The sequence below is a fragment of the Gymnodraco acuticeps genome, unplaced genomic scaffold (genome assembly GCF_902827175.1).
Source record: "Gymnodraco acuticeps unplaced genomic scaffold, fGymAcu1.1, whole genome shotgun sequence".
Lineage (NCBI taxonomy): Eukaryota > Metazoa > Chordata > Actinopteri > Perciformes > Bathydraconidae > Gymnodraco > Gymnodraco acuticeps.
The window spans coordinates 1-112,256 of NW_022992340.1; the positions used below are offsets into that span (position 1 = coordinate 1).

At 41.3% G+C, this 112,256-nt stretch overlaps 3 protein-coding genes across 4 annotated transcripts; 2 read left to right on the forward strand and 1 right to left on the reverse strand.

Annotated features, from left to right (window-relative positions):
- Positions 1–17,361: 17,361 nt before the first annotated feature.
- On the forward strand, positions 17,362–32,500 carry LOC117541519 (5-hydroxytryptamine receptor 2C-like; the record flags this gene model as incomplete). The annotated part of the gene is given in 5 exon segments (XM_034208701.1): positions 17,362–17,559; positions 20,557–20,704; positions 20,873–21,108; positions 29,206–29,478; positions 29,480–32,500. Coding segments are annotated over 5 exon segments (1,164 nt in total), but the record flags the coding sequence as incomplete, so codon positions are not given.
- A 5,533-nt stretch (positions 32,501–38,033) lies between these two features.
- Positions 38,034–74,426, forward strand: LOC117541521 (wiskott-Aldrich syndrome protein family member 3-like). Its single transcript, XM_034208704.1, has 11 exons — positions 38,034–38,282; positions 55,705–55,849; positions 57,878–58,012; positions 64,784–64,937; positions 65,645–65,762; positions 66,148–66,216; positions 66,795–66,839; positions 67,512–67,645; positions 68,496–68,789; positions 69,676–70,049; positions 70,774–74,426. Exons 2-11 carry the CDS (start codon positions 55,717–55,719, stop codon positions 70,929–70,931), a joined length of 1,614 nt encoding a protein of 537 aa, XP_034064595.1. The 5' UTR covers positions 38,034–38,282; positions 55,705–55,716; the 3' UTR covers positions 70,932–74,426.
- An 8,751-nt stretch (positions 74,427–83,177) lies between these two features.
- Positions 83,178–88,443, reverse strand: gpr185b (G protein-coupled receptor 185 b). 2 transcript variants are annotated; one of them, XM_034208703.1, is made up of 2 exons: positions 88,293–88,443; positions 83,178–85,672 (listed from the first exon to the last, which is right to left on the reverse strand). In XM_034208703.1, exon 2 carries the CDS (start codon positions 85,668–85,670, stop codon positions 84,600–84,602), a length of 1,071 nt encoding a protein of 356 aa, XP_034064594.1. In that variant the 5' UTR covers positions 85,671–85,672; positions 88,293–88,443; the 3' UTR covers positions 83,178–84,599. The 2 variants fall into 2 exon arrangements, with proteins under 2 accessions (XP_034064594.1, XP_034064593.1); XM_034208702.1 differs by lacking the exon at positions 88,293–88,443 and adding an exon at positions 87,015–87,209.
- Positions 88,444–112,256: the final 23,813 nt, after the last annotated feature.

The window sequence follows — 112,256 nt, forward strand, 5'->3', positions numbered from 1 at the left end:
ATAGAATAGAATAAAAGCACACAAGTTACCCAAACCAGAAACGTCTTTAGATGACATTTAAAAGAGTCTACAGCAGTCACAAGCATACTTAAGTAGTTAACACTTAATCCATAATGGCTGGATTTGCATGAAGGCTTTCAAGAGGAAGAAGCCGATTGATATCTGGGGACTTTCATGACCTGTTTTGCCCTAAAAACAGAATAAAGCTGAGCTCAACTGATTAAAAGAACACTAGAGGCTCAAAAGGTGAATTGGGGTGAAATGTCCTTTTACTATTTTTGGGGAAACCTCCTTTTACAACAAACTCCCCGACAAGATGTGGTTAAAACCCAATCTGTGTTAGGGAGTTGTGATTCAGGGTTATGATCATTTCTGAGGCGGGATTTCTCTGGTTTTATTGGATTTCTTTTTATGTTCCTGTTAATTTGTCCACCCCCTGCAGACCCACACAGAAAGTTTATTAGCTGTTATTACATTCATTACTTTGTTGGTCTCTGCAAAAGGTCCAGAAGCATCTACAGACTTTCTGAAACTGTCTATTGACGCTCAAAGCCAGAAGTGATTTGCATCAAAATACTTACTGTAATCTCTAGAGGGGATCGCAAGCACTTTCATATCCATCGTTATCAGCCGAGTAGACAGTGATATGGAATTCATTATTCACACATCTGGAAATTAATGGCTAGTAGCATTAGCCAGGAGATAAAACACTGCTTGCATGCAGAGATGGATAAGCGTTAAGGATATACATATTAATTCTGATTTTTGATTATGTAACCAACACTGAATCAGACAGGAAACGGAGATTAATGAGGGCAAAATATTGAGTCTGAAACAAGTTTGATCTCATTGGAAATAGTGGTAGAAAGTCCACTAGCATTCCCATGCAGCTCTTCAATTCAAATTATATATATACTATACGTTTATTTACATATAATTGTTTTTCTTCTCAAGGCTTTCTGATGGTAAAATCAGCCTTAAACTCATTTGAAGACTCATTGAAGAGGCCTTATTATGCTTTTTGGGGTCGTCCCTTTCCTGTAGTGTGTTATGTAGGTTTTTGAGGGCATTATAGGGCCCCTTTAACTTATACGGAGATATACCATCGACCCTTAATAAGGAAAAAAGTTGCCTCAAATCAAGGTCCTTGTAGTGACTTTTCTCGATCTTTAAATCATATTGCTTGATCTTCATCAACACAACATTTGAGTCGTTGTTATTTCATGTGTGTGTATGGCGCACTTTAACAACATCTCGTCCATGTTTCCTTGATCTACAAAGTTCATATCTGACCTTGTTAACAACAGTCTACATAATAACCTCACTTTCGATCCCATCACAAGCTCTGATAAACAGGAGGGGGGAAAAAAGTAATCTCCAGTAATTTCCTCTTTGTCCTGTCTCTAATGTCCCTCATCACTGGGTGTGTCCCCCGTCCCTCCCCATTGTTAGAGCAATCTATTCTGCTGTATAATAGCCTGAGGAAATCAGTGAGTCGAGTGTGTGTGTGTGTGTGTGTGTGTTGCCTTTATTAGTCTCTCTGAGGAAAAGTGTTGAGGGATCAGATGACTTTTAAAACTTCTCCATCTCTCTGTCTGACCTTCTGTTGGGTCGTTTCGTGCCCCTTTAAGACCCAGGAGGGCTTCCATGTCTTAACACGTGCTCCCACACACACACACACACACACACACACTCATATATACCCGGTCATATCATTAGTCTGACTTCCTCTTACCCTACAGAGTCTGCCCTATGCTAAGTCATTAGCATAACCCCCCCTGGCATACCGTAGATCCTCCCTGATGTTCTCCGGAAGAAGTCCTATATTTAGGATATTTACTTAATCTGATCCCTATGTGGGATTTAACACGAGTGACCGCACCAACCTGAGAGTTGCATTACATCCAATGTCTAGTTTGTTGGTTAAAGCATGTCATCTAAAGAAAACACGGAATAAAGTTGACTGTTTTCAGTCTCGATAGCGGCATTGAAGATGGGACACCTTAAGATATAAAGGCGCACACTCGCTGCTGTCTGCTTTTAAATCCTAAGAAATCCCTGTTTCCATTTCCTTGACCCCTCAAAACCGCAACATTTGGCCATGATTGAGGTCTGAGAGGGCTTACAGCGATCAATGCTAAAGGATTAGCGAGGAAACATCCAGCAGAAGACGTATTCATTCTCCATGAGGAGATTTTCCACCTCGTTGTTGTATCTAGTCCTTCCTCTTCAGACCACTTCAAACTCGTGCATCTGCTCGAGCTGAAGTACCAATCTAGATATAACAGTTTCCTCTCGAGTGGCACATTTTCAAATGCAGAGCGAGCGGCGAGCTCAAAGTACCTCAGTCTGTTTTGGCCGCTCTTTTAAAGCCATATTGTAATAATGGACTGTTTTTAAGACGTTGGCATGAGACCAAATCATGTTTCTAATCAGCTAGCTCTTTCAGAAACGAGCAGTTCAATCAGGTTTCTCACATCAATGAGAAAAACAAGTGGAGAAAACTGATTACCTTTCCTTAAGACGCGTGAACTTCTTCTAATTTCAACACCTTATGGAGTCATTCTCGTGTTTTGCAGCCAGTCGAGTACATTTTTCATGAATGTAATTTGTTTCAGTTCGACATTTCTGCTTAATAGTGGCTGAATTGTCCAGTCGACAGACATGTTTCCTGTCTGCACTAATTTATTCACCAATCGCTCTCACAACACCCTGGTTTTAAGTGGATGAAGTCAGCGAGGTGGATCGTGTTTCCTGTGCATTCACACGGTTGCTCGAAAATCAGAAAACCGCAGATAAGATAAGATAAAGCTTTATTGTCTCCCTTAGGAGAAATGTGTCTTGGGCATCGAGATAATACACATAAAACATTCAGGTCAATCAGTCATAGATACAGAACAGATCACATATCACATGGCAAAGAAACAAACAAGAAACATACAGGTACAGAGCTTTCCCTATTGCATTCATACACAAATCAATATTTCCCTATTGCACCTATGCATAGTGTCCGTCAAATTGCACACATCCCTATTGTGTCCATACCTATTTACACATAATGCACTTCCCCTATTTAACCTTCTCGATTGCACAAACTACTCTGTAAACATTGCACTTCCCAACAACTCCTAACAGCATAATCTCAATTGTTCCTGACTGTTCAGCAGCTTGATTGACAGCGGAACAAAGGAAAACTTATACCTGTTCAATTTACAGTTTGGTAATCTATACCTTCAGCAACTCAAACTCTCTATACAGGATGTGTTTGGGGTCGCATGTGATTTTACGGCCTTGCTTTCTCACCATCTCCTCAAATATCTCCTGAAGAGAGGATGGTGGAAGCACGCCAATTATTTTCCCAGCCCTTTTTATCAAGCTCTGGAGTTGTGATTTAGATTTAACTGACAAGTTACCAAACCATGTTGTGATGCCATAACGAATAATAGACTCAATTGCTGCCTGTAGAACATTAACATGATGCATTTATCCACTCCATGAACCCCACGCAGAAAATGCAGGCGCTGGCTTATCTTTGAGCATACCTGATCCACCTGGTGATGGTTGTAATTATTTTATCTCTTTGTGTTGTGCGTTTAAAAACTGAGAGTCACTATCTTCAACGTATCGTCACTTCCTGCAGACATCTTCACGAGTGAGAGAACATCTGGTAACAAATCCTGTGAAACTACCTGAAAGTGGAAATACTTCACTTTTGAAACAAGAGGTATCACAGACTTTCTAGTAGATAGAAGAAGCTGAATTCAGAAGGTTTCATACTTGGAATGTATTGGCTAACGATAGCTAACGTTTGCACGTGGCAAAAAGCGCCGTTGTTCCGTCCATAAATTCAATGAATTAACTTCAATTGAAAGAAATGATATAAGAAGTATTTTTCTTTAAGTGAAAATGCGCTTTCAAAATGTAGGATCCCTTATTATTAATTGAGGTGGGGAGGGGGATTAAGAGTTATTTAAAATGCTTTCTCCGATCCTGGGTATTCTTTTGATGGTAACCTTGATTTTAAAAACATGACTTGGATCCCCTGGCAATATTAATATTTAATTTGGTTTCTAACCTTTATTTCAAAAAGCAGTTTGAATCCCGTCAGAGAAGAGAACATATGTATTACCTCCACATTTTCTCACCCCTTCCCTTCCTCTGTAATAATTAATGTTCAGTCCCCTTACTTGCAAATCCCCCTGCATCTTTAAACAAACATCCAACAGTGACTATCTCTCCTCAAGATCACATTTACTCTGTTGACAAACGTGTAATGTGTACAGGGAAGCATCGAGGTGTTATTATCAGTGTAGAAACAGACGTACAGTGTGAGCAGGGAATAACAGTTACATATCTCTGATGAAAAGACATTTACATTGTTTATTCGTTGAAACCAAAACAACAGAGTACAGAGTTGTTTTGCTGGAACGGATATTGATTCAAGGTTCAGTTTTACATCCTCTCCAGAGATGGCCAAAGTACACACATCCTTTACTCAAGTAGAAGTACAGATGTTTAAAGATACTCTGGTAAAAGTAGAAGTACTGACGACACTTCTTTACTCAAGTGAAAGTAAAGAGGCTTTGAAATGTACTTCAGTCAAAAGTACCCATAACTAGCAGCTGTTTTAAAGAGTACCTGACCTCCCTTTATATTAATAGAACAATAATATCATTGTTAGCTAATGAATGTTTCCATGCTGAACAACGGCAACATGACAACGTTTCCATTGGTCCCTCTTCTTTAGAGAAGACCAGGAAATGATGGATACACGGATCGTGTTCAAATCAATAGGCACGCAATGACTCTAAAGAATAATGATCACGCACCAAACACACATTCAGACTAAAGGAACCAGCTGTTTGGAAAATGGTAGAAGTAGAAAGTACAAGTATTTGAGTTCAACATGTAAGAAGTAGAAAGTACGGTATTTGTGTTCAACATGTAAGAAGTAGAAAGTACAGGTATTTGAGTTCAACATGTAAGAAGTAGAAAGTACAGGTATTTGTGTTCAACATGTAAGAAGTAGAAAGTACAGGTATTTGTGTTCAACATGTAAGAAGTAGAAAGTACAGGTATTTGTGTTCAACATGTAAGAAGTAGAAAGTACAGGTATTTGAGTTCAACATGTGAGAAGTAGAAAGTACAGGTATTTGTGTTCAACATGTGAGAAGTAGAAAGTACAGGTATTTGTGTTCAACATGTAAGAAGTAGAAAGTACAGGTATTTGAGTTCAACATGTAAGAAGTAGAAAGTACAGGTATTTGGGTTCAACATGTGAGAAGTAGAAAGTACAGGTATTTGGGTTCAACATGTAAGAAGTAGAAAGTACAGGTATTTGGGTTCAACATGTGAGAAGTAGAAAGTACAGGTATTTGAGTTCAACATGTAAGAAGTAGAAAGTACAGGTATTTGGGTTCAACATGTAAGAAGTAAAAAGTACAGGTATTTGGGTTCAACATGTGAGAAGTAGAAAGTACAGGTATTTGGGTTCAACATGTAAGAAGTAGAAAGTACAGGTATTAGTGTTCAACATGTAAGAAGTAGAAAGTACAGGTATTTGGGTTCAACATGTAAGAAGTAGAAAGTACAGGTATTTGTGTTCAACATGTAAGAAGTAGAAAGTACAGGTATTAGTGTTCAACATGTAAGAAGTAGAAAGTACAGGTATTTGGGTTCAACATGTAAGAAGTAGAAAGTACAGGTATTTGGGTTCAACATGTAAGAAGTAGAAAGTACAGGTATTTGGGTTCAACATGTAAGAAGTAGAAAGTACAGGTATTTGGGTTCAACATTAAGAAGTAGAAAGTACAGGTATTAGTGTTCAACATGTAAGAAGTAGAAAGTACAGGTATTTGTGTTCAACATGTAAGAAGTAGAAAGTACAGGTATTTGAGTTCAACATGTAAGAAGTAGAAAGTACAGGTATTTGTGTTCAACATGTAAGAAGTAGAAAGTACAGGTATTTGAGTTCAACATGTAAGAAGTAGAAAGTACAGGTATTTGAGTTCAACATGTAAGAAGTAGAAAGTACAGGTATTTGAGTTCAACATGTAAGAAGTAGAAAGTACAGGTATTTGAGTTCAACATGTGAGAAGTAGAAAGTACAGGTATTTGAGTTCAACATGTGAGAAGTAGAAAGTACAGGTATTTGAGTTCAACATGTAAGAAGTAGAAAGTACAGGTATTTGAGTTCAACATGTAAGAAGTAGAAAGTACAGGTATTTGTATTCAACATGTAAGAAGTAGAAAGTACAGGTATTTGGGTTCAACATGTAAGAAGTAGAAAGTACAGGTATTTGGGTTCAACATGTAAGAAGTAGAAAGTACAGGTATTTGGGTTCAACATGTAAGAAGTAGAAAGTACAGGTATTTGGGTTCAACATGTAAGAAGTAGAAAGTACAGGTATTAGTGTTCAACATGTAAGAAGTAGAAAGTACAGGTATTTGTGTTCAACATGTAAGAAGTAGAAAGTACAGGTATTTGAGTTCAACATGTAAGAAGTAGAAAGTACAGGTATTTGTGTTCAACATGTAAGAAGTAGAAAGTACAGGTATTTGAGTTCAACATGTAAGAAGTAGAAAGTACAGGTATTTGAGTTCAACATGTAAGAAGTAGAAAGTACAGGTATTTGTGTTTAACATGTAAGAAGTAGAAAGTACAGGTATTTGAGTTCAACATGTGAGAAGTAGAAAGTACAGGTATTTGAGTTCAACATGTAAGAAGTAGAAAGTACAGGTATTTGAGTTCAACATGTAAGAAGTAGAAAGTACAGGTATTTGTATTCAACATGTAAGAAGTAGAAAGTACAGGTATTTGAGTTCAACATGTGAGAAGTAGAAAGTACAGGTATTTGTGTTCAACATGTAAGAAGTAGAAAGTACAGGTATTTGGGTTCAACATGTAAGAAGTAGAAAGTACAGGTATTTGGGTTCAACATGTAAGAAGTAGAAAGTACAGGTATTTGGGTTCAACATGTAAGAAGTAGAAAGTACAGGTATTTGGGTTCAACATGTAAGAAGTAGAAAGTACAGGTATTTGTGTTCTACATGTAAGAAGTAGAAAGTACAGGTATTTGGGTTCTACATGTAAGAAGTAGAAAGTACAGGTATTTGAGTTCAACATGTAAGAAGTAGAAAGTACAGGTATTTGTGTTCAACATGTAAGAAGTAGAAAGTACAGGTATTTGGGTTCAACATGTAAGAGAAAGTACAGGTATTTGAGTTCAACATGTGAGAAGTAGAAAGTACAGGTATTTGAGTTCAACATGTGAGAAGTAGAAAGTACAGGTATTTGAGTTCAACATGTAAGAAGTAGAAAGTACAGGTATTTGAGTTCAACATGTAAGAAGTAGAAAGTACAGGTATTTGAGTTCAACATGTGAGAAGTAGAAAGTACAAGTATTTGAGTTCAACATGTAAGAAGTAGAAAGTACAGGTATTTGTGTTCAACATGTAAGAAGTAGAAAGTACAGGTATTTGTGTTCAACATGTAAGAAGTTGAAAGTACAGGTATTTGGGTTCAACATGTGAGAAGTAGAAAAGTACAGGTATTTGTGTTCAACATGTAAGAAGTAGAAAGTACAGGTATTTGGGTTCAACATGTAAGAAGTAGAAAGTACAGGTATTTGGGTTCAACATGTAAGAAGTAGAAAGTACAGGTATTTGGGTTCAACATGTGAGAAGTAGAAAGTACAGGTATTTGAGTTCAACATGTGAGAAGTAGAAAGTACAGGTATTTGGGTTCAACATGTAGAAGTAGAAAGTACAGGTATTTGAGTTCAACATGTGAGAAGTAGAAAGTACAGGTATTTGTGTTCTACATGTAAGAAGTAGAAAGTACAGGTATTTGGGTTCAACATGTAAGAAGTAGAAAGTACAGGTATTTGGGTTCAACATGTAAGAAGTAGAAAGTACAGGTATTTGTGTTCTACATGTAAGAAGTAGAAAGTACAGGTATTTGGGTTCTACATGTAAGAAGTAGAAAGTACAGGTATTTGAGTTCAACATGTAAGAAGTAGAAAGTACAGGTATTTGTGTTCAACATGTAAGAAGTAGAAAGTACAGGTATTTGGGTTCAACATGTAAGAGAAAGTACAGGTATTTGAGTTCAACATGTGAGAAGTAGAAAGTACAGGTATTTGAGTTCAACATGTGAGAAGTAGAAAGTACAGGTATTTGTGTTCAACATGTAAGAAGTAGAAAGTACAGGTATTTGTGTTCAACATGTAAGAAGTAGAAAGTACAGGTATTTGAGTTCAACATGTAAGAAGTAGAAAGTACAGGTATTTGAGTTCAACATGTAAGAAGTTGAAAGTACAGGTATTTGGGTTCAACATGTAAGAAGTTGAAAGTACAGGTATTTGGGTTCAACATGTAAGAAGTAGAAAGTACAGGTATTTGGGTTCAACATGTGAGAAGTAGAAAGTACAGGTATTTGTGTTCAACATGTAAGAAGTCAAAGTAAAAAGTCGTCAGAAAAACAAGTAGTGGAGTAAAGTACTGCTACCAGAAACATGTACTGAAGTACAGTAACGAAGTATTTGTACTGCACTACTTCCCACCCCTGCTCCTCCCTTCTTCCCCGCAGTCCTTCACATCCGGCTGCTTCTGAGTCATAAGACATCCTGTGTTTTCCAGCTGCCGGTTCCTTGACCCCTCGATAGGTTCTGCTCCGCTACATGCTGCCATGATTGAGGTCTGAGAGGGCTTACTGCGATCAATGCTGACGGATTAGCAAGTAAACATCCGACAGAGGATCCTTGCCTCTTTCCCTCTGGTGTAATAACACTTTGACTCAGAGGTGGTTTCAATGCATCTTCACTGTAGGTCCATTACGACCACAGCTTACACAACAGGACATTATATCACTTTCTATGCCTTATAATCACTCTTTAGTCTTTGATTGTGTTCACTAAAATCCATAGGCGGCGCGCGAGGAAGGCTTTTACCTGACGCTGCCCGCCTCAGGCGTCTATAGAAAAGAGATCAACTCAGTGAAAGCACCGCCTGCTGACTAATCAAAGCTCAGTGTGCAGAGTTTAAATATATCAAGTCATATTACAGGATAAAGGAAATACAGTTTAAACTGCCGTATGCAGAGAAGACGTGTCGCACTTATCATTCGTATCACATTCAATCAGATCATCGATCATATAATATCATAATATATCATATATGTCCTTATCTGAGTCAGCTTCTCGAGCCGTATCTGGCCGTGCAACACTTAGTTACATTGTACTGTATGCAGACGTATTATTTTAAGCAACACATTAAGTTGACGAAACACTCAACTCAAATGTAATTAAAGTCAGATCCCCTCGTGTCTTAGATGGGGGAGTGATATCATAAAACTGTTACGCTTTCAAACTCTGTAGTTATTTTTTAACCAGTTGTTCTGTATTCACCTTGCAGGTGCAACTATGTGGCTTGTATCCTGGATTATATGTTTAAGTCATGGATGTTTAAAGTTCATATTTGTCTAATATCAGTTTAATTTTCATTAATGAAGTATGACGCTGCGCTGTCAGTACACTTGTCCCTGTTTGTGATTGGTCAAATGTTGCTAACCCCGCCCCTTTCACGTGAACGCGCTCTCAGCTGGAGAGAGAAACCCTGGCTTGATTTACCGAGTTGATAACCAGCGTCGTAGGACCGCTTAGGGAGATCTCGTTTGTTAGGGTTAGTTAAGATAACTCAAACATATCCAGGGTCTGTTGAACTGGCTTCGTAGTACAGGGCACAGGCGGCTGCGTAGCAGCGCTAATGTCAAAGACACAAACATTATACATTATGTTTTTCTTTTACCAAGATGCAGTGACAGTACCCGCCTACAGTACCCGCCGCCCCTGCTCAAATATATTTACCCTTCTCACTGTTTTATTAAATACAGTATAGCTTTGGAAATAACTTGAATTAACTCTATATACTTATATTAAACATGAGTGAGGGAAACGAGGAGGGAAAGAAGTTACCAAGAAGGTAGCTGAGGAAACAAGGATTGAGTGAGGGAAACGAGGAGGGAAAGAAGTTACCAAGAAGGTAGCTGAGGAAACAAGGATTGAGTGAGGGAAACAAGGAGGGAAAGAAGTTACCAAGAAGGTAGCTGAGGAAACAAGGATTGAGTGAGGGAAACGAGGAGGGAAAGAAGTTACCAAGAAGGTAGCTGAGGAAACAAGGATTGAGTGAGGGAAACAAGGAGGGAAAGAAGTTACCAAGAAGGTAGCTGAGGAAACAAGGATTGAGTGAGGGAAACGAGGAGGGAAAGAAGTTACCAAGAAGGTAGCTGAGGAAACAAGGATTGAGTGAGGGAAACGAGGAGGGAAAGAAGTATCCAAGGAGGTAGCTGAGGAAACAAGGATTGAATGAGGGAAACGAGGAGGGAAATAAGTATCCAAGGAGGTAGCTGAGGAAACAAGCATTGACTGAGGGAAACTAGGAGGGAAAGAAGTTACCAAGAAGGTAGCTGAGGACACAAGGATTGAGTGAAGGAAAGGAGGAGGAAATAAGTATCCAAGGAGGTAGCTGAGGAAACAAGGACTGAGTGAGGGAAACGAGGAGGGAAAGAAGTATCCAAGGAGGTAGCTGAGGAAACAAGGATTGAGTGAGGGAAACGAGGAGGGAAAGAAGTTACCAAGAAGGTAGCTGAGGACACAAGGATTGAGTGAAGGAAACGAGGAGGAAAGAAGTATCCAAGGAGGTAGCTGAGGAAACAAGGACTGAGTGAGGGAAACGAGGAGGGAAAGAAGTTACCAAGAAGGTAGCTGAGGACACAAGGATTGAGTGAAGGAAACGAGGAGGAAAGAAGTATCCAAGGGGGTAGCTGAGGAAACAAGGACTGAGTGAGGGAAACGAGGAGGGAAAGAAGTATCCAAGAAGCTAGCTGAGGAAACAAGGATTGAGTGAAGGAAACAATGAGGGGGGAGGGAGGGAGGAAAAGTAACAAGGAGGAAAGGAAAGATTACATTTTTGTATTTCCGAGGAATCACATTTTCATAAATGTATTGATTTAGTTGAGTTAGGAGTTCTCTATTTTGTGTCAAGTAGCCAAAGCAACACCTTCCCTTCTCTTTGCATATCTTCTCTCTACCTCCAATATTTGTCCATGAACAACGAAAGCAATTTAATTATTCCCCAAATCCACAGCTGTGTGTGTGTGTGTGTGTGTGTGTGTGTGTGTGTGTGTGTGTGTGTGTGTGTGTGTGTGTGTGTGTGTGTGTGTGTGTGTGTGTGTGTGTGTGTGTGTGTGTGTGTGTGTGTGTGTGTGTGTGTGTGTGTGTGTGTGTGTGTGTGTGTGTGTGTGTGTGTGTGTGTGTGTGTGTGTGTGTGTGTGTGTGTGTGTGTGTGTGTGTGTGTGTGTGTTGAGCGCTCTGTGGATTTACAGAGTGGGCGAGAGCAGCTTTGGATTCAGCAAATACCTATTATCACCCGAGGGAGGGACATGAGCTGCATTTTAAAGTTGAAACAGCACTGAGTGAAGTACTACTACCTGTGTGTGGCTGCCAAAGGGTACATTGTAAATGATGTCACATGACGTTACCCATCATGCACTGCTGCCTCTTCAAGGGTCCATCTTAATTTAAAAAAGACTTACTTACTTAGTGGCTTCCGGCTATGCAGGTGATTCTTGCTTTACTTGAGATGTGTGCCTCCTTTCTTATATATTTAGTATTCATTGACTTAAATACATCACAGCATCATCTCTACAAAGTCCTCGAGTATTCTGGGTAATTTCTCTACATTGAGTTTTCATTATACATAAGAAAAAGTCCCAAAGGCAAGGTCTGTTCATCTCCGGAAAAAAGATATTGCTGTTGAATTTTTAAAATGTAATTCCTCACTTACAATGACACAAAGCTGCAACTCACAAGTCAGTAAAGCCAGTCCAGAAGTGCCTTCAACTCAAGAAAGATGTTGGATTGTGTAGAAGACTATGAGATTATTCCTATTTCTCACTCATTATTAACTTGGTAATCATCTTCTTAATGAGTTTTTGGTTTCGATTGCTAGTTTCAAGTCTTCTTCTAGACTAAAAAGTAAAGCCAATACGAATAAGTGCCGCTACCTAAAATAGATATTGGATTGTATAGAAGTCTATGAGAAAACTAAGCTACTTCTCACTGATTTGTTAACTCGGTAAACAACTTCCTAATTAGGTTATGGTCTCAATTACTAGTTTCAAGTCTTCTTCAATACTAAAAAGGAAGTAAAATACGTATAGGTGCCTCAAACTGCAAAAAGCAATCAGAGCCGAAACCTATAAGTGCCTTGAACCTAAAACATATGTCGGATTGTATAAAAGTCTATGAGAAAAAAGATCCTCCTTCTCTCCCTGAGTTTATGGTTGGATTGGCTGGATCAAGTCATTACTGAAAAGTAAATTGGGCAAACACATAAGGATAATCATAGGGTAGAATATCTAAATGTATATGACGTCAAACATATACATACTGTAACCATGGGGTGATTATAGCGTAATCAGCTCAAAAAGGAGTCTCTTAAAGGTCCCATGTCATGGCCATTTCTACTGATCATAATTCCATTGTTGAGGTCTACTAAAATAAATGTATATTGTGCAATTTTCCAAACTCACATTTCTTTCTCATACAGCATCTCTGTATAGTATGTGTATTCACTCTCTGTCCTAAACGGCTTGTTGGAGCTCCTGCCCCCCCCTCCCTGTGAGCCCAGTGGCCGTCTGCAACCAGCGAAACCCAGCCCGAACACACACACACACACACCCGCAGCCTGGCTGGGAGTTTGTGTGTGTGCCCAGGCTGAGTTCCGCCGTGTCTCGCCGACCCCACACCAGTGAGCCAGCTCACAGTGTCCCGCTCCGCGCAGCAGCGAGCCTCGCAACGTCCCGCCGAGTGTGTGTGTGTGAGGAAGTCCGCGGATTGGTCCAAACGTAACGGCTCCGCGGATAGGTCCATTTGATTTGATTTGGACCAATCTGCGGAGCCGTTACGTTACGTCACTATACCCAAGAAGTAAACAATGGAAAAAGAGAAATCCCCAACGAGGCGTTCTGGGGCAGCACAGACAGGTATTCTCTGTGTTAGAGTTTTACTCGCTACAGGGTGTACTTTGAGGGTTTGGGACTCTGCAGACCGTTTACATGCAGAAAAACCTTCATAACAACAAGGGGACGGGTGATAACCAGAAAAGCATGACATGGGCCCTTTAAGCATAAATAGAGAACTTATTTTCACATTTCACATGTATTAAGTATCAGAACCACATTGTAATATATATATATATATATATATATATATATTAAAATGAAAAGATCCTTGTTCTACAGATGCGACCCATTCTCTGTAAAATAGCCGAAAATTGTTGCAAAAATGCTTCATATAGTGAAAAAAGAACAACATAAACAAAATGTGATAACAATTATAACATTTTGGAAATCATATTGCCATAGTTTTACAATATTCCAGGCATATTTCCAGTTTAATAACTTTATTATGTATGAAGCAAACCATCAATATCTAAAAGAAAATGATGCTTCCAATTGTTTCTCCGCCATCCAAAACATCTCAAGGTTATATTGTAAACAAATAAGCCTCTTGGAAACAGATTGATTTGACGTGATCCATGGAGGTAATCATTTTTAATCGAATGGGGGAAACAAGCTGTTTCTAGTTAATGTCAGGTTACATTCCTGTGAACACAGCGGGTCGTTTTAATATAACAAAAAAATCATGGCTGCAAAATGCTTAATCACTTCCTCATGATCGGTGTGACACACCTGTGACAAACACATCACCATTTTTGAGAGACATTAGCATTAAATGTTAAAACTCAATCTGTTTTAATTGAAGATATCATGAGAGCACATCATAATGAGAGCGATAAAACATATTAGAGGGGGCTATAGAGACTCAGCTGATGAATCTGAATTGCTAAACGCTATCAGTGAGTGATGGATGTTCATGATGTGAGTTTCACTTCTCTTATTATTCATTTCCTCGCTCCTCGGTCTCGGTCTCACCGGAAGTTGATTTGTCTGCGCCATCTTGAGTAGCGTCCCAATGGCCTTATTTGTGCCGGAGGATCGAGGAGCGATAACGGAGGAGCGATAATCGAGGAACTACCAGACCATCCTCCAGTGAAATCCTCAGACACTCGCCCCGCCCCCTCACTGTGTATCGCTCACTGATTGGACGATGCAGCGCATGCACTGATCTGGCTGCTGTCAGACGATCAGCTGTGCGGCGTCATCACAAACGGACGTCGCTTCACGTGACGCTCCGGAGGAAACGACGTCCCATTGCTCTTAAAACTCATTTCCGTGGCCGTTTCTCAATCGCGAGGATGCTGGCTTGGTAGTCGCGTACTTCCAAGTCACTTCCTTCAGAAACGAAGCAAGTATGCTTCCAAGCCACGGCTTCGGAAAACGAAGAAGAATGGAACAGGCAAACAAGCGTGCCACTCTCTCTAACGGTTTCAACATAAACTGTACCGAAAATAAATACCTCACGATGTCTATCTAATTATGAACTTGCTTTACTTTCCCGGAACACTTTGTTGGTGATAACAAATGTAACAAAGTAACATATTTACCAACACATGTTCTACGCCACTAAATGTGTGCTGCATCGGTTCAGCCATTCTCCGCAAGGGTTTTTTAAATTGGTCCGTGCGCAAAGCATTGTGGGGATTTTAAGGACGCGAAGTCTACCCATGTGCAGCCTCGAAATTTCCCCCAAACCAAGGACGCGGCCTCGGTGGAATTCCAAGTATGCTGGAGATTGAAACAGTCCTTCGGCGACACTCGATGACGTAGCATCCTTGAAATATTGGCTTGGAAGCCAGTATCCTCGAGATTGAGAAACGGCCCCTGCTTCTCGTGGTTTCCTTGCGTCTCTCCGTGCTTCCCTGGTAGGAGGGACCAGTCGCAGGGAAACGACGCAAGTGAGGGACGCAAGGAATCCATGTAACCGAAGTGAAACGCAGCCATAGTGTTTTGCTGCTCTGGTGCTGTTAGAGGACATTGTTTGGCGCAGAAGTCTGATCATTGAGACAGAAGCAAAGAGAAGAGATATGTCATACAAAAGAAAAAAGACCAATAGTTCACATGATTACACAAATTATTTGTTTGCAACTTATAATTTTACTTTTGAAATAACGTTTATTTTACTTGACTCAGTTTTTTTTCTCTTAAACTCTTAGTTGTGCTTGAGGCCGACTTAATGAGCGCCTAATGGGCCTCTTCTGATTTCAAAGAGTGCTTTCGCTGACCTGGGATCTGTTTCGGCGGAGCAGACACTGAGGAGAAAAGCTACTCCAGGTCACACATTTCAAGCCCTTAGCAACGGGAGTGTTTCTGAGACAAGTCGGGACGTCTCTGATCCGTGTCACGCTCACATTATTATTATTTATTTATTTGTTTATTCCTGCCTACTGCAATAACTCTGTACAACAAATCACCTCTGGCTGGAAGAGAACTCTCTGCTCCATAGTTGTTCTCTTCACTGTACATTTTACATTTGTATATGCGGTCTAATATTTACTATTCCAACCGTCACATACTTGTGTAAATATAATACCTTGCTTTATATCTTATTCATTTGTAAATGCAACATGTATATTTTCTACTTTCTTGTTTATTTCTTGTCTTTTTATTTTTATTGTACAATGCAAAACATTTCCCAAATTGGGATCAATAAAGTTACATCACATGTCACTTGTTAGACGCTTTTATCCAAAGCGACTTACATACTAAATACTGTGGGCAATCCCCAGGGAGGACAACGACATGCTGACTGCAGTGGGGTTTGAACCTGTGAACCGAACACCAACGCACAACCCACTGCGCCTCCCCTAAGTTATATATTATCTTATCTATTCCACACATGGCAGTTATTTTAAAACAAAACATGTACAGTCATACTGGTTGAGAAGAACATCTTATTTTACCTGAAACTTCTTACATAAAAAATGTTAAATAAATAACCATTAAAAAGTCAAATAAAAACAGCAATATTCTTCCAGTCGCAGTTGAAACATAAAACCCGAACACAACCAAAACTTCATACTGTCTAATTACACTTTCTTTATACATTTTCTTCAACATAAAAATGTTCTTACAGCCCTTTAAATCAGGGGTGTCAAACTCAATTTCATCACGGGCCATATTAGCATTATGGTTGCACTCAAAGGGCCGGTTGTAACTTTAAGACTATATAAAAAGATGTATATAAAATAATGTATTGTATTACATTATTGCCTCTGCATTGGATTAATATCGGATAGGGGAATAACTTCATAATTAACTACGTCTGAAAGCAGAAGTCTAGGGCAAATAATTGCAAGTCTCTCTATTGCATGTCACAAAATGATTTAAAAAGAAAAGCCAAATTCATAATTCATAATAATTATAGGAAAAAAAGTCAAATTCTGAGAAAAAAGCTAATTCTAAAAAAGGCATATTTTGAAGAAAAAGTCAAATTCTTAGAAAAAAGTAACATTTTGAAAAAAAAGTCAAATGAGAGATGCATTGTGGGACATGTAGTTTATGGGCAACGTGCTTCTGTCAAGCGGCCTGTAACCGTATAATAAATATATTATATTCTTTGCAAGTTCTTGTGGGGCCGCATGAAATGAAGTCACGGGCCGGATTTGGCCCCCGGGCCTTGAGTTTGACACCCCTGCTTTAAATCATTCATAAATAATACAATTATTAAACTGGAAATATGCCTTGAATATTGTAAAACTATGTCATTATTATTTCCATCTTTATGTTGTTCTTTTTTCACTACATGAAGAGTTTTTGTTATAATTTTCTGCTATTTTACAGAGAATGGGTCTACGTTGTTACAGTCAGGGTTGAGCCAAAAGCAGGTTTAACAGAAAATACCTAAGTAACAAACACAGCAGAACTCTCTCCCCCGTGAACACAGTCAACAACAACAAGGATCTCATAAAGGCTCACAGAGAAAGCAGAACCTAAATGCACACAGGACTGATCAAACAAACAAGACACAGGTGAGGAGGGAGGAGAACACACAGGGGCACCAGGTGACCACAATCACAGGCAGGAGGGAACACAGAGACAGGAAGCAACAGACGCTTTTCAAACTAAAACAGGAAACCAAAGAGAAAAGGACAACAATAGAACACAATCAGATCGTGACGGATACAGCAGGAAAGAAAAGTGAAAATAAGTTCTCTATTTATTCTTAAGAGACTCCTTTTTTGAGCTGATTACGCTATAATCACCCCATGGTTACAGCATGTATACATTTGACGTCATATACATTTAGATATTCTACCCTATGATTATCTTTGTGTTTTTGCCCAATTGTTATCATGTAAGCAATTAACAACAAGATTCCTTTTGGTTTTAAACGATAGACTTTAATTCCTTTTCCCCACTCTTCCTCTCCAGGCGTGTCGATGCCCATCCCGGTGATCGGCCTCCACAACGAGGACAAGGTCTTTGTGAACGGCAGCTGTGTCCTCAACGAGGAGCGCTTCATGCTGATTGGCTCCTTCGTGGCCTTCTTCATCCCGCTGGTCATCATGGTGGTGTCGTACTGCCTCACCATACAGGTATATCAGCCTCTATTTGCCCTCTGAACACTTAACCTGTGTTTCTTCCCCTTAAAGGTCCCCTATTATGCAAACATCAACATGTGTCCCCTCTTCTTCATGTCTCTTCTACATCAACATGTGTCCCCTCTTCTTCATGTCTCTTCTACATCAACATGTGTCCCCTCTTCTTCATGTCTCTTCTACATCAACATGTGTCCCCTCTTCTTCATGTCTCTTCTACATCAACATGTGTCCCCTCTTCTTCATGTCTCTTCTACATCAACATGTGTCCCCTCTTCTTCATGTCTCTTCCACATCAACATGTGTCCCCCTCTTCTTCATGTCTCTTCTACATCAACATGTGTCCCCTCTTCTTCATGTCTCTTCTACATCAGCATGTGTCCCCTCTTCTTCATGTCTCTTCTACATCAACATGTGTCCCCTCTTCTTCATGTCTCTTCTACATCAACATGTGTCCCCTCTTCTTCATGTCTCTTCTAACATCAACATGTGTCCCCTCTTCTTCATGTCTCTTCTACATCAACATGTGTCCCCCTCTTCTTCATGTCTCTTCCACATCAACATGTGTCCCCTCTTCTTCATGTCTCTTCTACATCAACATGTGTCCCCTCTTCTTCATGTCTCTTCTACATCAGCATGTGTCCCCTCTTCTCCATGTTTCTTCTACATCAGCATGTGTCCTCTCTTCTCCATGTCTCTTCTACATCAACATGTGTCCCCTCTTCTTCATGTCTCTTCTACATCAACATGTGTCCCCTCTTCTCATGTCTCTTCTACATCAACATGTGTCCCCTCTTCTTCATGTCTCTTCTACATCAACATGTGTCCCCTCTTCTTCATGTCTCTTCTACATCAACATGTGTCCCCTCTTCTTCATGTCTCTTCTACATCAACATGTGTCCCCCTCTTCTCCATGTCTCTTCTACATCAACATGTGTCCCCTCTTCTTCATGTCTCTTCTACATCAACATGTGTCCCCTCTTCTTCATGTCTCTTCTACATCAACATGTGTCCCCTCTTCTTCATGTCTCTTCTACATCAACATGTGTCCCCTCTTCTTCATGTCTCTTCTACATCAGCATGTGTCCCCTCTTCTTCATGTCTCTCTACATCAACATGTGTCCCCTCTTCTTCATGTCTCTTCTACATCAACATGTGTCCCCTCTTCTTCATGTCTCTTCTACATCAACATGTGTCCCCTCTTCTTCATGTCTCTTCTACATCAACATGTGTCCCCTCTTCTTCATGTCTCTTCTACATCAACATGTGTCCCCTCTTCTTCATGTCTCTTCTACATCAGCATGTGTCCCCTCTTCTCATGTCTCTTCTACATCAACATGTGTCCCCTCTTCTTCATGTCTCTTCTACATCAACATGTGTCCCCTCTTCTTCATGTCTCTTCTACATCAACATGTGTCCCCTCTTCTTCATGTCTCTTCTACATCAACATGTGTCCACTCTTCTTCATGTCTCTTCCACATCAACATGTGTCCCCTCTTCTTCATGTCTCTTCTACATCAACATGTGTCCCCTCTTCTTCATGTCTCTTCTACATCAGCATGTGTCCCCTCTTCTCCATGTCTCTTCTACATCAGCATGTGTCCTCTCTTCTCCATGTCTCTTCTACATCAACATGTGTCCCCTCTTCTTCATGTCTCTTCTACATCAACATGTGTCCCCTCTTCTTCATGTCTCTTCTACATCAACATGTGTCCCCCTCTTCTTCATGTCTCTTCTACATCAACATGTGTCCCCTCTTCTTCATGTCTCTTCTACATCAACATGTGTCCCCTCTTCTTCATGTCTCTTCTACATCAACATGTGTCCCCTCTTCTCCATGTCTCTTCTATCTACATCAACATGTGTCCCCTCTTCTTCATGTCTCTTCTACATCAACATGTGTCCCCTCTTCTTCATGTCTCTTCTACATCAACATGTGTCCCCTCTTCTTCATGTCTCTTCTACATCAACATGTGTCCCCTCTTCTTCATGTCTCTTCTACATCAGCATGTGTCCCCTCTTTCTTCATGTCTCTTCTACATCAACATGTGTCCCCTCTTCTTCATGTCTCTTCTACATCAACATGTGTCCCCTCTTCTTCATGTCTCTTCTACATCAACATGTGTCCCCTCTTCTTCATGTCTCTTCTACATCAACATGTGTCCCTCTTCTTCATGTCTCTTCTATGAAGCCGCTGACGTCACTTCTTCGTCTTCTTCTGCTTTGGGTTTACTGGCAGGCCGCAAACCACTTCACGGCGTATACTGCCGCCCAAAGTCCCCGGCCGGAAGTCCCCGGAGTTGGGGACTGGCTTCAGTAGAAGCTGCAGGGACTCCCAGCAGCTTCTACTGAAGCCTTCCGAGTAAATCGCCAGAACGCCGACACCTCCTCATCTCCACCGCCTCCATGTTTTCTTTTGTGTTGCCATAAGTTAGTCTCTCTCCGTTGGTGCGCGGGGCTAATGCTAATGCTAATAATGCTAATGCCAGCAAATACAATGGCGGCTTCACAAAACCTTTCAGAGTTTTACGAGGCGTGGTTTGCAATTCGCCCAGCCAATCAGAAATTGGTACTTTTTTCTCCCCATGATAGCACCACCTCTCTAGCAGGCACTACAAATGAGGGTAAAAGTTCTCTGAACTAAGTTCTCTTTTTGGTGTGAACGCAAAATTCCAGACACTAACGGAACTAAACGGGAAAAGTACGGGTAAAAGTACTCCGGTGTGAACGCGCCTATTGTGTTCTTTGTAACCAAATCTCTCTCAGGGGGGCGTGGGGAGGGGCTCCTTATTTTCATCTAATGTAACAGACAGAGAATCAGCACTTTGGAAACAGGGCTGAAACAGAGGGGATTATGGGTAATGCTGCAATGATCTGTTTGGTGTTTGGAGCCAATCAGAGACATATTTTGTATATATCTGAGACCTATAATATATTGATGAAAAACTGTATGATAGGTGACCTTTAACCCCTCTCCCTCCCTCTCCTCTCCAGGTGCTCCAGAGACAGGCCATTGTCTTCCTGTGCGAGTCAAAGACTTCCTCCCAGCAGCCTTTGCACCCACCAGCGATCACATTGCAGCCTCCAGCCAGCACCTTCTCCGTTCCTCAGATCAAGACCATCTCTCCGTCAGACTCGCAAGGTAAAGCCTGTTTATTTAACCCTATATGTTTTATAATTGTTAAACTGTGAGTGCCACAAGTTTTTAGTAGTGGAGTTGTATGACCCTTATGATATCGTTATCAGACATGAAGAAGTACTCAGATACTTAAAGAGGCCTTTATATGTTCTTCGGACCCCTCTCTCACAGAGTTGAAGCCCCCTCCTCTTCAGAGCAGACGCAACACGTTGAGCTGTCTGAAGGCAGCAGAGCCCGGCCTGCTGCTCCGCGCCCCCCAGTCCGACTCCATCAGCATCGCGGGCGGCTCCGAGGTGGCGTCGCAGCTCAGCTCTCCGGCTGCGGGACACGGGCGCAGCGACACCTCGGGTTGCCACGGGCGACGAGGGATGATGCAGGCCATAAAGAACGAGAGACGGGCCTCAAAGGTGAGAATGGGTTGAAGTTGTAGGGTGATTAAGGTGCAGAAAACAGGTGGTTTGAGCAGAGATGGCAAAAGTACACACATCCTTTACTCAAGTAGAAGTACAGATACTCGTGTTTAAAAATACTCTGGTAGAAGTAGAAGTACTGACTAAACCTCTTTACTCAAGTGAAAGTAAAGAGGCTTTGAAATGTACTTCAGTAAAAAGTCCCCATAGCTAGCAGCTGTTTTAAAGAGTACCTGACCTCCCTTTATATTAATAGAACATGTCATTGTTAGCTAATGAATGTTTCCATGCTGAACAACGGCAACATGACAACGTTTCCATTGGTCCCTCTTCTTTAGAGAAGACCAGGAAATGATGGATACACGGATCGTGTTCAAATCAATAGGCACGCAATGACTCTAAAGAATAATGATCACGCATCAAACACACATTCAGACTAAAGGAACCAGCTGTTTGGAAAATGAGAGAAGTAGAAAGTACAGGTATTTGAGTTCAACATGTAAGAAGTAGAAAGTACAGGTATTTGAGTTCAACATGTAAGAAGTAGAAAGTACAGGTATTTGAGTTCAACATGTAAGAAGTAGAAAGTACAGGTATTTGAGTTCAACATGTAAGAAGTAGAAAGTTCAGGTATTTGTGTTCAACATGTAAGAAGTAGAAAGTACAGGTATTTGAGTTCAACATGTAAGAAGTAGAAAGTACAGGTATTTGAGTTCAACATGTAAGAAGTAGAAAGTACAGGTATTTGAGTTCAACATGTAAGAAGTAGAAAGTACAGGTATTTGTGTTCAACATGTAAGAAGTAGAAAGTACAGGTATTTGAGTTCAACATGTAAGAAGTAGAAAGTTCAGGTATTTGTGTTCAACATGTAAGAAGTAGAAAGTACAGGTATTTGTGTTCAACATGTAAGAAGTAGAAAGTACAGGTATTTGAGTTCAACATGTAAGAAGTAGAAAGTACAGGTATTTGAGTTCAACATGTAAGAAGTAGAAAGTACAGGTATTTGAGTTCAACATGTAAGAAGTAGAAAGTACAGGTATTTGAGTTCAACATGTAAGAAGTAGAAAGTACAGGTATTTGAGTTCAACATGTAAGAAGTAGAAAGTACAGGTATTTGTGTTCAACATGTAAGAAGTAGAAAGTACAGGTATTTGTGTTCAACATGTAAGAAGTAGAAAGTACAGGTATTTGGGTTCAACATGTAAGAAGTAGAAAGTACAGGTATTTGGGTTCAACATGTAAGAAGTAGAAAGTACAGGTATTTGAGTTCAACATGTAAGAAGTAGAAAGTACAGGTATTTGGGTTCAACATGTAAGAAGTAGAAAGTACAGGTATTTGTGTTCAACATGTAAGAAGTAGAAAGTTCAGGTATTTGGGTTCAACATGTAATAAGTAGAAAGTACAGGTATTTGGGTTCAACATGTAAGAAGTAGAAAGTTCAGGTATTTGGGTTCAACATGTAAGAAGTAGAAAGTACAGGTATTTGGGTTCAACATGTAATAAGTAGAAAGTACAGGTATTTGAGTTCAAAATGTAAGAAGTAGAAAGTACAGGTATTTGTGTTCAACATGTAAGAAGTAGAAAGTACAGGTATTTGGGTTCAACATGTACGAAGTAGAAAATACAGGTATTTGGGTTCAACATGTAAGAAGTAGAAAGTACAGGTATTTGTGTTCAACATGTACGAAGTAGAAAATACAGGTATTTGTGTTCAACATGTAAGAAGTAGAAAGTACAGGTATTTGAGTTCAACATGTACGAAGTAGAAAGTACAGGTATTTGAGTTCAACATGTACGAAGTAGAAAGTACAGGTATTTGTGTTCAACATGTACGAAGTAGAAAGTACAGGTATTTGGATTCAACATGTAAGAAGTAGAAAGTACAGGTATTTGTGTTCAACATGTAAGAAGTAGAAAGTTCAGGTATTTGAGTTCAACATGTAAGAAGTAGAAAGTTCAGGTATTTGAGTTCAACATGTAATAAGTAGAAAGTACAGGTATTTGTGTTCAACATGTAATAAGTAGAAAGTACAGGTATTTGGGTTCAACATGTAAGAAGTAGAAAGTACAGATATTTGGGTTCAACATGTAAGAAGTAGAAAGTACAGGTATTTGTGTTCAACATGTAAGAAGTAGAAAGTACAGGTATTTGGGTTCAACATGTAAGAAGTAGAAAGTACAGGTATTTGGGTTCAACATGTAAGAAGTAGAAAGTACAGGTATTTGGGTTCAACATGTAAGAAGTAGAAAGTACAGGTATTTGGGTTCAACATGTAAGAAGTAGAAAGTACAGGTATTTGGGTTCAACATGTAAGAAGTAGAAAGTACAGGTATTTGAGTTCAAAATGTAAGAAGTAGAAAGTACAGGTATTTGTGTTCAACATGTAAGAAGTAGAAAGTACAGGTATTTGAGTTCAACATGTAAGAAGTAGAAAGTACAGGTATTTGTGTTCAACATGTAAGAAGTAGAAAGTACAGGTATTTGGGTTCAACATGTAAGAAGTAGAAAGTACAGGTATTTGAGTTCAAAATGTAAGAAGTAGAAAGTACAGGTATTTGTGTTCAACATGTAAGAAGTAGAAAGTACAGGTATTTGGGTTCAACATGTAAGAAGTAGAAAGTACAGGTATTTGAGTTCAACATGTAAGAAGTAGAAAGTACAGGTATTTGTGTTCAACATGTAAGAAGTAGAAAGTACAGGTATTTGAGTTCAACATGTAAGAAGTAGAAAGTACAGGTATTGTGTTCAACATGTAAGAAGTAGAAAGTACAGGTATTTGGGTTCAACATGTAAGAAGTAGAAAGTACAGGTATTTGAGTTCAACATGTAGAAGTAGAAAGTACAGGTATTTGGGTTCAACATGTAAGAAGTAGAAAGTACAGGTATTTGGGTTCAACATGTAAGAAGTAGAAAGTACAGGTATTTGGGTTCAACATGTAAGAAGTAGAAAGTACAGGTATTTGAGTTCAACATGTAAGAAGTAGAAAGTACAGGTATTTGGGTTCAACATGTAAGAAGTAGAAAGTACAAGTATTTGTGTTCAACATGTAAGAAGTAGAAAGTACACGTATTAGTGTTCAACATGTGAGAAGTAGAAAGTACAGGTATTTGAGTTCAAAATGTAAGAAGTCAAAGTCAAAAGTCGTCAGAAAAATAAGTAGTGGAGTAAAGTACTGATACCAGAGAAATGTACTTAGGTTCAGTAACGAAGTAGTTGTACTCCACTACCTCCCACCTCTGCCCATGAGGTGTTTATTTAAGCATGTTCCAGTCCTTTCTTTATATTGCTACCCTCAGAATGACCCTCTGTGTTCCCAGGAACTAAATCATGTGACTGAATAGAAACAGGTTGTTCTCGCCTCCATGATTCAAGGTTATTACCTCCGTGGTTCACCGTCAAATCAATCTGTTCCTAAGAAATAACACCATTTGGAAAAGGTTGTTGTCACGACATGACCTTGGAAGTGAGTAAATCAAGCTTTATTATCTTGCAATCCTAAAGGTGGAATACTGTGAAACCATGTCTATAATATCACCTTATTATTATTATTATTAGCATTTAGCCCTTTAATGAAGCCACTGCTCTTTGTTGTAGTGCCCTTAGCTCGAGCATCAAATTACTCATAGTTGCCACTGAACGCTCAAAATTGTAAGCCTCTTCAATTATTAGTTTATGAAATGCTTTTCTTATATAAAGCATTTTCAAGTTACGACTTTATTTTTTTGATTAGACACGAGTGGATGCTCGTGTTTAGACAAAAGAAATGTCACAATTTACAACTTTCCACTTTGTTTTCTTGCCATCTTAAAAGGTGTTGCCCTGGAAACCAAGGCCATATTATTACGTTATAATAATGAGCGTTTTGCCCTTTAATTAAGCCATTAAGTGTCTTTAGCTCGAGTATCAAATGACCCAAAGCTGGCATTGAACGCTCAAATGTGCAAGTCTCATTAATCTTTCTTTTATGAAATACTAATACGCTTCTTATATAAATAATTAGCAAGTTTAAACTGTATTTCAGTTGGGACATGATAGTTTGCTTGTGCTTGGATGTAAGAAACGTAACAATATAACAGGGTCTAACTTGCTGCAGTGATATAAAAGACTCAGTAAGACATCGTGCTCTCCACTCCTGCATCAAAGTTAAATCTATCTTCATTGTCCCACCCTGCTCCCCTTAAAGGGCGAATATACAGTTGCAAGAAAAAGTATGTGAACCCTTTGGAATGACCTGGATTTCTGCATAAGTTGGTCATAAAATGTGTTCTGATCTTCATCTAAGTCACAACAATAGACAAACACAGTCTGCTTAAACTAATACCACACAAACAGTTATATGTTTTTATTGAACACACCATGTAAACATTCACAGTGCAGGGTGAACCCCTAGGCTAAAGACTTCTTCAAGAGCTAATTGGAGTCAGGAGTCAGCCAACCTGGAGTCCAATCAATGAGACGAGATTGGAGGTGTTGGTTAAAGCTGCCCTGCCCTATACAAAATACACACCAGTTTTGAATTTGCTATTCTTAAGAAGCATTGCCAGATGTGAACCATGCCTCGCACAAAAGAGCTCTCAGAAGACCTACGATTAAGAATTGTTGACTTGCATAAAGCTGGAAAGGGTTACAAAAGTATCTCTAAAAGCCTTGATGTTCATCAGTCCGGTAAGACACATTGTCTATACATGGAGAGAGTTCAGCACTGTTGCTACTCTCCCTAGGAGTGGCCGTCCTGTAAAGACGACTGCAAGAGCACAGCGCAGAATGCTCAATGAGGTGAAGAAGAATCCTAGAGTGTCAGCTAGAGACTTAAAGAAATCTCTGGCACATGCTAACATCTCTGTTGACGAATCTACGATACGTAAAACACTGAACGAGAATGGAGTTCATGGGAGGACACCACGGAGGACACCACTGCTGTCCAGAAAAAACATTGCTGCACTTTGGAAGTTTGCAAAAGAGCACCTGGATGTTCCACGGCACTACTGGCAACATATTCTGTGGACAGATGAAACCAAAGTTGAGTTGTTTGGAAGGAACACACAACGCTATGTGTGGAGAATCCAAAGGGTTCACATACTTTTTCTTGCAACTGTATAAAAAAATGATTTTATTCAGCTCCTATCGTGCTTAGCTTTAACGGATCGTAACTTTCAAACTGACGTTGCGTGGAGACCAAAGCACTCGCCTGTATCGAAAACTAACATCTGGCATGAATGAATGAATCATGCATTTCAATTAGAGAAAGTCACGAAGCGTGTAGTGAATGGAAAAGGTCATTTGTTTATACTCGTTATCCCTTTTACTTCACAAAAACTACCACCCATGGAAATAAATTAGTTTCTATGTTGTTATTTTTTCTTTCCTCTTATCTGACTTTGCACTTTTCTTGATTCGGCTTTGATGTATTTCATTAATTTAATTGTGATTTATTTTAAATTGCTGCCTTTCTCCTCTCATTTTCAACTTGTTCTAACCTTTGTTTTCTCCTATTTCCAGAGGTGGGAAGTAGTGGAGTACGAATACTTTGTTACTGTACCTAAGTACATGTTTCAGTACTTTACTCCACTACTTATTTTTCTGACGACTCTTTACTTTTACTTCTTACATTTCTAACACAAATACCAGTTGTAAATTGTGACATTTCTTTTGTCTAAACACAAGCATCCACTCCTGTCTAATCAAAAAAATATACAGTCGGAACTTGAAAATGCTTTATATAAGAAAAGCATTTCATAAACTAATAATTGAAGAGGCTTACAATTTTGAGCGCAACTTTGAGTAATTTGATGCTCGAGCTAAAGACACTTAATGGCTTAATTAAAGGGCAAAACGCTCATTATAATAACGTAATAATATGGCCATGGTTTCCAGGGCAACACCTTTAAGATGGCTTGAAAGTGGAAAGTTGTAAATTGTGACATTTCTTTTGTCTAAACACGAGCATCCACTCGTGTCTAATAAAAAATAATAAAGTCGGAACTTGAAAATGCTTTATATAAGAAAAGCATTTCATAAACTAATAATTGAAGAGGCTTACAATTTTGAGCGCAACTTTGAGTGATTTGATGCTCGAGCTAAGGGCACTACAACAAAGAGCAGTGGCTTCATTAAAGGGCTAAATGCTAATAATAATAAGGTGATATTATAGATATGGTTTCACAGTATTCCACCTTTAGGATTGCTAGATAACAAAGCTTGATTTACTCACTTCCAAGGTCATGTCGTGACAACAACCTTTCCAAATGGTGTTATTATTTATTGATTTGACGGTGAACCACGGAGGTAATAACCTTGAATCATGGAGGCGAGAACAACCTGTTTTCTATTCAGTCACATGATTTAGTTCCTGGGAACACAGAGGGTCATTCTGAGGGTAGCAATATAAAGAAAGGACTGGAACATGCTCAAATAAACACCTCATGGGCAGAGGTGGGAGGTAGTGGAGTACAACTACTTCGTTACTGAACCTAAGTACATTTCTCTGGTATCAGTACTTTACTCCACTACTTATTTTTCTGACGACTTTTCTTACATGTTGAACCCAAATACCTGTACTTTCTACTTCTTACATGTTGAACTCAAATACCTGTACTTTCTACTTCTTACATGTTGAACTCAAATACCTGTACTTTCTACTTCTTACATGTTGAACACAAATACCTGTACTTTCTACTTCTTACATGTTGAACACAAATACCTGTACTTTCTACTTCTTACATGTTGAACTCAAATACCTGTACTTTCTACTTCTCTCATTTTCCAAACAGCTGGTTCCTTTAGTCTGAATGTGTGTTTGATGCGTGATCATTATTCTTTAGAGTCATTGCGTGCCTATTGATTTGAACACGATCCGTGTATCCATCATTTCCTGGTCTTCTCTAAAGAAGAGGGACCAATGGAAACGTTGTCATGTTGCCGTTGTTCAGCATGGAAACATTCATTAGCTAACAATGACATTATTGTTCTATTAATATAAAGGGAGGTCAGGTACTCTTTAAAACAGCTGGTAGTTATGGGTACTTTTTATTTAAAGGGGACCTATCATGCAAAATGCACTTTTTGATGTCTGTTATACATAAACATGTGTCCCCGGTGTGTCGGGGAACTCAGGCAGCGTCAGAAAATAAAACCCTCTCTCTTTTCCTCCGTACCCAAATCTCTAAAAACGGGGAACAACGGAGCTGATCCAGATTTGCGTCCGATATGACGTAATATCTGAAATGTGGACCCACGGGCCAATCAGAAACGTTGCTATCAGAAACAATGCCCGACTGTTTTGGACGTAATATGGTCGGTGTTTACATTAGCATCGCTAACACTCAGAGCTAACCTGTACTGGAGAGCATGTGTGTGAAGAAGCAGGAAGTAAAAAGGAACTCACCTTGTGGTATAACCGGCAAGAGAGAAAGCATTTGAGCTCCAAACTGTTTCAGAGAGAACCCTTGATAATCCATGATATGGCGTTTCATCACGGCAGCATTTAGTTTAGACAGTAGCTGCCGGGTCCCTCATGAGCTCAGACCCCTCCTTTTTATTTTTTTCAATCTTTTTTTTTTTTTAAAGCTTTATACCCCAAATCAGCACTTTGGAAACAGGAAGTGAAATAGAGGGATATGAGGCATGGCTAGAATGGGTGATCTGTTTGGTATTTTGAGCAAAACACTTCATAGACATGTTTTTTATATATTTGTATATATCTGAGACCTATGCTATTGCCTAAAAATAGCATGATAGTTGACCTTTAAGTACATTTCGAAGCCCATACTTCTTTACTTCTACTTGAGTAAAGAAGTCTAGTCAGTACTTTTACTTTAACCAGAGTATTTTCAAACATCTGTACTTCTGCTTGAGTAAAGGATGTGTGTACTTTTGCCAGAAACAGGTGGTTTGATTTGATCATGAAGTGTTTATTTAAGCATGTTCCAGTCCTTTCTTTATATTGCTACACTCAGATTGACCTTCTGTGTTCCCAGGAACTAAATCATGTGATTAAATCGAAACAGGTTGTTCTCGTATTTTTAAACACGAGTATCTGTACTTCTACTTGAGTAAAGGATGTGTGTACTTTTGCCTATTTCCATCTTTAGGTCCTGGGAATCGTCTTCTTCCTCTTCCTCATCATGTGGTGTCCCTTCTTCATCACCAACGTCACCTTCGTGCTGTGCCGGGGGTCCTGCAACGAGTCGCTGCTCAACGACCTCCTCAACGTCTTCGTGTGGGTGGGCTACATCTCCTCTGGGGTGAACCCTCTGGTCTACACCCTCTTCAACAAGACCTACAGGAGGGCCTTCTCCAGCTACATCAGGTGCCGCTACAAAGCGGGGGGCCAACGCAGCGGGACAGAGCTGTAAAACCTTCCTGGTCGCCCCTCAGTGCCCCTCGCACTCTGTGACCCCCCTCCTGATGGGGAGGGACGGTAAAACAAGCATAGACCGCAATAGTAACTGTCGAAACGGGCGGGGGGACAACGGGAGGCTGACGGTGGACCCGGAGGACTTTACAGACGACGAGACTCAAATCGGAATAGTGTCGCAGAGCCTCTCCGAATGCCAGAACATCGGGATGCTCTCGGAAACTGAGGTGGAGCCGGGAACCGAAACAGAGGTGGAGCAGGAGCTGTCAGTCATCAGCTATAGTCCCGCCTCCAGAGAAGACACCAGCAGCGTGTGATTGCGTGTTTTTTTGTGTCGTTTTTAAAGTATTCTTTTGTAAACCTGCCGAGCAACGTTTCAGACGAAGCGGACATCGTTGTGATTGGCTGTAAACCTGAGGACTTGTATTGTGAAAGGACTAGATTGATAGAGCCTTATCCTCAAACTGAAGTGCAATACATTCAACAAAGTCAGATTACGAGAGAAACTTTAAGATGAAAGCCAACATTTTCGACGTGTTTCTTTTTCTATCAGGTGACAAAATGTTGGTTTTCATAGCATAAAGGAGAGGATTGAAGCAGTCAGTGTTCTTGGTGGAGACTAAGGTAGCCATTGGAGAGGAGTTTGACAAGAAAAGCAGTCAGTGAAGAGCTTTTTCTCACAGTTAACCTGGCATGAAGTCAAGAGGCCCTCGATGGAGTCCCACTGACGGAGGTTACAGAGTCAAACCACGACCCGAAGCCTTCACACAGTCCTGATGCAGTCCAAGCAAACTAAACCAAAATCTATTTTTGTGCCAGTCAAGCTTTGACTACAACAGTCATAAAATAAAATATATCTGAATGAACCTTTCCAGCATGTATAATCAAACTGTTCAGCCGACAGAAACGGTGATTTCTCTCCGAAGAAGGAACCTTTCTCCAGGCTGCCGGTCGGAGTCAGTGAGAGAGGACGGAGAAGAAGGAATGTAGTGGAGTCACAGCGCCATCTGGTGGTCAAACCTTGGATTGAACAAGGGGTCTTAAAGAGCTAAAAAAAAAAACATGACGTAGGCCTTCGGTCCTACACAGCTGTCGGGCTCTTTGCTTCTGTTGACCACGGAGAATAAATTAGAGTCCCAACATCTAAAGGTTCCTACTGACAACAATCAATACAATAAAAGGGAGCAATCTTTAAAGGGAACATGTGATCGTTTGTAATGTAAGGGTGCACAAACGCTCCTCAGATGTCATTCTTAAAAGGAATACAATATATATAGATTTAGATTTTCAGCCACTGTCATTGCTTTCATCCATCAGCAACCATCATAAGTCACTTTCCAAGATCTTCCTTACTTTCATTTCCCCTAAAACCATAACATGTAATGATGCAAATTCAGCATATTGAGATTATCCTGCACTTCTATCCAACAATTGGCCACTTATAAATGTCCTATTATCAGATCACATAGCCAAAGAACAAGCAGTTACGGGCTATTTACTTTTTTAGAAAATTAGGGTTTTCTATTGAAGGTCAAGCATTAGACTTGTACTTTTCTCTCCAATAAAACCAGGCAGGCAGAATCTTCTCGAACAGTCGAAGTCAAAGAGGACAAACAGAAGCTTTGGGCAATGAGCTCTGGTGTACGATGATGGATAAAAAGCTTGCCAATATCTCCAAGAATTGCAGCTTTGACCAGGAGCGGACTGGGACTAAAACTCAGCCCGGGACTCTCGACCGACCCACTTCTTTACCGCTAGTAAATTATCAACGGGGGAGGGGTGGGGGGTGCTAGTGACTTATCCGACCAGCCCACGTTGGTACCACAAGTAAATACCGCTGGTAGATTGTCACCGGGGGGGGGTTGCTAGTAGGGCTGCTCGATTATGTCAATAGTTGATATCACGATTATTAAAAACGATTATCCATTTACTTTGAAAACATCAATTTATTGGAGAGCGAACATTTGAACAGTATGTTTTTAACAGTTGATTACCCTGAACTCTAAGTATAATTCAACTGAAAAACCAATAAGAAAAAAAAGAATAACATTAATTTTTTTCCGATTACGTTGTTTTCGTAATCGTTGCAAGCCATAATCGTAATTGTGATTAAAATACGATTAATTGAGCAGCCCTAGTTGCTAGTGACTGATCCGACCGGCCAGTGCCGGCCCATCGGGTCCGCCACTGGCTTTGACCCCTGATTCAATAGTCCACTTTACAGTCCGTTCAGTGACTCAAAGAGCAAACAGCTTTAGATTTCATCTGCGGCATGAAACGGACAGAAGGTCAATACGTTAAGAGACAGACCCTGACTCCATAAAGACGCTCTTCAACCGACTTTCTCGCCCTCCCTCCTCTCCCACGTTTTATTGGCATCTGACACGCTGAGTGATTCCTCCGCATCTCCGTCGGCTGAAATATCTGCGAATACACTGCCTTTAGAAGAGGATTTCATATCGTGTGGATTTAGCATCAAAACAGATAATAAAGAAGATATAACTTGTGTAAAGTGATTGGCTTTGTAGGTTTAGTTTTATAGAGCTAACTGGTTTGTGTTGTAAAGGGCATCCATTCTGAAAAGTAACGTCTTAAAGGGCCACTCCACCAATTTGACACTGCATTTTAATGTAAAGCGTTTTGAGATACAAATAAATGACCCAGATGATGTCATAGTGATGTTACCTCGTGTTACAGTAATTCATCATTTCAATTGTTGGGAGCAGCAGAGAGGTTCAATTAAAGATTCTGATGAGTTGCATTGTGGGAATTGTAGTGTTTTTTACAGATTGACACTAACCATCTTGATTTCTCCGCCTCTGCTGCTTCGATGTTGTCCAATCTTTTCCTGATGTGTTTCTTTTTAGTCTCTTAACATTACGGAAGTGAAGTGCTACATTGCTGGAGTTCTCCTTTAAATGAAAAAACGAATTAAAAAAAGTGAATAACTGAGTCTAGCTGTTATCTTACCAAAGTAGATTTCTCACAGTGATCAATATTTCATTTTGGTCAATCTCCCCTCAGCCATAGGACAGCCAAAAGTGCAAACATCTGAATGTACCCCCCCCCCCCCCCCCCCCTTTTTTTTAATCTTTCAAGGTCAAAAAGCAAAGCCGGCAGTGGACCAATCACATCCAGCGCCTGAGGTCTGCACACAGTCAGAATGAGTCTCAATTCATTCTGATTCTGTGCATCTCTGTCTCATTCCTCCACCATGTGTATTACTCAGTGGTCCTTGGCACCACTTCTCTCCACAGGGGGAGGTCTACATGAGCTAAAGCCGCCATGGTTTGCCTACAAATATTCTGCATGTTTGAAGTAATGTTCAAAAGGTCCTCTCTGCCTCATTCGTTTTATATTTTTGGTTCTCTTTTTTGTAATACTTGTACGGAAGGAAACTTAGCAAAAAGAACAAAAAGAGAAACCAACAAAAGGCACATTGCAAAGCAGGCATCTTTGTCAAAACACCAACAACTAGAAGAGAAGAAGAGCGGACTATCCGAACCACGGGTCGTCGTGGTTACATCCAGGTGTGAGCAAACGTCAGTATGTCGCTTTGTAATAACTGTGTGTCTCCCGTGTGCCAGGCCTGGCTCAGACTGCTACCTGAAAATCATCCAGTAAATGTGTTTATCGATTGTGTCCGGCACGATGGATTGGATCTGTTTGTCCCTGCAGACGCCAACCGGTCCGGCTCACGTCCAACAGATGAAAGCAATCACTGGGACGAAGTGTCTGGAGGGATTTCAACGTGTGATTTGATCCAGGACTGGTGTGTATGGAGGCGATTATTGACAGAGTTCCACTTTGATACATTTCAGGAGGGCTGATTTGGGGTCTTGTTCCCTCTCTCTGACTATTTCTTGTTTTCCAGGCAGCAACGTGTTGTGCAAGAACTGCTTCAGTGGGATGTGTACCGCTCAAACAAGCAGAGCACATGCACACGCTTCAGAGGAAGACAATCCACCGAGAAAAGCTTTTTTATTGAAAAAGGTTGGGGAAAGTTAGCCTAGCTTAGCATAATCACTTGAAGCAGAGGGGACAGTTAGCATGGTTCTGTCCAAAGTTAAACTAAAAGATACAATAAAATATATTAGATAATCGATATAACATGTTGTTTCCTATTTGGCAAACAACATGCCTATTTAGTCCGAATACATTTTGTTAAAGTTGGTTGTATTGAGAGTTTCACTGGAACAATGTTTATGTTCTATAAAACTGCATTTTGTTTTTTCACAAATGAAATAAGATGTTTATTAGTGGGCTGTGGAGGGGCTTTGGGGAATATCTCTTTTTTGTTGGACAGAACCAAGCTAACCGATTACCCTTGTTCCCCTGCTTAATGCTAAGCTAGGCTAATTAGCTGCTCTTGTGGACTGTACAGACGTGAGAGTGGTATCAATCTGTTCATCAAACTCAGTCAATATGGAAGGTAATACAATTGGAAGTAGCAGCATATTGCAACACAACATATGCCTCCTGGCAAAGAATGTAAGAGAATCAAAGGAGGAACTTTTGATAAGGCCAACTTTTTCTACCAATTGTGAGTCAGACACTACCGTCCAAACCATCTGTTCTCCCAGCAGCTGTCTCTCCAATCCTCCCGAACACCAAACTCTGTCAGTAACCGTCTCCGAGAAAAGCCAGAGCTGCAGGTTGTTCAAGAGTTTGGCAAACCCAACATCTCTAAAGCACCTTTCTGCATCAAGCACACACACACACACACACACACACACACACACACACACACACACACACACACACACACACACACACACACACACACACACACACACACACACACACACACACACACACACACACACACACACACACACACACACACACACCCCGGTTCTCTGGTTTGTCTCGCTCTTGTTTGATCCCCCGCTCGTGGGTGATGTGGGTACGTGTTGAACCTTCTTCTGTTTTGCAGTGGCTGTTTTTTTTATACCATTTTAATTGTGAATGTTTGTCTACGACACGTTTTGAGTTTATACGATACCATCATACACACAATGTATATTTCCTTTTTTATGTGTGATGCTGCTATTTATTTATTAAAATATTATTCTAATGTGTGGACAATTGTCTTATTTGCACACTCACCACATGGCTAATGTTTTAAATGTTGCTTTAAGCCGCGTCTTGAAGTCTCCAGTCGACTCTCCTTAATATATCTAACATAAATGAATAATATAAGTTTGGAGCTTAGATTTTTTTTAAAGCCAGCTCAGAGAACATTAAATAGTGTTTGAAATGTTAGAAGTTGTTGAGCTGTAGTAAAAAAAACTGCATTTATATTCAGTTGAAGCTCCTGACTGACTTTCCTTACCTCTGATCAGTCAATAGGATACGGCTGTAGTAGGGCCTTTTAGTCGCTCATAAATAAGTAGATCACTGTTCTTTATACACTAAGGATGCTGGCAACAGTCACATAGTCCAAAGTGAAGGTGATGTTTGACCAGTGATAGTCGAGGCGGGACTTGAGACAGTTAACCGTCTTGGATGTGCGACCACACGCTGCAAGCTGAACAAGTTGTGGCGGATGGTCAGTCTTGAGTACCGTTTCTTCAACTTGAGGCAGTGTCCACGAGTCCTGGTGTTATAATCCCGTTGTAGTGGGCATGAGGTTTTGTAGACGTTGTGGAGATATTTGAAAACGTCGATCATATCTCCCCTCGCCCGCATGCTCCTCAGGATCTTAAGACTTCGCAGTCGTTCTTGATAGTAGGTCCTTTAGTTCGGGAACCAGCTTCGTCTCTGTATTGTCTCGATGAGCTCAGCATCCTTTTTGTACATGGGGGACCAGGCGACATTCCCATACTCGAGGAGTGGCCGTGCACGAGAGGTGTATAAACTACATCCAAATAAGTGTATGATCTGCGGATCGTTGCTAGGATACCATTGGCTTTGTTGGCTGCCCGATGGATATGGTCACTAAATGTCAGGGTATTATCAACATTCACTCCCAGGTCCTTTTCATTCTGAGTCTCAGATTTGATGACAAAGCTCTGAACCTAGCTGTGAAATGTGAGGGATTTAATAATAACAGTGTATTGGCGCTGTCACTCCTCTATTATCATGGATTATATTCAGCCAATCAGTGAGAGCTTTGACAAAGTGCTTCACCATGCAGCCGAAAGAGATGCCTTGGCTGTGTTTCAGAGCTCTACTGAGCAGAAACCCTCCCGATATATCCGCTCTCCACACGCTGGAAGAATTAGGCACCGTTCTCTACCTATGAGACGCTCAGTTGGATGCAGGTCGCTGGTGTTTAATTGCACAAAATGACCATAAAATCGATCGGTGCCGAGCTGTAAATGAGCAGTGATGACTTCAGCAGGTGCTGAGAAGAAGAAATTACACCTCATTCATTGCATTTTAAAGAGGCTACAAACCCACATGCCTTCCCATCTGTTCAACACTCACTGGTGGTGCTGTAAACAATTGTGAAACTTGTCTGCAGCTCAAAGCCTATACCATGCACACTCTAGTTTGTTTGGAATACTTGACTTGCTTCCTCAACAGGACATAGTTAACTGTGGCACAATTCGTCTGTGTTGCTGCTGTTCCAACAGTCTTGTGTTGTGAAACTCACTTCGACTGTTTCTTTGATATTAAAGGGTTTTTGTAGCAACCTAGATTTCAATATCAGGGCGTTTTCTTTCCACACGTCAGCTTGCAGTGGTGTCTAAATGGATTCAGCACCATGAACAGCGACCGAGGAGCCAAACACCTGCAGGAGATTCTGTCTCAAACTCAAGGCAACAGCGACACTCAGTGGTGGAGATGGGGAACAGCAGGTTACGTCTTGAGTCTGCAACGCACTTTACACTGGTTTTAATAACTAAATGAATGCAGTTATATCTTTTCACAAACTGTTATTAGACCAACGAGGTGTATGTTATCTAACTGGTCAGGGTTGGGTTAATAGGCGTTAAGAGGAGCCTAGATCCACAACAATTAATTTACTGTAAATAATAGACTAATAATTTAAAAATGCAACCTTAAAATGCTGTTTAAATTACGTGTCAAAGAGATTAATATGACATTGGAGAAATCGGTCTGTTATCTACATCCATGTCAACAACTACTTAATACTGTACATTTTTAGTAACAGTAGTCTACACTTAAAATTAGCCTTAGATGTTGGTAATGTATAGGGTTATGCATATGCAATAGTGACAGGTGAGAATACAAGTGAGTATTGCATACTGTATGTCGAGTGCACTATAATGTGTTTAATAATGTTCCATTACAGTTCCACACATCTTAAAATGCATCCTTAAATTACCATACTTTTTAAAATGGATGTGTTTAATTGAAAGATTATACATCAGTTAAGAAAATAATGTTGTTGTTCCTGTATCTTGGTCTATTTAGCATGTGCGCATACAGGTGGAATGACGCCAGTGAATAAACTGGTGAATAAGCTATGTTTGGCATTACGTCATTTTTTAAAGAGAAACGACGCTATGGCCCCACGTGTTTACATGGAGAGTGGTGTGTGTATTCTGTAGTCTCGCAGCAGCCTCCACAGAGTGGGCGGTGTCCTCGTGAATTTCCGGAAACACTCGCGAGGCTTCGGATACGCACGCGCCTACACACCGATTTGCTGCATCTCCCAAATCCGTTAGAGCTGCGTCAAGCTAGCGCGAGGAACCACTTGAAATACGAGCAGTTAAACCTTTAAATATTCAACATAAAGTCACTCTTGAGTATTGTTGCTCTAATGTACAAGTCTGCCTATGTATTAATGTACAGCATGACTGTTATTTGCAGAGACGCGACTTGTAGTCTTAGCATTGGTTTTAGCTACCATGTGGTGGTCAGGCTAATTAGCTTCACCTGTTTACGTTCAATTCAACAACACTGCTGCCAACATACAAACATTTGCAAGCTGTAAGTTACACTTGACAAAAGCATTAATCTGTGACGTTCATGGGTTAGAAATGGCCTCAAAAGACAAGAACGTTTTGTCATAGTGGCCTTTTGCATATGTCAACGTTTATCCACTGCTATCAAATGTTTTGTTGTTTGTTTTTTGCATTAGACATCGTGGAAAAACTCAGTAATTGTATTTAATAATTAATTAAAGACCACCTAAACTGTATAGTTTAGGCATTCATATTTGTGCAACATTTAGCAGCTAGATCTTTCTTTAAAAATGTTTAATTTAATTTGAATACCCTTACTACTGTATAGGCTATGCACAAAAAGTGCTGTGTAGAAATTAAGACATGCACGTCTTTTGCATTAGCCTCTGTTAACAATATTGATATTGTTCTATAGTATTGTGTTATCTTTTATTACATGTGTTAATTAACCAATACAATACAGATACGCATTTAACGTGTAATGTTGGCATCCAACTGAACATAATTAACGTATTAACTCAAGCATTTTAAATTCAAGTTAAAAATGATTAAATAGCTGATTTCTAAAATGATTCAGGAATACATTACAGGTTCCTCTTTCTTAGTATATTGTGCCCTTGTTTGGTAACTTTAATTGCGACTTTTAATTTGAAATGTGAAACCGGAAGTGGTCAGTTCTCCACTACAGGCTGCAGCTTGACGCTCGTCAGGTCGACGGACGCTGCCTTGGAAACGACATAAATCCTGTCCACGCAGCTGGGTGGCCAACAGGGACCCATATTTACTCACTTCACAGGCTCCTCTGCCTCCTCCTCCTCTTCCATCGAGCTGCAGACATGGGCGAACCGAAATGAGATGCAGAGAAGGAGAGAAGCATCGGATTGAACCATTTAAATAGACAAGAAGAAGAAGAAGAAGAGACTTCAGCCAGGTAAGACTGATTGGATTTTAAAAATCCGTTTTGCATGTGACATGCCTTCTTTCATGGAGGGACGTTTGTTATTGTTGTTGCGTCGCGCACACACATGCAGAATTGTCCAATGCATCCTCACTAATGGAGAGCTTCATGATTACCAATTAGCGCCCATGTCTCTGCAGCGCCAATGCTCCTTCTCCATTTTTATCGTGACCGTGCTTTTCCAACGCACTGGTCAGGTGTGTCTCTGGTAACAACATGTCACCAGCTGGTTGTATGTGTCATCGGGAACGAGCTTTTTTGGATGCATGTCGACTAGATAAGAGAGCAGTGGGGCTTATAAGGGAGGTGTGTGGAGGATTAGTGTGTGATCCATTCTGTCTGCCGGTCAGTGCACTGCTAACATAGCATGGGTTTGGTTTAGAGATATGAGATGTGTGATTACTTGCACCTTATTCTATGTTAACAACACTACTGGTATCCAAATGCATCAAATCTTATGAAATCTATGTATTCGTTTTGATCTTGGATAAGTGATAGTAGGCCATCTTTCTATCATGGCTAATTCTGCTGTTGCTGCTCTCGGTGTAGCTCCTGTTGCTCACCTCTGCTAGTTGAATCTCTGTCCTCTGCTCTAATCTGAATTAAATTAGTCTTTGTTTTATGCTCCAATCCTTATACCTACATATAGTCGATGTTTTATGCTAAAACGGCCACGTTCAAATGGTACAGAGGCCTAACATGTAGGGGGGGAATCGAGATATCAAGCACTTGATTTAATTTCTAATCCAATATTTCAAGACATCCTGGTATTTAATGCAGCTGTGTATTAGCAATGTAATCATTATCATTGGGGGATTTGTCATATTTAATCAGTCAATTTTCAAGTATTTTCAAGCCTTATTTAGTTATTTCATTTGTGAGCATATGCCTACATTCTCTGTTTTAATAGTAATGTTAACTCAATATCTTCGGGGTTTGGACCACTGATCAGACAAAACAGGCACATTTTAGTTTGCCTAAGACTATGGGAGATTGTGGAAACCAGATAATCGATCAATTACCCCAAATGATCCGCAAAAGGGGGGTTAACATCAAAGCTGTAGTAGCACAATGTATGTTGTTTAGCACAAATGATTTCCTACACATTTCTCTGTTTCCAAGCTTTTTAAAGAACCGTTCCATTATTTCCGTATGTTTAAGAAATATGATGTTGTCACACGTAGGACAGCTTTGAGGTTTGAAGAGTTTAGTGACAATTGGGTTCTTTCTAGATGGCTCAAATAGATTTCACAGGGTAGTATGTATGTATAACTTCTCAAATGGTACCACTCCACTTGGGCGTACAAGTCAATCTAACTCAACACTAATTGTGTGTGTGTGTGTGTGTGTGTGTGTGTGTGTGTGTGTGTGTGTGTGTGTGTGTGTGTGTGTGTGTGTGTGTGTGTGTGTGTGTGTGTGTGTGTGTGTGTGTGTGTGTGTGTGTGTGTGTGTGTGTGTGTGTGTGTGTGTGTGTGTGTGTGTGTGTGGTGTGTGTGTGTGTGGAGTGTGTGTGTGTGTGTGTGTGTGTGTGTGTGTGTGTGTGTGTGTGTGTGTGTGTGTGTGTGTGTGTGTGGTGTGTGTGTGTGGTGTGTGTGTGTGTGTGTGTGTGTGTGTGTGTGTTGTGTGTGTGTGTGTGTGTGTGTGTGTGTGTGTGTGTGTGTGTGTGTGTTTGTGTGTGTGTGTGTGTGTGTGTGTAGTCATAATCTCGATTATTTGGGTCAATAATTAATATCACGATTATTAAAAACGATTATCCATTTATTTTAAAAAAAAAAAACAGTGTTTTATTAACAGTTGATTATCCTGAACTTTAAGAATAACTCAACTGAAAAACCAATAATAAAAAAAAATAATTCTAATAATAATAAAATAATCGTTTTATTTCGATTACGTTGTTTTCGTAATCGTTGGAAGCCAAAATCGTAATTGTGATTTAAAATACGATGAATTGAGCAGCTTTTTTTTTTAAGCGACTCTAAATGCACACTTCTCATTTATTCCCAAAGGAGTTTCTAGTTTTTTTTCTACCCTGCACAAAAACGTCTTCGGCTTAGTATTGATGCATTTGTAATGGGTTAAAGACACGGAAACAAGGACGTGTTGTTGAGAAAGCTGCAACAAAATGGGGTTCAACGTAGCTAATGTTGCATGCATCCCACTGTAGACAATTCATTTGGGAAACTTTTCGAATGAGAAGAACGTTCATCGTGAATCAACAGCTATCAGGTGGCTAGCTTTGCCAAAGTCTTTCCTGTCAAACACAGCGGATGATTCCAGAGGTTTACGGTGTGTTTTCACAGTGATCTGTATTTCAGGAGTCATCCGCACTCTGTCCCTGGGTGGAAGGCACATTATGCGTATGGGTTTTCCAGATGCATGGACGCTATTCCCATTCATCCTCCCCCCCCCCCCCCCTCTGGTTTGTTCCTCTTTGAACCAGATCTGCTGCATTCATAATGGGTTCCAGGTGAAGGGAAGTGGGATCTGATTGGAGTATGCAGACAGATCTCTGCCTCGGACACATGTTCAGCACGTCTCATGGTGGGCTAATGCTTTGAGTTAACTGAAGACACACGGCAGCCTCTTCACAGTGATGTGTGCACTTTAAGATCCACTCCGGGGCTGCTTTGAATAACCATCCGACAAATTGAATAGGATGTCATCATGAGTCTTTCATACAATATACTCCTCTCTGTTCCCATTACAAGTAATAGCTATATATAGAAGATGGTTACAATGAAAGCTGCTCAATATAGAAAATGGCCTACTCTGCTGTGATGAATGGGCTGAAAACACACTTCGTTAGCTTCATCATGCTAGCCAGGATCCTCTATAATCCATGTAATGCTGCAGTAAAGGATTAATTTCACTATGAATTAATCCACCAATGCTTTCCTCGATGAATCAATGAATTGCTTGAATCATAAAAGGTCAGAAAATTACAAATGTTTTTGAAAGTGATGGAAGCAACGCCTTATTTTGCCTCCTTTGTTTACTTCTGTTACATAAGGACATCACTGTGTAACACTTACGCCGCTATTGGCTAGCGCTCCAACACATTGTACGTGATAGGCTAAGGGGCGGGACATCTCTAAGCGGTTGACCAATCACAACAGAGCTGGCCAGCTAACCAATCAGAGCAGACTGGGCTCTGGTTTCAGACAGAGGGTGAAAAGAGGTGCCATGTCACAGAGACACTACATACTGATATACACCTGAACATCAGCAGGAGAGGACTCTTTAAAGTAGAGACACTACGTACTGATATACACCTGAACATCAGCTGGAGAGGACTCTTTAAAGTAGAGACACTACATACTGATATACACCTGAACATCAGCAGGAGAGGACTCTTTAAAGTAGAGACACTACATACTGATATACACCTGAACATCAGCAGGAGAGGACTCTTTAAAGTAGAGACATTACATACTGATATACACCTGAACATCAGCAGGAGAGGACTCTTTAAAGTAGAGACACTACATACTGATATACACCTGAACATCAGCAGGAGAGGACTCTTTAAAGTAGAGACTCTACATACTGATATACACCTGAACATCAGCAGGAGAGGACTCTTTAAAGTAGAGACACTACATACTGATATACACCTGAACATCAGCAGGAGAGGACTCTTTACAGTAGAGGCACTACATACTGATATACACCTGAACATCAGCAGGAGAGGACTCTTTAAAGTAGAGACACTACATACTGATATACACCTGAACATCAGGAGGAGAGGACTCTTTAAAGTAGAGACACTACATACTGATATACACCTGAACATCAGCAGGAGAGGACTCTTTAAAGTAGAGACACTACATACTGATATACACCTGAACATCAGCAGGAGAGGACTCTTTAAAGTAGAGACACCACACACTGATATACACCTGAACATCAGCAGGAGAGGACTCTTTAAAGCAGGAATGTAAGAGGAAGCATTCAATGGCCCCCCTAAACTTTTCTAAACTGTAAGTAATGTAGAAACCGGCTCCAAAGCATATTGGATTGCATGCTTTTAACCGTTAAAGACACGGCTTTAAACGAAGCTTTCTGTATATTCCAAGTGTTTGAACTCGATCACCATTTCCTATTCCTTCCTTTATATCTGCGTCTGCCCGGGTCCATTTATCATAAAGTTACTTCCGCCTCACAGACAGGAAGGGGAAACGGTTCTGCGTTACTGCTGTCAGGGAATATATATGTTCTGAAGCCCCGCTGGGATCGCAGCCCGGCTGAGTTCAGTATCAACGTCCTTCCACCTGGCCGTGTGGCCCGGCTGCTCTATCTGGCTTTTGTTGTTTTATTCTCGCTGTGGGTTGATGCAAAGTGCAAGCCAGGCCAGTCTATTGACGACACATCTGTGTGGGGGGGGGGGGGGTCACATCGTACAATGACACTGATCAGCTGGTACCTCAATCTGCTGCTGCTGTGTGTGTCCTTTTGTGTCTGTCTGTGTGTTGTGTACCAAAAGGTATTATTTATTGCTGCTGTGTGGGAGTGGTTTTTCTCTGAAAGACAAACATTCTAAATCCTGTCGCTCAACATCCTTCCTTCTTCTGTTATTTATCCTCAAGCTCCAAAAGATTGGTGGAGTGTTGAAGTATTTTTTAAGGCTAACCTGAAATATAGTATTGCAAGGGCTCCCTCGACAGAAATATTTCAGATTGAGGAAAATAAGATCTTTGGAAAACACACTTTTGTGTTAGACGTTTTGTTCTGCAGGATAAATAGCTAACGTTAGGCCTCAAACAACTGCAGCACGGTCACATGACTTCACGTCACCACCGCTAAGCTAAAGGCGGCTAATGTTGGCGTGATGACGTTTAGCCATCTTGTTAGCCACCCAGCGTTTAGGTGAGCTTCAAACATCCACACATTTAGAGACATTCTGGTCAAATGTTATCTGTTTAATATCATTGAGTTTGAAAAGAGTATTTTACACGGATGACAGGCACAAGAAAATAACATAATAAAAAACCATGCCGGTAAACATGTCAATTTACCAGAAAAATTGTACAAATTCCAGTCAAAAAGTATATTTGAACCCTGGATCTTGGTCGATAATGCTGCCTCTCGGGATCAGTTGCTTTGGACAGTGATTGGCTGTTGACATGCAGGTGTTTCCAGTGGTTTTGCCTGGAGGAAGCTATCGAGCCGTCATTAGCCTCAAGCTTACGTGTGTGTGTGCTGAGTGTGTGTGTGTGTGAGCTGTGTTAACCACTGTGATTAACACAAGGGCAATGTAAATGGACGACCTTATCTTCAGCACATTTCCGTTATTGATTCCTGTGGTGAAAGTGTGATCTCTCTTTCCACACGGAGGTCAGGGCTAGCGTCAGGGCTAGCTTCAGGGCTAACTTGCACTTCAGTGGAGTGGATGCTTGCAGACCCTCAAACCCACAGGACTCTTAAAACTTTTGGCAGAAAGATTATCCGTCCTCTGGTCAGAGCCTCCCTCGCTGCTGCTCAGCTTGGATTTCACTCAAGTTTCAATCCTCACTTCCTGTGAGCGGAGAACGGCTCCAACTCCGCAGCAGGATTTCATTCGGACAAAACGAGCAAATGTGTGGTTTCTGTTATTGGCCTTTTTTTGAGGCAGCCGTTTTTTAACACTTCTTTGCTTCAAATAGTTTACTTGGATGTAGTTTGTCTCTAAGTCACAAGGGATTAAGTTACACCTCCTCATTCATTTCAGCTTGTTGAACCATATATACTTCAATATGTCTCATCAAAGATATTGCCATACCATTAATACAGTGGCAGCTCTCCTTTAACATCTCTAGGGGTTTGGTATTAGGCGATATTGGCTTTTTATTTGATTTCTGTGCCACTGCGATTAACAACTTTGCTTTAGACAAGCAAAAACAGACATTCCTTTTTAATTAAAATACTGATTAATATTGTGCTATAAAAGGACAAACTATGTGAATCTCATAAGTGTTAATTGATAAATTCACGGGAGAAATTGTGGAGCATTTTACATCTCCTATTGCTATTCAAGGGTTTTTTTGGTGGTCCAAAACATTCAGTGTTTTTGAAACATTTGACATTTTTTGGTGAAACAGGCAGATGATATAAGATTGTTTATTTTCAGTCTTGGACAAGAACCAGTCCAACACTCTGCTTCTTACTGGTTTCTTTGTTGACTGGGAGCAGGGAAACTGGGACACTGACACATCAGATCACAGCTTTAATGTGAGCCAGTGCCCCACCGTCCACCAGTACATCCAGTTAGAAGTGTGTGTGTGTGTGTGTGTGTGTACGTGTGTGTGGGTGTGTACGTGTGTGTGCCAGGTCACATGGTTCTGCCGGATGACTTGTTGCAATCGTGCTGAGGTCGACACATTTTAATTGTGAGGGACGGGGTCGCAGAGGGGCACGGGGAGAGTTCTCATAACACACACACACACACTCACACACACAGAATAGGGCCTGAAACATTGCATTCATTCTGTGCCTGACCTGTTCACTAACCACATGAGCAGAGTGGAATAAAAAAAGCAATTTAGTGCGGATAATATTCAATATCTCTTGATCCGACCCATTGATGTCTCGCTTTCTGTTCAACAATACATTCCACTTGTTGACTTAGCTTCTTATCTGGCGTTACATGTGAAGGGCATCTGTCACAGCACGGCTTGTGGAATGTCTTCCCCCGAACATATCAGCTCAGAAATCAGACCGTCCTTGAACGCATCATCAAGAGGAGATTTAAAAGTGTCCCCTGCACACCAATGCTGGACCATAGCATTCAAAAAGAGATAAGAAGACTATAGCTAGGAAATGCTCTTTGATGGATAGCCTAATGATTTTGTTTTGTACTCTTGTGCGTTTAGTCGCACCAAATGGCTCGTAGAAAAGGTGCGCACTAATATGAAGTATAGTTAATGAGCTGAAACAAGGAGAAGTTATGCAAAGGAGGGCGAGGCGGCTTCAAATGGAGATTCTATGAATCGACACGTCACTAAAAGATCATCTCCTCACTATCATAACAGCTGGGTAACATTGACTGATTGTTATTTAATGTAAGACTAATAAAGAAGCACACAGGTGTTACAATCACTTGAGTTGGTTGAATTCCCAATGTATTGAGGCCAAGCTGGATAATTGGATCGTAGCTAGGGCTGCTCGATTATGGCAAAATTCATAATCTCGATTATTTGGGTCAATAATTGATATCACGATTATTAAAAACGATTATTCTTTGACTTTGAAAACATCCATTTATTGGAGAAAAAAAATGTGAACAGTGTTTTTAACAGTTGATTACCCTGAACTTCAAGTAGAATTCAACTGAAAAACCAAAAACTGTAATTTAAATTTATTTCTATTACGTTGTTTTCGTAATCGTTGCAAGCCATAATCGTAATTGCGATTTAAAATACGATTAATAAAGCAGCCCTAATCGTAGGCACTTTATTTGTGGTAAACCCCACCCGTCTAACACGCAAAGTAGCTCAAAACAAACGTCACTAATGATTATCAAATACCTTTTGACTATCAGGACGATGACGGAGTTACTGTGTGCTTGTCACCGTGCCTCGGGCTCTTTTGCGTCACATGTTTTATTCACCGTTCATTAAAGTGGCTGTTTCATAATACTTCATCTGCATTCACCCTCAGTGAAGAGGTACTGCACACACACACACACACACACACACACACGTCACAATGAAGAGACTGAGACTTCCTCGCCTCGATGTAAACTCTCTTGTCTCTCTGTCCTCCTCCGATGGCTTCATTATCCAGCCAAAAATGAAAAATACTTCCAAAGAAACCATGACAACAACACAGCTCACTGCCGCTTCTTCCAACAACAACAAAAAAAGATAAGTAGAGGAAGCGAGAGTAAAAAATGTGTCTGGTCTCCGTTTTGCATAATGTGTTTTTAGGGAGGATTAGTGCTAAAAAAAGGGGGAAGGGCCAACGTGTGATCATTTTGTACAATGGCTCCTCACCCAAGAGCATCAACAAATGCAGACATCAAAGAGAGAAGCTGCAGCGCGGGGGGGGGGGGGCGTGAGGGGGATGGAGTTGTAGGATTTTTTTTAGGAGAAAGGAGGCCAGCGTGTTGGGGGCGAAGATGTGACTGAATTCGTGGCGCTTTAAATTGCAATGATGGGTCTGGTTTCCTGACATCAAACACAACAAGGCGGCTTTGTAAAATATGAAAAAATACCATTGAAGTGTTTCTTTTGTATCGGCTTTGTTCATTCGCTGATGTCTTTTGTTGTTCTACATTTGGCGTGCGACCAAGCATAGCAAAAGAGGAGATTAATCCTGAGTCGGAATAAAACATCAGCTCCGTTTCCCCGCGTCGTCTCACTCGTGTTTTCATAGCTGTTCGTTCACCGGCTGTCACTCAATGTTATACATAGAGAGGCGAAATCACGCCCATCTGCTTCCGCCCCATTGAAGTCAATGGGGAGAGAAAGATTATCTTTCGATCCCGTTTGAATTGTGCCACGAATTACACATATGATGTTTGTCAATCTTAAAAAATCATTTCCATGTCAAAAAAGTCAGTTTGTCGTAAAACTGTTGAAATATAAGACTATGAAAAATACGTAACTAGAAAGACTACAAATCCCAGAGTCACGTACATTAACGTTACACATTACACTCGTGTTACTCACCGAAACCTTGTATAGCCGGTCCCGCATGCTGGCTCTCACGGAACCGACTAACTCCCCTTGTGTGTACAGAAACCTGCAGGTCCGCTGCAACTCTACTGCTTTTAAATCCAGACTAAAGACTTTTCTTTTTGTCGCTGCTTTTAATTGAACTATTCACATCTTAAACTGCACTGTAACTTTTATCCATGTATTTTTTCTTTTAATGTTTATTTTATTAGCTTTTCTTTTTAATGACTGATTTTAAATGCCATTTTCTTAATGTCTTTCATTTTTTTGTAAAGCACTTTGAAACACTTTGTGTTGAAAGGGGCTATATCAAATCAAGTTTTATTTATATAGCACATTTATAAACGATTTTTGGTCGAGCCGAAGTGCTGTACATATAATAAAAATAGCCCATAAATAAACTTGCCTTGCCTTACAGCTCTCAACATGCCCAGACTTGGAGTGATTTTCACCTCGTTTAATACTTTTCACTTCATTCTGAAAGAAAGAGGGGAAATGTTTCAACGTGACGGCCGTCTTGGTGTGTGGTACGAGACGGGAGTTGTAGTTCATTGAGTGGTTTCACACAAAACAAAGTGTTACTTCACAGTTACGACACATTTTAATTTTTTTGACTTACAAAATAAAAATTGTAATTGACAAACATCATATGTGTAATTCGTCGCACAATTCAAACGGGATCGAAAGATAATCTTTCTCTCTCCATTGACTCCAATACATGCTTTTTCAGAAATAAGGTCCCATGGAGGTCCCCCGGAAAGGGAGGGACTTCGCCTCTCTATACATGCATTTCAAACTGCTTGTTATCTCATCCATAGGGTGCCAGAGCAGTGAGGTTTACTTGACCCTGAAAAGCAGCGAGTGATAGAAGAGTTGAGACCTTGACAATATTAATACTGTGGGTTTTGAAATATTCTATAGTTTTCAGGTCTGGCAAATGTGAATCTAAGGGGATGAAAACAATCGTATATATCTCCAAATGTAAGGGAATGTTCAGATTTGTTTATATATGTGGAGTTGAATGAGGTATTTATCCATGGTCAGCAGCACTTGAAAAAATGCAATACATGCAAACAAAGACATTTTCAACTACGATCATTATATGCATTATTCAGACGATAAACCTGTTTTCAGTGCATCGTATCCAAGTATGTTGTCTTTAAAACTAGCACAAATGAAAAACTGAATCCAATCCTTTATGGAAAACAATAGGCCAATCTTCAGTAGGCGTTTCCTCGCACATCAGTAGGAGCCTCCATTGTGCCGCTGCCTTTCATTCATTTACATTAACCAGTGACCCAATAACCCTCTTAATTATACGTTCTCCTTCCAGTGTTATTCTTAGCATCCATACGCGTAATTTCCTTATTCACACATGAGCTACGCTGCTTCGTCTAATTAGTCTTTACACATTACTGTACTATCAGAGAGTTGTAGAAAAAACACATTCAAGCACTTTACTATCTTATAAAGGCATACGATTCACTATGAATGAATACAGATAAAGAAAAAAGACAATGTTTTAAAGGTCACCTATCATGCTATTTCTAGGTATTAGCATAGGTCTCAGATATATAAAGATATATAAAAAACATGTCTATGAAGTGTTTTGCTCAAAATACCAAACAGATCACCCATTCTCGCCATGCCTCATATCCCTCTGTTTCACTTCCTGTTTCAAAAGTGCTGATTCTGGGCATAACGGCCCGTCCACACGGCGGCGTGCGTTGAAGCTTCAACGCTTCTGTCCATTCACTTTGAATGGGGTGACGTCTCGCTTTACAGAACTGCATTGTGGGAGCTTTGCTTTGCTCGCGTTGCTCGCTTCAAAAGTTGAGCAATGTTCAACTTTTGAAGCTTCGGCGGAAGCGTCAGCCAATCAAATGATATGCCAGTACAAGCTCTAGCCAATCAAACAGCGTGCTTGTGTGTCCGGGGCGGGAGATTCATGTGATTGGTCGAGTTTCAGACAAGCTCACCGGCAAGCTTCAACGCACGCCGCCGTGTGGACTCTGCGTAAAGCTTTAACAAAATAAAAAGGTGGGGGCTGAGCTCATGCGGGACCCGGCAGCTACTGTCTAAACTAAATGCTGCCGTGATGAAACGCCATATCATGGATTATCAAGGATTGTCTCTGAAACAGTCTGGAGCTCAAAGGCTTTCTCTCTTGCCGGTTATACCACAAGGTGAGTTCCTTTTTACTTCCTGCTTCTTCACACACATGCTCTCCAGTACAGGTTAGCTCTGAGTGTTAGCGATGCTAATGTAAACACCGACCATATTACGTCCAAAACAGTCGGGCATTGTTTCTGATAGCAACGTTTCTGATTGGCCCGTGGGTCCACATTTCAGATATGACGTCATATCGGACGCAAATCTGGATCAGCTCCGTTGTTCCCCGTTTTTAGAGATTTGGGTACGGAGGAAAAGAGAGAGGGCTTTATTTACTAACGCTGCGTGAGTTCCCTGACACACCGGGGATACATGTTGATGTATAAAAGAAATCACAAAGTGCATTTTGCATGATAGGTCCCCTTTAAAGGTAACTCATATTGAACATATGGAAGTCTTTCTTTGTTTAAGCAGCCTGCTGGTGCTTCACATTGAGTTCTTTATTGAAAATTATGTTTGTAAATTATCGTTATTTGCAACCGTGGAATCGTCTTAAAAGAGACCAAGACATGAATCGGATGTATTCATCTGATTTCTGACTAGGAATCTTTGTATTACATTTTTTTTTATGTGTAAATCACAGTCAGAAAGTGCAATGTGATAATTCACATCAAGGCGTCTTATTCCTTTTTCTGTTTCTAAAAACTTGAGATATCGTCACCATGATCTCTGAGTCAGGCTTTTATTCCACAAACCTCCATTACACAAACTAATGTTTCCTATAAGCTGCACATATACATGCTTCCTCACATTAGCTTTCATGCTAATTTACTCTATGCTGCTAGCTGTCTCATAAGCAGGAATATAAATTGGTCCTTAGTGCAGTTTCATCATCTCGTTATATCGGCTTTAAGAATCAGTGCTTGTCATTTCCATTAGTTACTGTAAGGCTAATTAGCTGTGATTATACTGGGGGGGGGGGGGGGGGGGGTGTGTGTGTGTGTGTGTGTGTGTACTTGTGGGGACCTAAATCTGTTCACAGTCACGTGTGGGGACTCGCCTCCCTTATGGGGACAAAATGGAGGTCCCCATGAGGGAATCATTAATTTTAGGGTGAAGACTTGGCTAGGGTTAGGCATGTGTTGGTTAAGTCGAAATGCATGTAAGTCAATGTAATGTCCCCTGAAGTGATGTTTACATGGTGTGTGTGGTGTAATTCTCTTTTATCCATCTGTCTCTCACTAACACGCAGTCCTGTATTTTTAAAGCAATCCACATGCAAAGACGGAACATAATTCTACTTCATCATAAGCCCAAACTTGTGCTTTATTCAGGATAAATGCCTTTTTTAAAGGTAAAACAAAAGGTAAAAAGTGGTGCTTTTACATGAGTCATTGTGGAGAAACACAGTTCTACAGGTCTGTTGATGATGTAACTATTAAGTAGACATGGTGTGAGCACATAGTTAATGGCTGCATGTGTGCACAGTTTCAGACCAGACTAAGTCTAGCAACATGCCCCCCCGGGGAGATGGCTGTAAATCCCAATCTGTTGGACGTTTGTCCCGACATCTTCCTCTGCTCCTCACAGGAAGACTGCTTTGGATCAGAAGCACAGAGTCTGATCTGATTACTGTCGTTATATACCATCAGCCAGTGAGATTCAGAGGAGTGTTACACACAGCCGTGACCAAGAGCTGAACTGTGGACGGTTTCCCAGACGATGAGTGATGTCATGGCCATCTGTGTGCTGTGAAGGCATCCTGCGCTCAGGAAGTGGATCCTGTAATAATCTCTAAAATGATCTCTTATGTAATGGTTGTGTTAATGTATAGCTCAGCCACTGGAAGTCTTCAGCAGAACATAACCAATGTATTTAAAGGTCCCCTATTATTAAAAGTTTGGCTGTGTATTGAGATGTCACTTCCTGGATAGTTATCTCATTCAAAGTTGTGTTTTAGGCTCTACTCGTATCTCATACATTTAGCTTGTTCCTGTGTATCTGATTATGACTTTAATAAGGACTTTAATGCTTGAATTAGTGCGAAAACCAGGAAATGAATTAGCATGTTATCACTTCCCTTGTCTTGTCAACGTTTTTTGCTTCAACGTGCTTTTGGTTAAACATCTGAAATCTACATAACACCTAATCGCTAGGCCTGAATTTATATGAGTGATATTGATCTCGTTGTCTTACTGTCTGCACATTTTTAAACTTAGAAAGGGCTTTACCTTGTAAAATAACTTTTTGTTTTACTTGTCAAGGCTGTTAGAAGATGAAATAGTTTTGTTAGCTTTATAGTATGTGCCAACTAGTGACGCAATGCGACAAACTGCAGAATGCTTCCTTCTCTTCTCAACATGCCTCTGACAGATGATTTGTGCACTTCTCTCTGCAGTGTCCTTAAAGTTTCCTCTGGTTATAAATCTTTGATCTGAACTTTACTTTCTGGGTTCCTGAAAAGATCCTGTGTTGCTGTCTCCGTTCCCTAAACGCTGCGGTGTTGTCTACGGTGTCAGACGGCACTAAATCCTCCTGAGACCCGCTTCACTTTTACAGTTGGTAGTTGTAGTTTCTCACGGGGGTGTCCTGCCTCCCCCCCTCCTCCCTTTTACCTCTCTCCTCTCGTTCCCTCTCTCTGCGTCTCTCTATTTTCAGAGTGTTGCGCCTGAGTGCCACTTTCAACAAGCGGAGCGGATTCCTCAGCGTTGCCATGACAGCGTTCCCATGGCTCCACAACACTTTTTGGCTCCCCTCCTCGCTCTCGTTAATCTTCCTCTTCCCCCCCCCCCAAAAAAAAAAAAAAATTGCTTCATCCAAAAATGTGATTTCAGGACTTACAGTGTGTTACCTTTAGCTTCTGGAGAGGATCTGTTTTCATTCTCACAGGTCTGCAGGTCTTTGCTTTTCATTTCCTGTGGGAAGGATTTCACATTTATTGCAAAGTAATTGAAGTTAGTGACATTTCTTATCGTCCTAATCTCATCATTTCCCAGGAGGTTATAATATAGATTTTAAAGATGGGTGCTGGTAACTACAGTAAAGATCACATGCATGTCAAAAGAGGTTGATAGTTTCTCCTCCTTGACCCTGCTGCACTTTAGGGCTGCTCGATTATGGCAAACATCATAATCTCGATTATTTGAGTCAATAATTGATATCACGATTATTAAAAACGATTATCCATTTACTTTGAAAACATCTATTTGTTGAAAAAAAAATGTTGAACAGTATGTTTTTAACAGTTGATTACCCTGAACTTCAAGAATAACTCAACTGAAAAAATTAAATAAATAATCGTTTTCTTTTGATTATGTTGTTTTCATAATTGCGATTAAAATACAATTAATTGAGCAGCCCTACTTTATAATATAAACTCTGTCTTTTTTTATCATAGGTGAATGCGAGGGACTTCTTAGCGCAATTTGATATCTTATAAATGTCCCAAACTGTCACATAGGAGGTGTTTGACAATTATATGCATTGTTTAGTAGCTTGTTCTCTTTGGTTGACAAATTCCATTTAAAAGTATTTAAAATATAATAGACCCCTCTTCCAAAAGGCAACACAGCCCGATCTCTTGTGATGTTTAACTCAAAGTATTTCCACACATTTCAGTCCATTTCTTTACCGTCATTAATCCAAAGGATTCATGGTTTGGGTGAAGGGTACATGCAGGACTCGAGTAAATGTGTGTGGGTGTGTGTGGGTGTGTGTGTGTGTGTGTGTGTGTGTGTGTGTGTGGTGTGTGTGGGTGTGTGTGGTGTGTGTGTGTGTGTGTGTGTGTGTAGCTCACGCACCAACATCCCCCTCACACACACGGACAGCAACACACACTTACCGACTTTAGATGGGGAATACTCACCGAGGAGTTGAGATACCCACCCTCACTGATTTATTAATGAAAGCAGGTGGAGCGAGAATACACCGGAAAGAATGAAAAAGTGGGGAGGGGTCGCACAACGGAGACAAATAAGAGATGAAGGGCAGCGATGAGGAGCAGCGTGCATGTTTTATTAAACAGTCGGGGTGTTGGATTATTTACTGCAGCTGGCTCATACACACACACACACACACACTCTCAGGCAACATGCTTAAGACAAGGCACTACTGTATGTGACATTTTTGTGTAATTGAATGTCAGGACACATTAGAGGAAGGAAGAGCAGGAGGGACGTAAAGAGGACAAACTTGCCACTTTCTATCACGTGTTGTTCAGTCTGGACAAACACACTAATGAGCATGTGAACACACACACACACACTTGTTTGAGCAATTACTGAGTTTGCCTTTGTTTACCTCCATTTTCTTGGCTTGGTTCTCCTCTCATTCTGGAAGTATTCATTGTGCCAGAGATTATATTGGAAGCGTGGGAGAGAGCGTGAGGACGGCTCATTTCCAGAGAACTGACCCGTAAACACACACCTTCCACACGCACGTATGCAAACAGTGAGCACACACACACTCTCAACATCAACGAGCGTGTCCCACTTAGAGTTAGCTGTGTCCTGTCCGTCAGCAGCTCTCCCTCACTTGTATCCAATTCCTCTTCCTCAATTCCTCTCCGTGTCGGTCATGATGATAACTTCAAAAAGCATGTTAAATGTAACTACGGTTACATTTAATGCAAAATCGACTTAAATTGGATTTCATTGGAAGGCTTTTTGATAATAGTGTATCGTGCAATATTATTCATATAATGCAGTGTTTCTCAAACGTTTTCATACCAAGGCCCCTAACCAATACAAAAACACTCCTAACACCTAACTCCACAAATATCCAAAAACACATCGTTTTTCTAGAACAGATTACAAATCGCCTGAAAATGGTACAAACAAGGGGCAACATGTGTGACGAAGGTGTTGCGCTGGGCTATGTCATGCAATCGAAAGTGAAACGTAACCTCGCTCCATTGCGGAGATATTCTTATGAGAGTGCGGAAAACTTAAATGTATTTATTTATTTCAAATGTTACCAATATACTCACGGACCACTAGGGGGCGCTCACGGACCACACTTTGAGAAGCACTGATTATAATGCATTATAGTAATTAAGCTGTAATCTCTTAATACTAAAACACCACTGAATATTGTAACATATTTTATATTTTAATATGGTGCACATTTTTCTTTATATAAATAGTTTTATATAATTGTATTGTTTTTATTGCACATTTTTCTTTAAGTTTTCATCTTGTCTATTTTATTATTTTACATGAACTCTTGATGTTTATATAAATATTAGATCTCTTATTGCACATTGTTATTTTATATATTTAAATATTTTTTATTATATTCTACAATAGAGCCAACGTCAATAGTTTAATAGATAAAGTATCCATGTGATGTTATCAAATGATTTAATTCAAATACAGGTTTTAGGACTGGGCAGCAATCGGCTTCTATTGAGTATGAAATATACTCTTTTACCATTTATCATCCATTTCTCTAATAATTGGAGCTCCTCTCTGTCACTTGGCTCACGTCTCACATCATATGACAGGACCTACTGTATAAGCAGCGCTTCCCTTGTGGCCCCTCACAAATACAGGTTTTAGGACTGGGCAGCAAACGGCTCGTTAGCAACGTTTAGAAAAGTTTCCGGCTCTCTCTCTCTCTCTCTCTGTCTCTGTCTCTGTCTCTGTCTCTGTCTCTGTCTCTGTCTCCTGTCTCTCTCTCCTCTCTCCTCTCTCTCTCTCTCTCTCTCTCTCTCTCTCTCTCTCTCTCTCGGTTCCTCCGGCTCATTAGCAACGTTTAGAAAAGTTTCCGGCTCATTTGGCTCTTGGCTCTTGCGTTGACATTAAGCGGTGTGATGAGCAGCTGAAACCCCGCGGCGGACATGACACCTCCGTCTCTGTCAGGTCAGGACTCTCAACTCAGCCACCTGTTCTCTTCTTCTTCCTCTCCTATGTCAGCGAGGAGCGATAATGGTGGTTTTCCTACAGGGGGTTTAAATGATGACAAAACGTCAGAGTGCAATTTAGACGGACAGCATGTGATACAGTTTTGGATATTTAAAGGTCCCCTATTATACTGTTTTATACAGAGAATCTTTGTTCCTGAAACGTTCAGAGTCTCTTTACACAGGAGGGGACACATGTTGATGTAGAAGAGACATGAAGAAGAGGGGACACATGTTGATGAAGAGGAGGGGACACATGTTGATGAAGAAGAGACATGAAGAGGAGGGGACACATGTTGATGAAGAAGAGACATGAAGAAGAGGGGACACATGTTGATGTAGAAGAGACATGAAGAAGAGGGGACACATGTTGATGTAGAAGAGACATGAAGAAGAGGGGACACATGTTGATGTGAAAGAGACATGAAGAAGAGGGGACACATGTTGATGTAGAAGAGACATGAAGAAGAGGGGACACATGTTGATGTAGAAGAGACATGAAGAAGAGGGGACACATGTTGATGAAGAGGGGACACATGTTGATGTAGAAGAGACACGAAGAAGAGGGGACACATGTTGATGTAGAAGAGACATGAAGAAGAGGGGACACATGTTGATATAGAAGAGACATGAAGAAGAGGGGACACATGTTGATGTAGAAGAGACATGAAGAAGAGGATTTTGCATAATAGGTGACCTTTAACTAATCATCTCTCTCTCTCCTCAGACGTAGACCAGCATGCCGTTGGTGAAGAGGAACATCGAGCCCCGGCACCTCTGCCGCGGGGCGTTGCCTGACGGGGTGACCAGTGAGCTGGAGTGTGTGACCAACAGCACTCTGGCAGCCATCATCAAACAGCTGGGCAGCCTCAGTGAGTATCAGTGTAACACACACAGGGGGCTCAGTGAAATATCTGAAATCACAATATGGACGAAGCAATATTCATATCGCAGGAAGCACAATATTTTTTGAATGTGTTCCATTTTAGTTAAGTATTGTCGAGTCATCATTTTAATATATCTTTTAATGAAAATGAGAATAACGATGCAAAATGTATCAGTCAAAATAAATGCTATTTGTGTTCAGCCCTAAACTTATGAATGAATTTCCTTTATCTTGAATGACTAGATTTTGTAACATTGTCTACTAACCTGACTTCATCTTGGAGAATACTACATATGCTTAAATACGAAAGCCTCCTGTCCACACTAGCATTTCAAACTCATCTCAGTACACCTCCAAGTTGAGTTGCAGAGCACACACTTGTGCCAGACGAGCGATTATCCAGTGAAACACAGGTCCTGTTTAAATTAGATTAACAGTCGGCATCTAAATGAAATTCAGCGACAGCTCTGAGAGATGCGCTGCCTCGACTCCATCTGCCATCTCATTGGTTTAGAGGCAGAGAGATGTGTGCATGTTTATATGTGTGTGCATTTCATTAGGCTTGGAGGTGGCTGTGTTATTGAGGATGGCTTCTCAGTACATACATTAAAATATTTGTAATGCTGTCACACACACAACAGACATCCATCTCGGTGCATTTCAATCATCTCCTGTTTAATCTGAATATGTTTGGACAGTTTTCTAACTGTAACTCAATGAAAAGGGATGTCTTGCGGCTTTCACACCAGCGCTTTTCCCTTTCTAGCTCCGAGCTAGAGCTTTTCTGGTTCAGCTCCGGTTTCCCTTTTCTGCTCCCGCTCTGTTCACACCGCCCAGCACCCGACTGGTGCTGCCGCTGCTGCGTCATGACGTCACCGTTTACATCGCTGATTTGCTCCCCAACGGCATTACGGCGCTCACAACAACAACAACAACTGCGTCGGGTCGATGATCGTGTTGCTTTTAATCACACGAAACCAGATTCAATTAAATAACGACTTCTCCTTATACTTTGCTCCAGAGTGCCGTGGTTCATTATTTATTAATGTGTTTCTGCGGCATTTACCGACCGCTGCAGTGTTGGCTGCTCTTCCACGGGAGTTTATTCTCCTCCGTTAGCTCCCGGTTAGCTCACACTGCTGCGGCCGCTCTAAAGTATTCACTGTCCGACTCACACAAGCAGCTGATACATATCCCCAGTTCCCCTTAGCCTAAGTGAATGTGTGTCAGTCTGAATTGACGCTGTTTGGTATCACAACGCTGTTATGAAAGTTTCTCTGGTATAAAATGGGTGATGTTAGCATAGCAACCGAAGCTAAACTGACTACTTGCTATTGCTATCCTATTGTGGCATAAACCGTTTTCTACAGGCACGTTTTACCGGCGTATTTTTATTATGATTCTACTTGTGATAGTCGGACACGACAACCTGTGCAGCCCATGTATTGATTCCATCCGATAGCTGCTATAATACAAAACAACACGTCTGCCTCTCCCCACAATGATCAATAACAGTGAACGGATGGTCAAAGTAAGGTACAAATAAACAGAATCACACGAAGCCTGGTTAGTGTTGCCTGACTTTATAAAGTGTGTTTATTAAGCACTACTGCTTGTAGGCAGGCATGACAGTCGACCCATGTTCAGGGGAGGAGGGTTTAGTTTCCTGCACGCCTCGACGTAAGAGAAACGTAAGCGACGCCACCTCTTAGTTCCGAAGCTCTTGCCTCTAGACCGACAATTTTTTGGAGCTGGAAGTGAACCGGATTCCGAAGCTAAGAGCCGGCGCCGCTGCGGTGTGAACAGGAAAAACCGGCGCTTTTCAGCTCCAGCTCCGAGCCGGAGCTGAAAAAGCGCTGGTGTAAAAGGGGCATTATAGTCATTTCTGTTAGTCCCATTAAACCGTAATGCCTGCTGCATAATTAAAGACATTCCCAGTGACTGAACCCCCAGAATGCAATATTGTATACTATTTTAAATGTAATTGTATATGTGTGTCTGTGTTTCCGTCCAGGTCGCCATGCAGAAGACATTTTCGGAGAGCTGTTCAACGAGGCCAACAGCTTCTACCTGAGGATGAGCAGCCTGCAGGAGAGGGTGGACCAGCTGGCCGTGAAGGTGACGCAGCTCGACTCCACCGTGGAGGAGGGTGAGGACCAGAGTTTTAATTAGTGATGTTCGCCAACCATCCGATTCTTTTGAGCGTCTTTTTGGTACGAACCAAGGGAACCGAGTCGTACTTGGTGAGAGCCGTTCTTTTTATCGTTGGTTCGCTGCCTGCCATAAATCCACTCGCCTTCACAGGAACTTGCTTTCTGAATGCACATTAGCCGTAGATGATGACGGCATAACGCATGCTGCTTGAGGAGTAGTCTGGCTGAGAGATGTAGCAAGTTATACATTTTCTGTGAGTAAAAGTAGATTTCTGGCAATACAGTCAATCATTATCCTGGTGATTCTTTCGCTGATAAACCTATTGTTTGTAGCCTTTATTTAACCAGGTGAAAGCCCCTTGAGATCAAAAGATCTCTTTTTCAAGGGTGACCTGCAGAATTAACCCCGCCCCCTTTTTTGAACGGCTCTCGGAAAAGAATGGAGCCATAAGATCCGGCTCCCTTCAAAGAGCCATAATTCCCATCACTGGTTTTAATTAGTAATAAAGAAAGCTCATCACGTCGTGTGTGTGTGTGTGTGTGTGTGTGTGTGTGTGTGTGTGTGTGTGTGTGTGTGTGTGTGTGTGTGTGTGTGTGTGTGTGTGTGTGTGTGTGTGTGTGTGTGTGTGTGTGTGTGTGTGTGTGTGTGTGTGTGTGTGTGTGTGTGTGTGTGTGTGTGTGTGTGTGTGTGTGTGTGTGTGTGTGTGTGTGTGTGTGTGTGTGTGTGTGTGTGTGTGTGTGTGTGTGTGTGTGTGTGTGTGTGTGTGTGTGTGTGTGTGTGTGTGTGTGTGTGTGTGTGTGTGTGTCCTTTAAATGTCTTGTGCCTGAGGATTGTTGTGTGTGTCAACTTTGTTTCACGTCTGTCTCCTTTATCACTATCTCCATTTCAATTTGTGTGTGGGTTTGAGTACTACTGAGTGTTTAGTGAACAGAAAAACACACACTCATATGTCGCTCAGTGTGTGTGTGAGCCATGATCGCTATCTCCATCATTAAGCATCTCACTATCTCTGAAGGTCAATTATTTTAATGCAGTAATACACACACACACACAGACTGTGATGATCCACTCACCACTCACAGAAGGATTTCAGAGCAGAGTACGGTGGGCAGGGGTGGCCAACCAGTCAGAGGTTAAGAGCCACATTTTTTCTCTGTTACTGCAAAGAGCCACATCAAACACACAGTCACTGATACCGCTTGTTTCAGTTTTTTGTTTTCTGGAGACAAGATTTCAACCACGTCACTGATGCATTTTTGTGGCATTGGGATATATATTTTTTAAATCCTCTGGAGCAGAGAGGAGCTGTGGATTATTGTTATTGATTAATGCATCAGTGTTTTTAGGGTCAAAAACACTAAACCCACAACTTAAACTGAAAGCGTTTATTTAATAAAAGAGCACATGTTCAATGTGAAAAGTGACAGTAGTCATAGATTATTTGCAATTTGGTGCTACATATACACCTTGAATTTCAGGGGGGGCGCGGGGCTCCGTTGGCGGGGCGCAGCGCCCCTCCAAGACAATGGTAGGGGAAACACTTGATAGTGTTTAATCAACGATAGGTTTCCCTAAATACTTCCAAATTTCGCTTCTGGCGTCTTTTTTGTCAACAAGCCGAGGCGCAGCGGCAGTTGCACTCCCACTTGCAACCATGCTTCTCGTTTTCTCAAATGCTCTTGCAGCTAGCGCGTGCATGAGAGAGGGGAGGCACTTAGAGCGTGCTTGAGAGGGGAGGGACTTAGAGCGTGCTTGAGAGGGGCGGGACTGCAGGCACGGCTGCAGTGCAGGGAGTGGAAGCAGAGCGCTGAACACACGGCTCTTATTGAAACGGCGCTTTCTCACCGGAGTACTTTCCCCCGTCATTCTTAAAGTACCGATACTAATGAAACGGAGGAATCGTAACGTTTTTAACGGCAGAGTATCGCGGTATACCTTTCAAGTATCGTTACACCGTGCAACACTAGTCAGGACAGAGTCAGTGTCTCTCCCCCAAACTCACACATAAAATTCGATATGAACTGAAGAGCCGCATGAAACTAGGCAAAGAGCCGCATGCGGCTCGAGAGCCGCGGTTTGGCCACCCCTGCCCTAGAGGCTCAAAATCAACTTAAAAGGGAGATATGAGAAACCTCAAAGCTTAGTGCTTTTCCCTCTTTCTCTTTTATATATTATTTCTTCCTTATCCATCTCCCCAATTGTCTCCTTTCTTCACCCTCTCTGACTACTTCCAGTTCTCTTGTTATCATCCTCACGTCTCCCTCTGTCCTTCCTTTCATCCTTACTTCGTCTAATTATCCTCCATCTTTTTGTATAATGATTCCTTCTCTCTTATATCTCTTTTTCTCCCAAACCATCTCCTACTCTTTCTCTTCTTCCTTTCCTGCCTCCTTCCAGTACTTCTTTAAATCTCGTTCCCTTTTTGCTTTCTTTAAATCACTCCTTTTTTGACTTCCAATCTCTCTCCCCCACTTGTAATCTCCTCTTGCCTCCATGTCTTTCCTCCCTCTCTCTCCCCCCTCCTTATTAATATTGCCGAGTCATTCTGCAGCGCGGCGCCTCAGACAGAGCTTCAGAGGAAGCTGCACAGACGGCGATGAAAAGGAAAAGCTCAGCAGTCCTCAGCCCTATTCTCCTCTCCCACTCCTCATCTCCTCCGTTCATTACCACGCTTCTTCTTCCTCCTACGCACAAGCAATTTGTCCATCCCCCACACATTCACTACCACTTCTTTCTCTGCCTTCTCCTTCCTCCCTTCTTTCTGTGATTCTTCAAGCTAGCAGGCAAATGAAACCGTGAATGAGTGAGGGAAGGATGGAAGAAAGAAATGAAGGCAGGAAGGAAGGAATGGTGAATGAAATGAAAGACGAAAAAGAGACGGTGAAAGGGTCTAGGAAGAAGGAAAGGGTTGTAAAGTTACACCTGAAAGAGGAAATGATGGAAGGAAGAGAAGAAAATGACAAAGGAAGGAGGAGAGAAAGGAAGGAAAAGTAACAAGGAAAGGGAAGGACAATAAATATCTCAAGTCTTTCCTGACTTATGATTTGCGCCTAAAAAGCGTTTTTTCATTTTTTTTGCATTTAAAATGTGAAAAAAATGCCATTTAAAAAAATATATAATAAATATGAATGGCTGTTTATGCACGAAATGTGAAATCGTTATTGAACAAGTAGTAAAAGGTCTCTTTAAAAGCACATCACATATAGTGTAGGGAAGTTAGACCATATTAGCTTCAGAGATCCACTCTTATCTCTCTGGTTGTTGATTTGAATCGCTTCTGTTCAAAAACACACCTTCACGTGAACTCCACTCACGGGAAAGGAATGATGCGTCGCACACAACGACACCCCCACTAACAGAGCATCTGTTGGAAACTGATATTCATTCATCCAACACGCTGCCTTCTACTTCCTGTATTGTGCTGCACCTCCTCCCAGACGTTGAAATGATTATTAAAGCAACCACGTACATGTTAAAGTCAGACGTTGTGATACATTCATCTGGTTATTAGCAGTAACACAACATGTTAGAATGAGATGGAAGAGAGACGGAGGACACGAAGTGAGAGGTGATAGAGTGTGTGTGTGTGTGGGGGGGGTGAGCTAGAGGACTCTTTGAAGATGTGTGTGAATGAAAGTTGCATTAGCTGCTAGTTTTGTGGATTATTAATTTGGCTGCAGGGACGGAAGCTTAGGAAGGAATGATCAAACGGCGAGCAGACAGGAGTGTGTGCTGACTGCAGAAACACACACACACACACACACACACACAGAGATCAAACAGCCAATCGCTCGCTTGTTTTTTAGGAATTCGCCGTCAGAGGTTAGTCCTAACATCCTCCTTTTTTCCTGACGCTGTTAATAACTGCGTTCATCACACACACACACAGATACACACAGATACACACACACACAGATACACACACACCCAGTTCATATGTCAAGTAAATCAGTGGTAGCAAACATATGTCACACTGACACACTATAAGTGTGTGTGTGTGTGTGTGTGTGTGTGTGTGTGTGTGTGTGTGTGTGTGTGTGTGTGTGTGTGTGTGTGTGTGTGTGTGTGTGTGTGTGTGTGTGTGTGTGTGTGTGTGTGTGTGTGTGTGTGTGTGTGTGTGTGTGTGTGTGTGTGTGTGTGTGTGTGTGTGTGTGTGTGTGTGTGTGTGTGTGTGTGGTGTGTGTGTGTTGTGTGTGTGTGTGGGTGTGTGTGTGGTGTGTGTGTGTGTGTGTGTGTGTGTGTGTGTGTGTGTGTGTGTGTGTGTGTGTGTTGTGTGTGTGTGTGTGTGTGTGTGTGTGTGTGTGTGTGGGGTTAAGGGATTGACACACATGTCTTTTCTATCTCACACATGCTATCTCTCTTCTATGTAGACAAATCCAATTATCACCTAGTTCCAAATGAACACTTAAATTAATTACATGCAAGAAAATGTGTTTACTAAAAAAACACATGCTATATTATTCACACACCTCTTGTTACTGCTGCTGTGTGTGTTAAGCTGGTGCAACAAGCTCTGACACTAATCTGCCCCTGCTGTCCCATTATCGCCTGTGTATTTGGTCATATAGTGTGTATGCTGTCTGTGTGTGTGTGTTGTTATTATAAGGATTTACAGGCACATACAGGGGTTTTTATTTCCTGTTTCCTCCTATTATTGTGGGAGAAACCTGAACCATCCTTTTATATAATTATGATTAGAGCATACAATTCATTCAATATCTGTATTAAAGGAGACGTTGATGTTAAGTGGGCCCCAGGACTAGTCATTTCTGTCATGAAATGTCCTCATTTTCTGTCAGAACTCGTAGTTTTTTATCGCCTGTTCTTCTGCTCCTGTAAGCAATTTCCCACATTCCCAGAATGCCTTTCAAAAAATCCATAAACACATAAATCTCCAGGTCCAAGGCTCGACAGTGTGATATTCCTAGACTGCACTTTTGCATTTAAGCTGGCACCCAAGAGTGTGTGACTAAATTGTTCAAATCTAATTTCCTATTTTTGCTTTTTCACAAAGAATGATGTGCTCAAATATTCAATAGGTAGATAAAACAAGATGTACTTTATTTTTCTGCATCGACAAAATAACTGTTTTCCTGCATTTTTCATTTCATAAATTTAATTTCCCTACTACCTGCTGAATGTCCAGGATGTTGGTAAATATCAACATTACAGCCACTGAACATAACGTAAATCATTATTTGACATCTGTTATACCCTGCATGGAAGTTTTAATTGTATTTAATCTCAAACTGTCTATGCGGTGGGATAACACTTTAAATCTAAGTAGCCCTGGATGATATGTGCACCAACAACAGATCGTTCATTCCCATAAATCCTGACTTGATCAGAGGGCAGCGCTGCACATCCAGGATTAAGCTGCTAATCCGACGAGTTATAAAAAAACAGCTGTTTTCAGGGATTATTTCACAAATGCTGTGTCAATGATACGCAGAAAACAAATCTGCCTTTTGTTCGACCTCACTGTCTCGTTGTTTACTTGATCTCAAAGGTCCCCTATTACACTGTTTTTCATCAATATATTACAGGTCTCAGATATATCCAGAACCTGTCTCTGATTGGCTGAAACACCAAACAGATCATTGCAGCATTACCCATAATCCCCTCTGTTTCAGCCCTGTTTCCAAAGTGCTGATTCTCTGTCTGTTACTTTAGATGAAAATAAGGAGCCCCTCCCCACGCCCCTCTGAGAGACATTTGGTTACAAAGAACTCAATTGGTGCTACTAGGAGGAGATTCAATGGTGATAAGGGGGGGGGGGGGCGGTTACCCTTGGTTGGTGATTGGCTAATGGTTACACAAGACAAAACATCGTTATGACATCATAAAGTGGCCAAAATCTGATCAGCTCATTTTCAGACAGGTTTTTATAGAAATGGATCAAAAAGAGAGAGAATCTTTGTTCCTGAAACTTTCAGAGTCTCTTTCCACAGAGGGGACACATGTTGATGAAGAAGAGACATGAAGAAGAGGGGACACATGTTGATGTAGAAGAGACATGAAGAAGAGGGGACACATGTTGATGTAGAAGAGACATGAAGAAGAGGGGACACATGTTGATGTAGAAGAGACATGAAGAAGAGGGGACACATGTAGAAGAGACATGAAGAAGAGGGGACACATGTTGATGTAGAAGAGACATGAAGAAGAGGGGACACATGTTGATGTAGAAGAGACATGAAGAAGAGGGGACACATGTTGATGTAGAAGAGACATGAAGAAGAGGGGACACATGTTGATGAAGAAGAGACATGAAGAAGAGGGGACACATGTTGATGTAGAAGAGACATGAAGAAGAGGGGACACATGTAGAAGAGACATGAAGAAGAGGGGGACACATGTGATGTAGAAGAGACATGAAGAAGAGGGGACACATGTTGATGTAGAAGAGACATGAATGAAGAGGGGACACATGTTGATGTAGAAGAGACATGAAGAAGAGGGGACACATGTTGATGTAGAAGAGACATGGAGAAGAGGGGACAACATGTTGATGTAGAAGAGACATGAAGAAGAGGGGACACATGTTGATGTAGAAGAGACATGAAGAAGAGGGAACACATGTTGATGTAGAAGAGACATGAAGAAGAGGGGACACATGTTGATGTAGAAGAGACATGAAGAAGAGGGGACACATGTTGATGTAGAAGAGACATGAAGAAGAGGGGACACATGTTGATGTAGAGGAGACATGAAGAAGTGCATAATAGGTGACCTTTAAATCTCTCTCTCTTTCCGCTCCTCCCAGTCTCCCTGCAGGACATCAACATGAGGAAGGCCTTTAAGAGCAGCACCATCCAGGACCAGCAGGTGGTCTCCAGGTCCTCCGTCTCCAACCCCGTGGTGGAGATGTACCATCGCTGCGACAAACCCCCCCCACTCAACATCCTCAGCTCCTACAGGTAATAATACGTAGGATCTTTATAGCGCTTTTCCTAATGCTCAAAGTCGCTTTAACGCAGTCAGTGAGCCGAACACATGATCTCCCTTGAGGCTTTACACACAGCATCCTAATGTTATTGACTACGTAAGATAATTATTATATAAAACATGTTTGATATTCATGTTCTTTATTCGTTTAAGAAATATTGAGGTGTGAACGATCAACGATGAAATATTCAGCAGAAACCTGTCGATGAGAACAAGCTAATCAGGAAGCGTCAACTTGTACCTTGCTAAAGCTAACATGCTAGTTATCCATGCTAATGAGCCGAGCTAATGTTAACTATGACGAAAATTGTAAGACCTACATTGCTCCCACTTCATTTTAGGTTATTTTGAATTGCGATTGATGCTCCATCTTCATAAATGACTACATTAATAATAATGTAAGTTACTTAGTTGTCTGGGTTCATCACAATCTATGATGTGAATTAGCTACCATGCTAATGTAGCACTTAGCCTATCGAATGCCTTGACTATAATTCAAAATTGGAAAACTCTTTTAAAACTTGCCCCACATTTTGAAAATCGTAAAAGTAGTACATGTAGTATTTTATCTTACATTTTTTTTATCAAATAAGGTTTTATTTCTCCTGCTCCATTTTCTTTCCATCTTACGTCATGCCGCTCCTTGTTTTCAACCCACTTTGTCCCCCTTTCTCTACAGGGACGACAAGAAGGACGCCTTGAAGTTCTACACCGACCCCTCGTACTTCTTCATCCTGTGGAAGGAGAAGATGCTGCAGGCCACCGAGGACAAGCGCAAGGAGAAGAGGCGACAGAAGGTGTGTGTGCGGTTGTGTGTACGACTGTGTGTACGACTGTGTGTATACATCAGTGTGTGTGTGGAGGTCATGTGTGTTTGTGAGTGCATGTTGGAGAAAAGTTGTCCCAAATGTGTATGTCATTAAACACATGCTACAGGCTGGATTTGTGATTGTGACAAAATGTTAAATGTCAATATGTCTGTTTAATGTAATGCTGCTCACGTGTTTATGTTCCCTCCTTTTCAACCTGGAAACTGAATAAAATCTCCCACAAAGATGGAGGATCTACTCCTTCCTTCTTCTTCTTCTTTCTCTAATGTATAGAGTTCTCTGGCCTCAAAGACCCCCCCCCCCCCTCTCTCCCTCCTCAGTCTAAGCTTCTTTCTCTCCCATGTTTCCATAGGGCTGTCCGGCCCACCCTGACAGGCCCCATTCCAGACAGGCCCCACCCAGGAGCCCCCTGTCCATCTCTGTAAGACAACCCAGACCCTTAACCCCTAAACCCCTAAACCCCCCCCCATGCACCCCTGCACCCTCACACACATCACACACTCACTTTTATAGAGGAATTTGGGTAAGAAACGGGCAGGAAAATATAAATGTAAGCTCAAAAATAGCCATTGTTTGCATTTCAGTACTAAGGTGTGTGTGTGTGTGTGTGTGTGTGTGTGTGTGTGTGTGTGTGTGTGTGTGTGTGTGTGTGTGTGTGTGTGTGTGTGTGTGTGTGTGTGTGTGTGTGTGTGTGTGTGTGTGTGTGTGTGTGTGTGTGTGTGTGTGTGTGTGTGTGTGTGTGTGTGTGTGTGTGTGTGTGTGTGTGTGTGTGTGTGTGTGTGTGTGTGTGTGTGTGTGTGTGTGTGTGTGTGTGTGTGTGTGTGTGTGTGTGTGTGTGTGTGTGTGTGTGTGTGTGTGTGTGTGTGTGTGTGTGTGTGTGTGTGTGTGTGTGTGTGTGTGTGTGGAAAGAGCTGGTGACAGGGTCCTTCCTCTGACCCACACTGATCAATAATCAATAACTAACTTTCTCTCCGTCTGTCTGCCTCGTCTCTCCTGCAGGAGCAGCAGAAGCAGGTGGAGGACCCCAGCAGAGAGGTGAAGAAGGTCAGTGATGACACACACACACACACTCTGACACTACCTGTAGACTGCCTTTCCTAATCTTTAAGAGCATGTTGCAGTGGAAAATAATGTGTGTGTCAGCTCCATGCTTCAGACTCACTCTTGAATGTAATGTCTTCTCTCTTGACCCATGCTTCACCTTTCCACTAAGTTTCATACAAATCTGGTCTATAGTTTTTCTGTTATGTGGCTGACAAACACAAAATGACAACCAGACCCAAAACAAGATCTCCTTGGAATGAAAAAAACATGTTTAAAAATGCACTTTTCAACCTCTTATTGAATATTACCTTAGTTTCGTGTTTGAAAAACTCATGACTGCAGCAATTACAGGTTAAAATCATGTGTTCAGGCATTTGGACCAAAGAAATAGCTTCTTGAAATCTGTGTAATAGAATAGAAGAGAGGAGACCTTTGCCAGCATGGAGATCACTCTTAAACCATCCTTAATAAAAGCTTATTAAATCAATGTATTCAATTAAATACGATGAGACACTCGGTGCCTGTTAGTGGAGTAAGTGGAGACCACAGTTAAAAGGATACAGCAGCACACTTAACCACAAGATGTCATCATCACTTACATTATTCATTCCTGTCTTATTCTTCCAGTGAGAAATATTTACCTTTCCCGCCTTTTTTTGTGACTCTCTTCAGGTGCGTAAGGCTCGTAACCGCCGTCAGGAGTGGAACGTCCTGGCCTACGACAAAGAGTTCAGACCAGACGCCCGCCTCACCCCCTCCCCCTACCACGGCATGTCCTCAGAGGGGTCCCTGTCCCCTGATAGCAGGTACACACACACACACACACACACACTGAAACAGAAACACACAAACAGAAGATTGTGGACTGGGAATACATAAACACTCATGGGACAGACATATTATTGGGGTTTAACGGTGACGTTTTCTGCATTGGAATTGTAACCAATCTTCATCCACTTAGTTTTTTCTCAGAATTAAAATGCTATAAATAGTCTACAGGTATTTGTATAAAATACTTCTCACAATGACACACATTAAAGGTGGGGTAGGTAATTCACATTCAGAAACACTTTTTGTTATATTCCATGGAATGCTCTTAACATCCCGATAGCAATGAATATATTAAATACTTTGACAATAAATACATTAAAAAAATGTCATCAGTGGAAGCCGTGGCGCTGTAAAAAGCACGACCAATCATTTTAGCCGGCCGGCTAAAGTAACTGGATGGCCTACCTGCCTGTCAGCCTTCCATCTGTGCTACAAACTTATCTCGTGCCCTCATTGCTCATGTGCGCGTCCGTGTGTGTTGGAGGAGGGGCTCTGGAAGGAAGTCTGAAGGAAGGGGAAGATTTTTTCCGGTTGCGTACTTTCAAATTCTAGCGCACTCGAGCTGGTTTCTCCGTTCTTACCTACCCTACCTTTAAAGCACCTCCCTGTGATGGAGGTGAAATCAGACGTGCTGTACTCTGGAAGGCTCTTTGCTGCCCCCTGCTGGAGATGGTTATTAAGAGCATGTGGGTTTATTGAATTGGTTGGATCACTGCAGTGGCTAAATGGGGAATAAACTGGGAGTAAAGTAACAGTGTAGAATAAAAAGTAATTGTAATAAATGATCAAAGACAGACCGTAAATAAGCACCTCTTCTCTCCCCAGGTCGATGACCTCTGACTCCTTCCCAGCGTCCCCCTCCCACCCCTCGAGCCAGGTCCCGAGCACCGTGCACCCCCCCGACCACGGCCGGGAGCACCTCAGTGCCGCGGCCCAGACTCAGTCTCTGGACCGGATCCTGCGGCCCCCCAGCGGGCCCCCCGGGGCCGGAGGAGCGGCCGCACCGGGGCGCCACGCCGCCTCTCTGGGCCGAACGCCTTCAGGAGCTCAGCCCGGAGGAGAACCGGCTGTTAACGGGCCGAGGCAGCCGTCCGTTAAAGAGTACCGGGCCGGGCACGGGTACGTTTTATTGATGCTAATACCCACTGTACATTTTACATTTATATTCAATTTAATATTGAATAATCCATTTCTTGCCCAATATCCTGCATTGTATTTGTTACTGGACATTTGTATTTCCACATGTACATATATTCTTTAACTTTTTAATGCTATTCTATTATGCTGTTAATCTTTTTTTCTTTGTATATCTGGTTTAGGGAACGGTAGGTTCTAAACTTATTATTTACAGATCTGTAGATAGAAACTCCTTATTTAGGAAGCATAAAATCATTTTGAAAAGATGTTTAGGGAACGGTAGATATCATACCTCCTAAGGGGACCCAGATATCAAATTCCTTTTTTAAGGGCCCTTACTTTTTAAGAGTTCCTATTCATATGTTGATGTTTTTTGCCTTAGTTGCCCATTCTGTCACCATTATCCCCTTATATCCACATTTAACCACCCTTTTTAAAAATGTATTATACATACATAATATGTAATATACACATATTATATATAAATATATATATATACATATTTATATATATATATATATATATATATATATATATATATATATATATATATATATATATATATACATATATATACATACACATATTAATAATACATATTTTATCCACCCTTTAACGAGCGAGGAACCATATTTGGTAACTTCCGCACACACCAAACATGGCGTCCCCCCCGCGACTCAGTGAGGTCGAGAAGCATGTGGTTTTCTCCCAGCCAATCAGCGAAGATCACTCTACACCACAGAGCGCGCCATTGGGGAATTTGACCAATCAGCAGAGGCCTGAAACGGGTTAGGGTTAACCTAATAGTGCCCTATAAAGGGTTAATCACCTCATACCTGTTTCTTCTTCTCTCTCTCCCCCCCTACAGTGGTCAGCCCTCCACCATCCCAGAGTACTACATCCCCCCGGCCCCTCCCCCTCCCCCCCTCACCATCCCCTCGGCTCAGACGGCCTTCGACTCTGCGGCGGCTGTTCCTCCCTCTGCCGTCCCCCCCTCCTCCTCCACCCTGTCCCGCCCTTACTCCCCCTCCCCTCCTCCTCCCCCGGCCAACTACGTGCCCTCCCCCTCCCACCCCCCCTCGGGCGCCCCCCCGGCCGCCCCCCCTCCCCCCCCACCAGGGGTCCCGACCGGGTACCACGCTCACCCGTCATCGGGGGACGCGGCCAGGAAGGCCACCGCCTTGCTGGGGATGATCCCGATGAGCGACGCCCGCTCAGACCTGCTGGCTGCCATCCGTAGAGGTGAGAGGGGGGGTTCAAGAGGGTGTTCAAGGTCAAAGAGTTAGGGGGTTCAAGGTCAAAGAGTAAGGGTGTTCAAGAGGGTGTTCAAGGTCAAAGAGTTAGGGTGTTCAAGAGTTAGGGTGTTCAAGGTTAAAGAGTTAGGGTGTTCAAGGTTAAAGAGTTAGGGTGTTCAAGATGTCTCCACAGCCAAGTGCAAGTACTCAAACTGAAGAGAGCTTTTATGCAGTTACAATATATACATGCTTAGTCATGAGATAACTGACCCATGACCCTATCAGAGTACAGTAGACCCATGTTCAGACCAATGATCAGATCACTGTGTGGTCACATGACACCTTGTGACTGATCACCTTCCTGAGTGCTGAGACCTACTGTCTCTCGACATGTAAGGCTTACAAAATGGTATTATTTATATGTTAAATATAACATCATAGCATTCCATTTTCTCATAATCATCATTTCCATTACAAGGTCAAGGAGAAGTTCGGATTTAATACTTAATGAATATGTTGCTGCTAGACCTTTTTAAGTATTAGACATGTTAAATCACTATTTTTAAACTAGAACTATTTTTATATATGAATTACCTATTTTATGAGTGTTCAAGAGATTAATGTATTTGGTTGCATGGTCCTTGTTGAAATAAATACATAATAATTAAGGTCAAAGGTCAAGGAGAAGTTCAGATTTAACACTTCAAACCCCCACCCCCCCCCCCCCCCAGGCATCCAGCTGAGGAAGGTGCAGGAGCAGCGAGAGCAGGAGGCCAAGAGGGAGCCGGTCGGAAACGACGTGGCGACCATCTTGTCGCGCCGCATCGCCGTGGAGTACAGCGAGTCCGACGACGACTCCGAGCTCGACGAGAACGAGTGGTCTGACTAATAAAGTTTTGAATAAAGGGAGACGGAGGGGGGGGGGATCACTGGGAGTAAAAATGGGGGTGAAACATTGAGACACTGAGGTGGTAATGACGGGGGTTTGGTGATTGTTCATCATCAACATTCAATCATACATTCTTACAGCAACAGGTTGAAGACGTATATTCTGCCTCCCCCCCCACCCCACTCATTTCTAACCACTAACACTCAGCCGTGACAAACAATCCTCTCCCTCGCTACGTATTCGAGTGGTAATTATTAAAAGTATTCCAGGTTGTGAGCCTGTATTATGTGAAGGAGGGCCCCCCAGTGAGGAGGGGGGGGGCGCTGTGTTTACAAAGCACATGGTATAGCACAAGCAAAACGAATTATAGTGCAATCTTAACTTATCTGCCAAATGCTGAGAAGAAGGAATTTGTGGCGGGAAAATCAGGGAAAGAATAGAAGGGTACGAAACATACGCACTCTTTAAGAGGAAACAATGACGTTTGGCTTTTTGATCGTTTTAACCAACTTGAGATGATGAATCGGCGCCTAAATCTTCTTTTTGTAATAAACGCTGCTATGTGGGTTGAGCGTGTAGCTTTAACTATCTCCATCATGACATGTTTTTATTATTTATTGTTAAAATACAGGTTAGCCATCAGCCAAACACTGTTGGCTCTTGATTTGACTCTAAATTGTTCATAATATGTTCATATAAATGAATTTACAGTAAGAAAGACAAGGAATACAATTAATATAAAGAGAGAAAAATAAACATTCAGAATCAGGTTTATTACCGGGTACGTTTACACACTCTCGTTAATCGCTCAAAGGTCCAATCTGTATGTTTTATTCACAGGTTAACTTCAATGAAATGTAATCACATTTGGAGTTCCTTATACATTTAAAACACAGACTTGTTTATTTACACAAACCTCAAACTGCATCAGAAAACATTAATAATTTAGGTGCAATCTCCAGACCTTGCGTATTCAATTTTGGTAGCTGGGCAACAAGTCTGTTTACAATATTGTGAAGCTGACCGTTGAGCGGCCCGACCAAGCAAGGAGGCAGAGGCAGAACGTCCAAAATACAACCCGGTGTGGGCATTTATTAAGTCAGGAACATGACACAGCCTCAATCTCGCTGTTCACGTGAGCACAGTCACAAGGATCTCACACCCCAAACAAACAGGGAACACAGAGCCTAAGTACCCACACTAATGAACCCAACAAGACACAGGTGAGGGGGGAGGACACAACACAGGGCACCAGGTGCACACAATCAACAGCAACAGACATGGGGAAAGGGAACACTTTTCAAAATAAAACACATGTGCAATATACAAAGCCCGAAGCCGTCAGTCCACAGTGACGAAGCCATCTTCGTCACAAATATTGTTTGTGGTTTTTTTATGGCTTGTTTATTGTGTGTTTACGTCCTAATGTATACATTTTAAACAGGCAGTCCACAAGGACCAAGATGTCTTTTTCAAGACTGGTGCACAGGAAATCAAATAATATATAATATTAGGGAAAAAGTCGAATTTAAAATCTTGAGAAAATGTACCTTTTTGTAACTCATTCCCATCGTGATTAGCGTTATATTTAAAACTCAATGATCTGAATTTATAATAACATGACATGCACAATATAGAAATATGGGATAATGTTTATCTTGTTTTATTTCTGGTAAAGCGATTAAAAAGCCAATCTCTCATAAAGTCAGTGTGATCCCTAAAACCTTAATCATTGTGACATACAGTACAGTAGTTCCCTTATTGTGTAATAGCTGAAAAGTTCATGTTTTTTTTTGGGAAACCAGCGCCACCAGCTTTTGTTGAATCTCATTCATCTTCCATCGAACAACAAAGCGAGCGAGTTTACGCCATTCGTATTATTTGTACCACTCATGACATTTCAGGCAGTGACAGTGTGCTGTGGTATTGGTCTTTATATATAAACGCTTCCACACGTTAACCACACACCGGAGTCGCCCTCACAAAGCTTTGTCATCCTGAGCTGGGGTCAAAGGTCACGCCTCCATACGACCCCCGCTCACTTTGTGAACGCAGACTATAAATACTAAGTGTAAGAGACTTGCAACAGTAATATATTATCTATTCTCTTTTCAGTATAGGTTTGGCTAATCCTCCGTATGAGCTGATTGGACTGTAGTGTTTTTATATAACGTGGTTTTTCGTTTGACAATGTGCTGCAGTGAGTTGTTCACTTTGGTTTCTTTTTTGGGGTTTTTTCTACTCCAGGCTGTAGTCGAGGTACACGAAAAAACTATTAAACGCAAATCAGAGAAGCATTTCCTACCGGATACTGCTTTTAATCTATTCTCGAGCCTTAAAATCCCTAAAAAAAACAGGATTAAAACATCATTTTATGCTAGATTTGCGCACTTCTTAATATTACATTATTTTAAATGTTCCTATCCAGAAGTGATAGATTTGTAATGTATTGTTTGGCAATGAAGCATTTGGGGTTTTCTTGAACCATGAGACACAATTGCCTCTTTTTAAATGTCCTCTCAAACTGTTTCTATTTATATAATTTAAGATATAGTTTCTATTTGTCCTTTTATGATAATCTGGGCAATTGTGAGAAGCAAGTCCTTCTAAAAAGCTTAATTATACATAAATATAAGCACTTAAACTCAAAAACAGCTAAATAACTACAGTAAAATGTGTAGTTACTTCCTGTCTCACATTGAAAAATAGAGGCAGGGAAATTGCTGTTAAAAGTTTGGCACGATTTTAACCTGAAACGAAGGATATCTTTTGACCTTTAAGGCACCAAATAGAAAAGTAGCTAAACCAATCAGAGGCGTCCAACATGAATCCAGACACTGACAGCATATTTGGTCGGTGGGATCGGGGCTTTTCCAGGTTTGTTTTAGTAAAGAAGTTAATATTTGTTGTTGTGTATATAAATACATGCTCGTTACAGAACGTCTCGCTGTCGAAGAACTCAAACTGGCTTAAAAACTGGACATTTGATGGACGTGTTGTTGATGGTGGTTCTCCCTGATTGTTTGGTCAAGTATTTATGGGTATTATTATTCAAGCGTAAAAGCACATGGGCCAAATGTACCCAAGATGTGAAGCAAGAGTCATGGATACAACTTCCTCTGCCCGAGCAATGAAGCACTTATTGGTCTCTTTATATCCTTCAAATATAAAGACTAAAAACCTTAAAACACTAGCTCTTTTTTTCTATAATTGGAAATACCTGCCAACCAAATCAGTCTAAACTTTGCCCGAGTTTTAAATCAACCTCTCGTATCTATGGCGACTGGCTTGTGGGAATACTCCATTATGTGTTGAAAATGTGACAAATGAAATCATGTTGAATAGACTTTTTGGCGAAGCAGCCTGGAAAGTAAAAAAAAAATCCATTTGGGGTAATATAACATAGACAATGGAACAAAATGAAACTGTATTGCACACTAAAACCAACTGTAAGCAAGTATGCATGTAACTATAGACAATAAATGGTGAACAAAACTGTTATCCTGTCTTTTTTCAACAGTTAATGACATTTCTTTGTTTTGATTTTGTATTTTAGGTTGATTTGCCATACAAATGAATTCTGTATTTTCTCGCTTGTGTTGAACAATCATCGTTGTAATCCACACAAACTGTGATAGCAATAATATACAACAAAGGTTTTTGAAACTACGCACAAATGTGGACATAGTTGAGATGACTCTTTCAAATGTACTGTATTGCGATACTGAGCATTTGAGAAGCAAAATGACCGTTTTGGTGACTATCAGTCGCAGTTGTTAAAAGAAAATACATGGGATTATATATTTGTCACAACTTGAATAAAAAAGGCCTTGTTTAATCATGAATGTTTTTTTTTAAATGAGAAAAGTTGAAGATTTTAAGCCAATTTTCAGGAGCTTTAATGAAGGGATTGACCCATTTCATGTATTTAGCTCAAATTTAAAGTTCTGACCTTAAAGGTGGGGTAGGTCATTTTGGAGAAACCAGCTCGAGTGCGCTAGAATTAGAAAATACACAGCTGGAGGAAAAACTGCCACTTCCTTACAGAGCCCCTCCTCCAACACACACGAACGTGCACATGACCAATGAGGGCACAAGATAAGTTTGTGCACAGATGGAAGGCTGACAGGCAGGTAGGCCATCCAGTTACTTTAGCCGGCTCAGATGATTGGTCGTGCTTTTTACAGTGCCACGGCTTCCACTGATGACATTTTTTTTTTTTGTAACCCTAACCCTGGCTACTTGGTGAATAAACCAGTGTTAACTTTTGTTGTGTAGGGTGTAGGCCTACCTACTTGAAGACTGAGGAAGCCATATCAAAATTCCTGTTGAATTGTTCATTCAGGGATCATTGCAGAATTAAAACCAGCTTGAAATGGTATTTTGGTCTGTTACTCCTTTTTATTTTGTTACCTTGTAGGTGGTTGTACTGTTAAGTAAATTGAAAAATAACCATAATAACCAACATGAAAAAATATCGTGATAAATATCGTCTATCGTGATACTGCTTGAAAAATATCGTGATATTATATTTTTCAATATAGCCCACCCCTAGGTATGGCCCTACAATATAATATTCAAATATAGCATGATAGGTCTCCTTTAAACCTGCAATTCGCCAACTTGGGGGCAGCAGAAAATAACTGGCATATCACCTTTTTAAGTTGATCATTTTTCTGTCCACCTGGTGTCCTACTCTCTTTTTAGCGCTGTTTCTGCTCTCTACCAACTCCTGAGGGAAATATCTGGCTCTTTAGCTGCTAAATGCTCACCAGCTAGTCTGCAGCTAGCTGTGTGTGTTTGCCATTTCAACCCAGTCTCACGGCATTTCGTGTTATAGTCACGACATTTAATCTATTGATTCGTGTTCACCAACACGATTTCCCCCTTTTTTTCGTGTCACACAGAACGATTTTAAAAGCAATGTATTTTATTAGTAGTAGCTATGTTTCGTGCCTGCAGCACGTATTTTTGTCCGGTCGGGTCTTGGGAGACCGGAAGCTGTGTGGTTCATAAAAACATATTCTTACTCAATATCAAGCCACGATTATTGTTTATATTTTAAATCGTATAATGTCGGACTTTTTTTGCCGTCAGTGAGGAAAAGAAATGGGGCTCAGAGCCTCAGAATACTGAAATCTGTCTTTTTTAAAATCTTGTTTTCCTTCTAATGTGTTATTCTTTTCTAAATAACACACTGTTATTTACTCAACAATAACACACAATTATCCTTGTTTTTATTTATTCGTTTAATTCTATCATCTCTGACTTTTTAGCCGTTCCTCAGGAACTGAATTTCAAAATAAAGTCACCGGAAACAGACGTAGGCCTATAAGGGACATTTCGAGCATCATTGCGATACACACATCCCACTGAACTGATTACCCAAGATCCTCAGCTAGAAGCTCAGTGATTGGATTGTTTAGCTGCAATGCACGTTGGGATTTGGTGTTTATGCGATATGAAATCCGAAAAACATTTTTTTTTTAAATAATAATAATACTTTATTCCGAGTGTGCTTTCTTTTCTCTTTGAAAGTCATCACATAACAGCATTGTAATACACAATTTGATTGCATTAAATATTACATATCTGCCGTAGTTCTCTATTTATAGAGCCCTGATTAGAAGACTTCTGGACAAACAAGAACTACACCGGAAACTGAATACGTGACGTGGATCATAAATATATCAGCAATTAAACAACATCTGCAATTTCTCTTCACACAGTACGTCTCCTTGCAGTATCAATACTAGTTTGGTTGACTTTTATATTTGATCCAATTGGTAGATAGGTAGCAGTGCATAGCCGATAGACAGGGACTTGTAGTTTTTAACGATATTACTGATTTTCTTTGAATATAAGAATGTAAATACTGAGTTGAAAGAATAGTCAGGGGTTTTGGGTGATGGGAGACACATCTATGGATTAAGAATGTCAATAGCTTACCATTAAATGACGGTATACCTTTCTGTCTGTGATTATTTACAAATCAGATATTAGAAGTTAAACATGTGAAATAATATAGCAATATCCTGTACAATTATGTGAAAACATGAATAAAACTACACATCTTCCGATGTTATACATACACAAGTGTCCTACACTAATAATTCAAAGTTATTATGGCTGTGTGTACCTTGTGTGCATCTGAGCTTTGATCTCAGACATGTCAAGCTCCTGGTCTGGCATTGTATGTAGGACCCTGACACAGAAATTCCAAATTCCGCCATTCGATGGAATACTGTAACTTCACTGACTCCCATCAGTTTGGCTACGCAAGGTAACTGGGTGTCTATCAAGACCTGTAACTTGTCCTGTTGAATGACGAATTTGGGTCGCCCCCTTGCCCCTTGCACTGCCTGTATCTCAACAGATGGAATATGTTGCTCATTTTTCACCTGACCTCTAACCAGGTTACACAGTTCTCTAAGGGCTATACTATATTCACTGGCAATTATATCTGCTCTGCCAATGTGTCAATGAGTATTAATTGATGCACATGAAATCAAGATAGTCGAGGTCGACGTCAGTACGGCTGACCACGTATTGCATCTTGCTTTGCAATCTCTCCAAGATATGATGTCTAAGCAGGTTCTGTAGGAAAAGGCAATAAATATAGGCACAGTTGTTCATGTTACACAATTTATTGTGCATTTCTCTGAACCAAATGTAGTGAGGGCAACATATGACCTTACATTAAAAATGATATGAAAAAAACTGTATATTTCCCTATTCCTAAACAATGAAATAATAAAAAAAGAAACACATGTTGTCAGTTGACTAGCAACAGTGTTCACGTAACGGTACAACTCTTGAAAGCCAATTATTATCAGAGATGTGCCGCAAATATGACTACCAAATTAATTTGTAATTAATAGTACCATTAAAATAAAAAACTTACTTGGGGTCCTTGACTTTGCTCCATGTTGGACATGGGACGTCCGGTAGCCTGCCGAAGTGGGCCGGTCGTAAAATGCACGTGTGTGTGTGTGTGTGTGTGTGTGTGTGTGTGTGTGTGTGTGTGTGTGTGTGTGTGTGTGTGTGTGTGTGTGTGTGTGTGTGTGTGTGTGTGTGTGTGTGTGTGTGTGTGTGTGTGTGTGTGTGTGTGTGTGTGTGTGTGTGCTGCGTCTTTTCCCCTCGTCTTAGCAGTACTTACCTCTGTCCACATGGTGGAGCTCTTTCCCTGCATGTGGTCCCCTCCTTGAGTCAAGGAGTCGAACACACACACGCTCACGCAGCCTCGCGCTCGTGTGGTTCACACTTTCATCGACACACACAAGCAGATTTGATTGATTTAAAGGTTAAATTCCCTTCACATTCACTCACCTCCGTCATATGTGCATGACTAAAAACTCCTGTTGCATTGTCAATTATTTATTAAGAAGCTTTAATGTCCATGTACCCCCCCCCCCCCCCCCCACACACACACACACACACACTGAAGCACACATGACTGCACTTGGATAACAAATGTGTGTGTTTCTTGGGAAAAGACAACCTGTCCCTGGAGAAACATCACGCCAACACAAACCATCCATCTTCCCTCAGACATTTTTTACACCTTTCCTTTTCGTCTCTCTCCCTCTGGACTTTTTCCTGTATGTGAATGTCGTGTGTGTGTGTGTGTGTGTGTGTGTGTGTGTGTGTGTGTGTGTGTGTGTGTGTGTGTGTGTGTGTGTGTGTGTGTGTGTGTGTGTGTGTGTGTGTGTGTGTGTGTGTGTGTGTGTGTGTGTGTGTGTGTGTGTGTGTGTGTGTGTGTGTGTGTGTGTGTGTGTGTGTGTGTCGTGTGTCTGTTCTGCTGTTATACAAGCAGGGAGTGGTTTAATAATTCAGCGGCGTCTTTTTATACTCGCAGGCTTTCCTTAACACTACAGTGACCTGCGATATTGACTCACAATCCCCCCCCCACACACACACACACACACTCGTAAAAAAACACCTACACTCAATGTCACGCAATCTCCCACACACACACACACACACACACACACACACACACACACTGACGTCATGGACTCCATTCCAGCACTCAGAAAAAACACCAACTTTCTTCTTTTTGTTGTTTTCAGTTTATTTGGCAAATTGTTTTCCACTATTTTTATTTTTTGCAGTCTTTTTTTTATTGTTGTCTGTTCTCATTTATGTACAATAGTAAAAAATAAATCTTTCTCTTCAAGGTTTTACATTCGACATTTACAAGTGCAATGTGTAACATGTCCATCTTATAAAGTGCATTTGTACTTTTAATCGTAACCGACTGTTTCACGACAAGAGGAACAAAATAAATACATTACAAATAAATGTTAAAAACTTGATTCAAGGACACCGAATCACAGTGTCATTACCCAGAACACCCTCGCCTTGAGGATTTAAAACCAGTGATGCTGCTTCCTCTCCCTGACCAACAATATCAATGCATAAAACAAGGTGTTTTTTTCTATGAAGGCCATACTCGGTCCAATAGAAAATTAGCTCTGTAATGGTTTTTCTGATTGACAATCTCTGCTTGCCTGAAGTGTTGCCAGGTTGTAGCTTACAGAGGGAAAACGCTAGCCTAGCCGTGCTAACTCGCTGTAGACACTCGCCCCGATCCCTGCTTTTAAAACCCTTGTGTTACTGTTTGTGCTCAGGAGGAACAAGAAAAAGAGAGACTCAAAGGGATGGAGAAGGAGAGTAACAATAGAAAGTGTGCTTGTGCAAAGAAGAGGGATAACTAAACAGGGGATGTGGATGAAGTGAATGTTTTTGTCTATCGAGCAAAGTGAAGGGAGTGTCGATGTCTACCCCTTTACCACCTCCCCTCTTCTTTTTCCTTGTCTTTTATCTCCGCTGTTTCATTTTCGCTCGTTTTATCTGCTCCTCTCGGGGTAACTATTTTTAGCCTGACCGACTGGCTTCCTGCAGGCCGAGGATAGCAAAATTTGGAAGAGTAGAGAGGAAAAGAGAGACGAAAAATGAAGGTGGCTAGTGTGGTATAAACAGATGGAGGAAAAACAGAATTGGCATGATAGATAAGTAAAGGTAAAGACATGTGTTTGCAAAAGGTTGAAAGAATGAAGAGAAGACGAGGGACTTGTAAAAGGGTGATAAGTGGGAGGATTGTGAAAGGAGGAAGAGAGGGGGATGTCTTTGAAACGACCTGCTCCTCTTAGACACGACTCAGACAAAATGACGTCACTGGAAACCTGAATCTGTGACGTACAACGCCCCCCCCCCCCCCCCCCCTCTGTGCCTCTCTGGGTGTGTGTTATGGAAAAACTGCAAGTCAAGAAGACATTTTTACAGAAACACTGATCTGTCTGATATTACAGAGAATTTTTGTTTAGTTTGGCGAAATTGGTCTTCTTCCTTTGCTCCGTACAGTGCAGTGATCAATAACATCAAGGTCAAGTTTTTTTTTTCTTGTTTACAGATTTTCTGACTCTAGCGACTTCAGACTCACATCTCTGATAAACGTGTATGTACACAAAAACAAATAAGACACTAGAAAGTCGAAAAATATGGCACTTTTTCAGCATATCCGACACACGACTTATTTCCCCCCCCCCCCCAAAGAAACTTTTGACATTTGTTTATAGGAAGAACACAGAAGAATAGGAAGAACACACACACACAGACACACTCACAACATGTTCGTAACTCATGCCCTGATGAACATTACAAAAATATACATTTCTGTACAGCATTGCATAAGAAAAATAACACACACATACACACACACACTTGTACAGTATGTTTTTCATCTTTTAAGTTGAATTATAGTCCTGTATAGCGGCTGACTAAACCATTCTGTGTGTGTTTACAGTGAGAGTTGGTTGATATATGGTTCATTACAATTGGCTATGATCCCGGGGGGAGAACACACACACACACACACACACACACACACACACACAGTGAGTGGTCGCTCCACTCCTGCCCCAGGAAGGGTTGACTGGGTGGCATATTCACAGATGAGTGTTATCTTTCTTAAAACCATCACTGAGTGGACACGCCAGATGGGACCGTCAGACACGATGTTAAAAATACAGAGGGGGGAGATAACTGACTTCAGATCAGCTGTTCAGACTCTTCCTGCTGAGCAATGCTGGATTTAAACTTCCAATCAGAGCACGCTGATGGCTGATCTGTGGTTTTACTTATGGGTTCATGATTCCCTTCAGACTTCGATCAAATTCGTTTTTTTAACCCTTAATATAGTAGAAATCTACATCCAGTATGTTAGCATTAGCATCAGCCTAGCTAGTAGGGCTGCTCGATTATGGCAAAATTCATAATCTCGATTATTTGGGTCAATAATTGTAATTGCGATTATTAAATGCGATTATTCATTGACTTTAAAAACATCCATTTATTGGAGAAAAACTATTTGAACAGTATGTTTTTAACAGTTGATTACCCTGAACGATAAGTATAATTCAACTGAAAAAAAAAAAGTATTTAAAAAAAAAAAAAAAAAAAAAGTCATAATAATAATAAAAAAATAATCGTTTTATTTCGATTACGTTGTTTTCGTAATCGTTGCAAGCCAAAATCGTAATCGCGATTACAATACGATTAATTGAGCAGCCCTACTAGCTAACTCAGTTTCGCCATTATCTCATAACCCCTCGGTAAATATAATCCGCGTCCCATCTAGCGTCTCCAAACTCAGGTGACTACGTCTCACACATCGTTGTGCCTCCAGACAACTGTGTGCCAGTAAGATCTGCATCACAATGCTACGTGGACTACATTTCATAATCTCTCTTTCGCCAAGCTAGCCAAAAGAACTCCTCCATCTTTCAGCTTCAGAGAAATCAAAAAGAATTTCACTTAACATGTGATGCAAGTCTTTTACAGTGAGGCAGTTCCTTCAATGCAGGGATTGAGCAAAAAGAGAGAGTGGTAGAGGAAGGTGGTCGACTCGTTTGACATCTGTGACCTTTAAATATTCTTGGTTTTACACTGATATAACATTTGATATATCTTACACTCGTGAAACAACTGCGACATTGGGTTTAATGAGTTGCTTTTCTTACTGAACATGTATTTTCAGCCAGCAAACTAATATTTCCCATCAAATAAAGTACAATGTGCTCTTGACTTAAAACCCCCCAGTGCCGACCACCTCTCTCGATCATCCTCTCTTTTTCTCCATTGTGGCTTTTTGTACACAGCAAAACACATTTGGACGTTATTGCGAAGGACTTTTTGTTCCAATAAGGCCCAAAAAACACAAAAAAAGACACGAGAGAATCTGCCTTTTCTCAAACAAAGTCATCGACAGACGAGTGTAGCTGTTGCTCTGCTAACAACTGCTGTAAAAACAACTGATTGTTTGCTGCTGCCAAGAAAAATATAAAAACACTTCTACTCTAAGTCTCATTGTACACTATTAGAAAAAGATCCTGCGTCTCCTGAGCGCCATTTTCAGAGTGTGTTCTCTATCGTCTATCGTTGTGGTTTATTTGGTAGAAAGCGTTGAGTTTGGAAGTGACTCCCTGTGGTGAGTTTAAAACTTTCTACGAAGTGTTTTCCCAAAGCCAGTGCACCTCCCACGTGTGTTCATTAGCAGCATGCTAAAGCTTAGTGAGTAGAGGAGTGAGAACTACTTCTGTGGATCATTTAAATGCAGATCAAGGTTGGAAATAAATCCCCTCTCTGTACACGGGGGCCAATTCCCGGCGCCATTATTACCGAGACCTTATTAACATTAGCTGGATTCAACTTACATGATGCCCTTTTCAGTGGGAAATGACTTCCTCCTGATTGGGTGTGTTGGGGTTACGTTAAGGTGTGTCTCGCCTGGCGTTTCTATTTCACGCCGCGTCACCTCGTCTCCCTCGCTTCTCATTAACCCGCCGAGCCCTCAGAGGGGTGTGTGTGTGTGTGTTTATGTGTGTGTGCAGCCAATATCCAGCAACTGCTGACAGGTTGCAAGTGAAAATGGAAGGCGTAGAGAGAATTTAGACCATCTGAGGCTCGTGCTTAACAGCACTAGCTTAGTTGTTGTGTACATGTTCATACAGACTTGTCATAGCAAACGTAAAAATAGTTTTTTTGCAGACCTATGGCAAGTCCATCTTGAAAAGTACCGTAGCCAGACAGGGCAGCTTAGATGAAATATTGATATGGATCGTGCTCGGCTCTAGCTAATGGATAATCAATTGGGCAATGAAGTTAGGCTGCTGTCTCTAAAGGCGTTATGCGGATGCAGATAAACACAGACCCCCCCCCCCCCCCCCCCCCCCCCCCCTTCGCCTCTGAAAAACTACAGCTGCTTTCACCTTGCCCATGTCAGAAGGCTTGCTTTACTGGCACTCATGGGGCCATACATTGCTTTTCTCATGTATAATTTCTGCTGCTGAGATACAAGAGAGGCCAGGAACGGTGAAGGGTAGAAAGGACAGGGTCATAGTCGTGCTATAGTGGATGATTTCCCATAGTTTGGAACACATCTTGCATGAGGCGAATGATCCTAAAAGCACATTTAAGCATCATGTATGCAAGAAATAAACATTCGTTGACACTGAATGTGTTGCAATCCCGCTCTTTTAAAGCTGGAAAGGCCCTTTTTAAACGCCCGTCTCACATTCAAGATGTTGTAGAGAACATTGTAGCCTACTTTCCAGCGCTCTTCCCCCCCCGCAGCAGAAAGCATTTCCCAGGGTAGCAGCGCTCTGCAGTGGCGCTGTCCTTGGTGCTCTCTCTGCTTCAGTTAGGCAGCGGCTGGCTGAGAAACACGTTTTGTTTTCTCAGACGGGGAGCAGATTTGGTTTCATCACACCAAGGACAACACGCGGCGGGGCTAAATGTGGAAATCCCTCTCTAGGTTTGAGCAAACTACCGCGGTTTTCTCTGCATGTTAGGAGTGGATTTCTTCTGAGAGGCTGTGTTAGAATACCTCAGATGTGTTTGTGGCTTTGACAAAATGCAGACGGTGCTGTTGGCATTGGGAAAAGTCAAAATGGGCTTGGCAGCAATGCTAATGATCACGGACACCATCTAATTTCAATATCACATAATACCACATCATTATCTGTGAATACACTCACTGATTACTTTAATCTGCATCCGCTCAAGGACACCGATGTTAAAATATGTTTCAGGGGAGGAAATATTCTAGACGGCAAAGATAGCTCATTGAGAAAACTCAAGGTCATTCGTTGTGTATATTTAGCTCGTTGTATTTTTATCCACTTAATTTCAAACACATCAGTGAAAACACATAGAGTATTTTAAGACTGTTTCACACCTTCTGGTTGCATAACCATGCAGTGCTCCAAAAAGCTCAGGTCCTGTGGAGATTTGAGGACATTTCTGCCTAAATTCTGCCGTCACATATATGCTACTTTTTTAATAAGTAGGCCTCAACCGAAAGAGGTCAGTGGAAAAAGTCACCTGACGCCACCAAGAGGATACCTTTAACAGGCTTTTGCAGTTGGTTTCACGCCACCTTCGTCACTCGACATGATCTGTGTTAGCTCTATCTTTTTTTTTTGACCACGCACCCTTCTTCCCGTGACACTTTTACCGTGGCCAGCCGTGCGTTTCGCCCTGATATGAAGAGTCGAGGAAATCTCCTTCCTCACAGCCTTCAACCTCCTCATCTTCGTGCTCTATCTTCTACTACCCTGACTCAGCGTCAAGCATCGTGCCAGACAGAAAACCAACCTTCCCGTGCTACACGTCGCTGGAGGTCCTGGGTCTGAGGGACAGGTTGGACGGGAAGCACCCACAGCAGGCCATCCACAGCGACTTCTGGATGTCTGGGTTTCTGAAAGCGTAGATGATGGGGTTGATGACGGAGCAGCAGGTGGCCGGGAGCACCGTGGCGTACGTGTATATGGCCGGGTAGCTGGAGTTGGCCACGATGGAGTACATGGCGAACGGCAGCCAGCACGCCCCGAAGGCACACAAGATGGCCGACAGCGTGGAGACCCCTTTGGTGGTGGAGATGCCCACGAACTGGTGCTGCACGGCGATCTGCTGCGCGTGGCGGAAGGCGATCTTGCAGATTTGCAGGTAGAGCTGCATCATCGTGGCGAAGACGAGCAGGAAGGTGACGGCGAGGGCCACGGCGTTGATTTTGGTGACGGGTCGCAGGATGCTGCACGTGGATTCGTCTCGGAGACAGTTCCATCCCAGAGCCGGCAGCGAACCCAGCGTCACGCACAACACCCAGATGAAGAGCACCATCAGGTAGGTGAAGGTGACCGTGCGCTCCGTGTGGTAGGTCAGGGCGTTGTACAGCGACAGGTAGCGGTCCACCGTGATGGCGAGGATGTTGAACACGGACGCGGAGAAAGCGGAGATTAAAAGTCCGACAGACAGCAGCGTCACGAACTCCACGGAGCTGTCGATCAGATACGTGAAGACAAAGTTCAAGATGAGGCCCAGACCGGCCATGAGGTCCGCCACGGCCAGGGAACCAATCAGAATGAACATGGGCGCGCGGAGAGTCGGCGTGTAGAACAGAACCGCGATCACCAGAGCGTTCTCGCAGGAAATGAGCGTCCCGGTGACACACAGCGCGATGTCCCACGGGTTTACTTCCTGGATGGCGACAGCGGTGGTGGCTGGCTGGAAGTCAGGGGTCAGGGTCCTCACCACGGGCTCAGAGGAGGAGTTTGAGGGGTCCTCGACGAGGCTCCAGGAGGTGGAGGAGTCGAAGGGGTCGAGGGGGGAGGAGGAGTTTAGGCTGCTTCCCCCACCGCTACTCATGGCTGCTACTGCGGCCAGGGAGAGAATCATAGCTGGAGAGAAAGGGAGAGGAAGGAGGAGGAAGGTTAGGGGAGTGGATACAAGACAAGGGAGTAAAGAAGAATAGGAGAGTTCAGAGGTGACAACTAAAGGAATGTATTAAAGGTGGTGATGAAAAGAGGAGAGTGAAAGGGGAGAAGAAGTGGTAAGAAATGTAAAAAGGATGGAGAGAATTGAGGTGAAAAACAGTAGCAAGGAGGGAAATGAAGGAGGGAAATGAAGGAGGGAAATGAAGGAGGGAAATGAAGGAGGGATTGCAGGCGATGTGTAAGAAGGACATTTTCAGAAAAGGGTCATGTTAAAATATGCACAACAAAAAGCCAGAGGGAAAAGGGAAAGAAGAATGAGAGGGTTAGTTAGTCAAAGTGAGCAGGGTCAGAAAAAGGCTAAGATGAGGGGTTTAAAGCAGACCATACAGATAAATGAAAGGATGCTTGACGGACCCAAAAGAGATGCCACATTTCTAAATAAAATGTGAGGGGAAAAAGGTTGATAGATATCAAAGAAAGAAATGTGTAGATGAGAGGATGAGAAAGATACGGTAAAGGGGTTGTGGATACAAAACAAAGAGTGTAATGATAGTGTGAGTAAGGGGGAGAAAACGGCATAGGAGACGAGGACAAAACAAAGGAGGTGAGGAAAGGAGGCTTTAACGCGTATCCCCCTTTTTAGATGGAGGGGCAAAAAATACGTTTTTCATCCATCCATCGGTTCATTCATTCATTCATGAAAACAAATATGCTCTTGACCCGAAGCACGTCGGCACGAGATTTGACATAAATTAGCATTATTGGTTTTTGTTTTACTAACAGAATTTGTGTCTTAAAGTAGCGACAGTAAAAATAGTCATTGTGCAGATTGTTCCATCTCAGAATAATATATTTTATAATGATTGATCATGAAAGTGTTATACAAGCTGGTAAAGGTGCAGCTAGTTTGAATGACTGTGTATACTGCAGGGTAGCTTGTGAATTCAGGTGGAACTCAAGTCTGTAAAGGTATTAAATAAAAGTACACAATTTACCTCTGAATTGGAGTGGATTAGAAGTACAAAATAGTAAAATGCTCAAGTTAATTACAAATACCTCAACATGTGACTTAAGTACAGTACTTGAGTAAATCTACTTAGTTACTTTACACCATGGGTCCAAGCCCCCCCCCCCCCCCCCTCTAGAACCGCCCATGGTGGACACGCACACAAAGAGAGGAAAGTAATCCATATATTTCTGAAATATTCCTTCCATTTTTGCCCCATTGCTGACCAAAGCATGCACAATTAAATCAAACAACTGACAATAAAACAGCCACCAAAGCTTCAATCTAATGCAGTCGTACCTAAAAGATGCCGGATCCTGAAGAAGGTGAATTTCCTCACAGTCAGAACCATCATCAACACATTTCTATTTTTAGAGCATCTCTAAAAATGGTGCATGACGTCCTGGGGCACGGCGCGCGCGGTATATAGAGCTGTCCTATAGTCTCGTGCGTGTGAGCTACGTTTACATTAATAAGAACTCTGCTTTAATTCGGATTCGGATCAGTCGCACGCAGACATATATAAAAAAAAAAATCCAGCGCGAGGCTAATTTTAGATCCGAGGAGCCGAGAGATGCCAGGAGGATGGAGCTCCATTCACAAAAAAATGTCTCCCCTCTCTCTCTCTCTCTCTCTCTCTCTCTCTCTCTCTCACAACTCCCACCTCAGCCTCCACACACACACCCTTCCTCCGCCCCCTTTATTTTTTCATCTCTCTTTCATGGTGCTGTGCACGCGCAAACACGCACTCACTTTCACCGCCAATGACTGCGAACCGGGGAAGGTCACCGGCTTCAGCACCACAGAAACCGGAGTTACTTTAAAAATGTAATCTGTTACAATTACTAGTTACCTATGAAAACAAAAAATATAATCCGATTAACAAAATATAACCCAGATTACTTTCCGTTACTTTTGGACTACCTCAATGTCAAATGCGATGCAAATGAATACAAAATAAATATGAATAGGATGTTTTTTTACTTATAATGTAAAATAACAGAACAATGTGACGTTAAAAAATATGTATATTTAGGATTAGAAACGTGTCCTCGTGTAGGATACAGAATAGTATACTGATTCAGTTTAAAATATTAATTAAACAGTGTTTTTGCTTAATACATTTGAAAAAATATATTTAAAATAAAGATTAAAAGTAGCCTAAGTGAAAACGAATAACCAAGCAGTAGGCCTACGTCTCAGTCCCTACACAATATATACATTTTACATTTAAAACATATTGAAATCCTGCTTAGTCCCCTTTTTTGTTTAACATGTAACCGTAACCTGCTTTTTTTCTTCTTCATGTAACGGTAAGGGAATACATTGTTCTAGTATCCTGATTACGTAATCCCGTTACATGTAATCCGTTACTCCCCAACTTCAGACACCCTGCTTCCATGCACCTGCTCATCCTGCAGCTCAGATCTCAGCGTGTTTTAGCGAAACACAGAACAATAAATACCTGGATCTGTTTCATTCAGCTGCAGCAGTGCAGTCACTAAGAGGGGGGGGGGGGGGGGCAGGGAGAGAGGGGGAGACCACGCCACACAGAGACACAACAAGAGAGGAATTTACCAGCTGCTTCTTCTTGTTTTTCTTCTTCTTCTTCTTCTTCTTCTTCCCCCCTGCAGGAAACAGCTCTCTCGTCCGTTATCCTTCACTTTATGCGTGCATGTGTGTTTTTTCTCTCCCAGGGTCTCCCCCCTTTTCAGCGGCGCGCGCTATATTCCTCGGTTGGCATGGTTATTAGCCTTCTGTCGGCGGCTCCGTCCTCGCGCTGCACATCCCCGGCCCCTCATTGGACGAGCGTGTCATTCTCCTCGTCTGACGTCAGAGGTCCCCGCACCTCCACTCACCGTCATCATGGTCGGCGCGTGTGAATCACGGAGAGGGAGGATAAGTGAATAATATGTTCACCTTTTAGTGGAGGAAACTCAGCTCTGCTTTTATTTAGGAATATAGGTCGACTGTTGCCTATATTTATATTGTTTAGCATTTACTTCCATTCTTTTGACATACCAGCTGGTGGAAAGTAACTAAGATTTACTCAACCTTAATACAATTTTAAGAGACTTGTACTCGAGTATTTACACGTGTTGCCACTTTATTCTTCTAATCCACTATAATTCAGAGTTAAATAGTGAACTTTTACTCATTGAAACATTGAAACTTAGGCTACTAAAATAAATTGCCTACATTATTAAGAAATACAATAAAAACAATGTTTGGCTGCAAAACTATTTGTGTTGTTTATCCCAAACTGCATTTAAGTTAATGGTAAAGTAAGTTACTGAACTAAAATGTAAGGTACTTGGCAAATGCGCCTCTCTTATTCAACAACTGGCCCCAGCACGGCCCCCACAGTACAATTGTGTTGAACCAGCGATTAGTACAGACCCATTTCCCCCCTGAGCCAAATCCACCTTGTTTTATTGTGTTTTAAACTGAGGTTAAATGTAAATATAAGTGGTGGTATTTTACAGGACCTACACATTTCACAACACTTTTCGTTCCTCTTTAAAGCGTGAAAAGGGTGTGATTAATAACCAACTAAAAATGCATGTGTGCTAAAATTAGCTTCTGCTGCATCTTGTAAAGTGTGTGTGCATGCTTGAGTTCTGCAGACAATGCAAAGCAGCTATACAGCGTGCTGATGCTTATGCAACCTCACAGAGCTGCTGGGTATCATTACTCACACGTGTGTCGCCATGCATGAAGAAGCTGGTGCGGCTGTAAGGAGCCCAACACCAGCTCTGTCAGGCAGCTGTGTGTGTGTGTGTGTGTGTGTGTGTGTGTGTGTGTGTGTGTGTGTGTGTGTGTGTGTGTGTGTGTGTGTGTGTGTGTGTGTGTGTGTGTGTGTGTGTGTGTGTGTGTGTGTGTGTGTGTGTGTGTGTGTGTGTGTGTGTGTGTGTGTGTGTGTGTGTGTGTGTGTGTGTGTGTGTGTGTGTGTGTGTGTGTGTGTTGGGGCCTCAAAACAAACTTGCTCTGGCTGGTTGATGAAGTTATAATGATGAAGATTGTGTGCGTGTGTGTGTGTGTGTGTGTGTGTGTGTGTGTGTGTGTGTGTGTGTGTGTGTGTGTGTGTGTGTGTATAATGTGTTGTTTGATAGAAAACTAACCCACATGAATTGTTGACACAAGGATAGTCACATGTAACATTTAAACCTAAATAGGAGTTGTTATATTGAATTAGGCCTGTAACATACCTTGGGCCTATATATGCAGATAAGTGGGAAATATTCCCATTATTGTATTATACATTTTATTTTGTAACAATTAAATATTATTAGAATATCTCAATTGAGGAATATAGTGTAACGCAAGCGGGTGGTCACAGGTGAGACAAAAAATACCTGTTAGTTTTCATTGAATTACACACACTGACCTGATGAGGCCAGCATAATCCAAGATCCAGAATTTTGATTGCCAGGTGCTGTAAATCCCTAAATCTATATTTTAGTAATACTTTTAAGCAGATGTTTCCAAAGTAGCTGGTTAGGGCTCTGCACTTATTCACCAGTATTTAGTATAAAGCAGATTCTTACCAATACATTTTGTCAGCCCTATTAGCTCGCACTGATATATTAGCGTTAGCATTTATGTCACGAGACAAGATTTAGTTTTAGCTTTTCTTCTTATTCCCAGCCAACCTCAACCTGAGCAGTGAAGATTTTATGAAAAACACCTGTGCCCTTAAGGAATCAACATTTTTTTTTAAAATGATCGATGTATTTTTTTATTACATTTTGCAGTGGGTTATTTTATTATTAACACATGTACTATGTATTCCCATAGCAACAGGCTACCTGCAGCTGCTGATGAAGATCACGTGACAAAAAGCTCCAGAACATCTTGAGGTAAAGATTACATTTTTGATCTCCATTTTTGTATTTCCGCACATTCAAGGTCTTATCTTTTCACCCTCTGTCTGAAACCAGAGCCCAGTCTGCTATGATTGGTTAACTGACCAGCTCTGTTGGGATTGGTCAACCACTTAGAGATGTCCTGCCCCAGCCTATTATGTACAATAGAGAGGCGAAGTCCCTCCCTTTCCGGTGGACCTCCATGGGACCTTATTTCGGAAAAAGTATGTATTGAAGTCAATGGAGAGAGAAAGATTATCTTTCGATCCCGTTTGAATTGTGCCACGAATTACACACATGATGTTTGTCAATTTAAAACATAATTTTGCAAGTCAAAAAGAAAAAAATGTGTGAAACGCTCAATGAACTACAACTCTGGTCTCACACACGTCATTTTTCCGAAATAAGGTCCCATAGGCATACTTGCCAACCTTGAGACCTCAGAAATCGGGAGCATTTCAAAACCACCACGGGGAGGGGGGATCGCGCTAGTGGATCGCCGGAGCTGTTAGATGATATGCTTAGTTCTAAGTGCACTGCCTTGCGGCCTGTAACACCATCCTTGATGGAGCATATGTGTGGGCTGGAAAGGAGTGAGCAGAGGGTCGAGTTGTCGATTCTTGTTCTGTTTTCTGTGACAATCTTCCTCACCCTCTCAGTTGCGCGCGCTAGAGACAAGCTACCATGGAAACCAAACAATAGCTGTATTAAAGTCCGAGTGGAAACAGTCGTGAGTAAATCTGATTTTGTCAGCAATCGGGAGAAATGCGGGAGAAATGTGACCACCGGAGGAAACCGGGAGAGGGCTATGAAATCAGGAGTCTCCCGTGAAAATCGGGAGGTTTGGCAAGTATGCCCATGGGGCATGGGGTAGAAGGGCGGGACTTCGCCTCTCTACAGTGGCGGCCGGCCCATAGGGGTGCTAGGGGCGCCGCCCCACCTCTTCCCACATACAAACAAAAATATTAAAAAAAATATGAAATGAAAAAAAAAATATTTAAAAAAATATATTAAAAAATATATATATATTTTATATTTTTATTTTTAATGAACAAGGTAAATATCATACAATTGGTATCAGTAAAATGTATAATCTACAATAAAATCTCGTTTAAAATTGTGTTACGATGTCTAAAGTTACTGATAAGTCACATGTTTCCTGCCTGGCTTTGCCCATGGCATTAGTTTATCATTACCGGGCGGAGCCCCCGAGACAAACAGCAGCAACCAGCACGTTGCAAAAGTCTCAATAGTAAACTGTGCCGCCGAAACATAATTTCAGCCAATCAGCGCCGTCAAATATTTTGGTCACGAGGGCGCTCACGTTGGCGCCCACGTTGCTTACGTGCGTTGACGTGAATTGTTTTTTACTCGTGAGTGACCAAGGTGACGCAGAAGTTGGATAAGAATGGTGTGCAGGTGGAGTCGCCGGACCTCGGTCCACACCCAATTCCGTGCAAGAGCTACTCTCCAATCCTTTCGAAAGAAGAAGTTTGGGAGATAAATTGATACTTAAAGACCTTGGACCGGACCAACCCGATTTGTATATATCGCAGCAAGCTCGTGAAAAAGACAAAACGTATCAACGAGGCTTCTCACGTAGCTGGTACACCAGAAAGGCATGGCTAGCTGGATGCAAACAGGTAAATGCTGTCTTTTGTTTCCCATGCTTGCTCTTCAAACAGCCGGGGGACAGATACGATCTGTTCAGAAACTAGACAAAAGTTAAACAAGTACAAACCACAGACTGTCTGTGTCATGGAGAATACAGTCGCTGGTTTATTTATGTCTGTATAGGCCGTTGTTGTGAGTGTGGACGGTCGTAGCATATATAACGTTAGCTTAGCCAAGCTCCATTCAGAAAACAAGCATTCTAAAAGGATTTTCGCCTGCCGTCTGTCTGCAGAGAAACGTGTATTACAATTGAATCACGGTAAAATATGTTCATTTTGTTGTAGTTGTAGCTCCCGAGCCAGCGCGTCTTGTTTGAATGATGCGAGTAAACACAGCTGGCAGCCGCGGTGAAACTCGAGCGACTCGAGCGATGCAATAGGAGCGTTTAGAGCGAAGCGAATATTCGCATCGCGTCCGGTCTGAACGCAGCAGTAAAGCGAGCTCCGCGCTGCACTGGAAACGCGCCATTACATCACCAGAAGTCCTCATTTAAGGGGTCATTTCTCCCAAAAAAATGTTTTACTCACTATATCAACAGCCCCACCAAAAATATTTTCCACCAGCCGCCACTGCCTCTCTATGTGTTGGCGCGCTAGCCAAGAAAAGCGATTAGTTAAATTGTGATGTCATTATGTTACAGAAGTAAACGGAGTCCAATGAAGGCGTTGCAGGAGTGTGGAGAGAAACTCCCTCTTGAAGAACACAGGGATGTTAGCCTTTGCCGACAAAGCACTAAAACCTGAATAACAGTACAGAGAAGGGAAAACCCCCCAAAAAGCATAATGAATATCATATTCTAAGAGGTGGTCAAATTCCGTCTAATTCCCCTCGACGCTCTTATTAATGAACTGCTGCTCTGCTTGGATATGATAATAGCTTCCACTTTGACATCATTTCTTTCTAACTAAATGGGTGTGTGACACCGTGGCCTGCTGGCTAATGGGAACCTCCCTGGTGGGAAAAGAAAAACTCACGCTCATATTTTTCTTTGTCTCCCTTTATCTCGATCACATCATCACACCTTTAGTGCAGGAAACTCCCGAGCAAAGCCCAAACGCTCTGCTGCAAACCTCTCTCTTTATTTTCTTCAGCTATCCTCATACAGCTTACCCCGAAATATAAATGCAACAGTAAAAAAGATTTGTATTTATTTGAATCCACACACTCTTACTCCCCTTCCCATCTTTCTTATTTCAGTGTACGGCGCTCTGTATCACTCCACATGATGAGAATACAGATGAAATGCGAATGCACGTGCGTCTTCATTGACGCCCTCTCCATGTCCGACTTCATTCATCTTTCCAGCAAAGCACCATGGGTAATTGAGAGCTGTTACATCATCTTGCTGCTCTGGTATGCTTTGTAGCAAACAATGCTGTCTCTCTCACTGTCTACACACACCTTCAGTTCTTTTACACTGTGATGCCAAACAAAGTCAGACTGCATTTCATCACTGATTCAACATTCGATGGAAGTCATGGGAGGACATTGAGTTGTATAACTTCTTCATTTTTAGGGCAGTCGTGCATGTTTGCTCCTTATAAACACAGCCACTGTCGAGTTATCTAACGGAGAACAAATGTGCAAGGATATGAGAAAATAGACGAGTTGTGCTGTAAAAAAGAAACTGGATAAACAGGCTTCTGCTGGATTAAATCCCCACACACACATCGGCTGGAAACATCTCAGTGGTGAAAGTGGATGACTAATACTTCCCCCCCACCCCACTCCCTTCACACTCATACACACCGACACACTCTCTACAAACAACAACTGGGTTTCCCTCGAGTAAAATGCTAAAAGGAAAAATCCACTTACTGTATGAGGCTGGACTCAAGTTGGTACTTAATGTTTTATCATTGTTACAGATATATGCCGATATTGGAAAGATCTCTCAGGACCCCTTTAGCCCAATGCACATAATAATCACTCATATAATACCTGTGAAGACATGGTGGAGTTGCATTAACAGATATCTAATGAAACCAGGGCTGTTAAAGATAACGCGTAGTGAAGTTGTTGAAAATAGCATGACATGAAAATACTTAAAGCTTAAGTATAAGTACCTCAAGATTGGACTTAAACACAGTAGGCTACTTAAGTAAAGGCACTTAGTTTGTGGCTAAAGCTTGCCGGCCGATACCTTAAATTAACTTAACTTAGATTTGCAGGTCTCCCTTGAAAAAGAGATATATGATCTCGAGGCACAATCTGGATAAATAAAGGAATAAAAAAAAACAAAAAAAACATTGACATTGTTGCAATAATATTATACCTACATTTTGTGTAAAGCAATCATATTTGTCATCTCACAAACTTGAAAATATCCCTTTTTAAGGTACATTTAAAACAGATAAAGAATTACAATTCATCACGATTCAATATTTGATTCGGTTGACAGCACAAAATGAAACCAATAGCCTTTTGAAAATACTAATACTGATACTCCATTTGAATGATATCGTCCAGTGGTCCAGGGGAGGCGTGTGGCGCAGTGGGTTGTGCGTTGGTGTTCGGATCAGGGGGTCACAGGTTCAAACCCCACTGCAGGCAGCATGTCGTTGTGTCTCTGAGACACTTCACCCCAAATTGCTCCTGTGGGGATTGTCCACAGTTTTGAGTATGTAAGTCGCTTTGGATAAAAGCGTCTAACATGTCATGTCCATTTTCTGTTCTATGGATGATAAATAGTGGGTCTAAATGACACAGATCGTCTCAAAGCGAACATCAAATCTACAGTCTGTTAATGAGAGCTTCTTGCTTATAACAGCAAGCAGTCGTCGAAAAAAATGAATGGTTTTGTAGTTTTAAGTTTCCATAACACCCAAAATATCCTGTCCTAAGCTTAAATAAACAAAATGTACTTTAACCTCAGCCTGAGTCTAGCTTTTAAAGCCTATAACTAGATCAGCGTCAGAGCAGTGACATATAATCTCGCTGCTCTTGTCACACTGACGGGCTCCTGCATCATTTACAGAAAGCGACATGTTTTCCTCTTGTTTCTCCAGAACTCGAGTCCTAAAGAGCTGTGTTTGAAATGAAATCACACGCTGAATCACCAGTGGCTCCGTCGTCTCTCTCCCTGAGTGGATCTGGATATGCATGCGTTATTCAGAGCGCCGCTGTTAAGAGGAGGACACCGACTTTCGAGACCCTCCAAATCCCTGCCTCACTGTCGGAGCTGTGATTCTCCAGTTAGCCACGACTCCGGGGAGCCGTGACTCGCTTTGATTAAAGGTCTCAGAGAAAGGTCGAGAGGGAAGGAGAGGCAGGAAGAGAGCAAAGTGATGGACTGTAGAGACTTGATGGAAATGTAAAACGTCCCTCTTCACTGTGAACGAGAAGCTGGACATAAGTGTGTGTGCCGCTGTGATAATGATGAGTTAGGCTCACTGTGGGGTTCAGAAAGAACTCACATTGTTCGATTGCTGTGGTGTTTATTCAACAGAAATGTTACATAAGTAGCTGTAGGTGTTAGCACTTATCTTTCGCTTAAATATAAAAGTAAATCGACTTTCACTTCTAACTTGCCTTGTAGACTTGGTGATGCTGTCTTGGTGTCGTTATACTCTGCTTCACAGAAGAATAAACCCTTAAATAGACAGTAACGCTGCACTTTAATGTCTTTTAGCTTCTTGTTTTGGTTTAAAAACTTGCTTTCGTTGGCTGTACTCCGACCACGATCATTTACTGCTTAAAAAAGCCACAACTGACTGAAAAGACAGATGTTTGTTACAGAGGTTGTTGAAGACTAAAGCAAAGATAAGGGGGAGTCAAAGTTCGACTTATAATTGATCAAATAAATGCTAATTTAGGTTCATGTCCGGATGTCTCAACATGCAACAGTATGAAACATAAATCGAAGACACTATCTGGTAGGCTACCTCTCACTCCTCATAGTGCTCCTCTTGACATTTGCGATGTTATAGCACCCAAATGAAAACAACAAAGTGCTGAGGACTCTCTAACACAGTGGTTCTCAACTGGTCAGGCCTCGGGACCCACTTTTTAAATTGTCAATAAATCGCGACCCAACATTTTCAACCACTCAAATCTATTCAACAAAAAATCGTGCTGATATATACGCTTTTCAGCAAACAATATTAATTCAAGTGAAGTACAGTGCATATATCCCTTATATTCCTTCACAGAACTAAAGTATGCTTTTAAAAAAGGTTTAATGAGATGGTGGAATCAAAGCTGAACTGTATAACACAAAAAGGCACACTGTATGCTGAAAACCCAACCCCAGAAGGGGGTCTTGGGGGATTCTCCCCCAGGAGATTTTTAGAAATAACATATAAACTACGCATTCTGGTACACTCTGAGATGAAAATAAATAAATCCATTACTACCCGACATATTAATAATATTTTATGTTTTTCACTTGTTCTGACAGCTGAACTTGTCTGTGTGAATTACTTTGTGGGTAAGGGTAGATAGCCCCCATTGTTCTGTGACCTGTCAATCATCAAACCGGGGGTCATATTTCATTGTGTGTTCATTTGTATCTGAAGTTGTACCCATGGATGTATAAAGAGTTATTCTCCGTGGGGGACTTCCGGCAACAATCTTGATTCCGATTGGCCAGAAGACTCGACAAAACATCAACAAAGATGTTTTATTGACAAGATGATCACTACGTGACAGACGTTTTCAAAACCGTTTATGGTCTCCGGTACTTCCAGTTCAACGCACAGCGTTAGAAAATCGGGCCTTCAAAATAAAATGTTGACTTCCCCCCAAAAAAATGTCTTCTTCCCTCACACATCCCCACTCGAAACGGGTCCGCGACCCACCAGTTGAGAACCACTGCTCTAACACATATATCTCCATTGTCCATTAATTTTAGTTTTCAGACACATATTTGAGTGTGTTTAGGTGTAAAATGTGATGGATTATGACCCAACCACCACATTGAAAACAGTCACAAAACCTTTAACAGCTAAACAGAACAAAAGAGAGTGTTCTTTGAGTTAAAGAAGAGTGGCGTTTTCTCATTTGTAGTAAGTTAATCCTGCTTAACCAGTAGCTGTTAACTGATTGAAAGCAGAAGATCCGTTTCTATGGATACCTGCACTTTAAATTACCATGTGTACAACAGTGTTTTCTCAAGCCTCGGTTTGTATCTTATCTTTACATTACTGCCTAATCTTAGCGCTCCATTTACAGAAATAGATATAATAAAGGAAATCTGTATATGCATGTATTTCCACAGCTATATTTGTTAAAGCAAATGTAAAAAACATCTGGGTGCATGAGATTTGTAAGAGTGTGTTTTTTTTACACCTTACTGCTTTAATAATCGGGATCCTGCACCTGTTTCCTCACTGTTATTTAAAGCTGACACTAACATTGTGTTTGTGTGAATGTGTGCGTGCATACTATACGTTTACACCTACTGTAAATGTTAATAGTAGTTGTAGTATTTGTAGTAGTAGTGTGAGTGGTTAGCAGTTCCTTTTTACCTCTATGTCTTTTTAACACAACTATCATTGACCGCCATCATCTTATATTGTCCAGTTTTAAACCCAGTGGCTAAAGGGGAATCTAATGCTAATTTTCAGGTTCATATTTGTATTTTGGGACATGTCTCCATGCTTTAATGTTCAAAAAGCTCTTTCTTTTTCTCATACTGCCTGTGCTGCAGCACCTCTTTTCACCCTCTGTCTGAAACCAGATCCCAGTCTGCTCTGATTGGTTAGCTGGCTGGCTCTGTTGTGATTGGTCAACAGCTTAGAGATATCCCGCCCCCTTAGCCTATCACATGCAAAAACCTAACATAGTACAGGAAAGGAAAACCCCCAAATGCACGATAGGCCCTATTTAATGCATGAATTACCTCTGTCAACGTCATCAACAGGCGCGTTCACACCGGAGTACTTTTACCCGTACTTTTCCCGTTTAGTTCCGTTAGTGTCTGGAATTTTGCGTTCACACCAAAAAGAGAACTTAGTTCAGAGAACTTTTACCCCCATTGTTAGTGCCTGCTAGAAAAGTGGGACTATCCTGGGGAGAAAAAAGTACCAATTTATATTGGCTGGGCGAATTGCAAACCACGCCCCGTAAAACTCTGAAAAGTTTTGTGAAGCCGCCATTGTATTTGCTGGCATTAGCATTATTAGCATTAGCATTAGCCCCGAGCACCAACGGAGAGAGAATCATTTATGGCAACACAAAAGAAAACATGGGAGCGGTGGAGATGAGGAGGTGTCGGCGTTCTGGCGATTTACTCGGAAGGCTTCAGTAGAAGCTGCTGGGACTCCCAGCAGCTTCTACTGAAGCCAGTCCCCAACTCCGGAGACTTTGGGTGGCAGTATACGCCGTGAAGTGGTTTGCGGCCTGCCAGTAAAACCAAAGCAGTAATCTTGCGTAATCTTCCCTCAGGGAATTTATTCGGGTGTGAACGCGATCTGTACTTAGTTCCATGCGGGTACTAAGTGCTGGCACTAAGTGCTGGGCACTAAGTACGGCAGAGTACTTGGCGTGAAAGCGGCTAATGACAAACATCTGACAAAATGTCCCTTTGCTTTGTTAAAAACCTTTGTAACCTTTGAACAGCTGTGTCCCTGCAATGATGCACAATCAATAGTCTCACTTTAATCTAATTGACTATTTTCATTACCTGTCCACACACATTTTTGATTCCAACCCTTGTCTGATAAAGTTTGTTTATATTTCACTACGTGCATGAGTAGGAGTGAGAACATTGGAGTGATGCAGGTCACCATCCCATCATGGTGTGTTGTTGTGTTTAATGAGGCTTAGTAATCATGATGACGGCAGTCTTTACACATCTAATATTCATCTTATTTCACACATCTAATATTCATCTTATTTCAACACATTTGGTTTCTGTTTTTGGCTGTTAAAGTCTTCTTTGATCGGCTATGACCATTAGCTTGTGCTGGCTAACAGACGTAATAAGACGTTGCTGTGTGCCTGATATTACTGGTGCAAAATGGCAGTGCTATAAAGCTGCTGACTGAAAGGTATCATGGGAAATTCAATATGCCTTCAAACTACGTGTGTTTGCAAGACTTGTGGCTGCTGTTCAACAAAAGTCGGTCGCATTAAGTGGCTTTAATGGAGCACAAGTATTAATTTAAAATATAATACTTTCTTTTTACCCTCAGTGGAAACATTTTGGTGGTTTCAGTTTCATTCAAAGTGCTTCGGCTGGAAATTAAACTGTAAATCTCTTTTTGACAACTCACACCGACGTCTTAAGAATACTTAGTTGGTGAATTTGTGTGTGTAGATTTTAACACCCAGTGTAATCTTCTCCAATCTGATTCGGAAATGATCTAAATATGTCTATAAGGATTATGACCAAACCTCCAGAAGTGCACCATTTGATATCAGAACAGTTAAATTAGCCGTTTAAAGGTCACCTATTGTGCAAAATCCACTTCTTCATGTCTCTTCTACATCAACATGTGTCCCCTCTTCTTCATGTCTCTTCTACATCAACATGTGTCCCCTCTTCTTCATGTCTTTTCTACATCAACATGTGTCCCCTCTTCTTCGTGTCTCTTCTACATCAACATGTGTCCCCTCTTCTTCATGTCTCTTCTACATCAACATGTGTCCCCTCTTCTTCATGTCTCTTCTACATCAACATGTGTCCCCTCTTCTTCATGTCTCTTCTACATCAACATGTGTCCCCTCTTCTTCATGTCTCTTCTACATCAACATGTGTCCCCTCTTCTTCATGTCTCTTCTATATCAACATGTGTCCCCTCTTCTTCATGTCTCTTCTACATCAACATGTGTCCCCTCTTCTTCATGTCTCTTCTACATCAACATGTGTCCCCTCTTCTTCATGTCTCTTCTACATCAACATGTGTCCCCTCTTCTTCATGTCTCTTCTATATCAACATGTGTCCCCTCTTCTTCATGTCTCTTCTACATCAACATGTGTCCCCTCTGTGAAAAGAGACTCTGAAAGTTTCAGGAACAAAGATTCTCTCTCTTTTTGTCCTGATCCATTTCTATAAAAACCTGTCTGAAAATGAGCTGATCAGATTTTATGATGTCATAACGATGTTTTGTTTTGTGTAACCATTAGCCAATCACCAACCAAGGTAACCCCCTCCCCCCCCACCTTATCACCTGAATCTCCTCCTAGAGCACCATTGTGGGGAGGGGGTCCTTATTTTCATCTAAAGTAACAGACAGAGAATCAGCACTTTGGAAACAGGGCTGAAACAGAGAGGATTATGGGTAATGCTGCAATAATCTGTTTGGTATTTGGAGCCAAACACTTCAGAGACATGTTCTGTATATATCTGAGACCTATAATATATTGATGAAAAACAGTATAATAGGGGACCTTTAATGTATCCCCCCCTGACTTCATTACACAGTCTACTTTACCCTTCCATAAAAGCGCAGTTATACCTTCATATTTTCTCCTCTGGTCCATCTGCCCTGGCGTCCTCTCGTCTCTTTCCACCAGCTCCATCCATGGTCACAGCAGTTGGGCTCAGATTCAGACATTTCAGTGATTTCCCTCCAGTTTCTGGCTGCGGTCCTCTGGCTGGAGCCCAGGGGGCCGCAGTGACCAGATGCTAGCCTGCTGTAGAGCCTCTTGTCTGGGACACTCAGTCACCAGATGGCCCCTCACCTCTGGACCACATCCCTCCTCTGTCAGGTCGGGAAACCCATCAGTCAATCCAGGACATTTTCTACCTGGTTTCCTCGCTTTATAACCCACCTCAAAACTGACTGCTTTTACAATTTTTTGTATTTGTATTCTTTCTGACAGGCAAAGGTGTCCAACCTTTAATTGCTTATGTCTGGCCAATGGTACAAAATCTACAGATGTTTAATTAATTGTCAATTTTAAGAAGTAAATCAGCAATAATCCCAACTGTGAAGCAGAATCAGAATACTTTATTTATCAAGGAAATTATTGATTATTTTTGATGAAATTAAATAAATGTATGAAATAAAACAAATTATAATAAAATAAGATGAATTTATATAAAATAAAACAACATGTCATTTAATACAATTTAATAAAACACAAATAAATTAATGATAATTTGATGAGTAAAAGTAAAAATGAGAAGTTACAATTACATATAATTATTTTAATATTATTGAAAATTATAATACATAAAACCAGATTATTGCATTTACTAAATTGAAATTGACATGAGGGACATTTGATATTCTTAATTTATTAATAAAAAAACAATACAAAATTATTCATTTTTCAAAATACTTGCAGATTAATTTTGGCTGATTCACTTACGAACACATTGAGCCCTTATCTTTGTACCCATGAGAAGAAACTGTCCAAAAAACCATTTGTCCTCCAGCTGTAGTGGCTTTTTATGACCTTTTCTGATCTGTGTTTTTACTAGTTTCCTTTGTTTACAGATAGCCTACTGTGAATTCAAAATCAACCCTGAAATCGAACAGACTTTAAAGCACACACTCCATCAATGTCATGGAGCACTGAGGAGGAACTTGTGTGCTGTGTGCTTCCTCTGTGCTGCGATTAGTTACTGTTAAATGTCACAGCGCGGCTCAGGGGGAGGACAGAGGGGAGGAGACCACACATGACATTAACTCGAGATTTATTTAACAAAAAGGACAATTAACAATAACGTGATGTATCATTTGAATTGAGCAGCCAGAAGAGGTGTCCGTTATCCCGCTGATGGACTTCCTGCTGATCTCCCCGAGGGACGCGACACCACAGAGGACCAATCAACAGAGCTGTAAGCCACACACACACACACACACACACACACACACACACACACACACACACACACACACACACACACACACACATCACACGCTCATGCATTTTAGTCTATTCTTTATTTTGTAAAAATGATTTAAAGAGTCGGAAAGAGGTCAGTGAGCAGAAATAAAGTGACGCCAAGCCCAGTGACATACTGTATGTATACACACCGACACACACCAACACACTCGTGTCTCTATGCCTGGAGGTACTACTATTCCAGTCAGTTCCTGTTGAGACAAGCTGTGTGTGTGTGTGTGTGTGTGTGTGTGTGTGTGTGTGTGTGTGTGTGTGTGTGTGTGTGTGTGTGTGTGTGTGTGTGTGTGTGTGTGTGTGTGTGTGTGTGTGTGTGTGTGTGTGTGTGTGTGTGCTGTTAGAGATTTGGAGGGATAACTGGTCCGCTTTTCAAATCTCCGCGCGTTCCTATGAAGCTGGTTATAATACAGGAAGGAATCCATATCTACAAAGTAACCGTTAACAATAATCTACTTTAATGGCAATATGACAATGCAATACAATCATTACAATACAACATGATATATTACAGTTATATTGCAATGCTTAAGGAGTAATGCCGGCTTACTCCTGCTCTAGTCCGCATACTGCAGAGCTACTTTCACCCGAGCGCAGCATGTGAAGAAGAGGCCGAACGCCAGGGATCCACCGGAGATATACCAGAGTAAGAAGGAGGGGTTTGGTGTTAGGTCAGCTGGTCATCTTTTCAGGTCATCTCATTGGGAGACGCAACGCAGCAGGAAACCAAACAGGCTCACTTTACAACCAAAGGTCTCAAGGCCTGCATACCTACACCTCCCCCACAGAGCCATAAAACCCTGTTTACTCCAACCAGCCCAGAATGTTTATAGCCATTTGTAGTCCTTACATTTATGAAAGGATAAAACAGAGAAATCAATATAAAACACAAACACAGGTATTGTTTGAACAGTATTCACTTAACTGCTACTATTGATAAGCACCAGAGAAACCCAAAAGACCTCTCTTAACCTCACAAACACTGCAGCTAGATCTAAGTTGAATGCAAATCAGGACATGCTCTCACCTTCCCCCATCTTCCTTTGTCCTCAAAAACACATGTCAACAGGCCCCAAATGCAGCTCACAGTTTTACCCAAATTATTCCCATTTTAAGCTTATCCATAGTTTGCTAACATGAATAAATACAAATATAACTCTACAAATCCCCCTTTTTATCTCCTTCTCCAGAGATAAACTTAGACAAGGCATTTTGAAATATACCCACGGTCATTCTTTTCTACTGTGTCCGTAAATCCATCCGAAGCTGGTATTCAGAGTACTTGAAACCTTCATGGAGACAGAACACCACTTTCCATGGCAGTGAAGGAACCATGAGGGGGTAGCTGAGTGCTAGAATCATCAGCCCCCCCCCTCGGAGGAATAGCCCACAAGGACAGCTAATAGGGAGGGGGAGATGCAGCTTTCCCTTCACGGGTAGAACTGAGTAGAACCGAAGTAGACTCCTCTGCTGTGCCGTCCTGGCTTGCCGTGTCTTTGTCCACCCAATCCGCTGACAGCAGCTTCTGGGCTGCCTGCTAGAGAGATGTCTTCCTCCTCCTCGTCCTCCGGCCCGCTGATGGCGGCTTCCGGGTCGATGCTGTAGAGATGTCTCCAGGGTCCTCCTTCTCCGGCCCGCTGATGATGCCTCCCGGGTCGTCTGCTGTAAGGATGTCTCCAGGGTCCTGCTCCTCCAGTCTGCTGCTTCCGAGTAGTCCACGTCTGCCAGGGCCACGTCCGTCCTGATGTCGTCCCCTGGTCCTAGTAGGTGGTTTCCCCGCCGCACACTGGCTCCCGTGGTACGAGCTGTCCCCCTTTTCTCCCAGGCAGACGGCATAAGAGGTCCGCTGGGTCACTCGGTCGGGGTCGGAGAGCCTGGGGTTGAGCCACTTTGTCCTGATGACTTCTCGGGTCCCCCTTTTGGCGCCGGTGACCTGTGTGGAGAAATCTGATACAACTCCCTCAAGCCTACGCTCAGCTGTTTTGCCCCACTTGGAGCCTGTTGGTGGGGTGTCTTGAAACAACAGCCGTCTGTGAACAGGTTTTCCAAATTAATTGTAGCCCTCCTATCTGCCAGTGCAGCTTCAGAATCTTAATACTTGGATTGTGCCAACTAAATAAGAACCCCAACATCTTTAGGTAAACTAAATAACATATTTCAATAGCTCTGAATTTCTGACAAGCATCTGTGTTTATTTTTAAATGAAATCCTATTTAAAATCCAAATATAATATGAACTGCTAATGTTTCTGGTAAAGAAACACACTAATGTTATGGATTCAAAAACAACCAAAATCACGATGCTAACAAAGTGAATGATTTCCTGGTGATACTGCTTCTACCTGTCAGTGCTTAGATATTATCACGCTGAAAAAATGAATACAGAATTCCAACAAACTGTCATCAAATGTCTTTCTATTATAAATTTAGATGAAATGTATATCCCTATAATGACCTAAACAATAAAGTCTATGGCTTTTACTCCTTTACCAGGCTAGTTACATGATGTTGTCTAAATTAAATTCTGTCTCAATACACTACTATGTTTTAGCTTTAACTGTAATATGTTCTTTCTACATTTCAAACCTCAGTTACTCTAATGTCTGTTAAAATATTACAAAATTGTTTCATCATCACAGGTCAACTTCTTCGGTTTCACAGTAGCCCCTTGGCCACTGCTTCTTTGTTACCTGTTATAATTCAAATCAATATTTAGAAACATCTCAACATTCATCAAACAGTATCTTATCCCCAGATATGGAGCAGGTTAATTACATTCAATGCTCAATCCTTAAAAGAAAAATGTAAATTGTGAATTTTACAGCCATGTTGACATTTATACATTATACTCACTCCCCCTTTTTACACATGAAATCATGTGTAACAAAACCCTGTAATGGGAGGGGAACAAAAACTGTCAGGTAATTGGTTAGGGACATAACGAACATTATTTTAAATTTGACATAATTATCATTATTTCCACAGTGAACACTTCAGTGAAAAGAAGTGTTCCTCTCCGTCCTTCCGGCCTAAAAGAAACAGAATCTTCAGATTTTAGTTTGACATTTGCAAACCACCAACTCATGTGAGAGGAAAATATCACATGTGCGGTTTCCCCTTTTTGTGGAATTTTTAGGAAACCTCTCGTTTCCCTTGGAGCTCCAAAATAATATGTTAGTCCAAAAACATGCTTGGTTAGTTATTGTTTTAGAATCATGCAGTTACACTGATCACATGCCGGCATTCATTCACACTCACACTGTCTGGTTGTCATGTCAAGTTTGGTCAGGTTCACCCCAGAGTCAGTCATCCACAGTGCCTTGTCAAGTTACACTGTCGGTCAGGGTCAAAGGTCAGTTGGTCTCCGTCTTTTTTGGCCATGTGTCGTGCTCTGCAGAGACTTTGACATTTCAGCATAGGCCAGTATCCTTTGTCTACAAAAATATGTCACGATTTCAACTATGATTTTCAAGATGATTCTCACTTGTCATTGGGACTTCCGCCTCCCACTTTTCCTGAAACTTGGTACAAAACTCACTTCCTTCGAGTACCACTACTAATTAAAATGTCTAATGATCTATTTCAGAAACTTTTGTACAATAACTATTATCTTGAGTCAAAACATTACTAGGATCTGTGTCGCTCTGCATTTCATAGCTCATTATAATTCTGGTCTACTTAAAAAACAATGATAAACTCTTTAGCAGTGTGTGGAACCCTGGGTGTCCGAACATGCAACAATTACTCCCTCCTTTATCAAGGATTTAAAACCGAAGTCTGGTAATAACTATGCCACAATGGTGAAATCAACACTTTAGATTGGAATTTAATATGTGGCTTGGCACTAGCCATTAATACAAACAAAGATTTGTCCTATAGAGTGGTTCCTAAAACTATCCTTTTAATGGTGATCAATATTGTAACCAATGAGACCGCTACTTTATTCACACATGAATAAAAATGTCTTAAAGAATGAATTGTTAACATGATGAAAATATTGAAGAATATGGTTCTACTCTGTCAGTGTGTTTTAGGATGATTATCATTTTACTTTAATAGTTTCCTCTTTACTGCTATTTTTAATTTACCAAATGATTAATAAATCTTTCTGTCTTTACGTATTTATGAAGTTAATTCAAGTTATTTAAATGTGCGTTTCGTGAATAAGTGTGTTTATGTGTAACTCACTCATTCCCGTTCTCCTTTTCTCCTCCCCTGGTTTTCTCAAGCCGTGACCCCGGCCTCCGCACTTCTAATCGACCATGCCAACTCCTCTGATTCTGTCTTCTCTTCAGTCCATCAGCTGTTGAATCCATCCGCTGTAACTTTTGTAGGCAGCCATTGGCCCAGTCACATCTGCAGCCCCATCATGCCACTGTTGTTGCACTCCTCCTTTACAGTCTCTCTGCTGTTTTTATGGAGGGCGGATTCTGCTCTCATGTCTATTGTGCCAAATCTCGCGGCGCAGTTTGGAACTTCATGTCCTGTTTGAGGGACCGATGAGAGTGTGCCTCTTTGTCAGCATACTGGTTTGGTTCTGGATGCCACAGGTGGAGATAGTTCTGGCTGCAGTCTTGATGTAGTCTTGTTGTTGTTGTTGGTTCAGCTCTGGTTCTCTGTCTGTACGATGGAGAAGGAGGAGTCTCCTGTTGGGTTAGGTCTCGTTGTCTGCTTGGAGGGTCGGGATCAAAGCCTTTCTAACTCAGAGGGGGAGTCCAGGTCCCGGTACACATTACCTATAAGAAGTCTAGCACACTGATGTTAAATAAATCCAACCCTTTCCACTCTGTCTCTTTCTAATCATACTATCTGTCTTAGTTGTTAAATGCCATCTAAACAACATAATTAATGTCTACTTATGATATTACAAAAACTCACTCCAAAAATTGTTTCATCCATTGTTACATATTTACCCAACACAACTCTGAAATACTTACATGTTTTCAGCATCACATATTCCACACACTATGAAAGAACATCTCCATATCTTCTCTCATTTTAAATCCCACTGTTACTTCGAACAATAGTAAACCTGCAGAGCACACCAATCGGATCACAGTAATGAAATTTGAATCAAGTGTAGGCCTGTCTTCTTTCTGAACATTTATTTATATTGTCTACATTTGCAAACAGTTCGAGTGTAAAATGTGTTTTGCACAATGTATTTACACTCTACAGATTCTTGAGTTTACTCATCTCCTGGTGCTGTCGTTGTAAAAAATGTTCAATCCCTTATTGTTTTGTACCAGTTTACCAAACAATACCGGCCAGCAATGTAATGACTAAACTCTAAGCTCGCATAAGTTTCAAGGGTGTGATACCCCCTTTCAGCCACTAGATGGCAGCAGCAGAAGTTTCAAGGGTGTGATACCCCCTTTCAGCCACTAGATGGCAGCAGCAGAAGTTTCCAGACAAAGGGAAACGCTCTACCTTGGTTTAATATATAACAGACCTCTGGCTTTAAGCTTTTAGCATTGGTCTGTTATTTAAACCCCAGTTTTAAACGGCGACTCGATCTGATATATCGAGTTTTCAGGTTTTGCCGTGCAGGATTCAAACCTCGCATTCACACAAACTGCACCATCTCTACGCCACTCAGGAATAAACACCTGCAGATCCACGCCAAACTGCTCTATTTCACGTCACGCAGGACTTTCGTCTACCTGTCGATCCACGTTTACGTTTTGTATATAACTTTCCTAACATAGTAAAATATGCATTGTATATTCCATTTAAACTATAAAAACACTGTGAAACGCCTACAGACAATCCTAAAGTTTTAGCGTATCCAATTACAGACAGGCGACTTTCATCGTCTGCTTACCTTATTTGCAAAGTTGCAGAGTCCTGCTGATTGTCTGAGATGTTTGAAAGCGTCTGAATTCTTCCTCAGCTTCGTTATAGACGTCGGGTCACCATTTTGTTAGAGATTTGGAGGGATAACTGGTCCGCTTTTCAAATCTCCGCGCGTTCCTATGAAGCTGGTTATAATACAGGAAGGAATCCATATCTACAAAGTAACCGTTAACAATAATCTACTTTAATGGCAATATGACAATGCAATACAATCATTACAATACAACATGATATATTACAGTTATATTGCAATGCTTAAGGAGTAATGCCGGCTTACTCCTGCTCTAGTCCGCATACTGCAGAGCTACTTTCACCCGAGCGCAGCATGTGAAGAAGAGGCCGAACGCCAGGGATCCACCGGAGATATACCAGAGTAAGAAGGAGGGGTTTGGTGTTAGGTCAGCTGGTCATCTTTTCAGGTCATCTCATTGGGAGACGCAACGCAGCAGGAAACCAAACAGGCTCACTTTACAACCAAAGGTCTCAAGGCCTGCATACCTACACCTCCCCCACAGAGCCATAAAACCCTGTTTACTCCAACCAGCCCAGAATGTTTATAGCCATTTGTAGTCCTTACATTTATGAAAGGATAAAACAGAGAAATCAATATAAAACACAAACACAGGTATTGTTTGAACAGTATTCACTTAACTGCTACTATTGATAAGCACCAGAGAAACCCAAAAGACCTCTCTTAACCTCACAAACACTGCAGCTAGATCTAAGTTGAATGCAAATCAGGACATGCTCTCACCTTCCCCCATCTTCCTTTGTCCTCAAAAACACATGTCAACAGGCCCCAAATGCAGCTCACAGTTTTACCCAAATTATTCCCATTTTAAGCTTATCCATAGTTTGCTAACATGAATAAATACAAATATAACTCTACAGTGCGTGTGTGTGTGTGTGGCCCCTGTTGTGAGTGATGTGTCTGAAGGAGTTTCCCGCAGAGAGCTGCAGTGGTATTTTGTCACCAGGCAAGATGCAGACAGGAAACCCTACTGTGTGTGTGTGTGTGTGTGTGTGTGTGTGTGTGTGTGTGTGTGTGTGTGTGTGTGTGTGTGTGTGTGTGTGTGTGTGTGTGTGTGTGTGTGTGTGTGTGTGTGTGTGTGGCACTGATATAAGGAGGAAAAGAAAGACTGAGATATGAGGGGAGTTATTGAGAAATATATTGCTCTCAGAAAGAGCGGGGTAAAACTGGACAGAGGAGAATAAAGGAGACATAAAGGAGAGATAAATACAGGATGAGGGAGCATCATACAATAATGCCTCTGTGAAAATACAATAAGGACAAAATAACACCTATAAATAAAAGGGGAGACCTGCTCAGCACTAACAGACAGCAGGCAGTAAGTGCCAGGATACGTCTCTTTGAAGAACACAAAAGCTTTTCTACAGTTTTACTGCATAACATTTAAACATATCAGAGAAACATGTTTCTGAAAGGTGGTAAATGTGAGTTTTAGTACCCTAACACTTTAAAAGTAATGCTTTAAAATGGTAGTGTACAAACTAATGGGTAAAGTGATTGTGGCTACATCCAATTTGTATGTACAGCATAAGAAATAATAAGCTAAAAAGGCTAAAAAGCTCAGTAAAAAAGTTGAGATAATATAGTGTATAATTATCTGTTAGCTTTCACACGACACATTTGATCCATTGTCAGCATAAAATAATGATTAGTGCTGCTCTAAATCTGCTTATTGAGTATTTAGTGAACAAACTAGCTTGTTAGCGCACTAGCAAGACATTTCTTTAACATGTACAGTATACATCATTGTGAGTGTGTGTCTGCATGTGTGTGTGTCAAACTATACATTTGATCCACTGTTAACATGAACAAATTGATAGCTTTAAATCTGCTTACTGTGTATTTCAACAAGTCCTCCAACTCATACGACCAAATGGGCCGTTTGTTCAAGCGCTTAATACGTCCTATAATTACGTTTTAAAGTTTTCGCCCTCTAGTGCTCCCGTTGAATGCAAACGTTACAGATGGTCGTTTATTCACAAATAACCCTCTCTGTAAAATCCTAAATTGTAGGATAGTTTGGCCATTAAAACGCTTTTTGATTAGATTTCCACGTCCAGTCGATAGGATCTATGGTTTGATAGATATTACGAAGATGATTTGAGGTTTGCGGCAGCCTCCATGTAAAGTTACGGGTTGGAAACAGTATTTCCGGTCTCGACGTTTTCATAATAAAACCAATGATCAAATGATTTAACAGTGATATCTGCAGTAGTCATCAACTAAAAAACATCAGTTTATCCTTGTTAATTATACGACATTTATTGGTTTAAATTGTGCACAATGCTTTCGTGTTTTTCTCATAGGTTTTTCTCTTTCGATTCTGAGAGACGCCTTTCTTTTTTCAGAGGTTTTGATAGGCTAAAACATCGCCGCAATGCATGTTGGGATATGGTGTTTATGGGATATGAAATCAGAAAAAAATACTTTATTCCGATGTTCTTGCTTTTCTCTTTGGAAGTCATCACATAACGGCATTGTAATACACGGTTCGGCTGCATTAAATATTACACATCTGCCGTAGATATTTATTTATAGAGCCCTGATCAGAAGACCTTTTGACAAACTTTAAGAAATGCCGCCAAAACTGAATACGTGACGTGGACCATAAATATATCAGCAATTAAACAACATCTTCCATTTCTTTTCACTCAATACGTCTCCTTACAGTATCAACACTAATTCGGCTGACTTCTATATTTGATCCAATTGGTATAGGTTATATTTACACCATAACGGTGCACAGCTGATAGAAAGGGATTTTTTTGTAGCTTTTAAAGATATTATTTACTACCTTTCCAACTCCTCATGCTGTTGACTGTTACAGGTCTATACAGGTTCATGGTACAATGCATAAGCTTCAAATCGAGAGACTGAAACTGTATTCTTCTTTACCGTTCTGTTTTAATTTCACAATAAAGTTAATAGTCATATTATGTTTGATATTATTATGTTTTATTAACTACACCACTGGTTTTTTAACCCGCGCCGCCTAGTGGTTAAAGCATGTTATTGCATTTTGTTGTTGAATACGTTTTATTTGATGAAAACATTTAAATATTAAGAGTAGCCTACATACACAATTGGGGGGTCCAACCCAGGGGCTGGACCCCCCAATTCCAGTTTTGGAAAGTCTGCCGTGGTTCCATTCAATTTCATAGAGCTTGACGCTCAGCGTAACCTTGTCGCACTGCCACTCCATATCACTGTGTAATCATTTGACAGTGAGGGGAATATATCCGGTTTTATTATGAAAACTTCGAGACCGGAAAAACTGTTTTCACCCACGCTAACTTTACATGGAAGCTGCATACACGTTATCCTGGCGAGACCTCAAATCATCTTCGTAATATCTATCAAACTATAGATCCTACACATCGACTGGACGTGGATTCTAATAGTACAATATACACTTCTTGCCAGAAATCGAATCAAAAAGCATTTTAATGGCCAAACTATTCCACAATTTAGGATTTTCCAGAGAGGGTTATTTGTCTATAAACGTCCCTCCGGAGCGTTTGCAATGAACGGGCCGGGAGCATGTTGTTTCTTACACGACCACTAGAGCACCTCTAGTGGTCGTGTAAGAAACAACATACACTTTAAAACGTGTCTCTGGGTCGTAATAAGGGCATGAACAATCGGCCTATATGGTCGTTTTTTGCAGGCTGGTGTATTTATAGTGAGCTAACTAGCTTGTTAGCGCACTAACAAGAAATTGTGCATGTGTGAGTATGCGTGTGTGTGTGTTACGTTACGTGTGTGTAACATTGATGCAAACTGGCAGGCTGCTGTCACTGTGAGCAGCTGTGGGTTAGGACCCCACTGTGCCACACCACTGCTGTCTGAGACACACACACACACACACACACACACACACACACACACACACACACACACACACACGCACACACACTCTCACCTGTCAGTCCATATTACTGTTAACATGTGCGACTTGAGAGTCACACTGGGGTGTCAAGTAAAAATAGCGCACTCTTCTTATTCATAGAATGAACAGCTTTGATGCTGATCGAAGAGGGCAGTGTGTGTGTGTGTGTGTGTGTGGTGTGCGTGTGTGTGGTGTGTGTGTGTGTGTGCGTGTGTTTGTATTTCCTTAAAATCAAAGCTACAGCCAACATAATGTGTGTCACTTGAGGTCTTTATTCTGCTCGTGCAAGCTCTGAATGTCCCAAACAAAGTGGCAGCCTCTCACCACAGGGCTGACACACTAAAATACTTTAACAATGTTAAATTATACAAAACATTAGTAGCCAAACATTAATACTTGAGTTTGGTATTCATGTCAGATAACACCTTTGT

Coding starts and splice junctions, on each gene's coding strand:
- LOC117541521 (XM_034208704.1), top strand. CDS start 55,717: ATGCCGTTGGTGAAGAGGAACATCGAGCCCCGGCACCTCTGCCGCGGG. Junction 64,938..65,644: donor AACATCCTCAGCTCCTACAG/GTAATAATACGT, acceptor CTTTCTCTACAG/GGACGACAAGAAGGACGCCT. Junction 67,646..68,495: donor TCCCTGTCCCCTGATAGCAG/GTACACACACAC, acceptor TTCTCTCCCCAG/GTCGATGACCTCTGACTCCT.
- gpr185b (XM_034208702.1), bottom strand. CDS start 87,069: ATGATGGTTCTGACTGTGAGGAAATTCACCTTCTTCAGGATCCGGCAT. Junction 85,673..87,014: donor CAGGATCCGGCATCTTTTAG/GTACGACTGCAT, acceptor CTTTCTCTCCAG/CTATGATTCTCTCCCTGGCC.